Source organism: Balaenoptera musculus, chromosome 4, assembly GCF_009873245.2.
Source record: "Balaenoptera musculus isolate JJ_BM4_2016_0621 chromosome 4, mBalMus1.pri.v3, whole genome shotgun sequence".
Lineage (NCBI taxonomy): Eukaryota > Metazoa > Chordata > Mammalia > Artiodactyla > Balaenopteridae > Balaenoptera > Balaenoptera musculus.
The window spans coordinates 30,784,258-30,928,436 of NC_045788.1; the positions used below are offsets into that span (position 1 = coordinate 30,784,258).

General features: G+C 38.5%; 4 protein-coding genes and 1 non-coding gene across 11 annotated transcripts; 2 read left to right on the top strand and 3 right to left on the bottom strand.

Moving 5' to 3' along the window:
• Positions 1 to 4,971: 4,971 nt before the first annotated feature.
• SERP1 (stress associated endoplasmic reticulum protein 1) lies at positions 4,972 to 9,576 on the bottom strand. Its single transcript, XM_036849982.1, has 3 exons — positions 9,051 to 9,576; positions 8,684 to 8,759; positions 4,972 to 7,504 (listed from the first exon to the last, which is right to left on the bottom strand). The coding sequence occupies exons 1-3, from the start codon at positions 9,132 to 9,134 to the stop codon at positions 7,464 to 7,466; spliced, it is 201 nt and encodes a 66-aa protein (XP_036705877.1). The 5' UTR covers positions 9,135 to 9,576; the 3' UTR covers positions 4,972 to 7,463.
• A 172-nt stretch (positions 9,577 to 9,748) lies between these two features.
• On the top strand, positions 9,749 to 47,638 carry EIF2A (eukaryotic translation initiation factor 2A). Of its 7 annotated transcripts, XM_036849974.1 has the most exons (14): positions 9,749 to 9,872; positions 19,516 to 19,585; positions 24,239 to 24,313; positions 27,157 to 27,275; positions 28,413 to 28,512; positions 28,872 to 28,954; positions 32,020 to 32,093; positions 32,237 to 32,381; positions 32,583 to 32,699; positions 35,670 to 36,241; positions 40,437 to 40,550; positions 45,616 to 45,744; positions 46,548 to 46,613; positions 47,237 to 47,638. In XM_036849974.1, exons 1-14 carry the CDS (start codon positions 9,821 to 9,823, stop codon positions 47,300 to 47,302), a joined length of 1,782 nt encoding a protein of 593 aa, XP_036705869.1. In that variant the 5' UTR covers positions 9,749 to 9,820; the 3' UTR covers positions 47,303 to 47,638. The 7 variants fall into 7 exon arrangements, with proteins under 7 accessions (XP_036705869.1, XP_036705874.1, XP_036705873.1 ...); XM_036849979.1 differs by lacking the exon at positions 27,157 to 27,275 and having other exon boundaries at positions 9,756 to 9,872; XM_036849978.1 differs by lacking the exon at positions 45,616 to 45,744 and having other exon boundaries at positions 9,830 to 9,872.
• Positions 47,639 to 50,468: 2,830 nt separating this feature from the next.
• SELENOT (selenoprotein T) lies at positions 50,469 to 76,302 on the top strand. Its single transcript, XM_036850502.1, has 6 exons — positions 50,469 to 51,329; positions 70,063 to 70,173; positions 70,748 to 70,874; positions 72,686 to 72,773; positions 74,842 to 74,995; positions 75,552 to 76,302. Exons 1-5 carry the CDS (start codon positions 51,193 to 51,195, stop codon positions 74,964 to 74,966), a joined length of 588 nt encoding a protein of 195 aa, XP_036706397.1. The 5' UTR covers positions 50,469 to 51,192; the 3' UTR covers positions 74,967 to 74,995; positions 75,552 to 76,302.
• Positions 76,303 to 95,186: 18,884 nt separating this feature from the next.
• Positions 95,187 to 128,218, bottom strand: ERICH6 (glutamate rich 6). Its single transcript, XM_036850883.1, has 13 exons — positions 128,181 to 128,218; positions 123,593 to 123,684; positions 119,132 to 119,188; positions 118,768 to 118,823; positions 118,551 to 118,667; positions 115,722 to 115,835; positions 114,357 to 114,514; positions 113,843 to 113,913; positions 112,854 to 112,999; positions 105,548 to 105,633; positions 103,405 to 103,560; positions 100,736 to 100,964; positions 95,187 to 95,450 (listed from the first exon to the last, which is right to left on the bottom strand). Exons 1-13 carry the CDS (start codon positions 128,201 to 128,203, stop codon positions 95,187 to 95,189), a joined length of 1,569 nt encoding a protein of 522 aa, XP_036706778.1. The 5' UTR covers positions 128,204 to 128,218.
• Positions 128,219 to 141,913: 13,695 nt separating this feature from the next.
• TRNAE-CUC lies at positions 141,914 to 141,986 on the bottom strand. The gene has a single exon. It is a non-coding gene; the product is annotated as a tRNA-Glu (tRNA).
• Positions 141,987 to 144,179: the final 2,193 nt, after the last annotated feature.

Sequence of the window (144,179 nt, forward strand, 5' to 3'; positions counted from 1 at the left end):
GCTCTGAAGCCCATGCGCCACAGCTAGAGAGAAGCTCCTGGGCCGCATCAAAAATCCCTCGGGCCGCAACTAAGAACGCAGCCCAAGATAAATAAATATTTTAAAATAAATAAATAAATAAAATGTTGAGCTCCCCCTATGTGTGTAAAGTTTCACACTAGCCTTTGTGGTGGTGAGAGTAAAGGAAAAAGAATGAAAAAGAAAGATATGGCATTTGTTCTTTTTTTTTTAAAATATATTTATTTATTTATTTTTGGCTGCGTTAGGTCTTTGTTGCTGTGCGCGGGCTTTTCTCTAGTTGTGGCGAGCGGGGGCTACTCTTCGTTGCGGTGTGCAGGCTTCTCATTGTCATGGCTTCTCTTGTTGCGGAGCACGGGCTCTAGGCACACAGGCTTCAGTAGTTGTGGCACGTGGGCTCAGTAGTTGTGGCTCACGGGCTCTAGAGCACAGGCTCAGTAGTTGTAGTGCACGGGCTTGGTTGCTCTGCAGCATGTGGGATCTTCCCAGGCCAGGGCTCGAACCCGTGTCCCCTGCATTGGCAGGTGGATTCTTAACCACTGCACCACCAGGGAAGCCCCCGGCATTTGTTCTTAAGGACTGCATACACTAGCTGAGAAACTAAGAAACAAAACTAAGAATCATGGGAACATAATAAACACTAACTGGTCCAGAGTCATCAGTTCCAAAGAGAGTGTTTCTGACTCCCATAGCAAGGGAAAACTTCACAGAGGAGGTAAAATTTAAGCTAGACTTTGAAGGCTGTGTAGTATTGTAACGTAGGAAAAATGAGCAAAAACACTTAAAGTGCAGGTTATCTAGAGAACAAATAGGTGGTTGCCAGAGGGAAAGGGACTAGGAGGAGGAGAGAAGTAGGTGAGAGGTGAGGTGGTACAAAATTCCAGCTGCAAAATAAATGAGTCACAGAGGTGAAATGTGGGGAAAATAGTCAATGGTTATGTAATGTCTTTGTATGGTGACAGATCATAACTAGACTTATCATGATGATCATTTTGAAGTGTATAGAAATATTGAATCACTATGTTGGGTACCAGGAACTGACATAGTGTTGTAGGTCAACTGTACTTCAAAAACAAATCAACTAACTAACTCAGAGAAAAAGAGATCAGATTTGAGGCAGTAGTGGAGCTGGGGGGAGGGGGAATTGGATGAAGGCAATCAAAAGGTACAACTTCCAGTTATAAGAAAAATAAGTATTAGATGTCATGTACAACCTGATAAATATAATGAACACTGCTGTATGTTATATAGGAAAGTTGTTAAGAGAGGAAATCCTAAGAGTTCTCATCACAAGGACAATTTTTTTTTTCTATTTCTTTAATTTTGTATCTGTATGAGATGATGGATGATCACTAAACTTACTGTGGTCATCATTTCATGATGTATGTAGGTTAAATCACTATGCTCTACATCTTAAACTTACACAGTGCTATATGTCAATTATATCTTAATGAAACTAGAAAAAAACACTTAGTAAAGTGAACAAATGCTGTTGGAAAAATGGTGCTTATAGTTGATACTGGGTTGCTGCAACCTTTAATTTGTAAAAAATGCAGTATCTGTGAAGCACAATAAAGTAAGATATGCCTAAGCAGATATTGTTTTCTTTTATTTAAAAATAAATTTATTTATTTATTTATTTTTGGCTGCGTTGGGTCTTCGTTGCTGCGCATGGGCTTTCTCTAGTCGAGGCGAATGGGGGTTACTCTTCGTTGTGGTGCACAGGCTTCTCATTGCGGTGGCTTCTCTTGTTGCGGAGCACAGGCTCTAGACGCGTGGGCTTCAGTAGTGGCACACGGGCTCAGTAGTTGTGGCTCGTGGGCTCTAGAGCGCAGGCTCAGTAGTTGTGGCGCACAGGCTTAGTTGCTCCACGGCACGTGGAATCTTCCCAGACCAGGGCTCAAACTCGTGTCCCCTGCATATTGGCAGGCAGATTCTTAACCACTGCACCACTAGGGAAGTCTGCTTTTTTTTTTTTTTTTTAAAGACAGATTGAGTTTTGTGGCAACCCTGCATTGTTAGATGATTGTTATCATTTTTAAAAAATATTTATTTATTTACTTATTTATTTTGCTGCACCGGGTGTTAGTTGCGGCACGTGGGATCTTTAGTTGTGGCATGCGAACTCTTAGTTGAGGCATGTGGGATCTAGTTCCCTGACCAGGGATTGAACCCAGGCCACCTGCATTGGGAGCTCAGAGTCTTAGCCATTGGACCACCAGGGAAGTCCCAATAAAGTATTTTTTAATTAAGGTATATTCATTTTTTAAAGACCTAATGCTATTGCACACTTAATAGACTACAGTGTAGTGTAAACATAACTTTTATATGCACTGGGAAATCGGACAATTCCTGTGACTTGCTGTATTGCGATATTCACTTTATTGTGGTGGTCTGGAACTGAACCCGCATTATCTCTGAGGTTTGCTTGTATATGGGGATCAGTTTTCTCTTGAAGTTCATTCTTCCTTCTAGAGGAAAAAAAAAAAGATTTTAATGCTAACCAATTCCACTAGTCAAAATAAAAGTAATGCAATAGAGCTCATGTACATTGAACCTGGATAATATGAGCCTTTCACGTACTTGTGATCTTAACAGAACCCCAGGGAGAAGACAGTACTCAAAATGGTAAATCTTGAGCCAAAAACCAAGAGTTAAAGAATACATTTTAGTTGTTTTCGCTTTTATAACTTCCCTCAAGTCAGAGTGTGTAGGCAAATCGCCATTTTATATCTCTATTTAAGGTCAATTCTGTGTTTGTTCTTTTTCCACATAAATGAAAAGAATTAGTTACCATGTCTGGAATGCTGAATCTGAAAAAACTGAGGTACAAGAACCTTATTGTGAATTATACAAATAAAGGAAGTAAGCATTAAAAAAAAAAAAAAGCACAAGGCACAAGGCATCTGAAAAATGAAAGTAGAGTCTTTGGGCTAGAGCGAGTTTATGACAGAAAGATGTTGGGACAAGGCTAGGTTGGGCCATGTTGTGAAGTGTCCTAAAAATCAAAGCTAAAGAGTTAATGCATCCCAATGGCAGTAGGAAGCCACTGAAGTTTAGTTAATCCTCAGATTTTACCTATATCAAACACTCAGGGGAGTTCATGAGATTAATATACCATCTTCTAAGGTAAAAGGAAACATTCCTAAAGAATTATAATTCCTTGGCACTCAACATGCTAAAGAGCCAATTTGGTCATCCCAAATCCGGTTTTCTAATACTTGCTCTGCTACTGGTTCATTGATGATGGGAAAGATAACTTCTCTAGGCTGTAATTTCCTCAAGTGTAAATCAAGATCATTTGAAAAGTTCCTTTTAGCTCCAAACTCAATTATTCTCATTCTCCTGTTTGACTTTCTCGTAACAGTGAGAAAAGAAGAAAAACCTGTTACTAACCCATTTAATGATTGAAATCATGGTTTTAATTTTGTACAGTGGAAAAGAAGTCACACATGCATTATTCACTGAAACTTTTATCTGTGGAGAGCACATATCTGTATTTTTTTGACTACTGGGCTATCAAAAATTATTTTTCAACATCACAGATAAAGAAATTAAGCAAAACTACTTTTAAAAATGTACTCTTGAATATGTGAAAGTGAATAACATTACTGATTTGATCTGTTAATTTTGTGCTGTACAGGAAACACCAATAGTAAATTTGTCACACATTCATTTTCAAAAAAAAGTTTCGTCCATAAAAGGACAAACTTTTTTTCTTTCTTCTTTAAATTGGCAACATGAAAAAAAATTTTAGCTTCCTAAAAGCAGAAGCAAAGAGCTCATGAAAACAGAAGTGTCCTGTGTGGGTATTTTGCAGTCACTCTTATGGTTTCTAGATGGTTGAGTGAGTCAGGAAATCTCAGCTCTAGTTTCTACTCTACCTCAACTAGTTCTGTGAGGGCAAATCCACCATCTATCTGGTTTTACTTTTCCTTTGACTTATCACAATTATGGTCGTTTTCATTGTATTGTCTTTTTCCTCACTACTGGACTGAAAGATACCTGAGTGCTGAGATTCTGTATTCACATATCTATCTCCAGATCTGGCACATGTTACTCAATATTCACTGAATAAATGAAGTTTTTACTTATCTGTAAATGGAGGCAGTTGTACTAAATTTCCCGTCATTTTTTAAAAAAATAAATTTATTTTTGGCTGCTTTTGGTTCTTCATTGCTGTGCATGGCTTTCTCTAGTTGCAGCGAGTGGGGGCCACTCTTTGGTGCGGTGCGCGGGCTTCTCATTGCAGTGGCTTCTATTGTTGCAGAGCACGGGCTCTAGGCACGTGGGTTTCAGTAGTTGTGCCATGTGGGCTCAGTAGTTGTGGCTCACAGGCTCAGTAGTTGTGGCGCACAGGCTTAGCTGCTCCGCGGTATGTGGGATCTTCCCCGGCCAGGGCTCGAACCCGTGTCCCCTGCGTTGGCAGGCGTATTCTTAACCACTGTGCCACCAGGGAAGCCCTCTATGTCATTTCTATCTTTGATTCTTTGATACGAATTTACTTTGAATTATTTAAGTCCAGACAGTTGAATTTTTCCCTTCAGCTTGATTTCTAGCATTTTATTGCTCATTAGCACTCTTTCCAGATTTGGACATTTTTGTTCTAACTTGAAGATAAAGTGGTACAAGCAGCTAGAGTGGGACTGTGTTTAGACAGGAAAGGATTCTCTGAGGGAGTGTCACAGAATCTGCTATTGAACCCAACTCCTACCTCTTAAAGTTGTGGTTTGCATCTAAAATGACAAGTTAAAAAAACTAATACGTAGGTAAATGTAAATCAAACTTCAGAACAATTTCTAAGTGGAAAATCTGATGATGTCCTAAATTTTACAGATGCTAAAAGCATAATAAAATTTTGTTGCTGAACCTCCCAAGAGTATAATCCAGCACTACATGGTAGTCCTTTGTGCCAACAAAACTCCAGGAACCTCAGTGACAATAGCCATGGCCTTGCAGTTGAGTATATACATTTCTTTAATGTAAATCAAAGCCTATTACAATGCATTCTGTTACAATGAAAATCTTCACTTATTTTGGAAGCCCAATCATTTTGAGCAACATTATATACAACCCAACAGATACAATGAAATCATTGACAACTCCTTGAAACGTTATAGCTAAATTACAAAGAGTAATTGGATAATGTAGACAACCCCGGTAAAGTATTTATTCTCACATCATTGTGCTCAACATTAGATGACATATAAAGTTCAACTGGGAAAGGGAAATCAAAAAAAAAAGAAAAAAATTGTGCTTTTTCCTTGAACCAGACTCAAATAATGAGATGAGGGTAAACCCCAGTTAGGAAAGTATTTAATTCATTGTGCTTTTATATATTTTTCTTGCTACCTATTCCCAGTTAAAACCTTAAATTTGTGCCTCTGGATACTATTTCTTTTAACTCAAGTACAACATACCAGGCGTTCCTTAAAATCATTTTCTATTAACTATAAAAAGTATACTCAGATAAGAACTCTATAAAATCATTTCCTTTTAGAAGGCATCAAATATTCAGGGATCTTTATTTTTAAAGGGTAAATGAAATGACATAGCTTTCATTGACCCAAACATGCATAATTCATCCTTAAAAATGCACCCAACTGGTAATGACACATGATATACAAAGGGAATGCAACTTTACATATGTAAAATGATTGCTCACTATGGCAATTTAACAGTCAAATTAACAGACATTGTACATTAAAAAAAAAACAAAACCCTCAATATCTTAAAGCCAGTTATCTATAGAAAACCAAGGGAAATTCTGATATGGAATAGTTTGACTCAAAGCAAAGAATAAGGCACCTGCTATGAATTTAGAACAATAACTTTCATTTTTTAAGTTCCAACAAAATAGAATTAGTTAACCAAGACACTTGTTTCCAAGAGGGAAAACAAGTACAGGGGTTGATTTCCTGGGTGAGAAAGGCAGGTAACAATACAGGTAAAAACCTGCTGGCCCAAGGTCAGCAGATCCCTTTCCTATTCTAGTCAAGTTCCTAAAAATCCTTAACCACTCCTCTCCTTCATTCTCCCCATACTTAGGGGTACCAGAAGCTCTGAGGTTCACACTGTATATAGACTAGGTAGTAGATTTCCCTTCTGTTCCTCTTAAAACAGCTTATTTTCAAGAGGTATCCTGAGGCAATTAACACAGCAAACAAGCAGCTTTCTTTCCAACTCATTAACACATAGACACCTCTCAGGCTTTTTTCATCATTATGGCTAAGAATTTAAATAGCCAATACTTGAAATTTTCAACAGTACCAGAAAGCTCAAAACCTGCCTTATCACTCACCCTTACCATTAGTAAAAAGAAAGTTTGATCAATCATAACCTATAAAATCATACAACAAAGGGAAGACTAAAGACTGATCCTTATCAGTAAATCCATTTAATTTCACATGACACTTTTGTCTGATGTACCTAGTACCCTAACAGAATTTTAATCATAAATCAAGAAAAAGCATTTCCAAACTAATTTGCAGTTGATGTGCCTTTTTGGTATTAAAAGTGCTATTAACATGCTGTCTTACGGCACACTGGACTCAACAGTATGTCCTGATGAGGCATCCATTTTTAGTACTATTTTTCCCTAAAATGTTGAGCGCATAATAGACCCCTATTACTTTAATAGTAATTCTGGTGAAATCAATGGTGATATAAAAAACCTTCCCTGACTTTACTCCACCATGGCTGCTTTTAGTGAAACCGAAGTGACTAAGTTATAAAATGCTCAACCAAGTTGTTTTCTTATGGCCTCTTACGTTAGTATATTCACTCATGCAAAATCCAAGGTAGTGTAATAGAAATAATATTGTTAAAATAGACGTTGTGGCTATAAGCATCTCCCTTCATATTAGGCATTTAGAAGCTTTTTAAAATTTTTAGGTGCTAAAGATTTCGGGAAAACTAGGCTGTGTAGTTGTTCCATTTATAAGCACCTTATTACAGGACGGTTACATGACCCTCTATGGGAGTGTGCTTTCAATTCAAGAAATAGTAGTAAAGTGCCTAGCTATATAAAAACCGTAGGATTCCAAATTTTAAATTAAGCTAATTGCATTTACACATTAGGGCTAACAAGATCTAGACCCTGTCTACACAGATTCAATCTAATTACCTATATTGTATACTGTTCTAATAACCACATTAAAAAAAAAAACTTACTCTTTACTGACTGAATAAGTAGGGTCCACTACTGTAGCTTAACAAATTTTATTGCTTTATTCATGTGGTGCTTTTGCAAGGCACTGTGGTATGGACTAGAAAACTTGGAATGACTTGTGAAGAAACCTTGGAATGACACATGAAGGATGATATGAAAAGTCATTCTGAGGCAGGATGCTTTACTGAATTGTTTTTAACCAGGGTATCAAACATCAGGAATGAGTTCAAGTTAAAATTCACAGGAGAATGGAAACATCTTAAGGTCAGTCACTTCACATGCCCATCCTGATACTTTGAATAATCTGGAAAATTGCTGTAAAGAGAAAGAGCAAGTATTAAAACATGCTTGGAATAAAACAGGCCTGGCAACTGACAAATATTAAGGTAGTTCAAGAATCCAAGAATACCCTTACAATTACTTGCAAATACTAGGTAACTTCATAGTAATATGAACACAGGCCTACCTTAATAATACAATTTTTTTTATGCCTCAGCTTCCTTGAATTTTATGCCAAAATGTCTAGAGAGTTACCAAATAAGCAGTGGTTTTTAGAAAGAAATTAAAGCACCAAAGCAAAAAGGTTTTTCTAGCATACAATTATTTTGGTTTAACCCTAAACATTAGGTGTACTTGGCCTGTAACATATGCACATTTCCTCATTCTCACAAGGCTGAAATTCAATAATCTTTAGGTTACATAAATTGCTTGGCTCTTGGCCATTTATCAAGAAAGCTTCCAATTGGTATGTTTAGGAGACAGGCAAAGTGAAATGTTCAAGAGAAACCTCAGTAACTTTAAAATGTCAGAACGTGTAAAACAGAAACATGTATTTCCATATTAACAGCTTGCATATTAAGATGAAGAGAAGAAATTCTGTAATCCATCTCCATGGGCAAGAGTCTACTACTCTAACAGCAGTCTGCCCTGATAACTACTTTTCCCTACCATATGTCAAACATTTCTTTTATTAAACTAAAAACATTTGTCTCGCACGTTAAATTGCCAATCAGGTACAAGTTCCTCTACAATGAGTCAATTCTTTGCACTAGCTTTACTTTATAAAATACATCCAATTTTGACATAAAGACATTAGATTTTGGAACATGTTAAACTAAGTTCGAACATCCGCACGTACATGATGTTCATAAGCTTCTCTTTCGCAAAGGTTGCAAAATATTCTAAATTCTCATTCTGGGAGGTGTTTTTGTTTTTTGTTTTGGTCTAATATTTGTCAACTCGATCATTACTAAGGACCTGACCTCCTTTTTCTGCTCCCCTGTGAGCTCAAATCAAGCGGGGAGAAGTTTCTAGAGCACCACCCTCTGTGCATATGTGGGACAAGTAACTGGGTTCACATAAAACAGAATTATGCGGAGCTCCCGGCAGGTGGATTGAGAACTATGCGGGCAGGATTCACCACTGATGGATCACCACGTCATCCCCAACCCGTCATCCAACACCCTACCCGATGGTCGCCCCCAAAACACTTACCAGAACCACAAACAACAAAAATGAAGAGAGCCAATAACCAGGGTCCTACAGACGCCTTCTCTTCGGGAGCATTTCTCTGCAAAAAGGAAAATCCACGGTCTCCAATGCAAAAAAAACCACTCTGACCCCGAGCTCTCACCCTGCACCCCGGGCCAGGTCGCCGGGTCCCTGCACCTCACTGGTTTCCCCTGCGTTCCCGAGCCGCCCGGCTCCGGCACCCACCTCCCTGAGCTCCCAACTTAGCGTCCGGCTCGCGGCCTCGGGCCCTTGAGTCGCCCGGGTCTGGGGAAGAGAGCTCGGCGCGGCCCCGGGCCCCGGGCCTCATACCCGGCTGCGGAACCGAGAAGGGCGCCCGCTCTTCCCTTACCGAGGTCTTGGCGACGTTGCCGCGCTGGGTGATGTTCTTGCTGTGCTTCTCGTTGGCCATACGGATCCGCTGCTTGGCGACCATCTTCGCGGCGCAACCACCTGCCCCGGCCACCCCTGGGCCTCGCTCGCTCGCTTCTCCTCGGGCCGCTACGACCGACGCTCCGCTCCCGGTGCCCGCGCCGCCGGAGCAAGGAGGCTCTCAGGTGGGGCGCTAGCTCCGGCCGCTGGGCCTGGGCGCGGCGGGCGCGGGGGCTGAGCCCTTAGCTGGGCGCGGGCCGCCGGCCGACTGACGACGCCGGACCGTCCGGCCGAGCGAGACAGGCGCGCGGGAGGAGAGCAGGCCGCCGGGATATTCTCGCGTCGCCGCTGTGGCCTCCGCCGGGAGCGTAGACTGAGAGGAAGGGAACGCAACGCTACACAACGCAACAACGGGACGGTGCAACCCGTCGCCTCGAACTACTTCGGGTTCGGCTGCCAACGTCAGCATTGGGCCGGCTCCGCCCCGCGGAAGTGCACGCTCCGCCTGCTGAGGAAGAGGGAGAGGGAGGGCGAAGGCCGGCACTCCAGCCTTAGCCCCGCCCCTCCACGCTCCGTAAAGTGTTGCCCCAGAGCTGCGCGTGCGCGTTCGGGCTCCTTTTTCGTGTCTCTCTCCGACCGGAAGTGAATTGGCCCCGAGGCTGGCGGCCCCGGAAACACCAGTTCGCCGTCTCACGCCGGAGGAGACGTGTTGGGGCCGGGTTCGGCTCTCATGAACTCTGACCCAAGCATATGAGTTTCTCTTTCCGGGACAAGATGGCGCCGTCCACGCCGCTCCTTACAGGTGAGCTCTGAACGAGCAAGGGATTATTTCTTTAGAGCAGTATTTTTTGTGTCTCTAACCTTGGGCACCACCCGAGAAGCCTTGGAGTCTGATCCGCCTTTTCTTGTGGATTGCAGGAGAGCCGGAGGGCCTTTTGGATTTCTTGGTGTAGCGTGGCAGTCGGAAGTTAGGCTCTAGCCTCGGAGCTCCAGCATTCCCCCCTCCCTTTTGCCCATCCATCATTCTTTCCTGACACTTCAAGTTCTACAGGAATAGAGGAAGGGGCATAAGAACGAAGAGTGCTAGTGGGATTTGTTACTCTGGGTCTGCAATACTGGTGTTACACTAACGCTTACTTGGTGACAGGCCCTGTTGACAGGGTGAAGTCATTTAGCTCTGTAATAAGAAAAAAACGTAAACGTATGACTCGGTCTACTAGAATAACCACGCACTTAAATACACCTGAATTTAAGTGATACCAAATCCTGCACTCCTTGCTTTAATGAAATTTGTGGGACTCAGTAGGGCGAGTGGAGCTGCGGTAGTGTAGGTTTTAAGGGGATGAGAATGTGTTCTGGGGTGGTAGCATATAATGAACATTATAAAGATAAAGTAGCAACGTTAGAACATTACAGGATTCCTGAGGTTTCGAAGCTGAGGCAGAGTTTATAATGTTGGAGAAGATAATAAACTTAGTCTTAGACAATGTCAGCGGTGACTCTGGATTCCAGTAATGGCTGGAGTCTCATATATGAGCATCAAGTAAGGAGAGGGGAGTTAGGAGGGAAAAGAAGGCTCTAAGTTCCCAATAACTTAATAACATATTAAGGACAAAGAAGCCATTGAGAGAAAGGTTGTCTACTTTTGAGGAAAGGGATTATTTCCCCGAGACTTGGAAGGAACCTTAAAAAGCTTTTGCACTTTTCACCATTCTACATTTTGAGATCTTTGTTGTTCAGCACCCTGCCCATTCATATTCAATCTGGGTACCACAGTTCATTCACCAGACATTTATCAAAAACTTGACTAATTTGTTAGATAACATGCCAAGCAGATACTGCTTAAAAAGTAACTAAATGAATTTATTTCTGTAGCTTCATAAAGGTAGCTTGTATGTTACTTATAATTTTGGAATACTAAATGCTTTTTTTGAACTTTAAAAATTGGTACATTTTAAAATTTGATCTTTTTTCTTCCCTTTTAAAATCTTTGCAGTGACTGCTTGCAGGGTAAATTCCATCCTGTTTAGCATAGCATATGGAACCCTTTATAATCCTTGAATAGCTCTTGTCATTCATTTTACTCCTTGCCATCCTGTCCTATTTTGTTCTCCATCAGTACTGAACTGCTCATAAAACCCTTGAACAACCTATTTCCTCAGTCTAACACTACCCTCTTCCTCTTGATTTGGCTGACGTCTTTTTATCTTTTAAATTTCATTTTAGACATCATTACTTTGTAAAGTCTTTCCTTGCTCTTCCCAGATAGTCTTTCCCCAGCCTATTTTGGTACCTCATATATACTTGAAGTTTTTTGTTTTTGTTTTTTTTCACTTATCACATAGGATGATTATCTAGCTGTTTAGATGCTTTTCTCTCCTGCTAGACTGTGAATTCCTTAATGGCAGGGGCAGAGCCTTATTCATCCCTGTCTTCTCAGTGCCAAGTACAATGCCTGCTAAACAATAGACACTAAGTATTTAATGGAAGAATAACTTAATGAATGATAACCACTTTATCTGGAGTCAGGTTAACCAAGAGTGACAGTTTTCTTCCAGTGCTTAAGATCAAGGACTTCGTAAGAGCTTAAGGGTTATATAGTGCGTCTGCTCCGAATATTCTTATATTTATAGCAGCTCAGAGAAATTCACATTGCAAATTGGCAGAGTCAGGATTATATTCAATCATTCAACTCCATGGCCCATTTTTCTTTCACTAGAACACACTGATTAATCTTTTAAACATTCTTAGTATAGGTATTTCAGTCAATAATAGATTCTTTTACTTCCAAAATCTTTTTTTAAATATAGACTTATGGGACTTTGGAGTTGTGAATAATTTAAAGATTATGCAGTAAATTTTATTAGTTATGACTTTCAATTGGAAATGACAAAAAGCTAAAGCAGATAAAAAGGGGATTTTTAAAAAATTAATTTATTTTTGGCTGCGTTGGGTCTTCGTTGCTGCGCGTGGGCTTTCTCTAGTTGTGCGAGCGGGGCTTACTCATCGTTGCGGTGCGCGGGCTTCTCGTTGCAGTGGCTTCTGTTGCGGAGCCCGAGCTCTAGGCGCGTGGGCTTCAGTAGTTGTTGCATGCAGGCTCAGTAGTTGTGGTTTGTAGGCTTTAGAGCGCGGGCTGAGTAGTTGTGGTGCACAGGCTTAGTTGCTCTGTGGCATGTGGGATCTTCCCGGACCAGGGCTTTGAATCCGTATTCCCTGCATTGGCAGGCGGATTCTTAACCACTGCACCACCAGGGAAGCCCCGAAAAGGGGATTTTTTTTTAAAACAAAAAAAACTCATGTAACCTTAAAGCTTCTACTGTTACATCCAGGTATTCACATGACTCCAAAAATCTGTTTTTCTTCCTCCTTAAGCTCTTGCTTTCTTTCCGATTAAACTTATTCTCAGGCTGATGTTCTAATCGGGAGCTCCAGGTTTACATTCAACCAGCTCAACAGCCCCAGAGGAAAGTGCACATCTGTGCCAGTCTCAAGGCTGGCTGCCTTTGGCTTGGCTCATGCTCATCTTTGAATCAGTCAATTTTTTATTTTTTTTTAATTTTTATTTATTATTTATTTATTATGTTTATTTTTGGCTGTGTTGGGTCTTCGTTTCTGTGTGAGGGCTTTCTCCAGTTGCAGCGAGTGGGGGCCACTCATCATCGCGGTGCGCGGGCCTGTCACTATCGCGGCCTCTCTTGCTGCGGAGCAGAGGCTCCAGACGCTCAGGCTCAGTAGTTGTGGCTCACGGGCCCAGTTGCTCCGCGGCATGTGGGATCCTCCCAGACCAGGGCTCGAACCCGTGTCCCCTGCACTGGCAGGCAGACTCTCAACCACTGCGCCACCAGGGAAGCCCCGAATCAGTCAATTTTTAATCAAATCACCAGGACCAAATTATATCCTCACCCCTGGATATTTCCCAAAGGAAAACTAAAGTCTCCTAAAAGGGGGGCCTGGATGCTAGGCATGTAAAACAACAATAGCCCTTACATGAAGCCCCTACTGTCCAATCAGCTTGCCTAGTTGAAGCCATTGAGATAATCAAGACTGAGTCATTTTCTTAAATTGATACATACTTCAGTGGATGTAAGCATTGGAAAAAGTATCATACTATAATGATCACCATATCCCTGGCATAGGACCCTTGTTTGTTGAAGTCCAGTAGTTTTCTCATATTAACTCAGGCCTAGAGCAATAAATGGTATGTGAGTATCTAGAAAGGCTAGTAAGTTTTAAAAAGATACTATGTAGGTACAGTATTTAATGTAATTGTTGTTTTTAAACAGTTATTCTGTGTGAAACTCTGGCATTTATTTGTTGCTTAAATGACAAGAACTTAGCATTCTAGATTTTTCTTTCCAGTAGAACATATTGCTGATCCTTCTTGATTAAAGGGGAAAATCACTAAAAATAAGGAATCATATCAGGTGTCAATACACTATGTTAAGCTATCCCCACATTTTACTCACTGTTTTACATTTAGTCGCTTCTAATTAAAATGAATTCCTCATTAGAAATTCATATGTAGAAAAAAATTGCGTCAGTTATTGAAAAGAGTTTGAGTCCATATTTATTTTTGCTTTTACTAACTTATAATGCAGTTTATGTTCTGTTATGAACCTGATTTTGTGTTTCTTCTGATAAACTTTTGTATATCCATGTATTCAAGTTTGTATAAGAAGTTGCTCAAACTAATAAATCCAGTATAGTATCTTAGTGGTTCCAAAATGTCTTACAGCACTTTCTCATAGGATGCTTCTATGTAGGGAAGTGTGAAAGAAAATATTTGTTTTAAATAGTGGCTTACATGTATGAACAAAACTATAATGACTCAATATGACTTTTATGATGAATTTAATTGATAATTAGTTCACATATAACAGACATATCTATTGTAAAGCATCATGTACAAAAGTTGTCTAATTTAATGGGAACCAACAGTATCATCAGTGTATGAAGTAGCTTTGATATGTACTTTTGTCTTGCAGAATACGTTTTTATCTTAGTACAAAAATCTTGGTCTATTTGATTTTTAATTTTAATTTAGCACCTCTGTCCTGTATTCCCTGGCAAATCAGTTCTTGAGAAATGTTGACAGACTTTTGGTTGGTTTTATTTCTTGCCGTATTGTGAACAAGGTATTACCAAAAAGGGATGGGCTTTTAAAAAGCCTTTTTATTTTGATATAAATTAAAACTTGAAAGAAGTTGCAGAGAGAATAAAGAAAGTTCCTGCATATCCTTCACCTAGCTTTCCCCAATGATAATATCTTATAGTGTATTATCCAAACGAGGAAATTGACACTGGTACAGTCGTATTTACTAAACTGCTCTCCTTATTTGGATTTTACTAGTTTGTGCATGTCTATATTTTATCACGTGTAGATTCATGTAGCCACCACTATCAGAATATAGAACTGCTCTATCACCACAAAGATGTTTACCCGTTTATCGTTGGACCCTCCTTCCAACTCTAACTGTTGGCAACCACTGATCTGTCCTGTATCATGATAATTTTGTCATTTCATGAGTGTTATATATCCTGGTGAAAAGCCAACCATTTTTTTTTAGTAAGTTTTTATAGCATGGCCGAACATAATGATTTGTGATAAATATTGAATAGCAACCTTAATATAATACAAAATTATTGAGACTACCTAGTGAAATTATCTTGATTATTATTCAAGGGACAATTGAAATGTACTTCTAAATTTCAAACAACAACAGTTTGCCTTTTTTTCTCTATCTCTATGCAAAATACAAATGTATTTTCCTTAAAAAAAATAAAAGTGTTATATAAATGGAATCATAGACTATGTAACCTTTTAATTTTTGTTTTCAAAGTGTTCTTTATTGAGAATGTGAACATATGCATGTTGAAAAGCTGATTAATCTAGCTGATTAATTTGACTCAAGATCTTGCTTCTCCAGAAACATACTAAAACCAGTAATTGAAAGCCACATGAGACTGAATGCTACTTGAGCAAGAAAGACATGGCACTTTTCACACTGACTTTTCTGTCGGTGTTGCCTTCTGAGATTTTGGGTTCATAATCTGCATTATTAAGTTAAGTGGGAGTTTTGCTCCTGTCTTAGTCCATTCTGGCTCCTGTAACAAAAATATCATAGACTGGGTGGTAAACAACAGAAATTTATTTCTTACAGTTCCGGAGGCTGGCAAATCCAAGATCAGGGCACTGGCAGGTTCAGTGTCTGGTGATCACCTGCTTCCTGGCTCATAGACAGCCATTCTGCACTGTGTCCTCACATGGTGGAAGAGACAAGGGACCTCTTTGGGGCCTCTTTCATGAGGGCACTAATCCCATTCATAAGGGTTCTTCCTTCATGACCTAATTACCTCCCCAAAGCCATTCCAAATACCATTAGGGATTAAGTTTCAACATATGAATTTGGGGTAGGGGTATGTAAACATTCAGTCTTAGCAACTCTTTTGGGATCTTCTACATGTCTTAGTTTGGGATGTAAGTATGAAATAGAAATTTTGGAAAAGGAAAAACTTGTACCCGTACTGGTTGCCCTGAATACCCTGAAAGTTCCCACTGCTGTGGCCAGAAGGCTACCTTCATGGGTTCTGAGGTACAGCTGCCACTTTAATATAACGTACGAAAACTTTGAATTTTCACCAAGTAAACATTGTGGTCGGTAATAACAGCAAAGTCAACAAATACAGAGGACCAAGGTCACTAGGTACAAGTGTCATGAGAACACAAGAAGCTGAGATGAGCTAGGGAAAGCTTTTTTTCTTTTTTGCCAGTCACTTCAGGCATGTGTTAAGGCAGTAGAGCATGGTTTGATTGCATTATCATATGGCACATTTTAAAAGTATTTCGGCTTCATTGGGTATACACTGATAATGTACCGTTTTGTTTTCCTAGGTAAGTATGAGAATTTTGAAAGAGCGATTAGTGAGTTAAATTGTCACTGCAGCTTGTGGGAGGGACCTCATTAGGCTGACAGAATTTTATGCAACCTAACGATAACGTGTAATCTGACAACTGCAAACCCCCTAGTTTGGGAAATTCATTTTTTATTAACCCCTCAAATAAATGTTTATTAAAACCTTAACTGTAGTATTAAGAAAAGAATGGCTTGTTTTCTTCTAAATCATAATGTATCATACATTATATTGCAGCAGACGATTGATTTGGTGACAAGAAACAGCACAGCTTTGCCTGTGTAGTAAGAGAATTTTGATGCAATACTTGATTTTAGCCAGAACGCCAAGAAGCAGTTGAGAATTTCTGATGCCAAAAAATTAAACTTCATAGTTTTCAAGTCTTCTAGGAAAACATTTCCTGGCACAAAATGTTTACTAAATGTATTAGAGATTTTTAGAATAGATATCGTCAGTGTTTCATTCAAGGTGTAGCAGTAGACTGAGCTCCTTTTGAAATCATCATTTTGAGTGTAGTGATGGACTCATTTTTTAAGATCCCTACTGCCTAGCACATGGAGCTGTGCAGGGGCCAGGTATAGACCCTTGTAGGCAGTAGTGTGAGGAGTTTAGATTTTGATATATGTAGAACACTTTGCTAGACTCCATTCTATTCAAGGGCAAACTACCCACAGCAGTTTGGCGACTCAGTTTAGTATATGAGGAAACATGGTATCCAGTTGTATACTTGTGGATATCTGACCAGAAACTCATTATTCAATTACGTGTTTACTCCCTTATTTTTCATCATTTCCACTAGAATGGAAGCTCCATGAGTACATAGATTTTTATCTTGTTTGTCAGTGGTTCTTTTACTTTCATTCTAACTTAAAAACAAAAAAATTATTTATTTATTTATTTATTCATTCATTCATTCATTCATTTTGGCTGCGCCAGGTCTTAGTTGCGGCATGCGGGATCTTAGTTGTGGTGTGCAAACTCAGTTGCGGCATGCATGCAGGATCTAGTTCCCTGACCAGGGACTGAACCCCGGGCCCCTTGCATTGGGAGTGTGGAGTCTTACCCACTGGACCGCCAGGGAATTCCGTCATTCTAACTTTAAATTATTTACTTAGGGAAGGTAGATTATATTACTTTCAATATCTGAAGATTGAGCTAGTTAATTTACAGGTAGAAAATTGATGTTATGAGAACTGTCCCTTGAGAAGGGAAAGGAAATAGGGATCAGAGTTGGAGCCAAGAGTGGCCCCTAGCTACCAACTTTGATGCTGAAGAGTGGGAGATTTCTGACTAGCTGGCAGAAAAGGAAGCAAGTGAAATTGTAGCCATGGACTTCAGTAAAACTTTTTCTTTTCTTCAGCTCTTATACTGTTGCTGCTAGCAGGAGTTCTAGCTGATAAAATAGTTACTCATCACCAAGTCCTGTCAGTTTTCTCTCTTGAATATTGAACACTTATTCTTCACTTTCCATTTCCACTGCCCTACCCTAGTCCAAGTTTTGTATTGTTTTATTTTTTTGTGGCCGTGCTGCTCGGCTTGCAGGATCTTAGTTCCCCCCACCAGGGATGGATCCCGGGCCCCTGGCAGTGGAAGCTTGGAGTCCTGACCACTGGACCACCAGGGAATTCCCAAAGTTTCTATTATCTCTCCTGTGGGACTAGTGCAGACTATCCTGAGTAGTTTCTTCACATCTTACTGCCTTCTGGTTCACTCTCTACACTGTACCAAGTTGAGCTTTTCAAATTGCAAGTCTGGTTTTAAAAATCTGCCTAAAACTTTTTTGAAGTTTCCCAACATTCTTAGGCTGCAGTCCAACGTTGCCTAACTTAAGCCACAGGATCCTGCTTGGTCTGAGCCCTGTTTTCTTCTCCAGATCCACCTCCTTCCAGCCACACAGGCCTCCTTTCCATTCCTGTGACACTGTCATCTCTCTTGTCACGGAGTTTCTGCACCTGTTACTGTTCTCCTTGCTTGTTAACTGCTATTCATCTTTAAGATCTCAGCACACAAATCACTTACTCAAGGATGCTTTCCCTAACCTTCCATTTTTAGATTAAAACTCCATATTATTCACTCTAGTAGCCTCTTATATCTTTCCTTTGTAGCACTAAATGCAGTTATAGATTTCCATATATTTGACTAATTATCTGATTAGTTAGGTCAAGGACAAGGCTGATTTTCCTCCCTATTGTATCTGCAGTGCTCAACATAAGGTTTTGGTGGTAGTTTTTTTTTTTCTCCAGTAAGCATTTGCTGAATGAATGAATCATTTTATTTGGTTCAGCTTTAGAAGCTTCTAATTCAGCCATTTTAAAAAAGTATAATCTAGTTCTGTAGATGTTTTTGCTTATTTAATCTTGAACTTTGTTCCCACTTAATTTTTTAGAATATTACTATCATTGGGAGCTTACTAAATGAATGTATCTCATCCTGTTTGTTCTCTTAGCTTGAGAAATTATAAATAATAAATGTCATATTTTTTAAGAACTTTGAATGAATTTATACTATATTTTTATGTTATTATTTTACATAAAGCACACAGTATTTTAAAGTTTATATTTTGCTGATTGGGGCACAGATTCAGAGGTGGCGATGTATCTAAGGTTCCACAGTCAGATAGGAACTGAGGTCTACCTTTGAGTTCATGTCCTTTCTACTATAGTACAACTGCCTTTCACTGGTGACAGTTACAATTTTGAGTTTTTAATTATAAAAGTTACTTGAGAGAGTAAGCTGATACAAAGAAGATTTAACTTAGACTCAGCTTCTAATTCTGTTTCCAACATCCATACGTTTTGAAAATGAGATTAGAAAATAATGTGAAAACATAATACTAGGATCACTTTTTTCCATTTGAATGAAGGAATATAAGTATGAATGTTGTATCTCAATGCAAATGCATAGATTTCTTGTAAGATAGATAAAAGTGGATTTATTGAAGTAGTCTCCTTAGAGACTAAATGAATATGCTCTATAGGAAAAGAAATAAGAGGGATATTACCTGTCTTAATTCAGGCTGCTGTAACAAAGTACCACATACTGGGTAGCTTATAAACAACAGAAATTTATTTCTTACAGTTCTAGAGGCTGGAAGTCTGAGACCAGGGTGCCAGCATGGTCAGGGTCTGGTGAGGACCCTCTTGTTTGTTGACTGCCAACTTATTGTATCCTCTGTGTTTTTCTTGTAAAGGTACTAATCCCGTTCATGAGGACTCCACCTTTGTGATCTAATAACCCCCCCAAAAGGCTCCACCTTCCAATACCATCACATTGGGATTAGGGTTTCAACGTGAGGATTTTTGTGGAGACACATTCAGTCCATTGCATTACCTATTTATTTCTCAGCAGTTATATGATTTTATGCAAAAGAGGAAGAAAAATGTGCCCTTTTAATGCTGATGTTTGATAGTTCTGTGAAATGTTTAATGATTTCCTTAGTATTTTGACTGAAAGCTTTTTTTTTTTTTAACATTTGTGATAACTGAGTATTTATTAACAAAGTAATGGTGGTTCTTTCCCTTTTTTTTCTTTAGTCCGAGGGTCAGAAGGACTATACATGGTGAATGGACCACCACATTTTACAGAAAGCACAGTGTTTCCAAGGTATGGTTTATTTTGTCGAGTAATGTTATAGAGAACTATACAATGCATTCTGAAGTATTTTTGTTGTTATATTCTGAACAAAAAAGAAAAAGAACAGATAAGCTAGTTTCTTGGGACATATTATGTAATATTAACAGAAGATGGAAAGAATGAAAGAATGCATATTCTCTATCAAGAAAAATGATCTTTAGATTTGAAAATAATAGCTTAAGCATGTTTAAAAGAAAAGGTATAGACAATAGTGTAATTCAGTTCGTGCCTTTAGCTTAGAAGAATTTTATCTTAGGGACTGAGGAAAAACCTGCAAATCTGATAGCCAAACCACTGCCTATAATCTTCGAAAAATTATAGAATGAGAAAGGTATAAGAAATGAAGAAATATAAAAAAATATATACATATAAATATATAGCTAGATAAATAGACATTTTTGCCAAAAAGAAATAATGGAAAGGTAAACCAAAAACTAACAAAAGTGATTATCTATAGGAGGAGAGAGAATTGCAAGATCCAGGGGACATGTCTGTAAATGAACTTTGGTATATATAGTTTCAACTTTGGACCAAGTAATTGTTTTAAATAAAAAAAAAAAATTGAATGGAAAACGGGAACAAGTGAACCTAGCTTTATATTAAGTTGGTGACATAGCCATATGATGATATGCAATATTCTTAAATGCATTCAATAGTTTTATTATTAATAGTAAATTGATATTGTCCTTTTAAATCTATTGTAGGGTAAGACAAATAAATAATTATATTAATGTCATTAGGAACCAAAGTTTCAGCATAAGAGTGAAGTGGGGAGATAGACTTGCATGTATCAATATGAATTCATGATTTCTTTTCATAAAAACATTTGTATTTCCTAGTTCTGTCCACTCTAAAGGCCTAGAGCCAGTGATAACCTGGTAGCAGTAAATACCTCACAGATTATGATCTCTAAATGCCATTCTTCACTAAAAGGAACCAGTTCCTTGGAGGAGTGGTCAACTCCAGGTATAGGACGAAAAATGTATGAGGTGAGCCATACATATCTTGTGCCAGAAAGCGAGGAGGTTATAAAAGGCTAATGGGGTTTTGCTAAACTGTCACAGGAGTCAACCTGAAGGGGTTTATACCAACCTTAGATGGGACAATTTGAGCATTAAGAAGAATAATGACCCTAAGAATTAAGACATGTTAAGTATATAAGTAGTCTCTAAAAAAATCCTCCTCCCTCCAAATCTTATTGGTCAGCATTAGAAGTCGATGGGATCCTTGTTCATTACTTTGAAAATTGATAAAGAAAGAAAAAATCAAGCATTTATGTTGCCTTTCCTATACAGACTATTTTTCAGTAACCAAATTGTTGATGAGGAAAACTTCTTTATAGAACAGTAATAAATTTAAAAAGAATGATGGGATTAGATAATCACCATTTCGTTATCCTAAAGAAGTCATGTATCAGTGGTCCTCAAACTTTTGCACGCATCACAATCATCTGAAGAGCTTGTTAAAACACAGGATACTGTTCCCTCTTCAGATTTTCTGATTCATTAGATCCAGGGCAGGGCCCCAAGAATTAGAATTTTTAACAAGTTCCTAGGTAATGCTGACACTGCAAGTCTAGGGACCACACTTTGAGAACGACTGATCTACACAAATGATCATTAAAAGATGCTGTTAGATGAACTGTTGATAGGGAACTTTATAATCAGGCTGACATCATCTGACTCTATTGACCATTTTTTTTATTAGACTCAGTTCTCTAGAACCTTGTTACAGGAAATATGGGCCCAAGATCAGCCATACTGGCATCGCCTTGAGCCAGTGCAGAGATCAAACATCAGAACATCTCAGGCCCTACTCAGCTTACTGAATCAAAATCTGTATTTTAACCAGCTCCTCAATGATTTGTATGCACATTAATATTTGAAAAGCACCAATTTAGAAAATAAGAGTCTGTGTTAAAGCTTTTGTGCTGCACTTCATTGGGGTGTGCAGTCCCAAGGCAGCAGGATTGAGGGGGAAAGGGAAATGAGACAAGGAAGAAGTGAAAGCAAATATAGAGTGAGGTGCACTGAACTGACCACAGATTCACAAAATCCATCCAAGTTGCTTGGTCATGCAGAGTTTCTCCAGAGAGGTTGTATAGAACCACTGTGCCTTAGAACAATCTATTTTGAAGAGGATGGGTACGAAATTGGTCTGCAGCCAGAATCTTCTTTTGATCTGTTCGGGTTGAATCTGAGTGCCAGTGCTTCTCTTCCTGCTACTGCAATAGGCATAATGGAAGCCGTGCTGAAATGTGGCCATCATTCTTGGAGAGTCTGAGACAACCAGTGGTGTTAGGAGATGAGGTGGCCAGGTCTCTTCGTTGAATAGCTGGTGCCTGGGAGCAGGAAGGATTAGGTGAGTCTGAGGAGGCGCATAATGAGTCCACTACAATCTCAGTGTCACTAAGAGTAGAACAAGGAGACATTATGTGTCTCCTGGTAAGTTGCCATAGGAACTATGCGGTACTTACCTTCTATGAAGATTTTTAAAAACCTGCTTCTAATCAAGCTTTTAGATGAATGGTCCTTAAATTTGGCTGCACATTAGAATGACTTGGGGAGCTTTTAAAAAACCGGATATCCAAATACTAGGTATTAAATGATAGTAAGGAATTATTGTTAATTTCATGAGTTGAAGTGGCATGGTGGTGGTTCTGTTTTTTAAAAATGCCCGCGTCAGTTAGAGACGCATACTGAAGTATAGAGTAAAATGATATGACATCTGGTTTTGCTTTAAATTATTCTGGCATTAAATATGAAAGTAGGGAGTAGATTAAAGAAAATTGACCATGAGTTAATAATTATTTAAGCTTGGTGATAGGTGTGTAGGGGGGTTATCATACTTTTTCTCTATTTTTGTGTATATTTGAAATTTTTCATTTAAAAGATTGTTCCAGAAGGAAATAGACAAAATTTTCCAATTGCCAAAATTAAGAAAAGAATTGAAGTCTGGATACTATAGTCTAGGAAGCTTGCCTTCATTCTTAAACATAATTCTAGAATGAGTTATTAAAAAGACAATTTATAATCATTACAATAAGGAGGTAATTATTGGAGTCAAAATGAGCTTGCTAAGAATAAATTGTTTCAAGTTTATCTCATTTCCTTTCTGAGTAGAATTTCCAGACACATCAGAATAGATCTATAAACATGATTTTAGCAAAGTATCTGAGAAATGAGATATAAGTAGATATCAGTAGGCTGGAATAATAGACCAAAAGTTGGGTAGGATTTAAAAAGAATAATTGTAAAATTCTGCCTTAAGGTTCAGAAATGAGTTGCACAAGTATAGAATGGAGGACATCTTGGTCATAGCTATTTATGTAAGGGAGTGAGAAAAAAAAATGTTTTAGTAACTACACACTGAGGATAAGCTACCATTATTGTATGATTGCAGAAACACAAATGTCATCTTCAGATGAATTAATGCAAAGATAGTGTTCAGGGCTTCCCTGGTGGCGCAGTGGTTAAGAATCCGCCTGCCAATGCAGGGGACACGGGTTCGAGCCCTGGTCCCGGAAGATCCCACATGCCGCGGAGCAACTAAGCCCATGTGCCACAACTACTGAGCCTGCACTCTAGAGCCCACGAGCCACAACTACTGAAGTCCGTGTGCCTAGAGCCCGTGCTCCGCAGTAAGAGAAGCCACCGCCATGAGAAGTCCGCGTACTGCAACCAAGAGTAGCCCCTGCTCGCGGCAACTAGAGAAAGCCCGCGCACATCAACGAAGACCCAACGCAGCCAAAAATAAAAAATAAATAAAATAAATACATTTATTTAAAACAACAACAACAGAAACAAAGACGTTGTCCAGTTTAGAAGGGGTGTACTGGTTAGTTCTCTGTGTGTCGTTATTTGACATTTCAAATACTTGTTAGCCACAAAGTTCTGATCTAATGTTGTGACTACACATATGGACATCTGTACACACACGCACACATTTCTGTTTGGGTCTTCATTATCACTGGCAGATGTACTCACAGTAGCCATCTCCAGTTGAGAGATACAGTACTTAAAGTTTTGATCGTTTGATAGAAGGTTGCCAAGAAGTTCAAGTTCCACAGGTTAGTTTTTGTACAGAATCCTGCATCCATATTTTTTTAATGTGAAAAGCCTCTTATCGTTGTTATACTTTCTGTCTCTGCACATGAGAAATTGATGGAACGTCTTTGTCCTTCAAATCCAGGGTCACTTCTTGGCCACTGGAGGATATTTTATCCACCATTGTTTTGTTATGCAGGTAGTTTGGGAAATTCTTCACAAAACCCCCATGTTGAAATCCTTCAGCTCTCTCAAGATAAGGGCTGACAGCTGGTAGCTTCCACATACACCTACATTTTTGGGTTTTCACACCAACTAGTTATTTACCCAAAAGAGCTCTATTTCTTACTTAACATTGGTCTGTTGGTATAAAATCAATTTCCAGCTTTACAGTGGTAGTTGGCACTGCATTTTAAGCGAGAAAGTATTTTTGGTAGGCTAAAGCATTTTGGAATTATTTTCTGAAATTTATGTAAGTTCTTAGTCATTAAATTTGTGGTAAGATTGAGGATTTTTAATCAGGTTTTTAAAAATATTAATGCTTATTAATTTAAGCTTTTTTTCTTGTTATTTTCAGAGAATCCGGAAAAAATTGCAAAACCTGTACCTTTAGTAAGGATGGGACCTTGTTTGCCTGGGGCAACGGAGAAAAGTTAGTGTTCATTTATATAACATTTTATGTGTGTGTTGTAAATATAAAACATAATTGTTTTATGTGAATAACATGTATTTGGATGTCATTTATAAAGTCTATCTTTTAATGTCTTGGTGCTGTTAGGTGTTATCTCCAATATAACATCCATAGAACATCTCCAAAGTTGTTAGTTTCTATTTATGTGCCAGGACTTCTTTGAGTTCTCTAGTTACTTAGAATTAAAAAGTAACATATGAAAAAGGGCAATTAATTTAATGCAGAAGAAGCTGAGAGGTTGTTTTAAATAGTGCTCTAAGTGATTGGTTAGGGTTTCTTAAGTTCTGCACTAACACTTAGAGAAAAACTCTCTGCTTGTTTATGGTAGGTACCTTATATCTTTGCTGTTAACTTATTAACAACTGTCTATATTTATTACTGTTAGTTTTATTGTGTATAACAGCATGTCATCTAAGTATAAGTTATTCAAAAGTATGTTTGGTATAGTCTGTATTACATAAAATAATCAGATTACAAAATTGGTCTTGCAAAAAAAAAAAGTATTTTGGTTCAGTGTTCATAATTTCACTTAGAAAACCAATTCTTTTCAATTTTCCATAGTCACTGTATTTCAGTTCACAGAACCAGGAAAATGCCTGAATATTTGTTGCTTGGTTTAAAGTTATTTTTGTTGTTTTTAGCCAGATATAATATCTTAGGTTTTTTAAAGGGGGAAAAATGATTACATCCTTTTGAAAAGTATATTTTAAATGTTTCTTATACAGTGGTACTATATTCTGAGGTCTTTCAGCTATCAGGTCAGATTGGATTAACACATGATTTTTAAAAATGCTAAAATGATTGCGTTGAATTAGTTGATTCACTTCTATGACTATAAGTAGCTGGCAGAATTAGCTTTTATAATTAAAGAAGTTCATCAGTATTTTTTTTTTTTAAGTTATTGAATCCAACCAACAAACTACTACTCTCAAATGATAAAGAATATAATTATGTTGGGTCTTATTCACAGTGTTAACAGACAGTCTTACTCTCAGCCTCAAAGAAAGGACGTACTCTCAACTTTTCTTATTTCTTTAGGTGTAACCTATTGTGGGTATTTGGGTTTTTTTTTTTTTCAATCCATATTTCATTATTTTTATAATATTTATCTGTATATATATTTATTTTTATTTGGTTGCGCTGAGTGTTAGTTGTGGCAGGTGGGCTCCTTAGTTGTGTCATGGGAACTCTTAGTTGCGGCATGCATGTGGTAACTAGTTCCCCGACCAGGGATCGAACCCAGGCCCCCTGCATTGGGAGTGCAGTCTTAACCACTGTGCCAGGAAAGTCCCTAAATCCATATTTTAGTTTACACTATTTGGGTAATGAGTTGATAGAAATTTACTATCTGATGGGACATACCATACATCTTTTCATTGCCTATTACCTTTTTGAGGTATCCCTTATTCTACTAGCTTACAGTTTATTGAGTAAGTCTATTTTCACTTTGGCAATTATTATTAATTATTTTATATGTCATATCTCCGCTTTGTTTTCTGTTGGATTCCACTCAATCCTCTTAATATGTCCCCACATGTTGTGTCCATCTTTTTAATAGATTTTTTTATACCTGGTTCTAGCATTTATTTCCTTAAGTTGCTGCAGCCACAACAATACGTATTGTTCCTGGGGCAAGAGAAACAGATACAGTGTATTGATTGTGGTCGTTGCTGGGTTCACGGTTAACTAAGTCAGAAGCTATAACTGATTTTTCCTTAAATGTGTGCTTATTTAAATTAAAATAAACACCCTTCATTAAACTAAGAATAACTTTAAAGTTTATTAACAACAACAAAATAGAAAGCTTCATGTAATTCTAAAATATGTAATTTACAGTAAGTTGTACAGAATCTACAGTCGTAAGTGTGTGTGTTTGTCTGTATGTTTCTGTGTGTTTAAACACTATACGGTAATTGTTTATTCTTACCAGTTGCCGCTTATCCTAACCCAATGTCCTCAAACTTGAGTTGAACAAAGTAACTTTAAGGAATTTCTGCAGTGAGATGGAGTATCTTTTTTTTTTTTCTTTCTTTCTTTTACCCCAAGGACTACCTAAGAGCAAGTCAGGCCAAACAGGTTTCAGAGCATTGCTCTGGCATTTATTAGTAGTATGCTCTTGGGCAAATCATCAAATCATTTCATTTTTCTAACCTTCAGTTTCACCATTTGTAAAATGGAGATGATAATACCTGTTTTATGAGATTGTTGTGAGGATTAAATGAGAAAATGTACATAAAGTGGTTAAACCAGAACATGGTTCAGAGAAAGTGTCCCCAAAAGTGGAAACTGCTTTTGTTTTTACAATTATTGTTATTTTTGTCATTGTACCACGATAATTCTTACAGTAATATCTTTTGGAGATTGCTTCTGAGATTTTTATAGACATCAAAAGTATCCTTGCTGATTTCCCTAGCTGCTGCAGTTTCCATTTACTCAAATTAAAAAATATATACTTTTCGTTTTCTCTTGGATTTGAAATTCCTCAGCTTGTCTGTAGATTTGCTCTGTGTTCACTTAAAGGCCTGTTTTTTCCTTTTTGGTTGAAGGTGGTATCTATTGTATCTTCCCGCAAATTCTATATTATTTCCCAACACCAGCCTTAAATAGGGACCTTTTGGTAAAATGTACACTTTTTTACGTTTAAGTGTTTATTGGATATTTTCTAGAACTGACTGAAAATTGATTTTTATGAGGAATGAACACTTTAGAGTGATCTGTATTTAAAAAGAAGTATGAATGTTTTGGATACTGCTGGCTATTGTGAAACAGTATTTCATTGCTGAAGTAATTTCTTTTGAAACCAGAATAAATGTTATCAATGTCACTAACAAGGGACTACTGCACTCCTTCGACCTTCCAAAGGCAGTTTGCCTTGAGTTCTCGCCAAAAAACACTGTCCTGGCAACATGGCAGCCTTACACTAGTAAGTATTTTCCAATTGTAAAAATATTCTGACAGGACCAACTCAACTCAGTGGGGGAAAAAAAGGAGAAGGTTTATAACCTTATAGGAAAGTAATTAATATTTATGATAGTAAATAGTGTTTGAGAATATTTTTAATCGACAATGAATCTTGTATTCTCCAAATAGAATGTACTTTAAGTAATTTCAAGGTATAGTAAGTTAGTGAGAAGATCCATCATGAGATAGAGGAAAAGAAAAAAGCTCAAGGGAAAATTTATAAAATAAATAACCAATGGATAGAGAAGATTGCAAAAATTACGAAGAATAATGACCTTTAAAATAAAAAACGCTTTATATAATTATAAATGAAAGAGGAAGTACAGTAGACACAACATCTAAGAAATGTGTATGGTATGACAAAGAGTAGGAAATGGTGTGTCATTTTCTAACGCATTTAAAGATCTAATATACGTTATATGAACATTTTATTGGCTTGGCCAACAGGTTCGTTTGGGTTTTTCCATAACATCTTACAGAAAAATCCAAACGAACTTTTTAGCCAACCCAATATATAGCTGTGCTTCATAGATCAGTGATAAAATTTTGGGTCCCGGTATAGGGCTTATTTTAAGAAGCATTTTGTAATAATGTGGATATTGTTGAATAAATATAGGATAGTAGTTCACTGTTGGGTTATAAACTTCCTGAGTTCGTTCTTCCAAGAGGCATGGACTCTAATGAATATGATTTTTCCAAGTAAGTAAAAGGGAAATTGAGAATCAGTTGAGGACTGTGAGTGGTTTTATATAACTTTTTTTCATGTGTGTGACTTATAGACACAGCTTTCGTGATAAGACAGTTTAATCTGTTTAACAGCAAACTATGTCACACTTAATAAACAAGAAATCTCTTAAGTATTCTTAAAAACTGTAGTAATTAACTCATTTCAGAAATACAAAATTCTGCTCAAACAGCCGTCATATTGTCATGGCTTTAGGAATGGATGATTAAATCTATAATTAAAGCTAGAGGGGAAAGTTGATTTAAAGCAACTCTTACTGGATCTTTATAATCTTGTTCAAATTTTTTCTAAGAGTGAAATCTTTTTACTAGTGTTAGGAGACAATTACTGCAAAAAATTTTGTTTTTATGGCAGCTTCTAAAGATGATACAGCTGGGATACCTAACCTACAACTTTATGATGTGAAAACTGGGATGTGTTTGAAGTCTTTCATCCAGAAAAAAATGCAAAATTGGTAAATAAATGCTTTAAAATACTAATTATTTTTAAATATTTTAAATATCTTTGTTGTATATTATTTGTTTCTCTGGTATTGATTTAGAAAATAACTTGTCAGATCAAAATCTAGATCTTTAAGGATTTTGTATGTGAGAATGTAATAGAGTAAAAACTTGATCTTTTATTTAGTATTTGAATCAAAAGGAATAATATTTTTCTATTATATATGCTGACTAAAACTATTAGTAACTGACTTGACATCATATTTATAAGTATTTTTCCTTAAATAGTAAACAATATCGTAAACTTTAACATGTTAACATATGATGTTACATTCTATTTAAATTTTTTTAATATTCTTTCTTTTCAATGTAGGTGTCCATCCTGGTCAGAAGATGAAACTCTTTGTGCCCGAAATGTTAACAATGAAGTTCACTTCTTTGAAAACAACAATTTTAGTATGGAAAGATTTATGAAATAATTTTATTATTTGCTATAAATATGTACAGTTTTTATTGCCTTACATATGATATCATAGGGTTCTCCTAAATACTGTTAATATATTAACAATTGCTGTTATAGTAATTCATTTGAATAACTCCAAGTGTAATTGCTAGTAAAATTTTATAACACAAACATATTCTTTTATAATAAATTTTTACTATCTAATAATTACTATTAAGACATTTGAGTACCTCTTTCTGAGTTTAGTTGCTATTGAAATTCTGTGATACAAATTTTTAAAGTATTTTGTTGTGTAGAATTTCAAATACAAAAGTAGACACCTAGTCCCATAACCATCAGCCCATTGCCAAACCTTCTTCATCCATGCATCTGTCCACCTACCATCTCTTTTACTCTGCTAAAGCAAATTGTAGACATCATATAATTTTACCTATAACTATTTCGTATGTATCTCTGAAGATTAGGGCTCCTAATATTTTTTTAAAACTTAGTCATAATACCATTATCACAGATTATAGAATATCTGGTCAGTGTTCAAATTTCTAATAATTGAAAATGTGATAATTTTTTTAAAACTCAGGATGCAAATAAGGTCCTTCACATTGCAATTGATTTATATATCTTTTAAGTTTCTTTACGCTATAAGTTCCCTCTCCATTCTTTTTTCCCCCTTGCAATTTATTATTTAAGAAACAAAGTTACTTGTCTTATATATATTCCCGTATTTGAGTTTTGCTCTTGTATCCCATTCTGTAATTTAACATGTTCATCTGTTTCCTGTAAATAACTATTTGGATCTAGAGTTGGTCAGCTTCAAGTTCTTTTTTGGGAAGCTGAGGGCAAGACTACATCATAAGGCAGTTTTCAATTCTTTTATCAAGAAGCACATAATGTCTCATTGTCTTTAATTTTGTATGGTTAATTGGCATTAATGTTCAATGCCTCGATCCATTATTTCATGCGTGGTTAAAAATTGGTGATACTATAGTTTCCCTCCTTCCCCTGTCATTTATTAGCTGTACTACCTCTATAAGGAGAAATTCCCCTTTCTACTATTTGGTTACCTAGTGGACCATTTATATGGGAAAGGCAAAATAAATATTCTTCTCCTTTATCACTTTTAATAAAATGAGTTCTTTCTTTAGCAATCTCCATTGCAACCAATAGTCCCCACCCCCAACCTAATGAACTATGGATTTAAACATGATGTGTTTCAATCCATTTTAATTACTATTCTTATTGATTCTCAAATTGTCCCATCATTGGTCAATTAGTCTTTAATGACTTTTTTGCTATATGGTAGGACAGATCATTCTAGGATTATCTTGTATATTTCTTGCTATACACCCAGAATCAGCCAATTCTCCAATATACTCTGCTCCCTTTTTATGGAAAATGGTATTTAGAGACCACAGTCTGGGTGTAGAGGATTCTCATTGCTACTGTGTTGATTGATCATTGTTCCTAGGCCTTTTTTTTTTTTTTTCTTTTTTATCTTATATCTGTACTGCCTTTTGCCAACACCCAAGAATGTGGTTCTCTGGGATAACAGGGGTGATAGTTTGAGAATATCACATCCACATAATTATTCATTTGCTTTATTCTTCATTGACCACATAGCATTCTTAGAATAGCAATACCAACAGTAACACCTATAATATGATTACTGAAAAATAATTTAAAGAAGAAAGTTTTGCAGTTCCTTTTGTCCTTAGAATATTCCATTGGTGACTGAACACTTTTTAGTACAGTCACGGACTTAACAATAGTTTAAGATTTTTCAACTTCATGATGGTGTGAAAGTGGTATGTATTCAGTAGAAATTGTACTTTGAATTTCAGTCTCTTCCTGGGCTAGTGCCATGTGGGATGGTACCCTCTCGTGATGCTGGGCAGCAGCAGTGAGCCACAGCTCCCAGTCAGCCACATGATCACAAGGGTCAACAACTGATACACTTACAACTCTTTTGGACCTGTACAACCATTATGTTTTTCACTTTCAGTTGAGTATTCAATAGATTACATGAGATGTTCAACACTTTATTATAAAACAGGCTTTGTGTTTAATGATTTTACTCAACTGTAGACTAATATTAAGTGTTCTGAGCACTTAATATTTAAGGTAGTCTAAGTTAAGCTATGATGTTCAGTACATAAGGTTTATTAAATGCATTTTCAACTTATGATATTCTCAACTTACCATGGGTTTATCAGGACATAACCCCATCATAGGTCGAGAAAGTAGAATGGGAATTGGTAAATGTTCACATGTACAGAAGATGGCATGCAGGCTGATTTTGGCACCATCTACACAGTCATTTAGCATTACCCTTCAATTTCCTGCTTTTGAGACTTAATCCTTTCCCCACTAATTTGGGGTTAGCTTGTTTGCTTATCTTACTTGCATACCATACTTGCATGCTTTATGAGCATACCAAAAGAAGGGGGCTGCCAGTTTAGCAGTTTGGTATGCTACTTTTGAATAGCTGTTGATCTCTATATTTGAACAAAGAAAGAGCAATAGCTCTTGATCCCGTTAACTAGGAGAGCGTAGTGTTCATAACATGGTTTCTTACTGCCTAGCACAGAGTAAGCACTCAACAAATATCGGCCATTGTTATAGTTACTATTGTTGATTATCATTGTTGTGGATCTGTTTATCACATTAGTTACAGAATTTTCATTTCCACGTTCTACAGTAGCAGGCTAGGGTCATCTGTCCCATCGAATGGGCTCTAAGACTACTTTAGTTCAGAGGTTTAAGAGAAGAGAACTGATATTTATTTAATACCTACTATGTGCCTGGCACTGTACACTAGGAATTAGGTATGTAATCCCATTACTTGCCCAAGGTCACACAGTAGTGACTGAGTAGGAATTCAAGCACAGGTCTGTCTCGCTCACCCATGCTTTTTCCACTATGTTGCTCTGCCTCACCTACGTGAGACTACAGTGAGCCGTTTTGTGTATAGTTACGTTAACCTTTTATAATGCATTCAGAATTTGAGATATGTCTATTAGCTTCTCTCATTAATCTAATACCATTTACTTTTTTTTAGATACATTTGCAAATAAATTGCATTTGAAAAAAATTAATGATTTTGTGTTATCACCTGCACTCCAGCCGTACAAGGTAACTGCTAATGTTTTTGTTTGTTCATGTGGAATATTATGAGATTAAACCTTTTCCTAGTTTTTAGTGACTTTAAAAACATGTCCGTCTTAGTTGATATGCTTCAAAAAATTTAAGTCATTATTTATGTCTGTGTATCTTAGGTGGCTGTCTATGTTCCAGGAAGTAAGGGTGCACCTTCATTTGTTAGATTATATCAGTACCCCAACTTTGATGGACCTCATGCAGCTTTAGCCAATAAAAGTTTCTTTAAGGCTGATAAGGTTACAATGCTATGGAATAAAAAAGGTATGATAAATATATTTTATCTCCCATTTTGTTTATCAAGCATTAATTTAGACTTACATTCCTATGTATATATAAAAAGAAAAGAGTATCAGTGCTTATTCAATGAAAATTTACATGTGCTTTGTTACACTTTTTAATTTTTTCTAATCACCATTAGTTTAATTTGTGTTCTAAATCTAATTAAAGTTTTTACCCTTACAGCTACTGCTGTGCTGGTAATAGCTAGTACTGATGTTGACAAGACAGGAGCTTCCTACTATGGGGAACAGACGCTGCATTACATTGCCACAAACGGAGAAAGTGCTGTGGTGCAATTACGTGAGTGTTCCAGCAGTCTTCCTTTAATAGAATCAATGATAGTAAAAAATACAGTGCCATAAAGATGATATCATCTAAGTTCTTGATCAAGTGATAGAACTCACATATTTTAATAACCTTTAAGATAAAATTCCTCTTATCATCCCCAAACATACCTTATTTTGACAGAATCCAATTAGTTAATTTAGTTACGCCAGCAGTTTAGTAGGGAACTTGCTGAGTGAGATAATTCCATTATAATAGCTCTTTGGGGACTTATTTAATTAATTATGACAGCAAGTTGGTGTAGTGTGTTTAGCACCATCTTCAGAACTGAAGAGTTTTAACTACTTCATATTTTGTTTTGATGAGTTAACTGTGAAAAAAAATAGTTTTAAAATTCTGGCAACTCCCTAATCTTTTTTATTTTGAATTGAACATGTAAGGGTAAGGTAACCTTTCTTTTAAAAACTGTGTATTCCCATTCAAATCAGGAACAAAACAAGGATGACCCGCCCCCCTTCCATTTATTATTTAACATTCTGAAAGACCTAGTCAGTGCACCTGATCAAAAGAATAAGTATACAGTTTTGAAAGGTGAAAATCGAATCATCTCTGCTCATCAGATGAAGTCACAGCATAAACAACAGCCTCTTAAGCATAATGGGAGGAAAGATTCCATATACAGCAACAAAAAAGAAATATATAGGGCTCATGGGAAGAAAACTTTAAAACTTCTGAGGGGCAAACTATAACCTTTAATAACTTTACAAAGATGTCATTTCTCTCCAAATTGATCTAAAAATTAAACTAAAATGCCAGTGGATTTTCTTTTTTACAACTAGATAAGCTGGTTCTAAAGTTGATATTGAAAAATAAACATGCAAGAATGTTTTGAAAACTTTGCCAAAAAAAAGAGTAGCAAAGGAGGGATTCTGATACTATTAGATATTAAAATGTAAAGCAATTGTAATTAAGACAATTTGGTTCTGGCTTATGGATAAGCAGATAAATCAGTGGAACACAGTAGGATCCATGAATAGATCCATATTTCCAAAGCCATTGACATCTAATAAAGTCAGCATTTGAATCAATGCAGGAAAATATTGATCATTTAATATATGGTTTGGGGACAGTTGGCTAGCTATTTGGAACAAAAAGTTACTATTGCTAATTCTTTACCAAAATAAGTTCCAATTGGGCCAAAAAATTGTATCTAAAACTACAGAACTAGAAGAAAATGTGGGAGAATTTTTTTCTAATTTTTAAAAAAAATTTTTATTGGAGTATAGTTGCTTTACAATGTTGTTAGTTTCTGCTGTACAGCTACAGCAGAGTGAACCAGCTATACGTATATTTTTCTAATCTTAAAGTAGAAAAAGACTTTAAACAAGGTAGAAGTCGTATGGGGAAAGTGATAAATTTGAGTATATGAAATTACAGATTTCTACACTGGGGGAAGAAAAGAGTCCATAAATTAAGCAAAACAAACAAAAAGTTAGGGAAAAAATTTTTAGACAAGGGATAAATATGAGAAAAGGTGAATTTTGTTACTATCTCAAGTGTAACAATAAAAGACCAATAACAGGAGAGAAAAGTAGGTATAGGACAGTAAAAAATAGTCCACGAAAAAGAAATAAAATTATGTATAAGTATACTAAAAGGTGCTTCATTTATAATAAAGGAAAACAAGATACAATTTTTCACTTAGTAGGTTGGCAAAGATAAAAATTTGAAACAGTATCAGTGAGAGTGAGGGGAAAATCTTTGCTATCAAAAACTACTGGTAGGGCTTCCCTGGTGGCGCAGTGGTTGGGAATCTGCCTGTCAATGCAGGGGACACGGGTTGGAGCCCTAGTCCGGGAAGATCCCACATGCTGCGGAGCAGCTAAGCCCGTGCGTCACAACTACTGAGCCTGTGCTCTACAGCCCGTGCTCCACAACAAGAAAAGCCATCGCAACAAAGAGTGGCCCCCGCTCGCCGCAACTAGAGAAAGCCCGTGCACAGCAACAAAGATCCAACGCAGCCAAAAATAAATAAATTTAATAAATTAAAAAAAAAAAAAAAACTACTGGTAGTGTAAATTGGTACAAGTTCTTTGAAGGGCATTTCGGTGGTACATTATGAAGTAAATGTATGTGCCCTTTGACCAGGCAGTTTCTCTCCTACAGATACATTTGTGTACATTTACAGTGGAGTATAAACAGCAAGATTTGTAATGGAATACAGTGCAGCTGAATGAGGCAGAGCTCAATGTGCTTACGTGGAAAAATTTCCAAGAGTATTAAATGAAACAACAAAGGTTTAGAACTTTTTGTGTGTGTGTAAGTGCTTAAGAGAGAGATGCTTAATTTCAACAAAAATATTCTGAAAGGATATGCAAGAAGTATAACAGAGGGCTGCCTTTGCGTAGAGGGACTTTTTTTTGTGGCATGTCTTTTTATATAGTTTGTATCTTTATTACTGTATGCATATATTACCTCTTCCAAGAAAAACTAGTTTATTAATAGTAATAATAACCTATGCTTCTATGAGCCCACATTGCCAGAATGTTTACAGGAAATTAAGGGACTTCCCTGGTGGTCCCGTGGTTAAGACTCCGCGCTTCCACTGCAGGGGAGCACGGGTTTGATCCCTGGTCAGGGAACTAAGATCCCATATGCTACGCGGCGTGGCCAAAAAAAAAAAATTTAAATAAAAGTACTAAAGACAAATAATAATATACAAAATTGCAAAACAATTATAAAAAAAATAAAAGAAATTAAGATTCATTAGGGGTTCTTAAATAAATTTATAATCATACATTAATCCCCATAGTATGTCATGTAAAAATATTTTAATTTTAACATACCATGAAATTTTTGGATTTTTTTTTTTTTTAGTGTTTGATGTGTTTATGAGTGTTATATGATTGTAATTTGTGCTATTAAATATTATAATCCTGTATGTATTTCTTTATCACTAACTTGGATTTTATATTCTTTTTCTAGCAAAAAATGGCCCCATTTATGATGTAGTTTGGAATTCTAGTTCTACTGAGTTTTGTGCTGTTTATGGTTTCATGCCTGCCAAAGCAACAATTTTCAACTTGAAGTGTGATCCTGTGTTTGACTTCGGAACTGGCCCTCGTAATGCAGCCTACTACAGCCCTCATGGACATATATTAGTACTAGCTGGATTTGGAAATCTGAGGGGGCAAATGGAAGTGTGGGATGTTAAAAACTACAAACTTATTTCTAAACCGGTGGCCTCTGATTCTACATATTTTGCTTGGTGCCCAGATGGTGAGCATATTTTAACAGCCACGTGTGCTCCCAGGTTACGTGTTAATAATGGGTACAAGATTTGGCATTATACCGGTGCTGTCTTGCACAAGTATGATGTACCATCAACTGCAGAATTATGGCAGGTTTCTTGGCAGCCATTCTTAGATGGAATATTTCCAGAAAAAGCAATAACTTACCAAGCAGTTTCAAGTGATGTACCTAGTGAAGAACCTAAAGTTGCAACAGCTTATAGACCCCCAGCTTTAAGAAATAAACCAGTCACCAATTCCAAACTGGTAAGTAAAGTTTTACTACTTTGGTAGGAAAAGGTTTTTCAGTGTGTAGAGTTCCCTAGATCCTTTTCTTATGCATGTTCTTGTGTTACTTAGTATCTGATTAGAAGATATAAACTCTAGGGTAGAAATTGTGGAGGACCTGCTGCTGAAGATGGTGAATCGTTGTTTTGGGGTTTTTTGTTTGTTTGTTTTTTTGGCCGTGCGATGCGGCTTACGGGATTAGTTCCCTGACCAGGGATTGAACCTGGACCCCCTGTAGTGGAAGCGAGGAGTCCTAACCACTGGACTGACACGGAAGTCCCGGTGAATTATTGTTAAGTTGACAAAGTAATTAATGTAAAATCTCTGGGAAAGATAGCTGGGTGTGACTTACTGGGTGTAGATTGTGGGCTCAAATTCAATTGCCTGTCAGGCTAGGCTGGTAGTGTAAAGCAATGGTGAGTGGGAGAGAATGGTGAAAGGGAGAGAGCATGCCCTCTTTCAAGGCCATAGCAACTACACAGCAGTAGCCCATTGTTTCCACAGGAGATTTTAGGCCCAGTTTGCCAAAAGTTTGATTTTTCAAGACAAGTTGGATGCTTGTATGAAATTTCTCAATTTTTAAAACACTGCTGTTCAAACAAAACACACTTGTTGTCCTTAGGCCATCAGTTCCTGACCTCTGTTGTAAAGTTATGACTGGAGTATTGGTCAGATTCTGATCTGCTTTAAAATGTTAGCATTTCAGAGCTCAGGGGAAAGCATTTATTAATATACTGAGTTTCTGTGATGACGTTAAGCAATAAAGTTGCTCTATAAGAATGAACAATATTATTCATATTAATAGAATGATGACCATACAATAGGTGTAAACTGGGACTGTTCCAAGTAAATGGGAATATATAGTCACTTAATTATTAAGGCACTCAGGGAAGTAGATACTTTTTCAAAGGATAAATATTTCTGTGCCTCCAGTGTGCTCCTAACCCTCTGAAAAACAAAAACAAAAGAACAAGCCTTCTTCCTCCACAAAATGTAGCATTTTGACTTCAATGAAATGTTGTTGAAACATTTTTGTTGCATTAAGTTATTTAGTAAAAATATATAAAAACATATAACAAATTAAGCCCTGTTTACTATTTTTGTATTTAGATTTTTTTAAAAAGGATATAATAGTCTTAGGATTTGTTCTGTCTCTTTATTGAAATTTTCCTTACCTGAGATTAAAAAAAAGAAGTGACCTTAATGCATCCTGCTTTCTAAATCTGTGTAAGATAGCACAAGAGGAAGAAGTTCTGAATTAGTGTATATTTTTATTCTCTGACTCATAAAACTAATTTGTTTTGGTTGGTGCAGGGAGAAAAATTAATATAGAAAGAATATATTTTGAAAATAGTGAAAAAAAACTAGGTAAGAACTTCTTAAAACCAACTTTTTTTTTTACTATTTTTTTTTTTTTGGCTGTGCCGGGTCTTAGTAGAGGCACGCAGGAACTTTGTTGCAGCATGTGGGGTCTTTCATTGTGGCATGCAGGCTTCTCTCTAGTTGTGGCGCTTGGGCTCAGTAGTTGCGGCACGCAGGCTTAGTTGTCCCGCGGCATATGGGATCTTTGTTCCGCGACGAGGGATCGAACGTGCGTCCCCTGCATTGGAAGGTGGATTCTTAACCACTGGACCACCAGGGAAGTCCCAAAACCAAACTTTTTTGACATTTAAGATTTCTACTAAATTCTTGCTTTTGTATATAACCTGGTGATTATGTGATCCTATCACATCATTTTATTTGAAGGAACTATATGCCTGTGAATGAGAAATTTTTGTTTGTATCTAATTCCAGAAAATAGCTAAATGGCAAAGAAAACATTGTCAAGAAATTACTAGAAACAAAGATAGTCTGGTCAATAACTTCACAAAGGAAGAAGGTTACATAGCAGAGGGGAAAAAAGGTGTTTGGATTCCTCCCCCTGAAGGAAAAAATTACCTTTTTTATAAGTAAAAATTCATATATAAATTATACTTAAATATTTCTTGGCTTTCAAAAAAACCCTTCACTTTTATAATGTGTTCATCAAAACAATCTTATAATTGATGTAATTGAAGAAGCAAACTTTATTAACGAGGATGAAATTGTGTACAGTAGACACATAGTACTAAAGCCAGAAAAGCTCATGATCCATAGTAGCTGTGTGGATTTTTTTCGTCTAAAATGAAAGTCTGTCAGGAGACTTCCCTGGTGGTGCAGTGGTTAAGAATCCGCCTGCCGGTGCAGGGGACATGGTTTCGATCCCTGGTCCGGGAAGATCCCACATGTTGCAGAGCAACTAAGCCCACACACCACAACTACTGAAACCCGCGCACCTAGAGCCTGTGCTCCGCAACAAGAGAAGCCACCGCAGTGAGAAGCCCACGTGCAGCAGCAAAGACCCAACACAGCTAAAAATAAATAAAATAAATTAAAATAAATAAATAAATAAATAAATAAAATGAAAGCCTTTCAGTGGCTACATGATGCTCATAGTGTGGAAGAGACTTGTAACTCATCCTTTCTTCTTGCATCATTTTTTTTTTTAATATGAAGTTCAGTTTGCGGTTTTTTTTTTTAATAAAATGTATGTCTGTATTATTTTAAATTTTTATTTATTTAGTTATTTATTTATTTTTGGCTGTGTTGGGTCTACGTTTCTGTGCGAGGGCTTTCTCTAGTTGTGGCAAGCGGGGGCCACTCTTCATCACAGTGCGCGGGCCTCTCACTATCGCGGCCTCTCTTGTTGCGGAGCACAGGCTCCAGTTGCGCAGGCTCAGTAGTTGTGGCTCACGGGCCTAGTTGCTCTGTGGCATGTGGGATCCTCCCAGACCAGGGCTCGAACCCGTGTCCCCTGCATTGGCAGGCAGATTCTCAATCACTGCGCCACCAGGGAAGCCCTTGCATCATTCTTAATTGCTTTCCCTTTTTTTTAAAAATTCTCATGAGTAGAAACTTTTTCAGCCAAAGCAAGATACTATAGAAGAACTCACTATTGAAAGAATATAAAACAAATGTTCAAGGATTAGTATATCTTAACTAACATCATGTGCAGTGGGAATCAAAAAAGTGCAAGAGGCTTGCCATGCAAATTTGTCTGTTCTACAAATGTGGGTTCTCATATATTCAGTTGCTTCAAGTAGGGTAGTTCACACACAGAACTTCGATGCCTGCAATAGTTAATGCAGCTGCTAAGATAAAAATCAATTTATGGTTTTTTACTTATTCCTCTATATCTTAAATGTTTGAGCTCTGCCCATTTGATTATAGCACTTATAAGTACATTACAGCTCTGAGATCTAGTACTCAAGAAACTTCAGAAGTGTACATCATGGTGATTTAATACACATTGTGAAAGATTTCCCCTCATCTGGTTAATTAACATATTCATCACCTCACATATTTATCTTTTTTTTTTTTTTTTGGTGAGAACATTTGAATTCTACCCTCAGGGAATTTCAGTTATACAATTATACAATACAGTGCTATCAAGTATAGTCACTGTGTTTCACATTAGATCCTTCTTGATCCTGTATGTAATTCTGTTGTTGTTGAATGAGGTTGACAGTTATATAAATATCTGATGATGAAAATGATTGCCTGTTTTCACAGTATAGTCTGACAAGTCATTTAGTGTTTTAAAACCTCTTCATTGTGTTAATTCTGGATTTATAACTATGTAGTTACCCCCTTCTTATTTGATTTATTTTTTTATTGTCTGTTTTAGTTTTTCCATTTGCTTTTATTTTTAATCTTCTAATCTCTGATTTTGCAAGATCTAGCAAGTGACTCTTTGTGCAAAGAAAACAAATGAGGCAACTGTTTATGTTGGCGGTAGTCAAATCCAAAAGGACCCCAGAAGAAGCTATTGTTAGTATCTAATTTCATAAAAATCATGTGTCAGTGGTAGTACTAAGAAAAATTCCACTGTTTAAACAAAAATAAAGTGAATTTTGCTGGCTCTTATATAACTGAAAGATATCATATATCAACTAGTAGGAAGATACTCATTAAATCCATCTTGACCGTTGAAGTGTGCCTACAACAAGAGTTTTGAAATATTCTTTGCCAGTGAACTTATGATAAATTTGGTAAAGTAAGTTTGTCCTATACTAGCCAAATTGTATAATTTGTTGTATATGTTTGTAAATACATGGACTCCATTTCAAAATCATTTATTTTACATTTTCTATAGCATGAGGAGGAACCACCTCAGAATATGAAACCACAACCAGGAAATGAGAAGCCGTTATCAAAAACAGCTCTTAAAAATCAAAGGAAGCATGAGGCTAAGAAAGCTGCAAAGCAGGTACTTGGGGCACTTATCTTTTCAAACAAAACAAACAAATAAAACCAGTTAAATTAGCTCTATGCCTTAAAGTTTAAAGAATTGTAGTCCTAAAAACTTGACAGGTTATAAAATGTAGTTGGAGTTAGACTTAAGTAGCCAGAATGTCTCTTTTGTGTTTGCCTATGAATTTCTCAGTAGTCCTTTATATATAATGTGGGACCTAGGAAACTGGAACTGACCTTAAAACCTGAAACCCTCATGGGATTATGTAGTGTGTTACTTGCCACGGACCCTTTTGGAGGAGCCTGTGTGAAGTGGTATAGTTTGCTTTCTTGAAAGCATATGTTTAAGAGAGACCAGAAATTACATGACTCTTAAGGCCATTTTGTCACTCAGTATATTACTATAGGAAATTGTTCAGCTGGGAATCTAAACACTAGAGTACCCAAACAATGGAATTGTTCTAAAATAATTTTTTATATGATTTGGTAGTTGAAAAACCACACCAGCATAATAATTGACAAGTAAATTGTCATGGTGTGTGGCTTACAGTGATATTGAGATCTGCTGGGCTGGAAATTTGTGGTTAGTAAAGTCGTGGTAACCACATGTTTGAGACTGAGACAATTCCATCTTCTCTATTAATGCTTGAATTTTGACAGTTCTAGGTTACTTGTGTGTTTTGGTAGGCAGTTACTATTTTAAGGTATAGAATTTCATTATGCAGCCATATTCTGCTAAAATCTGGGCCTAAAAAAATCGATGTGCTCTTTTGTAGTTAATATATTTCATCTCCAAAAATGTCTTTAAATAACTCAGGCTTAGGTTATTCCAAGTAAAATGATCTAGTCCATGTATTAGACTTGTGTGAAAAGGAGGACTTGGCCTTTCATCAGAGTGGGTAGAGACCTCTGCTGGCCCCGAATATTACAAACTGGTAGCTAAGATTCCTTTTTTGTTGTTGTTGGTTTTCCAGCTAATAATTACAGGTATAATTGACAAATAAAAATGTTAAAGTGTTCAATGTGATGATATGATATAGGTATACATTGTGAAAGGATTCCTATAATCAAGTTAATTAACACATTTATCACATATTTACTTCTGGAGGATGGAGCACTTAAATTCTACTTTCTTAGCAAATTTCAATTACTGTATTCAGTACAATATAGTATTATCAACTACAGTCACCATGTTATACATGAGATCCTCAGACCTTATTCATCTTATAACTGACAGTTTGTACCCTTTTACCAACCTCTCGCCGTTTCTCCCACCATCCTCCAGCTCCTGGCAACCACCATTCTACTCTCTGTTTCTATGAGTTTGACTTTTCTTTTTTTTTAGATTCCACATATAAGTGGTAGCATGCAGTATTTCTCTTTCTCTTTCTGGCTTATTTCACTTAGCATAGTGCCCTCCAGGTTCATGCGTGTTGTTGCAGATGGTAGGATTTCCTTTTTTTATGACTGGATAATGTTCTACTCTGTGTAAATATGTATGTATGTTTATATATCACATTTTCTATATCCGTTCTTTCGTTGAAGGACACATAGATTGTTTCCATACCTTGGCTATTATAAATAATGTTGCAATGAACATGGGAGTACAGCTATCTCTTTGGGATAATGATTTTTGTTTCCTTTGGATATATACCCAGAAGTGAGATTGCTGGATCACATATTTTTAATTTCTTGAGGAACCGCCATACTGTTTTTTATAATGACTATAAGATTCCTTCTAATTGAGATTTAAGGGCCTTCAGAAACCCCCTCAACGTAGAATCCTACTTTTATAAGTGATGTTTCTTCCTCTTTATCAGAAGATATTTTTAATATGACCATTGCTGGTACTGAGCTAAGGTCCCTTTGTAATAAAATATTAGTTGTTTATTTTTAAAAAATATTTATTTACTATTTATTTTGGCTGCGCTGGGTCTTAGTTGAGGCATGCGGACTCTTAGTTGTGGCATGCAGACTTCTTAGTTGCGGCATGCATGTGAGATCTAGTTCCCGACCAGGGATCGAACCCAGGCCCCATGAATTGGGAGCACGGAGTCTTACCCACTGGACCACCAGGGAAGTCCCATTAGTTGTTTATTTTTGTGTGTTTTTCTGGTATTTGAGCACATAAAATTTGGGGAGGAGGGTCATAGAATCAGTATGTCTCATTTAGAAAAATTAATATTAAAATAGTCTGACTTCTTTTTCTTTTTGCCTACACCGCACGGCATGTGGGATCTTAGTTTCCCAACCAGGGAACCCACACCCTCTGCCATGGAAGCGTGGAATCCTAACCACTGGATTACCAGAGAAGTCTCAGTGTGACTTTCTTAAAGATAACTCTGTGGTTCTTTTGAAAAAACAATCAGTGCTATTAATGTAAAACATAATAATTACAAAAACAACCCCACACACACACCCCACCTCGTACAACCATATAATCACCCACACATGTTATTTACTAAAGATGATACTACTAATCCATCATTTTGGAGTTATTCTGCGCGTTTTCTCAGTGATGACAAAGAGTTTTCTACTTGCAAGATAATCCTTTCAGTATGTATTTTTCAGACAACTGGCTGGAGTGAGTAAAAGTTATGACTGTGTGATAGAACAAAGGTAAATGATCTATGACAGGATCTCATCCCTGACTGTGAATTAAGGAACCAAAGATAAAGGAGTCAGATGTACATAATCTAACCAAGTACTTTTATAAACTGGTGATGACTTTGTAAGCTTATCAGCTTTACCAAAAATAATTGAAACAAAGAGTTTAATCTTACCATGTACATAACCTTTTTTAGAGAATGACCAGAATTCAAGTACATTAACACAAACATTTTAACTTATTCTTGGTTTTTTAAAATGTGGAGGAAAATCGTCATTTCACTTAACTTTACTTATTTATTTATTTTAAATTTATTTTTATTTTTATTTTTTTGGCTGCGTTGAGTCTTTGTTGCTGTGCGCGGGCTTTCTGTAGTTGTGGCGAGCTGGGGCTACTCTTTGTTGCGGTGCACAGGCTTCTCATTGCCGTGACTTCTCTTGTCGCGGAGCACGGGATCTAGGCGCTCGGGCTTCAGTAGTTGTGGCGCATGGGCTTGTTCCACGGCACGTGGGATTTTCCCAGACCAGGGATCGAACCTGTGTCCCCTGCATTGGCAGGCAGATTCTTAACCACTGCGCCACCAGGGAAGTCCCTCACTTAACTTTAATAGTTTTTCATATTTATGACATTTATCTTCCTAGAAAATTAATATTCTCAGCTGATTACAAACAACTAAATTAAAAAATTTTTTATCTGATGTCAAAAGTGAATTTTGATAGGCAAAGTGTGTCTCTTCTCCTTTTATCCACTCTTCTCCTTTAATTTTATATTATGAAAAATACCAAACTGTGTATTATCAGAACTTATAGGCTCCTTAAGAGTGGAAACTAAATAATTTCTTTCTGAATACTCTGTTAAAGTGCTCAGTAATGTTCTCACATAGAAGGTTAGGAATTAATGTTTGTTGATTGTAATGTACAAAATACAACCAACATGACTAAAGAGAAAAAATTACTCCAATTCTGCACTCTCTAAAAACTCTCTGGCAGACATTTTTAGATTTGGAGATCTAGGAGTGATAGCTTGTCCCATGTTCCCCTGGGATGCTTTGGTAGTTCAGAGTATTCCATCCAGAACTCTTAAGAGGTTTTAGAGTCTTGCAGGGTCTGTGTATTCCACTGGGAACTCTATAAGGAAGAAGTAGAAACCCTACCTTTGGTCCAATAAAGAAAGACTTTCATAACTTTTCCCTCCTCTTGTCAAAACTATGTCTTGTCATAATTACAAAGGAGAGTCGGTCTTTTGCTCTTTCATTTATTTAGCATGTACAGTCAAGCTCACATTATGCTGAGGGCACAAGTGAAAAAGAAACCTCAGGTACCGTCTCATGGGGGATAGTACAATGCAGTTACAGTGTTACAGTACGGAAACATACCATGTGTTGTGCAACTAATCTGGTCTCTTGGGGGGTGGGGGAATTTTCCAGAGGCCTAAAGGATAAGTAGGGTTAGCCAGGTGACCTGAAGGTGTTCTAGGCACAAGGAACAGTACACGTGAAGGCCAGGAAATAAGAATATATGGCACCTTAGGGGAAATAAAAATGGTTCAGAATCAGTGGTTACTCGGTGAGAAGGGACAAAGTTAGAAAGGTCATCAGAGATCTGATCACATTGGGAGCAATATACTGTCCCTTTCAGGGAACAGAGTTTTCCATGGCACTTTCTTGCAGAGCTGAATTGATCTGATTATAAATAAATCTCTATGGAACTTACCCTGTAACATCACCTACTACATGTACTTGATATACATGTAATAGTTTTTGAGGATATCCCAAGAGTGAAACTTCAAACACCTTAATTAGAAAAGCCCTCTCACATTTCTAACCATCCACATAGTGGCACTTCCCAAAATATCCAAAAATTTGGAATGCTTATTTGCTGATACAGAAACCTCCTAGTTTACTCTGGTAAGGTCATTTCATTTATTTCCATTTGTTATTATATTACTAATTACATATTTTATATTACTAACATAATATTTTATCATATTACTAATATAATACTATATTACTAATATACTATTATTTTTTATTTTATAATTATGTTACCTTAATTTTGGGGGGTGGGTGGGCGGCCCACACGTCACAGCATGTGGGATCTTAGTTCCCTGACCAGGGATCAAACCCGTACCCACTGCATTGGAAGCGCAGAGTCTTAACCATGGGACTGCCAGGGAAGTCCCTAACTTTAAATTCTAGATCTAGCAAAGTGTTCCCTATGACAATTATATAGTGAAAACCTTTTGGGTAGCTCATTATACTGTGACTTTTTTTAACACTTCATTGTAATTATCTGTTATGGGACAATATAGCATACTTCATGAGACCAGCAATTCAGATCCTTTCTTTATATAAAATGTGCAAAAGATAAAATCATATATTGGTTTCTGAATTTTATGTACCAAGGCTATGTTTGTTGAAATACTTTAATGATCTCATTTTAGAAAACTGAATTTTTGAAAATATTTCCTATAGGAAGCAAGAAGTGATAAGAGTCCAGATACGGCACCTACCCCTGCCCCACAGAGCACACCACGAAATACTGTCTCTCAGTCAACTTCTGGAGACCCTGAGATAGACAGAAAAATCAAGAACCTAAAGAAGGTGGGAGGCTTAGGTGAAAAGCACATATGTTTACTGAAAGAATACATGAGAATTATACAAAGAAAGTAATGCTTAGATGCCTAAAGACAGGCATCCGAGAGGTTTGTAGCCGTCCTCATTGTTGCTTTTTCACCATGAAATACTGTAACTTAGGAATGGCACCCATTTTAGTTCTGTTCACAGTTGTCTAAAGGATATTAGTCTTTATTATTGATTTTTGGAGTAATAAGAAATAATGTACATTTGAACACTTTTATACTCACTTTTTCATTAGACACTTGTGAGACAGGTAAGAGCAGATATTTATCCCATTTTTAAAGATGAAGAAAGAGAAACGAAAGTAAGTTTATTAACGTCAAATTGCAACCAGTTTGTGATGGTGGCCTTGGAGGTAAAATCCAGGTTTCTAGAGCCCTTCCCAGGCTACATTATGGAGTTTCTCTTAAAGCCAAAGACGTCGTCCAGGTACAATAAGGTTCTGAAATAAATGGTGAAAATGGTGATATATTTAAATACATATACATGTACATGTATACACATAGATGTACATATATGATAATATTAATTAAAATCTTGAAAAATACTTTGCTAAATTCCATGTTCTTAACATACCCAATTTTACATTTAATTTTAAAAAGTAGTTTACCTTAGCATTTTAGCAGTCTGTTCCTGATACAAATGTAAGATAATTGATTTTCCTTATTCAGGTTTCACATTTATATGATTGAATTGTTAATAAGAAAATTTGCATTCTAAAATTACTTATTCTTCCTTTTGACTCATAATATATTTGATGTTCGCAGAAACTGAAAGCAATCGAACAACTGAAAGAACAAGCAGCAACTGGAAAACAGCTAGAAAAAAATCAGGTCTTTTCTGCATTTTTCACTGGGGCTCACAGTCACTACCACCCTTCCCCTTTTTATTATACGCAATTATTCAATCAGGTAAAAGAGCATATCGATTTTAAAACTTCTTTTGAAAACCATATGCCAGTTGTTTTTTTTTAACATTTTTAGTCTTAAATAGGCAAGGATAGGGGAAGACATGATGTGGATCGTGGTGAATGAGGAAGTCACTATTTCCTCTGAGGCATACTAATGCCATTGCTGCTGAAAATAAAGGCAGTTTATATTATGTTAGACAAATAGAAGATTCTCTTCTTTCCTGTGTCTCAGGTCGCACTGTCCTGTTTGGCCCTTTCCCTCCTTCTTTCCTCAACACTTTGAAGCCCAGGTGTAGAATGGAAGATTTATTAGACCTAAAGATGCATGCAGTAAGACAGCTCTGTTTTTTGCCCCCTTAATTCATACCAAATAACAAATTAGAAGTTGTTTCTAATCTGTATTTTTAAATCTATGTTTACCAGTAGATCTGGTAAAGTCTCAGAAATATTCTTTCTCTAAATTTTTTCTCTTTTTGCTATATGGCTATAGATCCAATAATTATTTTATTTCCTATTTAATAACTTCATTGTTTTAAACTTTTCTAGTTGGCGAAAATTCAGAAAGAGAAAGCCCTTCTCCAGGAGCTGGAAGATTTGGAACTGGGTATTTAAAGATTCAAAGAAAGCAAGTTGGTTACCAGAAATCAGTGCAAACATATTTTCTGTTAAACCCATTGGTGTACATGGAATATTCATATGCCCACATTTAATGTTCACTTATAATTTTAACCATTTATCCAAGATTCTGCATATGTGTGGAATTATTTAATAATGTCTGTTACATTGATTTTTACCTCCTGCATCCTATATCATGTCAACACATGATATAGAAAAGAGACATAGGATTTTTTTTTAAGCTAAGCTTGACAGATTGAAAGACCAATGTCATTGTTTTTTAGTAGGGGACAGTATTTACCATATAAATGAATAAAGATGTTTTAAATTTGATCATTGTTGACTTTGTTATAAGTTCCTCAATTAACAGATCCTTTATTAATTTACAAGGCAAGTTTGGGAAATATTTCCTTTGAATATATAATGTGACTGTCTTGATCCTAAACACTATATTATCAAATGTTAAAGAAACGCCTTAAAATCAGGTTGTACTGAATATATTAAATTGTTGGGACTTCCCTGGTGACGCAGTGGTTAAGAATCCGCCTGCCAATGCAGGGGACACGGGTTTGATCCCTGGTCCAGAAGATACCACATGCTGCGGAGCAACTAAGCCCGTGCACCACAACTACTGAGCCTGCACTCTAGAGCCTGAGCGCCACAACTCCTGAAACCCACGCGCCCAGAGCCTGTGTTCCTTATCAATAGAAGCGCACCGCAACAAAGAGTAGCCCCTGCTCGCTGCAACTAGAGAAAGCCCACGCACAGCAATGAAGACCCAATGCAGCCAAAAATAAATTAATTAAAAAAAATAAGATAAATATATTAAATTGTTTATATTATTTGTAGTATTTGAAGTAAAGTTTTTCTGACTAGTTCTAAAAAGTAAATATAGACTAAATATAGACATTTTTTTGATATTTTATTATTTTTTGATATTTCAAATAATAAACCTGATCATTTAATGATGAGGTAAATATTTTCTAAACATGAACTGTGATCATTTTGCTATAGTCATCTTGATTGTTTTGATTCACTCATATGAAGAATAAAAGATGTACTGATAATCCAAGACACTCAGCTATCAAAACTAATTTCTATTTGGTTTTAGAATCTGTTACTGTTAATTTTTTTCATCTGATTTACATTTGAAGTTATTTTTATTTCATTTGCATTGATACAGGTTTTCATTACCTAGAGCTAGTATTTAAACTAAGTAAAAGAAAAGAATCTAGGAATACTTTGAGGGATATACACAAACAGATAACTGAGTTTACTGATGCCCCAAAGCTGCAAATAAGATTTGGTAAAGACCTAATGCATTAAAATTTGAGTGGCATTTTAAATGTTTTGTGTGTGAAGTGAGTGTGGACATACACACACTCATGTACATATAATTGCTTTCAACATTAATTTATTTCTGATAATAGAAACTTAAGCTTTTTTAAAGTAATATATTGCTTTTATAATATATTTAAAAATTGTTTTTCTAATAAAATGTTAAATAATTCGTCCTGAGACAGTATAATGTTTTTTGGCCTGGCAGCCTAACAATTTTTTTTAATTTTAAATTTTAAAAATGAATTACCAGTTTACACAGTTTACAGCAAATATATTAATCATTTTTAAAATGTTAACTTAAGGGAATTCCCTGGCGGTCTAGTGGTTAGGACTCCACACTTCCACTGCAGGGGAATGGATTGGATTGGTCTGGGAACTAAGATCGCATATGCCCCGTGGCCAAAAAAAATTAAGAAAAATAAAATAAAATGTTTATTTTAGAGGTAGTATCATTGAACCTTTTGTTTTAGTCAGATGCTTTTTAATTGCTCCAAGGTGACTGTTCTGACCAAAATTAGATTGCTTGGACTCGTTTTTTAGAATTGTCTTTATTTGTGTAATCATTTAATCCATTTAATTTTTTCCAAAGAAATGTTTTATTTCTGAGCACATATCAATATAAAAATCACTGGGCTTCCCTGGTGGCACAGTGGTTGAGAATCTGCCTGCCAACGCAGGGGACACGGGTTCGAGCCCTGGTCTGGGAAGATTCTACATGCTGCGGAGCAACTAGGCCCGTGAGCCACAACTACTGAGCCTGCGCGTCTGGAGCTTGTGCTCCGCAACAAGAGAGGCCGCGACAGTGAGAGGCCCGCGCACCGCGATGAAGAGTGGCCCCCGCTCGCCGCAACTAGAGAAAGCCCTCGCACAGAAACGAAGACCCAACACAGGCAAAAATTAAATAAATAAAATTTTTTTAAAAAGACCAAATTTTCCATTGGCACTCCCAATACTCTTCCCAAATCATCCAAAGCCCAGATGCTATAATAATCTTCCTAACACCGTCTTCCTGAGACTCCCCTTGATTCCCTGTGGTGTGTGTTCCCTTTGCTGCAATGAATAATAAATGAAACTTTTTCAATTCCTGGTGTGATCTTGACCTTAAAGGCTTTGTTTGATGGGATCTAAAAGACATAACAACCAATGGCAATGGATTACTTTTTATTTTGGTCCAGATTTTGAAATGGAACAGGACCCTGTGGGGCTCTCCCGGGTACAAATCCTTTCTGTGTCTCTGGTTTCTTGTTTGTGGGAAGTAGGCTTCATTCAGCCTCCTTGACCTTCGGGCAGATTCAAACAGTTGCTAATCAGGGAAGGGAGGGAATGCAGAAACAAGGGAGGAGCAGTCAAGAAACAATAGTGCAGCCCTGGGGAATATACATAACAATATCTTTGAGTTCTTCTGCAGTAACTAAGGCCCCTACCCTGCTGGAGGATGGTAACTTCAAGCTGAGCACCTCACCACCAACCAATCAGAAGAAAGCCGCACACCCTGCATCCCTCACCCCAAATTTTGCCTGTAAAGACTTTTATAGGCAAAACCACCAGGGGTTTCAGGGTTTTAGAGCACAAGCCACCCATCCTCCTTGTATTGGCGCCTTTACAGTAAATGCTGCATTTTCCTTCACTACAGCCCAGTGTCAGTAGATTGGTTTACTGCCCACAGGTGAGCAGACCCAAGTTTGGTTCGGTAACGATTTGAACAAATTAACAATAAAAATAAATAAATAATCATTAAGACAGGAGAAATTTGAACACTGGATATTTTGGTATTAAGCAATAATTTATTTTTCAAGGTGGGATAATGGTATTGTGGTCAGTTTTCTTCTCCCCGAAGAAAAGTTATTTTTTAGAGATACAGGCTTAAAAATCCATAGATGAAGTGCTATGTCTGGCATTTGCTTCCTTGGGGTGGTTAGAGCTGTACTATAGACAGTTAAGATTGCCAAAATACCAGTAATTGTTAAAGGTCGTTAATGAGTTAGGTAATTACTCTGTTCTTGTATATGTTGAAGTTTTCCAAAGGTCTTTTTCAAAAAGACTCCTTTAGGAGAGCGCAATATTCCAAGTTCAAAGAAAAGGCCATAGCATGCACCCAGAAAGAGTGAAGTATTCCTGTTTGGAAGGCGGGGGCTTTCTCTTTTATCTCCCACACCTGAATCAAGGCTGTTAAACAGGTGTTCCTAAGTGTCTCGGGGAGATAAAAGTCTGAACTACATGAAATTGTATGTAGAACCCAGGTGTGCCAGAAGCTTTAATTAGCAGGCTCCTCTAATATCCCATCAGCTGCTGTCTGTTCTCTACCTACCTCACTCCTTCCCAAGAGTCTCCGCGCACATCCAAGATGGTGGGTCAGGACCGTGAAACAGGTCAGCTCCCCCTCCCAGAGCGTGCGCAGGCGCCGGGATACGCAGGCGCATTCCAGCTTCCCTCAAGACCTTGGCGGGTCGCGCCTGCGCGGTAGGGAGCAGCTCGCGGCTCCGGCTCTGCCTTGGGCCGGCTGCAGTCTGAGTCTGAGGGTGGCTGAAGTGGTTGGCTCGTTTAAGATGAGGCTTCTGCTACTTCTCCTGGTGGCGGCGTCGGCGGTGGTCCGGAGCGATGCCTCGGCCAACCTGGGTGGCGTGCCTGGCAAGAGGTTAAAGATGCAGTACGCCACGGGGCCGCTGCTCAAGTTCCAGATTTGGTGAGTATGTGCGCCGGCGCCCGGCCGCCCCGCCGCGCTTTCGCTCGGCGCCTCACACTACGCGAGGCCGCGGCTTCGCGGCCTAGAGAGCTGAACCTTCCCTGGCCCGGAAGAACGGTGCCAGCAGCCTTCCGCTGCCTGCCGTCTCCGGGGCTCTTACCCGGGATGGCCAGGCCGCCTTCTTTGCCTCCAGACACAACCGCTCACTTCTTTTTTGGTTCCTAGAATGGAGGGAATGGGGAAGGAGGGCACGAGAAGGTTAAATACTGAAAGGCGAAGACGCGGGGACACTTGTCAGTACGGAGGACAGGTCGGCGGCGTCACGCCATGGCCACCCGGCTGCCTGCGGAGGTGGGCATGAGTCGGCGCAGGGTCGGCGGAGGAGCTCCAGCGTTTGTTTGCCGGTTAACTTCCTCTCGGCTTTCGCGGGGTACGCCAGGCGGCCTCGCTGCCCCGCTAGGCGAAGGTCACCTCGGGTCGTTGAAGGAGACCCGCGAGGGACAGAGCCCTTTTTCTCCAGGATCCGCCGGGGTGACTGTTGGGTGAGAGCGTAGGGATTCTGACAGCTGATAAGCTTGGATGGGGAGGCTGATACTCCGTTTGCAATTTCCAAAGTGTTTTTGTAAAGGAGCACGTTGCTCTTCTGACAACCTTTCGCTCCCAGACAACTGCATCATCTCCTTCTCTTGCTCCCATTCCCCTTACTCCCGTGAGTTCCCTGCCCTGGCATCTCTTTCTGCCTTTTAAATCTCTTGGGCGTTCAGAGAAATAGAAAAAAACAATCCCTTTTCCCCCCAAACCCGGCATTTTTCGACAGTGTTCTGTAAGTGATTTTGTTGTTACCTAGTTAAGTATTAGAAGCAGAGCAGTAATGCATGTGATAAGGTAAGTGGTGTTGGGGAAGGTTTGAAAGGCTCAGATTAAAAACAAACAAGCAAAAACCAAAACTGTAAAGCTGTGGAAATTAGAATCCCGTATCTCAAAAGGTGACGTTTTTTTCAGAATAGGATGGTTGGATTAGTAAGTCTTCAGAGTCCTGATACTTTGGAACATTGGTTTTGGCCATAATGCATTTAAAATCAGCTTTTTCAAACTTAATGTATTAATATAAGTGTACTAAAGTTTAGATTTTCTACTTATCCAACTAGTTCTTTTGCTTAATCTTTAAATATTAAGCAAATCTTTAATATTAAGTCAATTTAAGTGCTGTTTAAAGAGAGTCAGAAAGTAAGATGGTAAGTCTTTATTTTTGGAGTGAAAACTAAAAACCTTGCAACTTCTGATTAAAAAAAAGCTCTCTGTAGTGTTACTATGTGCCTGGCGTATATCGTCATATCATCTTTCATATATGGTACTGTAAGTGGGAGTTATGGCTTGATTATTCTGAGTTTTTTCTCCATATTTATTTTTTTCCATTAGAAAGTGGCAGTCATCTTACTAATAAATATTGTTAAGGATTAAGTGTGATACTTTTGGATTTAAGTAGTTAAAAAAAAGACTGCATTTTCCAAGTTATGTAATTTTTCTATTTTGTATGTCTTGGTTTCACTTGGTCTTTTCCAAAATACTCTTCTTTTACAGTTGCTTGTATTGGAATACTTGTCACAATAATTTAACAAATGTACCTTATAAAGTTTTGAAAATGTGTAAACAAATGTAGGGGGAAGGGCATTTAGTCCTTCAAATTAAACTTTTAAAAAAGTCTTAAGTACTTCAGTTAAACTTTTGATACTTAATTTTTGTTTCCTTTCCTTTTTTTTCTTTAAGTAGAGAATTACAAAAGTCTGTTAAGTATTTTCTTTTGCAGTCATCCTGAGCATGCTACATACAAAAATCCTTCCCTTTTTTTTTATTCTGTAGCTGGGAAATAACTATTAATATGCCCTATGCCATACGAATTACAGGTAAATTTAGCTTGTTTGTTACTTTTCCCCCCAGAGATTAATGTGTATATAGGAAAGTGAATATTTGGTTTCTGATTTTGGTAGAGTCTCTTGGGCATTTATTTGCAAGTTTGTTTGGGAAAGGAGAGGAAGCGAAGACAATTGAGGGTAAATATGTGAAAATTCTTTTAATTCCATTTGAAATCGGAGTGCTATAAAATGCAACTTTTCACTAATTACCAATGTTAACAAAGGAGAAAACTATTTTTACCTTCCTTTCCATTGCTTTTGTCCCTTATTATTTTATATTTATTATGAGTACTCTTTCTTTAACTTTAGCTCAATATATCGTCTGTTAATTGTGGCACTTTTGTAATTGCTAATAGAAAAAAATAACAACACAACACATAAATGGAATTGAAGGGAGAGAGATCAAGCGTGCAAAATAGCTTAAAACAAACTTTCCTATGTTGTGTCGATGTATTTTCTCAGTACATCCTCATTCAGTACCTGCTTGTGCCAAGGGCTAAAGATCCCCTGGTGAACAAGACAAATGTGGCTCTTCTGGAAGCCTACAGAGAAGCACAGACTTACTTTATGTACCTGAGTGTTTGGTTTATTACATCCGATGATTGAGCAATTGAATTAGATAAGTTTGATGACATTGATTGCATATTTGGGGAAAAATTTGTACTGCTTATTTGGACGTTTAAGTATTAAACATAAAAAAGGAAGTTCTCTAATCAGAGCTTAAAATAAAGTTCCCTTGTCACATTTTCCTTTCTTGTGATTTTTTTGTGTAAATGTATTCTGATAGGTATTGTTTGGCATGTTTGTATGCATGCTTTTTTCCTCCCATACGTGTGAATTAACATGTCATCAGATTTACAGCATTTCATCAGTTGTTACAGTTTAAAGAGATTACTATCTACAGCTCTTTATGGTTAACACTTATTTGAACATTTGACAGTTGATTTACTAAGAATAGTAGGTTAAAGTTAAGATATTAGAACGTAAGCAGAATACAGCAGAATTTTCCAGTTTTTGTTAATCTGAGAATCCACTGCTGTAATTTTAGGACAACCAATTTCTAAATGGAGTTTTAAGAGGTAAATGAAGCAACTACTAGAAGAACAGATTTTAATTGAAATTTATACCAACTTAGCCTTTGCTTTCATGGTATGGAGGCAAGAAAATAAAGACCTAAGTCTGATTTGGGTGTTGATACTGATCAAGATTAGTAAAATGCTGAATTGAAGAAATCTGAGAAATTGGGAGTTATAGAGATCACGTTAGTTACTTAGACAACATTTGTATATTTAACAAATATTTGTGCACCGTCTCTATGAAGGTGCTTTGCTTGGTGCTGGGAATTCAGTTCAGTGCTCTCATAGATGTTAAAGGCAAGAGTAGAAGGCAGTCATTAATCCATGGACAACACATAAAATTGCAGTTGTGTTAATTGCTGTAGGAAAGTAATATGATATGAAAGAGACCTAGTCACAGGATCAGGGAAGGTTTCCATGAGAAAATGAACTTTGAACTGAGACTTGAAGGATAAAATGTATATAGAGAGCACTGTTGAGCAATGGAAATAGCATGTTCAGTGACCTTATAGTAGGAGAGATCATAATTTTTTTTTGCCATTATATGAATTGTGCTTTTTTTTCCTGAATTTTATTTATATTTTTATACAGCAGGTTCTTATTAGTTATCCATTTTATACATATCAGTGTATGCATGTCAATCCCAATCTCCCAATTCATCACACCACCACCCGCGCCCCCTGGCCACTTTCCCCCCTTGGTGTCCATACGTTTGTTCTCTACATCTGTGTTTCTATTTCTACCCTGCAAACCGGTTCATCTGTACCATTTTTCTGGGTTCCACATATATGCATTAATATACGATACTTGTTTTTCTTTCTGACTGACTTCACTCTGTATGACAGTCTCTAGATCCATCCATGTCTCTACAAATGACCCAATTTCGTTCTTTTTTATGGCTGAGTAATATTCCATTGTATATATGTACCACACCTTCTTTATCCATTCGTCTGTTGATGGGCATTTAGGTTGCTTCCACGACTTGGCTATTGTAAATAGTGCTGCAATGAACATTGGGGTGCATGTGCCTTTTTGAATTATAGTTTTCTCTGGGTATATGCCCAGTAGTGGCATTGCTGGGTCATATGGTAATTCTATTTTTAGTTTTTTAAGGAACCTCCATACTGTTCTCCATAGTGGCTGTATCAATTTACACGCCCACCAACAGTGCAAGAGGGTTCCCTTTTCTCCACACCCTCTCCAGCATTTCTTGTTTGTAGATTTTCTGATGATGCCCATTCTAACTGATGTGAGGTGATACCTCATTGTAGTTTTGATTTGCATTTCCCTAATAATTAGTGATGTTGAGCAGCTTTTCATGTGCTTCTTGGCCTTCTGTATGTCTTCTTTGGAGAAATGTCTATTTAGGTCTTCTGCCCATTTTTGGATTGGGTTGTTTGTTTTTTTAATATTGAACTGCATAAGCTGTTTATATATTTTGGAGATTAATCCTTTGTCCGTTGATTCGTTTGCAAATATTTTCTCCCATTCTGAGGGTTGTCTTTTCGTCTTGTTTTAGTTTCCTTTGCTTTGCAAAAGCTTTGAAGTTTCATTAGGTCCCATTTGTTTATTTTTGTTTTTATTTCCATTACTCTAGGAGGTGGAACAGAAAAGATCTTGCTGTGATTTATGTTGAAGAGTGTTCTTCCTATGTTTTCTTTTAAGAGGTTTATAGTGTCCAGTCTTACATTTAGGTCTCTAATCCATTTTGAGTTTATTTTTGTGGCTGGTGTTAGGAAGTGTTCTAACTTCATTCTTTTACATGTAGCTGTCCAGTTTTCCCAGCACCACTTATTGAAGAGACTGTCTTTTCTCCACTGTATATCCTTATCTCCTTTGTCATAGATTAGTTGACCATGTGGGTTTACCTCTGGGCTTTCTGTCCTGTTCCATTGACCTATATTTCTGTTTTTGTGCCAGTACCATACTGTCGTGATTACTGTAGCTTTGTACTATAGTCTGAAGTCAGGGAGCCTGATTCCTCCAGCTCCGTTTTTTTCCCTCATGACTGCTTTGGCTATTCGGGGTCTTTTATATCTCTGTACAAATTTTAAGACTTTTTGTTCTAGTTCTGTAAAAAATGCCATTGGTAATTTGATAGGGATTGCATTGAATCTGTAGATTGCTTTGGGTAGTATAGTCATTTTCACAGTATTGATTCTCCCAATCCAAGAAGAGAACATAATTTCTTGAGGCCAAGGCTGCTGACCTTAAAGACCAAAGAGAAGGTAGCACAGACCCTGGAAGGTCTGGATGGCTATGTTAAGGAAAAATCAGTAAGTATCATTGTGGAAAAGACATTACAGGGAACAAAAAATTAGATGTGGGGAGACCATTTTAGGGGGCTCTTGGAGTTGCCCAGGCAAGAGACAATGGAGCTTGAAGTAGAAGGGTGGTGGTAGGAGTAAAGGGACAGGTTTAAGAGATTTTTTTGCAGATAAATTTAGCAGTTCTTGGTGATTACACTATTTGAGGGGCCAGAGAGGTGGCCTGCAATGAGAGGTGTCACAGGTGACTCGTGAGTTCTGGAGCGATGCTGTGCCATTCACTGTAGTGATAAACAAGACAATTTTTATGGTTTTTTTTTACGGGGGGGACTGAAGGGGATGAATCCTGAATTTTTTAAAAAAATTGTATAGGTTACAATGTTGTGTTAATTTCAAGTGTACAGCAAAGCGATTGTTATAGACATATAAATATATATAGTATATATTTTTACTTATAGATATATATAAATATATATAGTATATATATATATTTTTCAGATTCGTTTCCATTATAGGTTATTATAAGATGTTAAGTGTAGTTCCCTGTGCTATATAGTAAGTCCCTGTTGTTTACCTGTTTTATATATAGTAGTGTGTATATGTTAATCCTAAACTCTTAATTTATTCCCCCCACCCCCAACCTGTTTGGTAACCATAAGTTTGTTTTGCTTTGTTGCTGAGTTTTTAAAACTAAAAACACAGTAGCCAGGGGAAAATCCTACAAAGAAATTTTCATCTCCCCAAAATAGTCACAGTAACTGGAACTAAAAACTTAAATAACAGTTATTATATTTCTCCAAACCTAAGATATGATAGGTTGTAAGGTACACCATTATTCTGTATACCACTCAGAAGGAAAAGACTGTGGCCATTTAAACTGTGGCACACTAATGGTTATAAGATAAATCTTGGTTTTTAAAAAGGTGCTAAACAGGAAGACTGTACTACTTGGAAACAGTGAAATAAAGGAGTAGTAAGGTAAGTTGATTCAGACAGTAGAGTAGCATAGAGTGCTCTAGAGAGCAAATAAAATGGCTGCTGCACCTGCCGCTACGTTAGATTTTTAAAGTTACATAGAATTTAGTCACCTGTTTGTTTGTTTTTGCCATTTTAAGCAATAAATAGCTCAGGAGCTAACTGAATACTGTGCACATAATAGTAGTTTCTTCTTAATAATGAATGAAGTTCCTTAGTTCAAAGCTTTTAGATGTAAGTAAAATATGAATGGTTTTAAGGTTTTATCTCCTCTTACAGAAAATGGGAACATTGTTTCCTTACAGTTTGCCATTAAGGTAAGTGGTAGAGATCAAATTTAATATATCATTTGGAAATCTCATAAATAACCTCATAAATTTTGAATGGTATAGGTACTGGGAAGGTGAGCATTTACTGGACCAGCAGTTTGGAGGCGTATGTTCTTAACTCGATCTGCCTTTTATCTTCTGAATGACTTTGGGGAAGTATTTAATCTCTAGCTCTCAACTTGTTCATCTGTAAACTAAGGGTGTTGGTAGCATTCCAGTTACCTCTAATATTCTATTATTAGGTATTGTAAAGAAGCTTGAAGGAAAAAAGTAAAAGCATGCATGTATGTTTCATCTCCATCTTTGTCACTTAAGAGTGTAGTTGGAGTCCTCCGGTTCATTTGATTTTTGTCACCGTCCCTGCTTTCCAAAAAGGAAAATCATGTTTTCACATACTTTATCTTGATTGGGGTGTAGCTTGGGATTGATAAGGAAGAAATCTTGGCCACAGATTTTAGCAAGAACTGCTCATAATCAAGCCCTTGTTTTGTTTTTTTTTAATTTTTATTGGAGTATAGTTGATTTACAGTGTTGTGTTATCAAGCCCTTGTTTTTAATGTCCCCTTTTTCATGCCACTTGTTTTCCTGTTTTGTCCAATTTTTAGGAAGATACGAATTTGTTTTTTTACAGTAACATTTGAAAACCAATTGTTTGGTGGGAGAGACAGACATGTAAACAATATAATAGTAAACCATTCTGTTCTGAGTGTTCTAAAAGAAGTCTTAAAAACCCAGAGAGAAGAAGGATTACCTATTCAGGGAGCGTTGGCAGGCTTTGCAGAGGAGGAAATGAAATCTTGAAGGGCATGGGGAACTCCACCAGGAGATACAGAGAATGAGCTTTACTAGCTAAAGGAAGAACACATGCAAATGAAGCCTGACTCAGCATAGAGGGGGAGGAGGAGACAGGAAATGAGAGCTGGAGTCAGCTAGCTAATCAGTTAAAAACACCTAGCACAGTGTACCTGCTACTACCATTTATCAAGTGCTCATTATCGTAATTTATTATTTGTAATGTTGTAATAAGACCTGCAGTAAATAAACCTTTGAAAGCTTTACTTACTGACTTTCAGCTTAAAAAAATGAAAATAGCCCTCTGGCTGTTGATGTCGAAAGCTCAGCTTCTCTGTACACTGGTGAGGAATCGAATCTCGGAAACAAAGTTTTGGGTGAAGTAGAAAAGGATAGCTTTATTGCTTTGCCAGGCAAAGGGGAACACAGCGGGCTCCTGCCTTTGAAAAGCTATGTGTCTCAACCCAGGAGGATTTGAGGAGGAGTCTTACCGCAGTAGTTCAAGGGTGGGGTTGCTGACAAGATTAGGGTGTGTGCAGGGTCTCTTAATCTTGATGAGCTTCTCTGGTCCCTTAAATCTTCCCTCCTGTGGTTTCTTGGCTGCTCCTCCCTTGATTAGCAACTGTTAATGGAGGCTGGAGTCTTGCCTATAAGAAATGGGGGACAAAAAGGCTTCCATGCCCTGGAGCCCCACAGGATACTTCGCGGTTTCACTGTGAAAATAACATGTTAACTGTAAAAATAATTTTTAAAAAAGTATATGGAAGAAAGTGAAATATCCTTGTAACTCTTTAATAACATTTTGAAGAACCTCCTTCAAGCCGCCTCGTCACGCAGAAACATGCTACATTATATAATTTTATATTAATGAGTTTATAGTTGTATGCTTTTTTTGAAATTTGCCTTCGCCTCATCACTTATCTTTTCATATCAGCAGATACTGTTCTGTATCAACAGGCATAGTACTCCATAAGATGGGTATTCTTTAATTTATTTAAGCCACTGAATCTGTTTTTTTAACGTTTATGTTGGTCCTTATTTTTCATAAAATTACTTTGTTAAGATGACTATCCTCAGATATCATGTGTGCTTGTCCAATTATTTCCATAAACTAAATCCATAGAAGTAAAATATTATGATTACGTTAATGTGTATCACATTTAAAATTTTGACATAATTAAACTAGTTAATACTCCTACCAGAAGATCTTAAAGTGGGTTGGGTTTTAAAGATTCTTTAGTTTATTGCACTGTAATTAGAGAATGTGACATTTGCTATTATGTTTTATTCTGCGGACATACTGAGGACTTAGGCCCAGGAGACAGCCTCTCAACTCTGAGGGACTGTTCTGAAGAAGTAAGGGAGGAGCCAGAATATATAGGAGTTTTAAAAAAAAACTGCAGGTTAACGGAACATCAAAAGATTACTTACTGTTAATTAAAGAAAACCAGACATCTCAAGGTAATGACTTTAGTGCTTTTCTGTGTATGGAAAGATGCAAGAGTCTGGGCTTACTGAAATTCCTTTGATATGTACCTTAACTGTCTAGGTCCAGTATCCTGTTTTTTTCCATCCAGAATCTCCTCAGGGCGCACAGCTGGGGGTGTCTGCAGTGGCTGATGGCTTGATGGTTGCAACATCCTTTGTTTACTGAGATAGCTGGTGACATTCTTCATCCACCTACTTATTAGGCTTTCTTTGTGACCTAACATAGATGGTCAATTATTGTAAATATTCTGTGGTCTCTCAGGGTGTTTTCTATAGGAAAAAAACTGATGTATCTGTGAATTCCATTTATTGATGATACTATTCAGATCTTCTGTACTTTTTGTTATTCATCTTCTAACACTGATTCAGTTTTCCACCCATCAGTTTTCTTCTTCAGGGCCTTAAAATATTTTTTTAAATTCTGCTTTTGGTTTTGAGGTTTCTTACAGTCCTTCCTTATCTCTTTTATCATCCTTTTCTTCTGCTTCTTGCAGAATATTGTTGGATGTCGGCTCTTATTTTGAATCTTTTGTTCGCTGTTTTTGCTGTTTCAATTTGTGACATTTTTTTCATAGTCCCTCAGGTGTTTTGTTTTTTCGTTCCTGTTTCTCAAGGCAAGGGAAACAGCTTCAGATATTATCAGTTTGTGAACTGTATCTTCTCCATTAGACTGTTACAGCTTACTCTCTCTTCTTCATTAGAATGTTGCCAGCATCAGAAAGGCATAGATTTTTGTCTGTTTTGCTTGCTGCCCTTATATCTTTAGAGCCTAAAACAGTACCTGTCATCAGGCAATATTTATTGAAAAAGTGAGTACAATCTCGTGGTAGTCCACTGTGTTTGGTTCTGACATAACCTATCTTCTCCCCCCTCACTTCCCTTTAAAAATTCCTAACTGGAGTATAGATCGATGTTTTCTGATACTGTTCCTTTCAGGTGGATTTCTACTTGGTTGACCTCTGCTTCAGTTTGCTAGCTTTTAGGCATAGAATGTGATACATGTAAAACTTCAGTTTTGGACATACTCTTCACTCAGTAACCTTCTTGACCTGGCCTCCGTCTCTGCTGATGGGGCTAAACTTCCAGAATTCGTTGTGTTATTGTCAGTCATCTTCCTGCTGCTCTTATTCGCCAGCACACTCTTACTGCTTATCCTGTTGGTGGTTTTCTTTCTTGGATCCCTGGGTTTTTTAATCGAGTTTATTCTAATGTCTGAAGTCAGTTTACAACCAACAGGTAAAAGTATAAGACAAACAGGAAAGCAGTAAAGCAGGCAAGAGACATATCTAGTTTTGCCATTGAATTAGCATAGAACACAATATATATATTTTTTATTGGTCTCTCTAACAACTTATAAAAATGCACCGAGGATGAATTTTATGGTGTCTGAATTATATCTCAATTTTTAAAAATGTATTGAAAAGAATAAAAGTGTTGTAGGAAGGGGGACCCCTTCCCGAGAGTGGGCTCTTGTCTAACACTTGGAAATGAATTGTCCGAGGAGACACGCGTGCTGACAAAGCAAGAGACTTTATTGGGAAGGGGCGCCTGGGCGTAGAACAGGAGGGTAAGGGAATCCAGGAGGACCGCTCTGCCACGTGGCTCGCAGTCTCGGGTTTTATGGTGATGGGGTTAGTTTCTGGCTTGTCTCTGGCCAATCATTCAGACTCAGGGTCCTTCCTGGTGGCGCGCGCAACTGCTCAGCCAAGATGGATTCCAGCGAGGAGCATTCTGGGAGGTTGGTAGGACATGTGGACATGTGGCGTCTCCTCTCTCTTTTTGACCTTTTCCGAGTTCTTCCCTTTGGTGGTGGCTTGTTAGTTCCGTGTTCCTTACCAGGATCTCCTGTTGTAAAATAACTCATGCACATTGTTACTGTCTTTGCCTGGCCAGGGCGGGCGGTTTCAGTCAGTGTTTCCTCTAACAGAAGCATCAAGTCATATATGAAATATTTTAAGATGAGACAAAAATTCCTGCAAAATGCAGGTAAGTCACCATTTATTGAATGCTTTTTTTATCAAGTCACTTTTACTGAGTGGCTGCCATACCTTATAAATCTGTTAATGAGAAGTGCTTTCCAGAGTAAAGAGATAAAATTCCTTCCCCACAAAGAGCTGAGGAATTTACACAATTTATAAATTCTTTGTGGAATAGTCTGCGGCAAAAGATTTCCTGAAATGTTATGCCAAAGGTATGGGAAGACTAGTGACTAGTGAAACTAGTGACCTCAAGAATAAGACACAAAGAAGGAACAGAATAAAAACAGATCATTAATTGAATTTTAGGTTTATCAAATCTTTGGAAAAAACTCTAAGGAAGCCTGAAATTTTTTTTTTTTTTTTTTTTAATTTTGGCCGTACCACATGGTATGTGGGATCTTAGTTCCCTGACCAGGGATCGAACCGAGCTCCCTGCAGTGGTAATGCAGAGTCTTAACCACTGGACCGCCAGGGAAGTCCCAGGAAGCCTGGAATCTTAGAAGCCATGTTAGGCATATTTTGTATTCATATGCGTTTTTACTGTGGTGGCCACTGCGGTGCTCCTAGAGTGAGGCAGCTGGAAGGGAAATCACTTGATTTCATATAAGACAGTTCTTAAACCTGATAAGCTCATACCTGTCTAGTGCTGATTTTCAACTTTTAAAAACGCTAGGGTCTGTGATACAGAGTGAAGTAAGTCAGAAAGAGAAAAACAAATACCGTATGCTAATGCATATATATGGAACTTTAAAAAGCAGTACAGATGAACCTATTTGCAGGGCAGGAATAGCGACAGATGTAGAGAACAAACGTGTGGACAAGGGGGAGGGGGAGAATGAAGTGGGAGATTGGGATTGACATATATACACTACCATGTGTAAAACATAGCTAGTGGGAACCTGCTATATAAGCGCAGGGAGCTCAGCTTGGTGCTCTGTGATGACCTAGATGCGTAGAATGGCGGGTAGGAGGGGGGACGGGAGGGAGGTCCAAGAGGGAGGGGATATATGTATACATATAGCTGATTCACTTCCTTGTACAGCAGAAACTAACATAACATTGTAAAGCAACTATACCCCAATTAAAACAAAACAAAACAAAACGCTGAGCAAGTTCTGATCTACATTTTGATCTTCATTCAAAGTGCATGAGTGCTTTTTTTTTTAATTGAAGTGTAGTATAGTTGATTTACAGTGTTTCAGGTGTACAGCAAAGTGATTCAATTAGTTTTTAAGACTCTTTTCCATTATAGGTTATTACAAGATAATATAGTTCCCTGTGCTATACAATAGGTCCTTGTCTTTTATCTATTTTATATATAGTAGTGGGTATTTGTTAATCCAAATTCCTAATTTATCCCTCCCCCCACCCCTGCGGTAACCATAAGTTTTCTATGTCTGTGGGTCTGTTTCTGTTTTGTACATAAGTTCGTTTGTATCTTTTTTAGATTCCACATATAAGTGATATATGCTATTTGTCTTTGTCTGGCTTATTCACTTAGTATGATAATCTCTAGGTCCATCCATGTTGCTGCAAATGGCATTATTTCATTCTTTTCTATGGCTGAGTAATATTCCACTGTATATCTGTACCACATCTTCTTTATCCATTCATCTGTTGATGAACATTTAGGTTGCTTCCATGCCTTGGCTGTTGTAAATAGTGCTGATGTGAACATTGTGTGAGCACTCTTGTTTGTAATTTTTTAGAAAAGCATTTATCAGGTTAGTCTTCACCCCTGAATATCTTGTTTCTTGTATGGTTTATAGAGCCCCTTGTTCAGATTTCATTGCTTTAAACACTTAGAGCAGGTAATGCACCAGACAAATGTCTATTACTGCTTCTACTAAACAGAGCAAGGAGAAATAAAGATTACATCTAAAAACCCAGTTTTCAGTGATCAGTGAACTGTCTGACTGGTCAATGCTGTTGACAGTTAGAAAGCATGGTAAAAATACCTTCCTGATTTTCTGCATACAGCATGGGAGAAACATTAGTTGAAATTCTTAGAATGCAAGTAGAGAAACCAGTTTTGAACTGCTTTATACAACACATTTGGAAATCTGTTTAAAACTACTAAAAGAATAGTATAGAATCCAAAGGCAGGAATGCAGCAGTGCCTGAAGATGGTCTGAAATAGAAAACTGAAAGGTCTGAGAGGACTTCATACACTCTTGCTCTGGCTCACATCTGTATTCCTCTCAGTAAAATATATTTCGTTTTTCTTTTTCTCTTTGAAGATTGATTTATCTCCTCTCCTCAGTCTTTTTTTTTCCTTTCCTACTATTTAAAATATTTATTTATTTATTTATTTATGGCTGCACTGGGTCTTCATTGCTGCACACGGGCTCTCTCTAGTTGTGGCACACGGGGGCTATTCTTCGTTGAGGTTTGTGGGCTTCTCATTGCAGTGGCTTCTCTTGTTGTGGCACATGGGCTGTAGAGCATGTGGGCTCAGTAGTTGCAACTCGTGGGCTCAGTAGTTGTGGTACATGGGCTTAGTTGCTCTGCGGCATGTAGGATCTTCCCAGGCCAGGGATCGAACCTGTGTCCCCTGCATTGGCAGGCGGGTTCTCAACCACTGTGCCACCAGGGAAGTCCTCCTCAGTACTTTTGAAAGATTACCACTCTCCTCTACCTACAGCAGCTCTGATTAAATGTTCACCTGTCTGGAGATAGTTACTTTTTTAAATCCCAGTTCTTCATTTTTAGGGCGGAAACTCAAGTCTTCCATGACAGGTTTGCATTTCTGGAACATTAGATATTGGCAAGGGGTTGGGTCTTATTGTATAAACAGGATCCAATCCTATGTGTGGGTGGGAGGATAATTGCAGGGGAGGTTATTGTAAATAAAAGAGAAAGGTGAGTTCAAGAGATGTGAAAAATAGAAATCACAAGTATTTAATTCATAACAGTAAATATCTGAGATTTTGCCCCATTTTCCTTTAGTAAGGAGATAGGAGAGGTTGGGGTTTGTGACAGACTCAAGTTGATATAAGTAGGCATTTGACTACAATTAGGGGCAGATGTTAGTATAGAAAAGGAAAAGTGGGATGGTTGGCACCATGAATTAGGAGACTGAAACTTGATGGACTTAAAAAAGCACAGAATCTATTTGAAATAGCATGGACAAGTTGCCTAAATTTCCTTTCTATTCATTACAGAAAGGTGATCTAATTTGTATGCAAGTTCTTTCTTTTAGAAAATTAATCTTAGAAAAGTATTGTGTAAAATATTTTAAATTGAACAACTGCAAAAGTTGACTCCATATATTAAGATATTCTTGTATTGCAAGAAGGAGATTTGCAAAGTGATTAGGACTTAAATTAAGATTTCTTTTCACAGTTTAATTTACTTCTTAAGGGCCTTTGGTCCAGGGGCAGAAGAAGTAGGCAGCAGCTACAATTTTTAGCATGTTCACATATTTATTCGTTGAAAGTATACTATGAGTTATATAACTTTACTCACTGACCCAGAAAGTGAAAAGTTGAAAGAGCTGGGTGTGGTGGTAGAGGTGGAATGATTACTGGCTCCTTACCATTTGTGCCTTTAATTTAACATTTTGCCCACCTTGATAAACAGTAGGTATGCTTTATTTTGGAAAACATCTGTCAGCAGTAGAGATGGCTATTTCAAAACAATTTGAACGTTTGGGGAAAATTATTACATAGGGAAAAAGTTACTTGTTTTTTCTTCACAAGTCTCAAAGCAAATACAGGGAGGAAAGTTTACTAATGCATAAGTAAACTTGCCTAAAAATAGGTTGTGTCAGTCTTGTAAACTACTTCATTTTTCAGAAATAAGAAATGTACAGTTTTTTTTGTTTTGAGGTATAACACATTAGTTTCAGGTGTACAATGTAGTGACTTGATATTTGTATATATTGCAAAACGATCACTACGATAAGTCCAGTTAACATCCGTCACCATAGTAGTTACATTACTTTTTTTCTTGTGATGACAACTTTCAAGATCTCTCCTAGCTACTTTCAAATATGAAATACAGTATTATTAATTACAGTCACCATGCTGTACATTATACATCCCCACGACTTTATCATTTTATAACTGGAAATTTGAAGAAAGTTACAGGTTTAAAGTCCTTTTTATATTTCAAGATTATAGGTTGATTCTATTTGAAGTTTGATACAAAGATTTGTGACTTAACTGAAGAGTTGAGACCTGAAGAACCAAGGATAGAGTTGGGCTTTTGAGCATAATAGCCAGAAAACTGGGTGACTAGGAGGACTCTGACCTATAGTGTTGCCTGCATATAGACATACTTTCCTTTACGAAGGGTTGGAACTCCCAGAGCAAATATGAGGACTGTTGGGGCCCACAGGCTCAGTTCACCCAGAGGGAGAATCTATATCTTCATCATGGAAGAACCTCAAGAGATACCTGCTACTTTATGGGTACTTGATTGTGGCTTTGTGAACACAGGGAAGGTTAGCTCTTACATCATCTAACTTTTATTGAGGTTTAATGGAAAGGGCCTAGGATCTCAAATCACAAAGTCTGTGTTCTGGTCTCAGCCCTGACTAAGGGCAGGGACCATATGTAAAGTCACTTGATCTCTCTGGGTTTCAATTTTTTCCCCTTCATCTATAAAAAAGGAAATTTCAACTCAAGGAAATTTCAACTCAAGTAAGTCTCCAGCTCTCAAATAATGCATTAAAAGTTAGATACTATCGTTTTAGATCATCAACTCCATTGTAAACACTGATGCAAACTTAGGCATTGAAATCAGGTGGCATTTCTTGGTTTCAAGGTAGTTAGGCATATAAGTGCTTTACATTTTTTTGGTAGTATCTTCAAAACAAAAGAACATTAAAAATTTCTTATATTGAAAGCAGTTGTGAATCTGACAACAGTAATAATAAAATATTGGATAGGACTTCCCTGGTGGCGCAGTGGTTAAGAATCCGCCTGCCAGTGCAGGGGACACGGGTTTGAGCCCTGGTCCAGGAAGATCCCACATGCCGTGGAGCAACTAAGCCTGTGCACCACAACTACTGAGCCCGTGTGCCTAGAGCCCGTGCTCCACAACAAGAGAAGCCACCGCAATGAGAAGCCCGTGCACCGCAACGAAGAGTAGCCCCCGCTCGCCCCAACTAGAGAAAGCCCGCGTGCAGCAACGAGGACCCAACGCAGCCAAAAATAAATAAATAAAATAAAATAAATTTAAAAAAAAATAAAATATTGGATAAGGTGAATGTTTAGGAAAGATAAGGTGTCTGGAGATTAAGTTCTTTTAAGTATTTAGTTAATAGAGACTTGTCTCCCTTTGCAAAAATTTCATACTTTTTAGGGACTTAATCTTTTGTGAAATTTTCATTCTAAATGTAAAAGAAGTATTACTTGTAAAAAAAGAGTGATGAATTTCTCTCTCTTTTTTTTTTGAAAAGTGAGTTTTCTTACATTGAGATCTACTAATATTTGGACTGGTTCTCCCTATCAGATATGAACTTGTTGCTGATCCCTTGAGTTGGTCACGGTGGTGGTCGATATTTTTTTCCTTGATGATTGTGGTATCTTTTTCCTTGATGATTGTATGATTGACAAAGTTGGCATCTTGGGTTTCACCCTATCAATTACTGATTCTGCTCCCTCCTACCAAGTGGTACCTTCATTGCTTTATATTGTGTTTTTTTTTTTAATCAATCATTTTATTTTATGGTGTTTCAGTTTACTAACTACAGCTTGTTATGTGTATTTAGAGATCTACGTTTTTTTTTATTTTTAAAATTTATTTATTTATTTTTGGCTGTGTTGGGTCTTCATTGCGGTGCGCGGGCCTCTCACTGTCGCGGCCTCTCTTGTTGCAGAGCACAAGCTCTAGACGCGCAGGCTCAGTAGTTGTGGCTCACAGGCCTAGTTGCTTCACGGCATGTGGGATCCTCCCAGACCAGGGCTCGAACCCGTGTCTGCTGCATTGGCAGGCAGATTCTCAACCACTGTGCAACCAGGGAAGCCCCTATATTGTGTTTTTGATGATAGACATTGTAACAGGTATGAGATGATAACTCATTGTGGTTTTGATTTGCATTTCCCTGTTGATTAGGGATGTTGAGCACCTTTTCATCTACCTGTTGGCCATTTGTATGTCATCTTTGTGAAAATGTCTATTCAGCTTCCCTTGCCTTTTTTTTTTTGGATGCACCCAGCTTGCAGGATCTTAGTTCCCCAACTGGGGATTGAACCCAGGCCCCTGCAGTTGAAAGCACCGAGTCCTAACCACTGCACCGCCAGGGAATTCCCCCCTTTTTCCATTTTTTTTAAATTAGATTATTAATTTTTTGGCTATTGAGTTGTATGAGTTTCTTATATATTTTAGATAGTAATCCCTTATCGGAGGTTATATTTGCAAGTATTTTCTCCCATTGTGTAGGTTGCCCTTCCTTTCATTTTGTTGATGGTTTCCTTTGATGTGCAGAAGCTTTTTAGTTTGTCATAGTTTATTTTTGTTTTTGCTTTTGTTTATTTTTGCTTTTGATGCCTTTGCTTTTGGTGTCAAGTCCAAAAAAAAATCATTGTCAGGACCAATGTCAAGGAGCTTACTCCCTATGTTTTCCTCTAGGAGTTTTATGGTTTCAGGTCTTCTGTTCAACTCTTCAATCTGTTTTGGGTTGATTTTTGTGTATGGTATAAGATAGTGGTCCAGTTTCATTCTTTGCATATCCACTTTTCCCAACACCATTTATTAAAGACACTATCCTTTTCCCATTGTATATTCTTGGCTTCTTTGTTAAAAATTAATTGACCATGTATGTGTGGGTTTAATTCTGGTTTCTGTCTAATTGATCTGTGTGTCTGTCTTTATGCAACTACCATACATACTGTTTTGATTACTGTAGCTTTGTAATATAGTTTGAAATAAGGAAGCATGGTGCCTCCAGCTTTGTTCTTCTTTCTCAAGATTGCTTTGGCTGTTTGGCGTCTTTTCTGGTTTTATACACATTTTAGGATTGTTTGTTGTATTTCTGTGAATAATGCCATTGCAATTTTGATATGGATCGCATTGAATCTGTAAATTGCTTTGGGTAGCATGGACATTTTAAAAATATAAATTCTTCTGATCCACGAACATGAGATATGTTTTCATTTATTTGTGTCTTCAGTTTCTTTCATCAATGTCTTATTAAAGTTTTCAGTGTACTTTTTTCCCCCTGTATTTTCATTCTGGTGGCATTTCTCCCTTTTCTTGCTGGGGCAACAAATATCATATATCCATAGCCTAGTTATTCGGAGATTTTAATGAAGGTGATGGGATGCTATTGACTTAATTTCTGGAGTAATGACATGGATTACTGTCATGTTGCTGAAAAGTATCTTCCCAATCTTTGTTTTCCGTTGCAAAATAGAATCAAATCTTAGAGTCAGAAAGAGTCTAAGAATTTTTAAAGTTTCTTTTATTGTGATTGAGCAGGCATGTTTGCCTAGTTAAGGGTAGAGTGGGAATAAGAAACAGGGTGTCATGTCTCATGCCTTGGTATTTTTTTAAGCTTCCTGTGCCCAGATTTTGGAAGTCCCTATTTCAGATAAATAAGAGATGTTCTCATTTCAGTGTTTATACAGTTGTTGATACCAACAACAAAAACAGAAAAAAAGGCAAAATGATTTGAGAGCTCAGAATATGGTGAATTTTCTGAATAGGTATTTGCTTCTCTCCAACAGTAACCCAAGTCTATAAAGTTTAATGTTCTAGTAGAAGGATTTACTTGAAGGGAAGATCACTTAAATATGTGAAATTTATGAAAAAAGTTCGTGTATCCAGCATCAATCATTATTAGTTTGTGATTGTTCTTGAGAAACATTTTTAATCTTGGTAATAATTTTTAGGCTTTGTATAACTACAAAATAAATCTAGTCATATTCTAAACCACTTAATGGAAGCACTTTCATTTTTCTGCAGTGTTTCCTGAGGTTATAGGCGGGTGTTTGAGGAGTACATGCGGGTTATTAGCCAGCGGTACCCAGACATCCGCATTGAAGGAGAGAATTACCTCCCTCAACCAATATATAGGTAAGTAAGTTTCTGTAGTTTATAAAGGAATTTTTAAGTGAATTCTTTCACATTTGTAAATAAACTTTTGTGAATTGGTTCAATTAACTTTCCTTGGTTATTATAATTTCTTAGTTGGTTGTAATTTACAGAGAACAGTTTTATAAATAGCAAGTTTATTTGATCCAAATATGGAAGAATTTTTCTGTAACAAGGAATAGAGGAAGATCATTTCAGAGATGGCAACCCTTCTAAAGATGTGTTTTCTTATGTAATTTTTATTGTGGCCATAGATCAAGAACTACATTTTTATAGAAAGTCAGTGGTACAAAATTCTGTACTGTTAAAATAGTATTTTTAAAAGCCAATGCTCTATAGTTTTATAAATTAATTTTTGATTGATTCAAAAGATGTTAAACATTTTTGTTTTAAAACTGCACAATAAAATTCAGTTACTAGTTTTTTCCTAGTGTAATTGGCAATTTTTAGATTTGGTGTTTAGAAAATGTCCATACACATAGACTTGAGTTAAAGAAATTTTGAAGTAGATGAGAAATTGCCGCTTCTGATGAATTTCCTTCTTTTCTTTTAATAGACACATAGCATCTTTCCTGTCAGTCTTCAAGCTAGTGTTAATAGGCTTAATAATTGTTGGCAAGGATCCTTTTGCTTTCTTTGGCATGCAAGCGCCTAGCATCTGGCAGTGGGGCCAAGAAAACAAGGTATGTAATGTAATAGCTTTGGTAGCTGTAGGTTCTTAGTTGTCAGTGAGACATTTTAATGGATTTTCCTTTTTCTTTTTTTTTTTAAGTACTTTTTGCTATTTACATGTGGTATTTCAACTTAAACCACTTTTTATTTCTGGGCAAAGCACTTAACGTCCTTTAGCCTTAGTCTCCATATTTATACATTAAGAATGATTAGGTCTTAACCTTTTTATTATTTGAAGGATAGAGAGGTGTTACTTTAGTGGAATCTGGGCACAAAATAATTTAATACCTGATTTTGATTATATAAGTTGGGCCAAATCATACAGTAAAACAGAATATATACATAATGTAGGCCTTTTATACCACCTAATATGGGTAATAGGTTTATTCATGTTAAAAATGGGATTTCCACCAATTTATTCTTATCAAAATTCTCTGTTTCTATTATTTGTTCTTTGACTTTTCTGTTCATGGGTAATCTAAAGCAGATTACCTGAAACAATCAATATAAATGTACATAAGAATCTTGTGCTGTTTCTTTTATTCTTTGTAGGGTCTTGCTGCAGCATACACTCTTTCCAGATCTCTCATCTGTTTTACTTAAAATATTTTCTGGAGGGTCTACCTTTCTACTGTGAGAAATGGGAATAATTTCTCTCTTGAATGAGATTGCTTAGGTTTCCTTCTAATAAGTATTCTCTTTTGGAGTCCTCTGTCTGGTCTTATCCTTTAGTTCTAGGCCGAGACTACCTTTAGCCAAGTCCTAACATAGCTGTACTTCTTTTTCTTAGGGAATCACTTATTTCCAGTCACAGGCAAGGCTTCTTAACATAAACATCCGCAGGTGCTACCTCTAATTGAGATGTGTCTCTACTCTGTTATTAACAAAATATTGATTTACATAGGATTAAGAATTAGAAATTAAGTACTTACTGATAATGTTTTGTGCTATATTTGTTAATTCTGTTAATTCTAAATTGTCTTTAGTACATTTTACTTCTTTAGACTTATAACATTGTCAATCTACTGACAATGAAGAGGATACTTGAAGGCTGTAGCTTTCGTGACACTTACTTGTGTATTGTTCTCATGAAAGTAGACTTTGTGCCCAAATGCTAGGATAACTTCTATGAAATCGAAGCCCACCTAGCTCAAGTGGGGTTAGGGGAAATCTCCTTCTCATCTGCTATAGGCATTTTGATTTATTTTTCTGAAACAGCTGGCTGTGAATTGACATCCTCACTACATCCTGCTTTTAGTCAGGTGATTTTGTTAAATTGAAACTTTTCTGTTCAATAGGAGCCTCTGATCTTTTGGGACAGTATAGATTTGCCTTCAAAAGGTGAATGAATGTAACTTAATATGCTAGTGCTTTCTAACCTACTTTTTTTTAGTTAGACTTAAAATGATTTGTTTGGAACACGGACAGGTTGTGTTGAATATATGGAGTTGCTTATTATTGCATCACTAGTCTCTTGTGAGTTCATACATTATATTATAAAAATTCTAAAATGAACCCTTCTTATGCTGGTATTCTTTTGTTTAACTTATTAAGGTAATTATGAGATTTCTAGAAATTTTATCTTTACATTAGGAATAACATATGTAATTTCTTCAGAATGTATGGATTAATGTCGCAATTTTCTGTGTACACTATCTGAATATATGGAGTAGCAGTAATAATTTGTATAGAAACTTAAAGTAGATTTAAAAAGAGCAATTACCAAATAAAAATGAGACTATTTAAAAGCTTACTTAATTTGTCATGTTGTTTTGATTTGAAAATGACTTTACCTATTGTACTTAATTGTATTTTCTTTTAGGTCTATGCATGTATGATGGTCTTTTTCTTGAGTAACATGATTGAGAACCAGTGTATGTCAACAGGTGCATTTGAGATAACTTTGAATGGTAGGTTCTGAATAGTTTGCATTCTGTGATAAATGTTAAATGATTTATAATAAGTGAGGCTTTTCCATTTTTCATAATATGCTAAATTATCTCTTTACATGGTCCTCACCTACTCCCATGGCTTTAGAATAACATCTATATGATGACCCTTAAATGTATAGCTCTGGAGAGCTCTAGACCTCTCTTCTAGGTGTTATAGCCAGGAATCCTGAACATTACCTACTCCCAAACTGTTGATTACTTGAGCTTCCTGCAATTCTTTTATACTCCAGTTTGCTCCTTCCCTGACATTTCTCACTTATTTAAGGGCACCATTATCATTCTACCCAGTTGCCCATGTCAGAAACCTAGGATAACATCCTAGGTTTCTCCCTTACTCTCCATATCTAATGGATTACCAGTTTTTCTCAATTCTACTTTTTACAGTTTTCAAAAATCTGCTTCTATTTATCTTCATTGCTAACCACCCTAATCCAAGCCACAGTTATCTTGCTACCCTCTAACATATTCTCTAAACCAGAGGTTGGCACATATGGCCTATGAGCTAACAATGGCTTACAATTTTAAAATTTCTTTATATTAAAATTTTTTCAATTCAGGTATAGTTTATTTATAATATCATGTAGGTTTCAGGTATACAGCACAGTGATTCAGATTCTTTTCAGGTTCTTTTCCCTTATAGGTTATTACATAATATTGAGTATAGTTCCCTGTGCTGTATAGTAGGTCCTTGTTGGTTTTTATTTTATAGAAAGCAGTATGTATATGTTAATCCCAGCCTCCTAATTTATTCTTCTTCCCACCCCCTTTCCCCTTTGGTAACCATAAGTTTGTTTTCTGTGTCTGTGAGTCTCTTTCTGTTTTGGAAATAAGTTCATTTGTGTCTTTTTTTTTTTTTTTAAGATTCCACATATAAGCGATATCACATGATATTTGTCTTTCTCTGTCTGGCTTACTTCACTTAGTACGATAATCTCTAGGTACATCCATGTTGCTGGTTGGCTCTTACCTTTTTTTTTTTGGCCAAGCCACGCAGCTTTCTGGATCTTAGTTCCCAGACCAGGGATTGAACCTGGGCTCCAGCAGTGAAAGCACCAAGTCCTAACCACTGGACTGCCAGGGAATTCCCTCTTATATTTTTTAATGGTTAAAAAAATCAAAAATACTTTGTGATGTGGAAATTATATGGCATTCAGACTTCAGTATTCATACCTAGAGTTTTGAGTTTCATCATTGAAAAATTTGTGGAAATATATCTCCCTGGTTTTATAAGTACCTATATGGTATCCTTGATTTTGCTTCTTGGTATGTAAAGCCTAAAATATATACTATCTGGCTTCTTACAGAAAAATTTGCTGACACCTGCTCCAACACTTGAGTCATTTAAAAGAAAATTTTTTTAATGCACATTTCATCTTGTTGCTTCACTCCCTCAAATTTATTAAATGGCTTTATTTTGTTCTCAAGATAAAACCAGAACATTTAACATGGACAAAAGGCCCTGAATGATGTAGCCTAGGCGTGGGCAAACCATAACCCTGTGAACCATGTCCTCTGCTACCTGATTGGTGAATAAAGTTTTATTGGAACACAGCCATGCCCATTCATCTATCTATTGCCTGTTACTGCTTTCAGGCTACAATGAATGTTAAGTAGCTGGGACAGACTATACATCTTCTTGAGCTGAAAATGCTTACTTTATAGTTTCTTGATCCCTGATCTAATCCCTGCCAACCTTTCCAGTCTCCCTTGTACCACTCTTCTATATTTCAGCTTTCATGTTTAATAATCTCTCTCTTTTAATAATAGTAAGTACAAAGGCTCCTTCCCAGCCTCTCATATGTCCCTCTCATAGCATCTTCTAGTTTTAATTTTTACTATACAAATGTGATTTTGTAGCTATTTGTATAGTTCTTTTTATATTTCCCCTACTAGAATGTAAACTCCATGAAAGCAAGAAGCTGAATTCTATCTCCAGCTGTGTGCATAGACAATACATATTTATAGAATGAATGTCTATTATAGAATCATCTTTAATTTGGAAGGGGTGGTACCATTTGTTTTATAGATGTACCTGTGTGGTCTAAGCTGGAATCTGGTCACCTTCCATCCATGCAACAGCTTGTTCAAATTCTTGACAATGAAATGAAGCTCAATGTGCATATGGATTCCATCCCACACCATCGATCATAGCCCCACCTATCAGCACTGAAAACTCTTTTGTAAGTAGTTTAAAAATACAGTAACTATGTATAGGTATCAGTTAATTGTCATGAATCAGCAAGATATTTCATATATTAGCATAATAGATATAGATATATAGAATAATAGATATTGCATATATTGTCAATTGAGTTTCCAACTTAAGATTTAACAGATGGTTGTCTTCTTCATTAAAATTTATAAATGACCAAGAGAATTTGGATCTGCTAAAATAAAGTAAGGTTGTACTATTAATTTTATGTTTAAGGCTTAATCATTGGGCCTGTAACATCATTTTTTTGACTGTGAACTTCTAATGGCCAGAATTCACATACTATACATATATTGTACATATATACCCTCTCCTTACCTTCAAATAACTAGTTCCTAAAACTATGCAAATTCTTTTCACATGCTCAAGATAGAAAATTTATAAGCAAATGTGGTGAACACAGAGAGGTGTAAGTTAGTTAATTTTGTTTAGCAGAGATGTTCTCAGTTCTTTTCTGATCAATGAGTGGATTTTACAAGAGTGAATTTTGAAACAAAATATTCTTTTTTCTGTGTGTCTTTCAGACATTAAGGGATTTTTGCAAGAGCAGCGTGACTGACATTATGAAGGCCTGTACTGAAGACAGCAAGCTGTTAGTACAGACCAGATGTTTTCTTGGCAGGCTCGTTGTACCTCTTGGAAAACCTCAATGCAAGGCAGTTTTTCAGTGCTGGCACATTTTGGAATTCTGCACATTCGTGGAGTGCAATAATACTGTATAGTTTTTTTTTTCTTCCCCAAGTCCACTTGGTTAATAGTTTAAAAAAAAAAATGCAGACATTACTACTTGCACTTCTTTTTTCTCGGTCATATTTGAAAAAGTAGAAAATTGAGTTGCAATTTGATTTTTTTTTTTCAAAGATGTCTGTTAAGTCTGTTGTGATTTTATACGAATTTTCCTTTTTTATAGTTTAAAATTGATCCTTTTGGGACTAGAGCTGAAGTTCCCAAATAATTTATAAGAGTTTATCAGACATCTCTAATTTGGTCATGTCCAATTTATATAGTTTTCAAAATATTGCAGATTGTGAACAGCACATTATATAAGATTATGGGGGGAAATCCTATATCCAGAGTACTCTACCAATTTGTGTATGTGTGTGTGTGCGTGTGTGATTACCAGAGAACTACTAAAAGACCAACCACTTTTTAAATCCTGTTAATGTAGTTCAAGTGTCCTGCCTTGACCAATTTAATGAGTTGATTAACTGGGCCTTTATACTTAACTCAATAAAAAACTAAGCAGATGTAAGTTAAATAAAAAGTTTGAGTTTATTGCCCAGCGTACCTATTGACATTATATTTAACAGTTGTCTGCAAAGTTTTGTTTTTGACTCACAGAGAATTTCCTACAGGACATACTTTATATTCACACACAAATAATAGGTCATTTACCATTTTTAGGATGATTGAAACTTGCCTCACTAAAGAAAGGTTAGTTGAATCTCTTTACAACATTAATATTAGGTAAATGGAGATCACTTGTCTAATAATTTAACTTGTCTAACATCATATCAGAATTTTATTGTATTTGAGGAACAAAATTGAAAAGTTTTTTATTCAGTGAATTTAATATCTTTCCAGAGTTCTAAAAGGTAGTTTTTTTTAAAAAGCTTAAATTGATAAAGACTATAAGAGTAATTTAGCAGAAATAGGACCATAATGTAGAGAAATAGTCATATAGCAACAGTCATAACATACTTCATCTTCCCTGTAGGGATAAAAATGGTAGGTCTGGATTTGTTAGTGGAAGTAAAGGGATTTATGGAAAAGTAATGAGATAATTCAATATTGAGTCCACCAAACACTTAGCACAATCTTATACTTCATTTGTCAGTGAATATTTGTTGAAATGCATGTCCGGTAATTATCATGATTGTGACAGCCTCAAGGTGGAGCATACTGTAGTCTCTAGCTGAAAAGAAGTTAGCCTAATAATTCACTGCAGAAAATTGATTGAACGCCTTATCCTTTTAATTAAGGCTGCAGAACTGTTAACCTAAGATCGTACCCTGGCAAGAGTCAATACAATTTAAGCTAGAGGTTACTTAGAGATTGTTATTCAGGTGTAATAACATTTTATCTTTGACTAGGGCTTAAAACTTTGTTAACTTGATTTGTACCAGCCCAGACTTCCTTCTGCAAGTTGAACACACTGCTGAGTGTGTGTAGGGTCTTTCTTCAGTGACAGACATTCCACCAGTGACAGTTACACCTTTTGACATTTAGACCTTCCAGACTTGTCTTGGATATTCCCATGTATCTGATAGGCCAACCATGAAGAATTTAAGATTTAATTCTAACTTTTTCCATGTTTGCCTTGGGTGAATAACTTGTCCTTTGGAGAATAGCTTTAAGTGGCTTGGTCATTGATAAAACTCAAGTATTTTGTTCACACCCATTTCAATATTATTTTATGTTTGGCCATATTTAAATCTTAAGCTTTAATAGAGTCTAGTGAAAAAATTAGTGGGAAGTGTGAATGTAAAAAAGAAAAACATGAAAAAAGGGAAAGTTAGAAAGCTATTTAGAATGTGTCTTTATTATATTCCTAACATTTCAAAATTTATTACATAGTTGCTTACAAATTGGTGTGGTTGTGTAGTTTTAAATGTTTATGTACTCTGTTAATTAGAAGACCATAGAACATGACAGCAGGTTGGCTAATGTTATTGGGGTTTTTAACCATAGTTGCTATTGTGGAAGAGGTTACATGTTAGATTAATAAAAAAATGTTGGCAAAACATGGCTTTATACCTCAGCATCAAAATGTGCAAGACACATACGCTTTCAGAATATAAATTCATTATTAACTTATGGCACTAAGATCAGTGGCAGCAGTTGATCAACCTTTACCACTATCAAAACATAACAGGAGCCTAATGATGATTCTTATTTTGAATGTTATTAGCTGGGGACCTTGATTGGTTGGCATTTTATTGTCATGATTTTAACTAATTTAGATTAAAAAGAAATAGCCTACAGAATTTTAAAGCATGATTTAATATTTCATACTAAGACTTAAAAAAATCTTTTTTGAGAGAAACATGAGGAATTGTAAAGTCTGGGGGCTTATCTTTAAAGCATTGTGAAAATAAACTTTTATTAAGCTGATATGAAAGGAACCCCTCCTTTCTGGAACTGAATCTGTGCTAGAGCACTTTATATGATAACTGTATTTAGGAAATTTTATGTTGTAAAAATTGTTGTCATCAGTAATGTTTTCTAATGGTTTCTTAACCCAACCAGTGCTACACCCCCCTCTCCCCCTCCCAGTCTGGCCCTCCCAGTGTTACCACTCTGGGACCTTAAACTACTTCTTGAGCCTTATGGTCCAGTTTCGTGTGCTTCAGTGTTACCTGAAATTTCAACAGTTCTGTGGTACGTTCTGTGCTGGGGTGGAGCAAAGAGGAACAGTTTACATTATTGACCTCCTTTACCCCCAACCTCCAGAATCCCTGAGAAAGTCATACTAGCATCCCAAAATCTGGAGAGAAATAAAATGAGGACTTCTCTTGACTGATATAAACAGTTAAACAATCTCAGAAGAGAAAGCAAAAGTTCAGATATTTTTCTTAAATCCAGCTGAGCCTTTTCCTTCACAGTCCCAGGCTCCTTTTCCCTAGGCTTAAAAAAGCAAATAGAAGCAGACCCAGATCTGAACTGTATCTTGAAGAAAAATAGAAATTGGTCTCATGTACAGTGGGAAGAGTGTTAAGTCACCCATTCTTTGTCAAGGCTTGTAGAATGTCTTCTGTTGCCTTTGTTAAGCATGAGCAAAATAAAAAGAAACAACATGATATCTAGGCAAACGTGTAACAGTAGTGGTTTTAAAACTTTAGTGTGCCTAAGAATCATTAGGATAAATTACTGGATCCCATCCCTAGAGATTCTGATTCATTTGGTCTGAGAGGGGTCCATATAATTTGCACTTTAGCCCAGCTTCCAGAAAATGCTGATGCTGTCGGTTTGAGGTCCACACTGAGGAGCCCTGTACCATCATAGGTCAGAGTACAAAAGACTCAGGACAATCTGGAAGGAAATGTAGCTCGTGGAACAGAAGAAAATTTTGCATATTTGCTTCACATTTATGGAATGACTTAATAACAACAAGAAATTCAGTAAAATGAGAACCTAAAAGAAGAAACAGAATGAGATGAGAGGGAGATTGTTTCCAAGAAAACAAATTGAGGACTTAATTGTCCCAATTAATCTGTTTTATCAGTGCAACGTATTTGTTATCCTTTGTTGGGTTAGTATGTTAAAACTTTTGGGGTGGGTATTTTAAAAGGAAATGTTAAATCTTTGAGTATAAAATAACTGATTTGAATTGCCAGGTTTTCTCAAAGTGGGCAACATGCCTGCATTAATCTTTATAATGACAACTGATCTTGATTTTCACGTCAGACAAATTATTTAAATTCTTACTAATGCATACTTTTAGTTTTATTTTAGTAACCATAATAAAATTCTTCATATCACTGGAGAAATCCAATCTGAACTTAATTAAGCCCCCCAAAAGTAAAGGATTTACTTTCCCTTAACTGAAAAATCCAAGGTAAAGTTGGCCTGATTTCTCCATGAGCCTCCACCATAATTGGGAAGAGGATTGTGGGGGGCTGGGGAGGATGGGAGAGAGGAATGAGAACATTGATAAAGTCCTAGAAAGCACTTTGGTGTAACTTGGGTTACATTCGTATCTTTGGATTCTGTTTCTCACTTGATATCCACGAATAATTTTGTCATGTTAGTTCTTCCTTTTCTCTAATTATTGACTTTACTCCCTCCACCCAACCTCCTTCCTGTTCAGGATCATAACTGTTTAAGACAAGTTTATGGCTTTGTGGTTATAAGCTGCTGAGACCAAGTGCTTAGCTATCTGGAAATTTTCTGGAGTGGGTGGAGCCAGCACTGGGTCGCTTGGCTTGGTTAGTAAAGTGTTAGAACCTGGCAGGCAGGTTGCTACCAGTACTCCCTGGGGCCACTGGCTATACTCATTTACTTTGTGTACTAGCAACTCTTATTAGAGGAAAAAACAATTATCGTTCTTGTTTATTCTTGAGTTGCTAAGAGCAGGTCTGTTTGCAGGGAAGTGTACTGATGACATTTCCTACTAAATATTTTTTTTTAATGTATTAGAAAATGCTGCTGCATTTCATCTTTTAATAGTCCATAGGCTCTCGTGATGAGACACTATTTTTAAGGTATTAAAATATATAATGTATTTAAACAATAGGTAAGTTATCAGTGTGATTCTGCTAGTAAAATTCTGTATTATACAGAACTATGGAAATTTGGTGTTGCAAAAGATTTTTGAGATTTACTTCAGAATTCTGAAGAAAAGACTAGGAGTTAAGTATCTTGCCCTGATTTCTATAGCTTGTGGCAATGCTAAAATGAAAGGAAAACAAAACCCTATACTGTTGGTGGGACTTGGGGAAGGAGGAGAAAAGCAAAGAGATCTTCGTCAGAAATTACTCCTGGTGGGAAGAGAAGAGACCAGTAACAAAGCAGACTTAAAAATTTAATCTCAGTTTCACTTCACAACTGTTTATTTACTTTTACTTTAGCTATGGTGTGGAATTTTTCGCTTCAACTAAACTGAAAATAAAAGGCGACAGAGTGCAGGGTACCCCAGAAGAAGAGAAGGCAAGTTCCACTAAAGTAGGGCTTCTTAATGTTTGTGCTGAAGCACAGGTCTGCCTGGGACTACGGCTTGATGTGACCCTTTGCAAGATACAATTTTGCCAAATACTTACTGTAAAATTCATGCAAGAAATTCGCTCCAAATTGTTCATGTTGCTTTTAACATAAAAATTTTGTTTTATTGTACTTAATAACTCCCTAAATCTTCAAGCAAAATTCATATTCCAGGAAACCGTTCCTCCTGAGACTGTGTGTAACCCCTGCTCCATTGCTTATTATTCTTGGTGTGGGTGTGTGAGTGTGCTTGTTTGTACACACCATCTTAGGAAACGTGAAGTGATCTACATTACAGTCATTTCCTTTAAATGTACATAAAGTTTATATATAATCTGCACTAAAGCTTTGCACTTAAGAATTATTACAATAACTGAAGAGGATGTGTTCCAGGAAATTTGTATCCAGAAGATGCATGTGGGAAGATAATGTGAGAAGCATAACTGTGAGTTTTAAAATGTTAAAGAGAGTTACAATACCAAAAAACTAAATACTGTCCAGAGTAAAGTAATGACAGACATGCTGATAACATAAGCCTCTGGAAGTCTTGAGGAAGGCTACAATGGTGGTTTTATAAATGTTGCCTATGAATGAGTGGATGGATGGATGAATGAATGGATTTGGTTAAGGCAGTGGTTCGCAGCTGGGGGTTTTACTCTCTAGTGGACACTGGTGATGAGACTTTTTTTTTTTTAAGCCTCTGTTTTATTTGCTTTATTTTATTTTTTTAAAAACATCGTTATTAGAGTATAATTGCTTTACAGTGTTATGTTAGTTTCTGCTGTATAACAAAGTGAATCAGCTATATGCATACGTATATCCCCATATCTCCTCCCTCTTGTGTCTCCCTCTCACCCTCCCTATCCCACCCCTCTAGGTGGTCGCAAAGCACTGAGCTGATCTCCCTGTGCTATGCTGCTGCTTCCCACTAGCTATCTATTTTACATTTGATAGTGTATATATGTCAGTGTTACTCTCTCACTTCTTCCCAGTTTACCCTTCTCGCTCCCTGTGTCCTTAAGTCCATTCTCTACCTGGTGATGAGACATTTTTGACTGTCACTCCTGGGAGGGTGGGGTGTGTTGCTCCTGGCATATAGCTGGTAGAGCCAGAGATGTTGTGAAGCATCCCACAGTGTCCAAGACAGCTTGCTACAACAAAGGATAATCTGGTCCAAAATGTCAGTAGGGCAGCAGTTGAGAACCCTGGGTTAGGAGAGTTGGAGGAGGGTGGTGGGAAAGGAGAAGAAAAAGACTGAGACAGAGACCAGTGGACCAACACATGCTCATGCAGAGAGGGTCCTGGAATGGAGCCTGGGAACCATAGCCTTTAGCTGGGACCTGGCGGGGAAGGGGGGCGGAAAAAGTGATCAGCCTCCCGGGGTGGGAGAGGGCGGCTCTTTTCTAGCCAGGCCTGAAAGGATTTGCTATTAAGGAGGCCTGATGTAGTTTCAAAGGGTCTCCTTTGCCCCCCTGAGTAGTTTTTCCATATTTAAATTTCAAATTACTTCAACAGAGGAAGCCTTTCATTCCAATAATGAAATAAAAAGCTAAATTGAAGGTGACAAATATTTTTTTGGAAAGACTGTCAAATATAACAGGCCAACAAAGAGAAATGGCTCTTATTAAATCCTTTCTGTTTTTGATTAGGGAAAGGAGAGAAGAACTTTGAGGGCTTGAGGTTTGTAGTGGGTCAGAGCAGAGCACAAAAGGGTACAGAAAGAAGAGGCTTCACAGTGTTTTCTCGGGAAGTTCCTGTTTTCTTGGAACTTGTGTGGGAAAGTGAAGCTACATGATCAGAAGCAACTTTGAAATAAATAACTTAAAAAAAAGTGGCATTGGTGTAGGAATAATTTTTCCCCTTGAGACATTTGTATTAATGAGTTGGATGGTAAAAGATGATTAACATTCCAGACTGGTAGAGTCCAGCATTGGCTTCAACAATTAAAATAACGTGTGTTTAAATTCTCCAGGCTTCTACCTTTCCTTAGGCTGACTGGGGGGAAAAATAGCTTTGGAGTCTGCACCGAGGGACAAGCAGATCCACAACTTGAAAGTCAGTCGTGTTCTTGGAATATTCCAACTTCAGAATAATGTTTCCAATTAGCTTCTTACAAGCATGTTTTTTAAAATTAATTAATTTATTTATTTATTATTTTGTTTATTTATTTATGGCTGTGTTGGGTCTTCATTGGTGTGTGTGGGCTTTCTCTAGTTGTGGCGAGCGGGGGCTGCTCTTCCTTGTGGTGCACGGGCTTCTCTTGTGGCAGAGCACAGGCTTTAGGTGCGTGGGCTTTAGTAGTTGTGGCACATGGGCTCCAGTAGTTGTGGCTCGCGGGCTCAGTAGTTGTGCCGCACGGGCTTAGTTGCTCCGCGGCATGTGGGATCTTCCCGGACCAGGGCTTGAACCCATATCCCCTGCATTGGCAGGCGATTCTTAACCACTGCGCCACCAGGAAAGCCCTGCATGTTTTGAGGGGTGTCTTTGTGCCAGGTAATGTGGAGGATAACAATTGTGAAGATGTCTAATACAATTGCTGCGTTCAAGGAGCTTATAGTTTAGTTAAACACAGCACAACATAATAAGACCTCATAAAAGAAGCCTAACAAAGTGGGCTACAGAAGCAGAGGGTGGGGCATTGGCTCTAAGCCCTTGAATGTAGAATTTTTGATAAATGGGGGAGGGGGGTTGGGAAGGCACAGAGGAACAAACAGCATTTTAGAGATGGAAAAGAACACAGAGACACAGGGTCTTTGTGATAATTCCTGTAAGGGAAGGACCATAGAGGAGAGGTGTCTGGGAGGGGGTGGGTGAAAGAGGGGTGGGTGATGTGTGGGAAATAGGCTGGAAAGGTAGGTTGGGGAAAGATGCTTGAGGGCACTGAGAGCTGAGGAATTGGGCTGCATTCTATGGATGATAGCCAAGGAAGGTTTTTGTGCAGATGAGTAGTAGGATCCGATCTGGGTTTTGAGGTGATTTGGCTGTAGAGAGGATATGGGGGGTTGGAGTGGAGGGGAGGCAGAGGCTCTAACAAAAATATTATTCTGGCATCCTAATAGCATCTCTTCAGATATTTTTGACCTTGGAGATAACACACACGTGCGTGTGCACACACACACACACACACACACACACTGATTTATTCAATTAAAAATCAGGGTCGACTTCTGTGGTCATAGTCCCTTTATATTTGGGAGTTTTTTTTTACTTTAAGGTTTGGGTTCATGATAAAATTTACATTCCCTTAGAATTATCCTCCTTAAATCTAAAGTCTCATGTTTACAATTTAACTTTTAACCCTTGGGTATCATTTAAACTTCTCTTTGTATCTATTTTCTGCTTATTGACTAAGGAGCCTCCCTTTTTGCCCTGAGAGCATGAAATTCACTGTAATTAAAGTGTCTAGTGGATGCGTGTGATTATTATATTTTTTTGGCGAATCCATCTTTGCCCTTTGTGATCCAGTCCAGGACATAATCTTGGCTTCAGTCTCCAGGGGCAGTACTCTGTATGTCCTGTGAATATTGATTTCAGGAAGGACACAGCTAGATATTTCTGTAGGGGGTTAATTTTTCTTACTCTAAGGAAAGTTGTATGATGGATATTAAACTGATCATTTTCTTGGACTGAATGAGAACTCCATGTCACTACAAATATGAGTAGGACCTAAAAGTCTTGTCTTGCTGAAATCTGAAATCTTGATTGGCCTATACTGAGCTGCCAGATATATATAGGATCCTCACTCCCTCAGCAGTCAAGACGGCATAATACACTTGTTTTTCTCTGGAGAATAGTGGGCAGTGACTGAAGATTTGTCAAGGGTCACTCATGATGGGGTTGTACCTCTCCATCTTGAAATTTCTGAAAATCATTTAGTTAAAAGATAAAAAAAACATGTTGCAAGGGCGTTCGTGCTTCTGGCCATGATGGAGTAACTGAGACCTAACTAACCTTCCTGAATAGATAACTAGAAGTAGATGAAATTTGTGAAACAACTACTTTCAGAAGTTGGACACCAGGCAGTGCAGGACTCTGATCCCCAAGAGGAAGGAAAATAGCAATGAACCATATACAACCACCACTTTCAGGCTTTCTCTTGGGAGGCTATCTTAGCTCGGGCTGCCATAACAAAATCCCACAGACTGGGTGGCTTGAGCAACAGGAATTTATGTTCTCACAGTTCTGGAGACTAGAAAGAAAGAATCAAGGTGCTATCAGGGTTGGTTTCTGGTGAGGCTTGTAGGTAGCTGTCTTCTCACTATGTCCTCACGTGACCTTTCTTCTCTGCCTATGTGGAGAGAGAGATCTGTTGTCTCTTATAAGGACACCAAGCCTATAGGATTGGGGCTCTACATTTATGAATTTGTTTAACTTTACCTCCCTGAAGGCCCTATCTCTGATGTATAGTCACACTGAGGGTTAGGGCTTCAACATGTGAATTTCGGGGGAAGACAGTTCAGTTCATAACAAAGGCACTTTCCAGGCTAAGATGCAGAGAAGGGGGATCCGCATCAAAGCACAGTCATGTTACTAAGTTGAGGCAGATTGGAGTTCATGGAGGGGGCGAGAATTTGTAGGGCAGACAGCCATAGAAGAAGGAGCTATGCAAAGAAACGGCCACAAAAGTCTCCATAGGAGTTTCCTTGAGTGTATTGCTGAAACCTCTTAAGGCTGGGCAAAGAATGGGGAGTTGGCAAGCTGAACAATTACCTGAGCTCAAAAAGGGCTGGGAAACATTCATGTTCTGAGCTGCTAGAATGGAGAGTTAACATTTAGGGCATTCAGTAGAGACCTCAGAAGGGTCACATCTTGGCAGTAGGGCTAAACTGCCCAGAGTAAAGAGTATCTTAAACTCACACTCATGAATTTAATAACAAGCCTTGAAAGGTTCACCATGATCCAAAAGTAACCAAACTGCCTCACTGAACAGTCTTGCACCTTTTGAAGGAATCAACAAAATTCAACACTCCCCAGTGCAGAATTTGCAATGTCAATCCATTAAAAATTTACTATACATAGAAAGAAGTAGGAAAATGTGAACCATAGCAGAAAAACCAATAAATAGAAAACACCCAGAAATGACTAACAATAGGATTAGCAGACAAAGATTTTAAAATAGTGTTTATACATATGCTCAGATATTTAAAGAGAAACATGACTACAATGATAAGAGAAATTGGAGATATAAAAACGGAACCAAATGGAACTTCTAACAATGAAACCATACAATATCTTATATGAATAATTCCCTGGAGGGGCTTAAAAGAAGATTAGACACTGATGAAAAAGATCAATGAACTTGAAGACATAGCAGAAGAAAGTAAACTGAAGAAAGAAAAATCCAAAGTGGCTACGCCAGTTTACATTCTCACCAGCAGTGTTCCAATTTATCTACATCTTCACCAACACTTGTTATTTTATCTGACTTTTTGATTATAGCCATCCTAGTGTCTGTGAAGTGGTATTTCATTGTGGTTTTATCTGAAACTTTGATAACTAATGATGTTGAGCATATTTTCATGTGCTTATTGGCCATTGTATATCTTACTTGAAGAAATATCTATTCAGATCTTTTGCCCATTTTTAATTGGGTTGTTACTTATTAAGTTATGAGTTCTTTATATATTCTGCATTCTACACTTCTATCAGATATATGATTTGCAGGTTTTCTTTTTTTTGTGGGTTGTCTTTTTTACTTAATGGTGTCCTTCGAAGCACAAAAATTTTTAATATTGGTGAAGTTCAGTTTATCTTTTTTTGTTGTTACTTTTGCTTTTGGCATCATATCTGAAAAACCATTGCCTAATTCAAGGTCATCAAGATTTTTGCCTATTTTTTTTTTGTAAGAGTTTTATAGTTTTAGTTCTTACAGTTGGGTCTTTGATCCATTTTGCATTAATTTTTGTATATGGTTTAAGGAGGGTTCCAAGTTCATTTTTTGCATATGGACTACATTTGTCGAAAAGACTTGTTTCCTCATTGAATTGTGTTGTCACCTTGTCAAAATCCATTGACCATTCTCAATTCTATTCCATTGTCTAGCCTTATACCATTAGGACACTATCTTGATTACTGTAGCTTTATAGTATGTTTTGAAATAGGGTTTGATGAGTCTTCCAACTTTGTTCTTCCTTTTCAAGATCGTCTGGGCTATTCTGGGTCCCTTGCATTTCCATATGAGCTTTAGGATCAACTTGTCAGTTTCTGCAAAAAAACTAGCCAGGATTTTGATAGAGATCATGTTAATCTATAGATTATGTTAAATCAGTTTGAAGAGTATTGTCATCTCAACAATATCAAGTCTTCTGAGAACATGGGTGTCATTCCATTTATTTAGGTCTTTAATTTTTTTCAACAATGTTTTTGTAGTTTTCAGTGTACACGTCTTGAATTCTTTTGTTAAAATTGTACCCAGATATTTTATTGATGGTATCATAAATGGAATTGTTTGTTTAATTTCATTCTTAGACTGTTCATTGCTAGTGTGTAGAAATACAATTTATTTTTGTACATTAATCCTGTATTCTGTAACTTTGCTGAACTCGTTTATTGGTTCTAGTATTTGCGTGTGTGTGTCGATTGCTTAGGGTTTTCTATGTGTAAGATCATTCCATCTGCAAATAGAGATGGCTTTACTTCTTTTCTTTCAGATCTGGATGCCTTTTATTTCTTTCTCTTGTCCTGATGAGAACCTCTCGTACAGTGCTAAGCAGGAGTGGCCAGAGCAGACATCCTTGCATGTTCTTGATTTTGGTGGAAAGCATCCAGTCTTTCACCATTAAGTATGATGTTACTTAAAGCTGTGAAGTTTTCATAGATGTCCTTTATCAGGGTGAGGAAGTTCCCTGCTTTTTCTGCATTTATTTAAACCATCATGTCTCTCCCTCCCCCTTTATTCTACACTATTGTCTATTATATTAATTGATTTCCAGATGTTAAACCAACCTCATATTCCTGGGATAAATTTCATTTGGCCATGGTGTGGTGTATAATCTTTTTTATATGTTACTAGATTTGGTTTACTAGTATTATATTGAGAATTTTTGCATCAATATTCATAAGCAATATAGATCTTTAGTTTCTTTTCTTGTGCTATCTTTGATTTGGTATCAGGGTAATACTGGCCTCACAGAATGTGTTGGGAAGTGTCCACTCCTGTTTTTCAGAACAATTTGTGAAGAATTTCTATCAATTCTTTTCTGGATGTTTGGTAAAATTCAGTAGTGAAGCCATCTGGGCCTTGGCTTTTCTTTGTGGAAATTTAAAAATTACTAATTTGATCTCTTATAGGCCAAGTCATATTTTCCACTTCTTCTTATATCAGTTTCAGTATTTTGTGTATTCCTGGGAATTTGTGCATTTCATTTAAGTTATCTATTTTGTTAGCATAGTCCATAGTATTCCCTTATAATCCTTTTCATATCTGTAAGTTTTGTGTCTCCTCTTTTGTTCCTGTTTTAGGTAATTTGAGTCTTTTCTCTTTTTTTCCTTGGCCAGTCTAACTAAAGGCTTGTCAATTTTGTTGATATTTTCAAGGAAACAACTTTTGGTTTATTGATTTTTTTTTTCTGTTGTTTTTCTATCTGCTGAAAACCAATAATAAAGAGAAAAACCTTATAAAGCAGCAGGAGGAAAACAAGATACATTGCTTATAGAGGAAGAGGAAGCCCTCCAATACAGAAGATAAGGACACTACACTTAAAATGGATGCATTGAATTTCTTGTAAAAATTTGGTTTTAAAAAAAAAAGCATGTCTCCTTTGAGTCTAAATACTGTCAGTTTGATCTCTGCATGAGACAGTATGCTTTACAGGGAAGAACCCCTTCCCTGTCCCCAAATTCCCAGAGTTCTTCCATGGTGGAGGTGATGGTTTTTCCTTCCAGTACAAAAGGAAAAGACAACAAAAAAAAGCAGGCCCTGCTGAGTGTGGGCAGGAGTCTGTGCTGATTATGATGCTTTCGGGAATTTTTTTTTCTCCCTTCTTTTAGCCCTAATCCAGTCATTATCAACCTCAGCTGCACTTTAGAATCAGCTGGGGAGCTTTAAAAAACTACTGAAGCCCATCTCCATCCTAGACCAACTTAAATTTAGAATCAGATGGTGGAACCAGCCATCTGAGGGGTGTGTGTGTGTGTGTGTGTGTGTGTGTGTGTATAAATATAAAATATATGTATGTGTATATATAAATTTAAAATATATGTGTATATTTTATGTGTACATATAAATATAAAATATATATGTATATTTTATATGTATGTATATATATATATATATGTATGTTGTGGTTTTTTCACTTACGTAAAAATTTTTAAATATATACTGAAGTGACGAGAATAGTGATCTTTAAACTGGGGTTATGAGGACACCCAGGGGTGAAGGATTCTCCAGGGGATCAGCTTTAGCTGAATATCCAGGGTAGAATTGACACCCCAAATATACTTTGTCCAGTTTCCCCACCATATGAGGTGCAAAATGGAGATGGTTCTTGGTCATGAAACAGATACTGTTACACATACACGCACAAACACTGTTGGGAGGAAGAATTTTCTGTCACCTTAGGTCCTAGTGGTTGGGGCCTGTGTATTAATTGACAGCCGCCAGTTTGAAGATCACTGTAAAGGGGTTTGCAATTCTTTGCTTTAAATCATATTTTAAAAGAGTGAGTCATAAATTTCCACTAACATTTTACTTTCAATTTATTAAAATTTGTCATGTTGTTTTGATCAATTATGTGCTACTAGTAATTGTAATGTTAACTCAATCAAAATAATTTTTTTGAACACTTACAGCCTTAAGATCATAGGAAGTGAAGTTTAAAATTTTTTAAAATAAATATATACTTTTGTAGTCAAGAAGTATGAGCAGATGATCAGTAGTAGGTCTTCAGGCATAAAAATATATCACAGTCCAATAAACTTCTTTGAAGGAAGTAGGGTGAAAGTGTAAGTTCAAAAAGAAAAAAAAAAGAATGATGTTAAGAAGAGTTAGTTCAGGGACTTCTGGTGGTGCAGTGGTTAAGAATCTGCCTGCCAATGCAGGGGACATGGGTTCGAGCCCTGGTCCAGGAAGATTCCACATACTGCGGAGCAACTAAGCCCAAGCGCCACAACTACTGAGCCTGTGCTCTAGAACCCGCGACCCACAACTGCTGAAACCCGTGTGCCTAGAGCCTGTGCTCTGCAACAACAGAGGCCACCACAATGAGAAGCCCACGCACCGCAACGAAGAGTAGCCTCCGCTTGCCGCAACTAGAGAAAGCCCGCGTGCAGCAACAAAGACCCAACACAGCCAAAAATAAATAAATAAATAAAATAAAATAAATTCATATATTTTTAGTGGATAATGACGGGTATCATATTGCTATGGTATTTAGATTCCATTGGATTCATTTCAGAAAGTAATGTTTTATTTCAAAATGTCAAGATTTATAATACATTGGAAATTAGATTCTTTGCAACTGCTTAAACTTGTGATGAATCATAGATGTCAGCTGAAAAATGTACAAGGGAGAACATGCATTAAAAAAATTTTTTTAAGGGCTTGAGAATGGAAAAGTGAAGATCACTGCTCTAGATGGATTGCTTCGTTTCCTTCTGGAGGGCCAAGGACCATTCACTAGAAGGTAATTTATTTTAAAGCTTGTCTTCGTAGTTTAATGAAGCAGAAGTTGATTCATACTTCACAACTTCATCTGTATTAGGACTGATAACTAATAAACACTGCAAAAAAAAGTGTGCTTATGGAAATTACGTGGATGTGTTTTGTATGTGCACTGCACTTTCCATTCTCTGTGAAAGAGAGACAAATATGTCTGTATAGTACAAAGTTACTTTTGCTGTTGTCAGTACTTATCAATATAGCTTGTCATAGCAATAATTAAATCATTCACTCTGATATCAGCCTCCAGTTCCTGTTAATTTTTAGTCTAATTATGTGACCTAACTATAATCTATTTTTTTAAATTAATTTTATTTATTATCGGACCTCTTGGCAGTGAAAGCGCGGAGTTGCAACCACTGGACCGCCAGGGAATTCCCTGGTGTGACTTTTATTAGCAGGAAAAGCTACCAATGAAACGCACTTTGGTGTATAGTGCTCACACACTATTAGAACTGCACGGAGGCCCATACGCTGGATGTGCTCTTACATCTCAGTTCCCCAAGGCTTTGCTGACACGCTTTGCTGCCACCTTTACCTGAAGCAGAAAGTTTTCATTTCTTTACTCATCAGTTACATTGAAGTGCATATATGTATCTTCTCAAAGATGATCATTTTATCTGTTCAAAATGGTACACATAAAATGTAAAATATGCATCAACAAAAGAAAACTAAAAGTGATAATCCTGAGATCAGGAATAAATGGAGACAAGGATTTGTAGTCCTACTTTAAGTATATCAATAATTCCTTTGAAATTTACATCTGGAAAAACTTACACATTTAGAGTGTTTTCTTCTCCCTCAATTTATGCAATATTACTATATGACAACTTTATGGCTAGAAGAGTTTAATTTTTTTTCTTTTATTGAAATATAGTTGATTTACAATATTGTGTTAGTTTTCAGGTGTATGGCTAGAAGAGTTTAATTTTTCTTTTGAAGTATAGTTGATTTACAATATTGTGTTTAAGTTTCAGGTACAAGGTGATTCGGTTATACATATCTATATATTTAAGTGTATATATTTTTTAAAATTCTTTTCCATTATAGGTTATTATAAGGTATTGAATATAGTTCCTTGTGCTATACAGTAAATCCTTGTTGTTTATTTTATATATGGTAGTGTGTATCTGTTAATCGCTCCATCCCCTTTCCCTTTGGTAATCATAAGTTTATTTTCTATGTCTGTGACTTTGTTTCTGTTCTGTAAATAAGTTCATTTGTACTATTTTTTAGATTCCACATATAAGTGATACCATGTGATATTTGTCTTTCTCTGTCTGACTTCACTTAATATAATATCTAGGTCCATACACGTTGCTGCAAATGGCATTATTTCATTCTTTTTTATGGATGAGTAATATTCTATTGTATATATGTACCACATCCTCTTTATCCATTCACCTGTTGATGGACATTTAGGTTGCTTCCATGTCTTGGCTGTTGCAAATAGTGCTGCTGTGAACACTGAGGTGCATGTATCTTTTCAAATTAGAGTTTTCGTCTTTTGCAGGTATATGCCCAGGAGTGGGATTGCTGGATCATATGGTAACTCTATTTTTAGTTTTTTAAAGAACCTCCATACTATTCTCCATAGTGGCTGCACCAATTTACATTCCCACCAACAGTGTAGGAGGGTTCCCTTTCCTCCACACCCTCTTCAGCAGCATTTATTATTTGTGGACTTATTATTTGTGACCCGTGTGAGGTGATACCTCATCGTAGTTTTGATTTGCATTTCTCTAATAATTAGTGATGTTGAGAATCTTCTCATATGTCTGTTGGCCGTCTGTATATCTTCTTTGGAGAAATGTCTCTTTAGGTCTTCTGCCCATTTTTTGATTGGGTTATTTGTTTTTTTGATATTGAACTGCATGAGCTGTTTGTATATTTTGGAAATTAAGCACTTGTTAGTCACATCATTTGCAAATATTTTCTCCCAGTCAGTAGGTTGTCTTTTTGTTTTGTTTAAGGTTTCCTAGAAGAGATTAATTTTTTTGAAGAGGTTTTTATTGTGAAAATGAGAAAAAAAAAAAACACTCCATGAATTAACAGAATAGATAATTCAAAACCAAGATTACCTGAAACAGAGAAGTGGAAAAATGTACACTGATAAATAAAATCTGTGGCATATCCCAATGCACTTTTGGTATACATAGATACTCAAAATTTATCATTATTATTTTTAACAACTCAATCCCTTCAATAAGTACAGTTGCCTTGAAATATGACCCTAAAAGATAGCTAGAAGTAGATACAAACATTTTCATTTTTAATACATTTTAAAGAAGCAGCATAAATTCCTTTATTACACATAAATTATCATTTTAAATAATTTAAAATAACATTTTATTATTAAACATGAAGCAACATTGTTGAAAGATGTCTCATTATCCTGCCAATCTCCAGTTAATCAAGGCCTTATTCAGTATCCACTAGGGCTCAGCACACCCAAAAATAGTTTTTAATGATGTACAAAAACAGATCCAGTTAAGGCATTGTTGTGATTGTTACATGTTATACTGTTATATGCTATTTTTCAGAGCTATATTGAAACATATTAGCTCAATATTTCTGTCTCACTTTATAGAAAATAAAATTTCACTTATCAGTGAAAAGGAAGAGGCAAAAGGCAAAAATAAAAAAAGAGAAAGAGAAATTTAACATTGATCAAGACGTAAGCCTCGGAACCTCTTTTTCAGAAAGCAGTGGAGATTAGCAAGAGTGGAAATGAAAAAATAAGAAAATTGAATTCTCAGTGTTGACACAGTTCCTAAAAAGTAAGATAATTAAAAGCATTTTTTAAAAAATTTATTTATTTTATTTATTTATTTTTGGCTGCACTGGGTCTTCATTGTAGCGCGCGAGCTTTCTCTAGTTGCGGCGAGTGGGCGCCACTCTTCGCCGTGGTGCACGGGCCTCTCATTGCAGTGGACTCTCCTGTTGCGGAGCACGGGCTCCAGGTGCACAGGCTTCAACAGTTGTGGCATGCGGGCTCAGTAGTTGTGGCTCACGGGCTTAGTTGCTCCGCGGCATGTGAGATCTTCCCAGACCAGGGCTCCAACCCGTGTCCCCTGCATTGGCAGGCGGACTCCCAACCACTGCACCACCAGGGAAGCCCAAAGGCAGCTTAAAAAAATTTTTTTTTTCTATTTTAATTTTAAATTTTGGTTGCGCCTGGTCTTAGTTGCAGCAGGCGGGCTCCTTAGTTGTGGCTGTCTGGCTCCTTTAGTTGCGGCACATGTGCTTCTTAGTTGCGGCCTGTGGGCCCCTTAGTTGTGGCATGAGAACTATTAGTTGTGGCATGCATGTGGAATCTAGTTCCTGGCCAGGGATCGAACCCGTGTCCCCTGCATCGGAAGGCAGATTCTTAACCACTGCGCCACCAGGCAAGTCCCCTAAAGGCAGCTTTAAAAAAAATTTTTTTTTAAATTGAAGTATAGTTGATTCACAATGTTGTGTTAGTTTCTGGCGTATAGCAAAGTGATTCGGTTATACATATATATTTTCTTTTTCATATTCTTTTCCATTATGGTTTATTACAGGATATTGAATATAGTTCCCTGTGCTATACAGTGGGGCCTTGTTGTTTATCTATTTTGTACATAGTAGTTTGTATATGCTAATCCCAAACTCCTAATTCATCCTTCCCCCACCCGCTTCTCCCTTTGGTAACCGTAAATTTGTTAAAGGCAGCTTTAAACAAAAAGGTGGTGAATGGATTAATACCAAGACCAGCCCCTAGTCTCCCAGTAGCTCAGCTACTTCCTGCTGCCCAGCACTCAGCCCCCCCTGGGACACAGCATCCTTCCACTCTTCCTGTCCCTTCCTCCTCCTCCCCATGCTTCCTCCGCGGACTCTTAGTAGGAGAACAATATGATGTAGTACCTCACGCTAACTGATCAATCACCGGTGGATAGGCTTAATCTCTCTTGCTGCACGTTAGCACCAAATTTGTTATTCACTGTAAGGAATGGCCCCTCCAACTACATTCCTCCCTCTCCCAAAGAACAGGGAACTGAGAAGTCAGAGAAGTTCAGGAGAGGGCAGGGTTGGGCGGTCCAGCCTTTAGAGTTCTCCACATCCGACTCTCAACTCTGCTTTCTGCTCTAAAGCATCTTTATCGCTGAGCAGAGGATGCTGCGCTGGGCCGTCATTGCAGATCCAGCAGCTTCCCTCCTCCCTCCCCTCGGACTGGGAGATACATATTGTTCCATAACCCTTGGCCAGCGGGAACCATTACGTTTCCCCAGGGGGAGGCAGCTGCCTGAGGTGTGGGAGGCGGGAGAGGAGCAGCAGCCGTCCTTCACCTCTGGCAGGACGGTGGACATTCGGGGGGTGGCAGCTGTTTGTTTTTCCTGCGCTGGCTGGGATGTGAGGCTGCAGCTCTTCCGAGGAGCTCCTGCCACTCTCTTCCTTGGTGCTGTTGGCTTCTTGGCTTCCTGAGATTCCCTCATTGCCCCAAAGACCTCAGGGCAGTTCCTTGACCTTCACTTTCCCAGCCTTTCGGAAGGGGAAGGTTGTGGAAGCACCTGCTCCCTCCCTGCTTTCGGTTTTCCTGATGGAACTTCGGCTGATAGGGGCACTTTGGCTGACTTGCTTATTCTCTGCTGTCCGCAGAGTGAGTTGTTTAGTTTTCCCACCAAGAATGCAAACCAGTGATGACTCTGGATGTGCTCTAAATTTGTAATAAAGCACATTTCTTGGTATTTCCTAGTCATTGTATACACTTTTCTTGAAATCTCCCACACCCCCTCCCGGAAAAACTCAAGAAAACAAAGGAAAGCACCATCACTGTTTGTTAAATGTTTTCATTTATCAAAGCTGCTATTGTTGTTATTGTATCTTGCTTCATACCAGAATTGTGACAAAGGGCAATTAGTTTTAGAGAAAGTGAAGAAAGGTAGGAAGGTTGCTTTAATTTTTCCCAAACCTGGCTGGAGGGGAAATTCACACATCCTTCCAGTTTATGAAACAGGCGTCGGATCTTTATTAAACTGGCCAGCAGAAGAAGGTCATCCCCGTTCAGGTATCGGAGTGCTGGAATCTCTTCAGGGTTTGGTAGCTTTTCAGGAAAGAGAGAAGGGAAGCTCAGGGTCCAGGGTGGAAATGGTGACTGCAGAAGCAGGAGGTGGCAGGAGGCGAGAGGCGACACTAATTTGGGGCTGGATTCCCTCTTGAGTCTAATTATCTATAAATAGGGGCAGTGGTGTTAATTCTAATCCGAACAGGAATGAGTTGAGATGCTCTGGAGATTTGAGAGACTAGAGCAGGCCAGACCACACAGAAATCGGATACTTTCTTTCAAATGCTTAACAGTGTATTCAAGTCATTTACCAGCATCTGCTGGGGGAAGCACAGAGAAGCTGCAGGCACCCGGTCCCTGGGACACGCCCAGTGCGGAGAGCATGGTGGGTGCGGGCCTAGAGGCTGGGAAGGCCTAGAGGCTGGGAAGGCCCTGAGCTGGGCTTTCCAGAAGGAGCCGGGATGACTAAGGCTCCTTTCCTTCTCCTAAAGTGCGCCCCAACCTCCAGGAGGCCCTTCCACACGAACCTCCCCACGACTCTCCTTGCCCTCCACGCTCCCGACTTCCTCACGGCCTTGAGTGATTCAGGCTGATGCTGTCTCCTCGCAGCTGCGGGAAGGTCAAGGGTCTGCTGGGGCAGCCTTGCCCGAGGTGTTTCCAAGCTGCGGCTTCTGAGGCAGCCCACGAGGGCTGCGTAGCCTCGGCGGGGCGGGGCGGGGCGGGGCGAAATGCAAGCCCACCTACTACCTCCTGCAAAGCTGAGTGACCTCTAACCTGCCAGAGACGTGAGAACTCGCAGCATGTTCCTGCATTTTCATCCCTCCCCGCGTTGGAAGGGAGGAAGGAGGGAGGGAGGGGGGAAGGAGGATGAGATGGCTGAGTAATGAGGATGGATCTCCATTTTTAGTTTACCTTCGATCCCAAATCCCATAAAATGACAGAAAACATTTTCAGAGAGTAAATCAATAGGAAATAGGAAAGATTTTTTTATCAGCAGGAATAATCTTAAGGAATTCCTGAAAATCAAGAAGCAGCTGGGACCACATCCGTAGAGAGATAAATGACCAGATGGAACCACTAATCCCAAACACACATTCTGAGCTCAAAGTCAACAGCAATGGGAGGAGGAGAGGCCTTGAGGTAAATATTGCCATGGTCCCCTGGCCTCCCCTTTGTGTTGAGCAGCGGTGCCCACAGGCTGAGGCTGGAAGCCTGGCGCTGGAGCTCGCCTTCCACCCCTCAGCAGCACGTGCCACTCTCCTCCACGGTTAGCAGAAGGACACTTCGGTAAGGAGAACATGCAGGAAAACAGGGATTCTCAATGAGAGGCACCAGATTTACCTATCAGTGATGCTACTTTTCAGGGAAACAGACCTTAGACTATATATATATGTATGTATATATATAGTTAATATTTTCTGAGGGATCTGGGAGAATTATTGTTGTCAAGGGAAATAACTAGAGGACTTGGAACTTAGTTCTACGCATATAGAAAAAAAGATACGTTAATTTTAGAATAACCATTAAAATATAACGTATTAAAAGATCAAGTCTGTTAGGTTGAGGAAAGCAACAAAAGTTAGATGTGTTTGCAGGGACACATCTAACTCAAAACTACATAAAAAGGTTGCAAATCAAAGGATGAAAAAAAAATGTATGAAGCCAATGCAAACTAAAAGAAAGCAGGTGTAGCAATTTAACATCATATGAAGTAGCATTTAAGGCAAAGACCATTAAGAGGGAAACTGGGAATAATACATGTTGATGACATTAAAAATTTTTGTCAAAATAGAAACAAAATCCCTCAGTGATATGCTGAGTCATGTAATGGGCACAGCTGAAGGGCAAATAAGTGAGGTGGCCCAGGGGTGAAAAGTATAACTCACTATGAAGACAGTCGACACCTTTAATTTTCTAACAATAGAGCTTCAAGACAGATAAAGCAAAACCTGACAGAAATTGCAGGAAAAATGTACTAATTCAGTCATATTGGGAGACTTTCATACATGTCTCAGAAATAAATCAACCATACAAAAAGAAAAGGATATAGAGAGAAGTATAAATAGAACATTTAGACATATACAGTTTTGTGCTAATAAACAGTAAACCTTTTGGGGGGGGTCAAATATACATGGAACAGTCATAACTTATGTCATCAACCACCAAGAAAATATCAGTACGTTTTAACAGCAGGGAAAAAAATGCAAGCGATATTCCTTGACCATTTAGAAATTAACAAGAAAAGGATAGCAAATTTAAGAAATCTATTTGAAAATTCAATAACTACTGAGTTGAAGAAATCAGAATACAAATCATAAACCCTTTAGAGGTGAAAGAAAATGGGAGCACTACATATTAGAACCTGTGGCATATATATATGACCAAAGGGGCACTCAGAGTGCCAGGGTAGGGGTGGGGGTGGTGCGAGTTTACACGGGGTAGTCAGGAAAGGACTCTGTGAGCGGAAACCTGAGGGAAGTGCAGCAGCTATGTGCTAAATGGGGGAGGAATATTTTAAGTTGAGTGAATAGCAGTGCAAAAGCCCTGTGGCAGCGACATGCCTGGTATTGTCTAGCAACAGCAAAAAGGCCAGGGTGGCTGAAACAGAGTGGGTAGGAAAAGAGGACTACAGAGGGAATGTTAATAGAAGGAAGTCCAGATCACATACAGTATTGCAGTTATTTTATAGGATCTTGGCTTACTCTAACCTGAGTAAGGTTAGAAGTCACTAGTTTTGACCAGACTTTTGTTTTCAAAATATCACCCTCACTATCGTGGCAGAATTGACTTTGGGAAGACCGGAAGCAGGGAGACTTAAGAGGAGGCTACTACAATAATTTAAACAAGAGATGGATTAGGTACATGAGGCAGATAAGGCTGGTAGTATTGAAGGATGCCAGGAGTGTTAGAGTCTGGAGATATGTTGGCGGTAGAGTTTATAGGACTTGCAGATGAAAGACGTGGGGTTGTGAAACAGAGAGGAGGGTAGCAACCCCAAAGTTTTGGGACTGAACAACTGAAAGAAAGCAGTTGCCATTTCCTAAGATGGAGAAGACCCAAGGTAGAGCACGCTTTCAAATGTCATTTTGCTCTGTGAAGTTTCTAATGCCCTTTAGACACCAGATGGAGATGGAGGGCTGGAATCAGATCTTCAAGTTTAGAGTTCCTGGGAGATCCACCTGGAGATAAATGGAGGGGTTATCAGCAAGCAGATGGTATTTCAGGACAGAAAACTAATGAGATCACCTAGGGAGTGAGTATAGCTGGAGAAAAGATGAGCCCAACGACAAGCCCTGGAGCCCCTCAATATTTAGAAAAAGGCAGGGGTGAAGAAACTAGGCAAAGAAAAATGAGAAAGAGTATCCCTTGAGGTAGAAGTAAAATCAAGGCAGAGTAGGTCCTGGAAGCAAGGGAGGAAATTCTTCTAGGAGGAGGAAGTGAGCAACTGTGCCCAATGCCACTGAGAAGGCATTAGATTCAACATAAATTAACTATAGTACATATGAAATACTACGTAGCAACAGAATAGACAAATATGCTTGGATATGTAGACATGAAAGGATCTTTAACACATGTTAAATGGAAAACAAAAACATAGAACAAGCCTAATAATACAATCAGTGTAGTCTGATCCAATTTTTATTTTAAAAAGATGTATGTGAATAATTTATAAGTACATAGAAAAGAGAAGTACACACCAGATTTTCAGTGGTGATTACCTTTGGGAAGAGAATTAGAATAGAAGAAAGAATGAAGGGGGGTATCTCATTTTTTTACTCTCTATATTTCTATATTATTTGAATCTTCAAATATGAGAATGTATTCACGTATCACTTTTGGAATTTTAAAAAAATGAAAGGGTGATCATGAGGATGGTGAGAAAAGCAATCATTTTTAACATCAAATTCTTTCTTTTGCACCAACTCTTTTTTCTGATTAAAATTCATTTCGAAGGAGGGAGGTGAGGAGAAAGAGAGAGCATTTTTGACATTTTTGGTAAAAATGCATTTACCATGAATGTAATGAACCAAAAAAAGGCTATACTGTAAATTTCTAACCAAGGAAGAAGCTTGTTTGGAGCTGACAGCTGACTGCAGTAGCTAGACTGACTGGAAGTAGCTCAGATAGTGCTTAGCACATTGTAGACCCTTGCTCCATGTTGGCTGAATCTGAAGTCTCCTTTTTGTTTGGTGTTTATGAAATATCCCTGCCTGTGTGGAATCCTGAAGTCATATTTCCACTTACTTAAACGTATAAACTTTTTAGAAGCTGAAGACATCTTTGAAGTTTGGAACAATCTCTTCCTTGAATAATTGATGAAACAAGGTCCTCAGAGTTTAGGGGACTTATTCAAAGTCACATACTATATATGCTCTATATGTGACATAGATCTCTATTTATATCTTTCTCTACATGCTTATATATATTTCAGCTTTACTGAGGTATAACTGACAAACTCTACATCTCTATTGAGCTATCATTTGCTAAGTACTTAGTCAGTTCCAAGCACCATGCTAAGTACTTTGCATTCTCATTGACTCTTCACAGCAATCTATAAGAGAGGAATCATTATCCCCATTTTGTAGAGGAGGGAACTGAAGTTCAAGTTCAGCCACTTAGCTAAGTGGCAGAGCTGAGGTTTGAAACTACGTCTCTGTAACCCGAAGTCTGTGTTCTTAACCGTTGTGCAGCATTGCTGGTCACTGAGCGTGTACTCTGGGCCATGCCCCGGGCAGGATAAAGGAATCAGTAAGACAGATTCTGTCCTGCAGGAGCTCACCATCCAGTAAGTAAGACAGCCATGAAGGCAAGTAAGGCACATGGTTCAGCAAGTGCAGGGACAGAGGTGCGTACACGGACAACCCAGAGAAGGACATTTTCGACCCTGATTGGACAAAGGGCTAGGAGCTCTGGGAAGTGTTTCCAAGGAGATGGGACTTGTGCTGGGTCTTGAACATGGTCAGAACCCAGGTCTCCTGACTCAGCCAGGGGCTTTCTGCTAGAGCACAGAGAAAACCGAACCCAATACAAAATCCCAAAACCAAACCCCCAAACCTGCACTAACTCAGTCAGAGAGTAAACATTCAGTAAATGTTATTTGGAATCAAGTCTGAACTAAAGGGAATTTCTGAGGAAGAAAATACAGTAAGGTTGCCTCAATTCCATATGAAACTTTCACTATATGTTTTTTCATTGAACTCCAAAATTCACAGTAGTGCACAGTAGATTACACACAAGTATAATCTATCAATAATAACACTAACAAACATTGTTTTACTCTTATTATTCTAAATGCTCTCAACTGTTTATAAAAATGTACCTACCTTCACTTTGGTTCCGACACTGATTCTTGCCTGTTGGCCCATTGCTAGAAAAGTGATTGAAATCTTGTCTTGTTCTAAGATGCGGATTCCAACATAATGGTTCAAAGCCAGAAAGACAGGTTTAAATGAAACAAAGGGTGAGGAAGTGACGGAACTTGACCAATTCCAAGCCCTTACTCTGTTGCCAGCTTGATCTGAATATTGACCGCCCAAGATATTGATGTATACCCTGGGCAGAAAGGAAATTAAAAATTATAAACAGTAACATTATAATTCAACCTTGAATTAGCCCAGTCACTTGCAACCAAAGGGAGTAGCAGTTTATACTAGCCAGTAGCATATGAATAGTGGAAAACCTCAGGTAATCTTAGGAGCAATAATACTGTGACCGAATTGTACACTAATTTGAAGTACTGGGTATGGTTTAAGACGTAGTAATAAATCAAAATGGGTCCAAAGGCTGGAACCAGGATGGTAAAGGGATCTGGAAAATGATGTGCTGGGGAGGATGAAGAGGGAGCACAGAAGGTTTAGTTTGGATAAGAAGAAATACAGGAGATCAGGCTCTACCTGGAAGAGGGGAGAAGACTAGTACTTAGATTTTCCCTGTGTCAGAATGAAGATCAGTGAGTGTAAGTTCCGGGAAAGGCCAAATTGGCCTCAGTACAGAGACCTGTTTTCTAAGAGTACCCAGCAACTGGGGGCCAGGAGTCCTTCTAGGAGGCCTATCATCAGGGCCAGTGTGGGCAGGAGAGGCTCAGGGATCATCTCTGAGATCACTGTGGTTTAGAAGAGTTTGGTAATGGAGCAGAAGGGGGAACTGAGGCCAGTAGGGCCTCCCCAATCTCTTAGAGTTGTTAATGCCACATTTTACCACATTACCTACAGATGTAGCCCTGCACAATCTGAGATCTAGTGGCACTAGTGACTGCCATCCTACTCCATGAGCTCCTTTGCACACCCTCTCACTTTCTTCCATCTGGGGTCACCATCTCTTTCTCGAGGAGAGAGGATAGGTAGAGTTCTGGGTACTTAGCTGGCTTAATTTGATAGTAAATTATTTTTTTTTAAACCAGATGAATTGGCCATGAGGGCTCCCTAGAGTAAGATAACTCACATCGTATTTTCCCAGCTTTGATGAGTGGCAGTAATCTGATAACAAAAGTACAACTGAGAAATTGAGGTGATTATCTTTGTATCTGGGAAGAGGGAGATTTAGTTTTATCTTGGTACGTGGGTGAAAATAACATTTGGCTAAAATTATCTAGATAAATTGTTTATTTAATAAACTTTCTTTGAGTCTATGCCATGTACAGATACATGTTATGTAGTGGCAAAGATGCAGGGTGTGCCTTCAAGGGACTTCAGTCCTGCAGGGGAGGTGGGTTGCTACACAAGAAGCAGCGAGAGGGGCTATGAGAGTGTCAAGGAGTCATGTCAGAGGGCCCAGGAGTTCAGTCGGTGGCTGGGAGGTCTTTGCTGGTAAAGGGAGAAGTCCTAGAAGCCAGTGAATATCTGGTGACAATTGATATAGTGCCCCACCAGATGTGATGCAGAGCTGCTACTGAACCCTGAAGGATAAGCAGAAAGTCTCCAATAGACTTGGAGGTAATGGATTGACTACTGCTTTGAACTAAAAGTACAAATACCTCCCTGTGTCCTAACTTTCTCAAGTACTGGCAGAGTGTTCAAACTTTTGTCAATTATTGGCAGAGTGTCTCAAGATAAGATTGTTATACCTGTAAATAAGTTAAAGGGAGAGAATATCTCTTTCTGAAAAGCTTCAAAAGATTAAATTGTATTTGAAGTTAGAACCCAAATTTCACTTTCTCAGACTAAATGAAATAATATGAAGTCACAGAGTGTATAAGTTAGTAGATCGAAGGCATTAGGACCTTCATTTCTCTAGAGATTTTGTTTGTATATTATTGTTGTTGGTTGTGGCTATGGGAAGCCTACTTGTTAGGGATATATCTCAAACAGTAACAACACAGTATGGCAGCTGTCCATTGCGAATTATTTCCATAGATGAAGCCAGGATAACATTATCAGGGCATAGCCTCTAGAGAGACTGCCTGGGTTCATATCTCAGATCCCTAGGATGGCCATATAATTTATTTAGAGATTTTTTTCTAATATTAAACTTGTATAGTTTATATTTTCTTTCTGTTTATAGAAAAAAATATGATGAGCTTTGTTTTACGTAGTTGCCTGGGATTTTTCCACTAAGCAGCATATGGAATGACATAAATCAAAACTTTATCTGAGTTGAACATTACTATCTAAAGACCACTAATGTAAATAAATCTTCTTAAAGCTATTTTTATCCTTCTAGTTATAAGATGAATAAGATCTGGGGATCTAATGTATAGCATAGTGATTATAGTTAACACTGTATTATAAACTTGAAAGTTGCTAAGAGAGTATATCTTAAATGTTCTCAACACAAAAAAGAAATGGTGATTATGTGACATGTTGCCGGTGTTAGCTAATGCTATAGAGGTAATCATTTTGCACCATATACGTGTATCAAATTGACATGCTGTACACTTTTAACTTACGCAGTATATGTCAATTATATCTCAATAAAGTTGAAAAAATACAAGGAAAAATAAAATTTCACAAAACCGGAGAAACAAAATGACAGCAGGAGGAACCTAGAAGCCTACCAGACATTTCCATTGGGATGATAGCAGGAACTTCTACCCGAAGAATCTAGCACTGCCAGGATTGCAGGGTTAGTGGGCACGTCTTCTTGGACTATGCAAGTGAAGCCATTTATCTTATTGGGCACTTGGATGATGGCTAGGTTTCCAGATGGGTAGCTGAGATCAGATAAGGTCATTTGAGTTATTCTAATGGTCTTTAACTATACTGGGAATACATTCAATTTATAAGAGAGCCCTTTGAAACTAGAAAGCATTCTGAAAATGGGAGGGTTATTACAAAATAATTTCATGCTTTTTATGTGGATCAAAATATATTTATGAGACAAAAATGCCAGCAAATGGAATCTAGCAACATATAAAAAGGATTATGTACCACGACAAAGTGGAGTTTATCCCAGGAATGCAAGGTTGGTTTACCATCTAAAAATAAATTAATGAAACATACTATATTGATAGAATAAAGAGCACAAAACAGATGATCATCTCAATAGATGCAGAAAAAGCATCTGACAAAATCCAATACCTTTTCATGATAAATGACTCAATGAACTAGGACTAGAAGGGAGCCTCCTCAACCTGATAAAGAATGTCTAACAAAACCCCAGAGCTAACATCATACTTAATGATGAAAGACTAGGTGTTTTCCCCCTAAAATCAGGAACTAAACAAAAATGTTCACTCTTTCCACTGCTGTTCAACCTCAGGTTGGAGGTTCCAGTCAGGAAAATTTTGTGAAAGAAAAAGAAATGAAGACATTCAGATTGGAAATGGAAGAAGTAAAACTATCTCTATGTGCAGATAACATGCTCTTGTATATAGAAAATCCTAAGGAATCCACAAAATAATGTTAGAACTAACAAAAGAGTTCAGTAGGGTTGTAGGCTAAAAGATGAATATATAAAAATAAGTTGTATTTCTATACACTAGCAGTGAACATTTTGAAAATGAAATTAAAATAATTCCACTTACAATAGCATCAAAAAGTATAAAATATACTGAGGATAATTCACTAACTGTTAATAGTCAGTCCTGTCTCAGCTGATCGGAAGTCCAGAGGTGAAGTAAACACAAAATTGATTCTGAATCATTTTGAAAATCAGCCATAGCCTTCAAAGGAGTGAAAACGAATTAAAGCCAGGGCAGGAAATGATAACTAATGATACAAGCTGAGGAAGTTATTTAAAATTTTTTGATATAATTAAAACAAAAAACCTACACTCTTTCTCAAAGGGCCTAGGGAACTAAAACTTCATTACACTTCCTATGCCATGAAAGCCATTTTTCTGGTTTCTTACTGGGGTTTGACTAAACATTTAGGCAACTATGAGTAAAAATGACTTTCTCCTACAAAATGAGGCCCTTAGTTCACCAAAAAGTCCTTCTCATTTCACAGTTTTGTTTTGTTTTACTTTCCCGGAGATATTAAATGGCCTTTGTGTGAAAATAGCAAATGGTCTGATCATCAGGCAGAAGTTCAAGTGATCAATAACTTAGTGTTCCATAAAATGGATATTGAATTTTTGTATTAAAAAATAACATACTGCTCATGGATGTGTAAACTGGTACACATTTTCTGGGGGGCAAAATCTATTAAAGCTTTAAAATGCCCATAATTTCTTACCCAGAATTTCTATCCCTAGGTATTTAATTCAAGGAAGTAAGTGATAAGTGTGCAGAGAAGTATGCACAAAGCTGTTCATGTAGCTGTTGTATAAAACAGCCAAAAATTGTGAAACCACCTTTGATTAGCAATAGGGGGTAGACGAAAGGAATTACAGTACATCACTATGATGGAATGCCATGTGCTTATAAAGATGGTGTTGTATCTCTATATTTATTGCATATTATATACTCATAACATTTATGAGGATTTATTGTATAATATTTATTGTATAATATTATGTAAAGGGAGCAAGTTACAAAATGTGAATAACTAGTTGAAGAATTAATTTTTTAAGAATTATATAATTGCTCATAGGAAAAAAGTAAGGCAAGATGTATAAAAAGATGTTAACAGCTTTGCTCTGGGTGGTAGGATTTGGTAATAACTATTTTTTTTCTTCATATTTTGCAATCTATTTTTTCTTTATCTTTCTTTTTGTGAAGAAAGCTAACGAAAATAAGTTGTTGAAAGAAAGGATACAATATTTGTGTTGTCCCGTCTGGAAATGAAGTCAGAAACTTGCTCCCATGTTTGTAGTGCTTTTCAAAGAGCTCATTTGTCATGATCTATACACCGTAGAAAACAAAAGGACAGTTACATGATGGCAACAGACATCCTTTGCTTGCTAGACACTCACACAAACCATTTCTTAACTTAAATTTTTGATCCTGCATCAGCAACAGGGAACAATCCTTAGGAATCATTAAAGATTGTCCCTAACCCCTGCAGATAACCTGATTAAACCTTTCTGGCAGGAATCTGACATTACTTATCTGTTTGAAGAGTGTTTTTTGGTTTTTTTTTGTCTTTATTTAAAAATTAAAAACAATTTTTATTCAATAGAACAAGATAGAAGAGAGTGCTCAGGCTTCAGTCAGAATTATATTTTAAGTCATCATCATCATCATAACAGCAAACACTTAAAAAGAACTTATCATATGGTAGGTATTTTTTTTAATTGAAGTATAGTTGATGTGCAATATTATATAAGTTTCAGGCGAACAACATAGTGATTCACAATTTTTAAAGGTTATACTTCATTTATAGTTATTATAAAATATTGGCTATATTCTCTGTGCTGTACAATATATACTTGTAGCTTATCTATTTTATACATAGCAGTTTGTACCTCTTAACCCCCTACCCCTATCTTGCCCCTCCCCACTTCCCTCTCCCCACTAGAAAATACTAGTTTGTTCTCCACATCTGTGAGTCTGTTTTCCCTTTTGTTATATTCACTAGTTTGTTTTCTTTTAGATTCTACATATAAGTGATATAATGCAGTATTTGTCTTTCTCCGACTTATTTCACTTAGCCAAATACCCTCCATCCATGTTGTTGCAAATGGCAAAATTTCATTCTTTTTTATGGCTGAGTAGTATTCCCATATATATGTGTGTATGTGTGTTTTATATATATATATATATATATATATATATATATATATATATACACACACCACATCTTCTTTATCTATCTGTTGATGGACACTTAGGTTGCTTCCATATCTTGGCTATTGTAAAAAATGCTTCTATGAACATTGGGGTGCATGTATCTTTTCGAATTAGTGTTTTCATTTTTTTCAGATATACACCCAAGAGTGGAATTGCTGGGTCACACAGTAGTTCTATTTTTAGTTTTTTAGGAACCTCCATACTGTTTTCTACAGTGGCTGCACCAATGTACATTCCCATTAACAGTGCACAAGGGTTCCCTTTTCTCCACATCCTTGTCAACATTTGTTATTTGTGTTCTTTTTGATGACAGCCATTCTGACAGGTGTGAGGTGATATCTCATTGTGGTTTTAATTTGCATTTCCCTGATGATTAATGATGTTGGCCATCTGTATGTCTTCTTTAAAAAAATGCCTATTCAGGTCTTATGCCAATTTTTCAATCAGGTTTATTTTTTATTTATCTACTTTTACTTTATATGCATATTGTTATAAAAACAAAAGAAGATTAAAAAAAAAAAAAACCCAGCCCTAGCACAATGGAGATATTCTATGTCCTGGTTGTAGCGGTGATTACATAACTGTCAAAATTAATGGAGCTGTACATATAAGAAGGTGAGTTTTACTATAAATTATACTTCAATAAACTGACTTTACACTCCAGTATAAGCTGCAGCAACTGGTGTCTTTTCAGGGTTGCTCTCGAAGTTCATTTGAGAAAAACACTAGTGGAATATGGGAAGATGAAGAAAGAAATACAAAGAGATATTCCTTGTTGTACCTCTAAGCTTAACTATTTTACTTTCTATGTAATACTCAATAGGGGAATGAATTTGTAGCCAACAATGTTTTATTTTTTAATTTTTTATAGACATGTCTTTTTTAAAAAATTAACTTATTTTGGCTGCATTGGGTCTTCGTTGCTGCGGGCGGGCTTTCTCTAGTTGCGGTGAGCGGGGGCTACTCTTTGTTGCAGTGCGTGGGCTTCTCGTTGCAGTGGCTTCTCTTGTTGCGGAGCACGGGCTCTAGGTGTGCGGGCTTCAGTAGTTGTGGCTCGCGGACCCTAGAGCGCAGGCTTAGTAGTTGTGGTGCATGGGCTTAGTTGCTCCGCGACATGTGGGATCTTCCCGGACCGGGGCTCGAACCTGTGTCCCCTGCATTGGCAGGCGGATTCTTAACCAGTGTGCCACCAGGGAAGCCCCCAACAATGTTTTAAAATGAACTAAAGATTCAGTTTAATTCTGTTTCTTCCTAACCTTGAATTGTAATAAAATGGTTACAAGAATTCCTAGGGCTAAACAATGAAACAATCTAAATTTTCATGTAAATGTTGCCATTTATTTTGAAAGATAATACATTTTTCACTTTTATGAAATATAAAATACATTCAGATAAGCACTAAAATATGCTATTTTGTTAATGAGTAATTATAATGTGAACACCCATGTTATCACCATCTGGGTCAAGAAATAGAACAATGCTGATACTCTAGAAGTTCCCTCTGTGCTACCCCAAAGTCAGTGTTCTGTAATCTCTAAACAATATAGTTTAATTTTTCCCATTTTGAATTTTATATAAATGGAATCGAACATTATGAATTTTTAATACTTTGTTTCTTTTAGTCAACGTTATGTTTGTAAGATTCATACACGTCCCAGTGTGTAGTTGTCCAATTACTTCCATTTGTATATAAGATTGTATTGTATGACTTCATCATTATTTACTTATCCATTCTATTGTTAATGGATATATGGGTTGTTCCCAGTTTTTGGCTTATAAACAATGATATTCTGAACCGTCTTTTGCATGTATGCTGGTACCCAGTTACTCTCAGATCTTACACCCAGAGGTAGAATTGCTGAACCCCAAGATATGCCTGTCTCCCACTTTACAAGGTACTGCCAAAATGATTTTCAAGTTGTACCAATTTGCATTCCCACTAGAGGCAAATAATAGGGACTGTTATTCTATATCCTTTCCAACACTCAGTAGTATCAGACTTTACAGTTTTTTTTTTTTTGCCAATATTATAGGTATGGACTGATCTCTAATTGTGGTTTCAATTTTCCTCTCCCAGGTTACTAATGAGGTTGAACACCTTTTCATATGTTTATTGATCATTTGAATTTTCTCCTTGGAGAAGTGGTCAAGTTTTTTTAAGTTCATTTTTCTATTAGGTAGACTTTTTTTTCATGTGGACTTATAAAAGTTCTTTATACATTTAGGATAAAAGCCCTTTGTATATCATATGTGCTGCAAAATATCTCCCTTCTTGGCTTGTCTTTCAAATTTTAATTTTTAAGAGTATTTTATTTATTTATTTGGTTGCACCAGGTCTTAGTTGCAGCAGGTGGACTCCTTAGTTGTGGCTCACCTGCTCCTTAGTTGCAGCTCACTGGCTCCTTAGTGATGGCATGCGAACTCTTAGTTGCGGTATGCATGTGGGATCTAGTTCCCTGACCTGGGATCGAACCCAGGCCCCCTGCATTGGGAGCGTGGAGTCTTAACCACTGTGCCACCAGGGAAGTCCCCCAAATTTTAAGTTTAATTTATCAACTACTTTATGGATACTGCTTTTTAAAAGTGGTTAGTAAATCTTTCCCTAACCTGAAGTAATAAAGCTATTCTCCTATTTTTTAAAAAAAATCATTGTAGTTTTGCATTTCACATTTAGGTCTTTAATCCACTGGAACTGATTTTTATATGATGTGAGGTATGATTCCAATTTCATTAAAAAATATGGATATCCGATTGTCCCAGCAGTATGTATTGGAAAGATTTTCCTTTCTCCATTGCTGTGCAGTGCCACTGCTGGCATAGATCAGAAGCCTGTGTGTGCATAAATCCGATTCTGAACTATTCTGTATCATGGATTTCTTTGTTTATCCTGCCCCAACACTACACTGTCTTAATTACTATATTTTGTAATAGATCTCAGTATCTGATAGAGCGTGTTCCCCTCCCTCCCAGGCTTCTTCTTCAAGAAAGTCTTGGCTCTTCTAGGTTCTTTATATTTCCATGTAAATCTTAGCATCAACTTGTCAAGACCTTCCTTCCCCCTGCACACGCAAATATACAACCTTGTTAGAATTTGAATTACAGTTGCATTGGATCTATAGATCAATTTGGGAAGAATGTCATATTTAAAATATTTACTCTTCCAATCCATGAATATTAGGTCAAATTTGTTAAATGGGTTGTTCAAATATTCTATCGTATTACTGCTGTTTTTTTTTTTTTTTGGTCTAATAGTCCTCTCAATTATTGAGAGAAGCAGGCTAAAGTATCCCATTATGATTATGGATTAAAATTTTTTTCCTTTTACTTCTGTGAAATTTTGCTTTATATTTTTTGAGGCTGTGTTAATAGGGGAAACATATTTTGTAACATTATACCTTCCTGGTGGATTAAAACTTCTGTCACTGTGAAGTGGTCCTCTATCTCAGTGATGTTCTTTAATATTTTCATGATACATCATTTTTGTTTATTTATATTTAATCTTTTTGTATCCTTATATTTTATTTTATTTTTAATTTATTTTATTTTATTTTTGGCTGTGTTGGATCTTTGTTGCTGCTCACAGGCTTTCTCCAGTTGCAGCGAGCGGGGGCTACTCTTCGTTGCGGTGCGTGGGCTTCTCATTGCGGTGGCTTCTCTTGTTGTGGAGCACGGGCTTTAGGCGCATAGGCTTCAGTAGTTGCAGCACACGGGCTCAGTAGTTGTGCCTCGTGGGCTCTAGAGCACAGGCTCAGTAGTTGTGGTGCATGGGCTTAGTTGCTCCACGGCATGTGGGATCTTCCCGGACCAGGGATCAAACCCGTGTCCCCTGCGCTGGCAGGTGGATTCTCAACCACTGCACCACCAGGGAAGCCCCTATCCTTATATTTTAGATATAGTCTCTTGTAATCAGTATATGGTTGGAATTTTTCCTTAAAAAATTGTCTGACACTCTTTGTTTATTAACTGAAGTATTTACTCTATTTACACATAACTACTGACATTCCTTGATGTGTTCTATTTGTCCTCTGTTATGTGTTTTTCTTTTCCCTTATCCTTTCTTATCTTTTGGGGGGCATTTAAAGTGAATTATTCTAATTTTTTTGCTCTACCTCTGATAGCTTGGAAGTTATACTCTCTACTTGTTATTTTTCTGGCTACCCCAGAAATTTCAGCAAGCGAACTTAACTTATCAAAGTCTGAGTTTAAACTATGTGTTTGCCCTTCTCCCAAACCAAGGACTTTTAGAACACTGTAATTGCATTTAGCTTTCTTGCCAAATCATGTACTATTTTTTCAAGCATTTTTGCTCTATACTGTTTCTTGAAAGTCCTTGAACCATTATTATTATTATTGTTTTATCAGTCAACTTTTAGTTTTATCCATATATCCCATGAATGCTTTTCTTTGCTCTTCATCTTTCTTGAATCTCATACTATCCAACTACACAAAGAACATTCTTTAGAATTCCTTTTAGTCAGAAGCTACTAGTGACAAACTCTGTTTTGCCAGACCATGTCTTTTGGGGGCATATTTTAATGAAAGATATTTTAACTGGGTATAGGCTTCTAGACTGCCAGTTATTTTCTTTCAGCACACTGAAGACATTATACTGCCTTCCATTGTTGCTGTTGGGAGGTTATCTGATTTCTAACTGTTCTCTTTTAAATGTAAACAGACTTCTTTTTCTCTGCTAATCTTTAGATTTTCTTTTTGTCTTTGGTGTTTTGCAGTTTCACTATACTGTGTCTAGGATTTATTTTTATTTTACTTTATTTTTTTAATTCATCCTGCTTGGGATTCGTTGGGATTCTTAAATCTGTGAATAGGTCTATTTTATCAGTTTTGGAAAATTATCATCCATTATCTCTTCAAATACTGCCTCTGCCTGATTATCATTTTCCTCTCCTCTGGGATTCTGAACAAATACATTTTAGACCCCTCATTCTATTTTCATATTATACACACTTTTCTGTATTCCTTACCTTTTTTTGCCCCCATGTAAATTTCGGGTAAATTTTGATAGTTTTCTTTTAACCTTTCTCTCAGGTCATTAGTTCTTTCTTTAGTTGGGTCTAACGGGCATTTAACTCTCATCTTTTAAGTTTTTAATTTCAGTTTTTGTATTTTTCATTTCTATAATTTCATTTTTTTCTTTTCAATTGTATGTCCCTTTATAGTTTTCTGTTCCCTCCATATATCTTCAAGCTGATCTTTTGTTTTCATAAACATAGTTAGATTACTTCAGTTTTCGAAGTCTTTGTAGATCTTTTCTTATTGATAGTAATCCTCTGAGTTTTCAATTGTGGTGTTGAGTTTCCTTGTGTTCTTAATTATTTTTCACTGTGTGCTGGTAATTGAACTTGAAAGATAATTTGTAGGAGTGATTTGAGGGCTAGATAAATGATCTTCCTTCAGACAGGATTTGGATTTGATTCTGTCAGAACCTCAGTTCACTGCCATGCCTTAAATTCTATATCACCCAGGAGAAACAAAACTGGTCTCAGGAGTTTAATTTCTAGGGATCTATTCTGGGGAACTATATTTAGTATAGTGTAAATTTATACACAAAGATATTGAAAGCAATGGTTAAACTATATGAAAAGGCACATAGATATTAAAATGATGTTAATGTAAGCTATTAATATCATGGAAAAATTGTTGATAATTAAGTTAAAGAGATAAAAATTACATGTGTAATATAATTACAAGTGTGTTAACAGAAACCTATGCTTAAAAACTCTAGAACAGTGCTGTCTAATAGAACTTGTAGTGACCAAAAAAATTTTCTGTATCTGCCCTGCAATATGGTTGCCTTTAGTCACACACAGCTATTTAACACTTGAAATGTGTCTGGCATGACTGAAGAATTATGTTTTATTTACTTATTTAATTTTAATTATTTTAAATAAGTTATTTAATTTTAATTATTTTAAATTTGGATAGCCATGTGGAGTATTTGTTACCATATTGGGCAGTGCAGATCTAGATAATATTGAAATATTAATAATGATTTTTGGGATGTGGGTGAGACTTCTGATGATTTTCTCCCATTCTTTTTAGTTTTCTAAAGGGTTCCAAATGTTCCTTACTATACACTGATCACATTTTAAAGTAAAAAGGCTTTAACCAAAATACCCCCTCATAAAACATATGTAAAGCATTGTTTTAAAGTCTAATATAAGTTAAAAGGCCAAGTCCGTACCAATTCTTTTTGACAAATAGTTAAATGTGTCATATAGCCAAGCTGCCATATTCATCATGACAGCTTTTATAATTTTAGGTAAAACTGATTTTTAAAGAGTAGCAAATAAAAAAAATTACAAGCTAATTACCTTTCCACATGCTATCCTAGAATCACAACAAACAATGGATATATTTCTTTCGTCCAGTTGATAATCAGTTAGTTCTTCCTTAGCTGACTCTACTTCTGGAATATCCATGGAAAGTTGATAAGAAATTGTTTTAAACTGCTTTGCATCTAATGGGAAAAGAATCACATGAAATACATATATGATGTTTAGAAGTTTCCAAAACCTCTCTTCTAAAATGAAATTTCAAACTCTGTTACGGATGCATTGATTCATTGGACATTTTTTTAATGGAAGAAAAATGAGGACCTCCCTCTTTTGTTTAAAAAAAATGAGAAATTCTCATTTGGTTGAAAGAAAAATAATGATGATTTTCATTACGTGGAATTTTCTGGCCTTAGGTTTAGTAGAAAACAGTTGAATACCAAGGAATTTTATACTAGGGGTTTAGGTGAAAAAAAAATCTTCTCTAAGTATCTTTTCAATGGCTCTGAGTCATAGAGGAGCCTGATGCTCAGAAAGATTAAATAATTTATCCCCAGTTGGGCAGCCTGTGAGGAGAAAAGCAAGGACATAAATCCAGAACTTCTGATTCTAAAATCGGTGCCCCTTCAGTTGTACCAGTACTACAGCTATACTGGCCAGCTGACCGATGGGGCCTGCCTATGAGAAAAGAATCTGATATGTTTTTGACAGATTTTCCATATCCTAGCTTGAAACAAAATGGAATGTATGTTTGATAAAACGAGAGACAATGAACTCAAAAGCTCTTTCTAGCTATCTGTAAAGTGCTCTATAGATGTTGCTAATTTCTTTCAATCAATAACAACAGTGAGCTGAAGACTAAAAACTTCAAAAGCCAGATGATGGAAAAGCGGGATTTTCTGAGCCATTTTGACTGATGTATTGAGCAAAATGAAAAATTTAAATGTTATTTTTAGAATACGTCAATTTTTGCTCTTGGTCAAACATATGAGCTTTCTGATCTATAACATCAGCGTTAAGGAACTTACCTTCTTCAGAGAAAGTAGTCTGTTCTTTTGTTAATATTGCATAGTGTTTGGCCATTTGTCGCTCCTGTTTTCTACAAAATCAAAAAATATGATGCATAAGTCTGAAATACGTTGGAAGTTTAAAACAGTATACTATAAATTTTTACTGTTTAAACGCTATTCCTTGTTATTTTTATCTGTTATTACTTGTGAATGAAGTCATTTAATCAGTGTGCGTGTGTTTCTACTATATTTAGTGGACAGGTTTCTCCAATATAGGAATTCTGAATTGCCCTGAGAATTTGGGGTTGGCAAATTTCTACTCTAAGTCAGTGAGTTCACTGAGTTTCTGAAATCTTCTGACTCTTACAATGTCCACCAGGAATTGCAATAGGTTTGCTTTGGCCAATTTTTGTTTCTTCACTGGAAATGCATCTTCAAAATTATCTATTTTGAGAAAATGAGGTTCATTTTACAAAAAACTCTGTAACTAAGTGGGCCTATCTGAGTTTCAATATCAAAGGCTCACTGTTACCTCCGCAAAGCTTTTTCCTTTGCTTTGAGTCTGTCGACTTCACTGCCGTGGGCAGCATGAGGGTCAATACAGATTAATTCAGCTTTAGAGCTTTGGATTTTTTGTTTTTCCTCATAGATGTAGTCAATCAGGTTTTGGAAATAACTACAACAGGAGGTCTGAAAAACAAAGAGGTCATTTTCATCTCATCAGTCCTAGATGAAGATAATTACAGGAGGGAAAAAACCCAAAAAATGGTAATGGGGTTTTGGATAACAATCTATCATAACATTTTTTTGGTAACAGTTTTATTGAGATATAATTCACATATCATACAATTCACCCATTTAAAGTGTACAAGTCAATGGTGTTTAGTGTTGGGTTGGCCGAAAAGTTCGCTCAGGTTTTTCCATAACATTGTAGGAAAAACCCGAATGAACTTTTTGGCCAACCCAATATAGTCACAGAATTTTGCAACCATCACAACAATCAATTTTAGAAACTGAAACCTGTACCCATTAACAGTTCCTCCTTATTCTCCTCTCCTCTCAGCCCCTGGCAGCCACTAACCTATTTGCTGTCTTTATAGATTTGCCTGTTCTGTACGGTTCATATAAATGGAAGCATACAACATGTGGTACTTTGTGACTTGCTTCTTTCTCTTAGCATAATATTTTCATTTATGTCGTAGCATGTATAACTACTTCATTTCTTTTTATGGCCGCATAATATTCCATTGTATGGATACCCCACATTTATTTACCCTTTCATCAGTTGATAAATGTCTGGGTTGTTTTCACTTTTTGGCTGTTATGAATCATGCTGCTGTGAACATTTGTATACACGTTTCTGGGTGGACATATGTTGTTAATTTTCTTGGGTATATACCTAGGAATGGAATTGTTTGTTGGGTTATGTGGTATCTGTATGTTTAACTTTTTGAGGAATTGCCCGACTGTTTTCCAAAGTGGCTGCATCGTTTTATATTCCCCTTCAGCAGTGTATGAGGGTTCCAGTGTCTCTACATCCTTGCTAATACTTGTTATTATCTGTCTTTTGGGTTATAGCCATCCTAGTGGGTGTGAAATTGTATCCCATTGTGGTTATGATTTGCATTGCCCTGACGGCTAACACATAACTCTCTTAAGAATGGCAATGCAGGGAATTCTCTGGCAGTGCAGTGGTTAGGATTCTGGGCTTTCACTGCCAGGGTCTCAGGTTCGATCCCTGGTGAGGGAACTAGGATCCCACAAGCCACGCGGTGCAGCCAAAAAAAAAAAAAAAAAGCAGTGCAATGAAAAGATGCAGAAGAAAAAATACTACTTATGTTTAAATTAGTGTCTAAAAGTAACACTATTTCCTCAGTGAACCTGCTTTAGAACTTACGTGTTCTACTAGTTCAGAGCTACTGTCGTCACAGGAAAGATCCACATTGGAGAGAAATGTTCTTAGATCGCTCCCACAGAATTCACACGTGGGCGATACCTCCTCCTCTTCTTTCTTCAGAGAGGAGAAAAAAAATGAAGACATGTCCACAAGGAGGCCCAGAGCCTCTCAGAGCAGGAGGAGCCAGAGCCCTGGACAGGGCCAGCGAATGTCCAGTCAGACAGCAGGGGTGATGAGGGATGTACAAACCTGCTTGAGAACTCCTGTCAGACACCATGAGGGCTCCCAGAGATGGTTAGTAGGGAACTTCCAGGGGTCTGAGATCCTATATTGGAAGGCACCAAGCCAGCAGGATCTGTATATTCCAGTAATGAGACATCATTTCTATTCAAGGGCTGTTAAGGGCTGAGGTGGCTGAGGAGGCTGAGGTGGTGTTTTGGAGGCCTCTGTCTGGCGCGGTTCACTGGGGTGCAGCTGAGCCCATCAGGAGCTCTGTGGGTCCTTGGGATGCCTCCTCAGTGTAAGAAGAAAGTTGCAGAAATGATTTTACTGTCGACATCAGTGTCCCTTGTACAGGGGGATGTACAGTGTGTGACACAAAGGATAACACATATTTGATTTTGTGGAAATGGTCTAAGGCGTTTAAATACCATAAACTCTTTCAAGAAGTGTCAGCTAAGAAAAAGTCTTGACATTACTACGTAGGCCACTGTTTACAATGCTCAACTTTCTAAAATAAATTAGAGTCCTTTCTCAAGGGAAGCCCCAGTTGGGGCACCAAATTCTCCTGTCTGTGCTGTGAAGGTAATCCAGGAGGGGGAGGGGAGGCTAGGGGAAGCAAGAGGAGGCTGGGAGTTAGGGGCGCAGGTGACTCAGTGAGGGGTGGATGCACTATGGCCCTGTTAGTGGTCCGAGGTCACGGCTGTGACTGCAGAGGCTCCTGGCAGGTGAGCAGCCAAGCCTCGGCACAGGCCTCCAGGAAGAGACCCAGATGGTGACTTGCATGCCATGAAACCACCAGGGCATCTGTAGTTGCCATGGAAACCATTCTCCGAGCCTGGCAAAATGACCGCCATGGGGCCAAAGGGTGACTGATATGGCCGGTGCAGCCAGGGACCCTAGAGTACAGCCCAGGATAATTAGGCCCTTGAAACTACCCGATAATAAGTACTGCACGTCGCTGAAAGCAGAACACTCAGGGAGGGAAGCCTTGTAATAGAGAGATGGTGGTGACAAATCCAGGCCAGCTACCAAATGACAGAATGGGCAGGAAGAGCTTGGCAACGCCAGGCCAGCTACAGACTGTGCCGCCAGCATCTCGGTAGGGAACTCCTCCGCCCGTGGCCCCTTCACCCCTTCACCCCTTCACCTGGGGGCGAAGTAAGTAAAGATGCTTCAAAAGACATGAGTGGGGTTGGAATTTCCACCTCAAGAGGATGTGGCTGAAGAGGAGAGCTGGCCAACCAGCTGCTGCTGCCCCCAAACTAGACCAGTGTCCAGGCCCATCTCAGAAGACCTGAAAGATCAGCCCAGGAATGCAGGTGGAGCCAGCCCTGGCCAGGGGCCGGTGTAGGGGCAGCTCTATGGAAGGAAGTCCCCAAGGCCTTCCTCACGTTCAGGCGCATCTCTGGGTGTCAGGGGAAGAGAGCTCAAGAAGCTTTCTGGATACAAGCCTTTGTGCTTCAGAAAAAGGAAGGTGCTATGTTTGAAGAAAGAATTTCAGCCCGAAGAGTCTATAAGGTGACCATAAAATTTAGAAACCTGGGCAAATATAAACAGTAAATGTTGACCCATATTACGTTACGTGATGTATTTAATGTGTAACCAGGCATTAGAATCGCATAGTTCAATGTGCTGCACAAAATGACAGTGAACACCGACCGCATTGCTGCATCCACACGGCATTCCCATCAACCCCTGCACGCACATCTGTGCCGTCCTGCCTCACATGATTGGTATCTCTTATTTCAGTGAATAAGCCTGTACCTTTACTGTACCCCAAAAGAAGTCATCAAGGAGCTTCTGGTCTGGGGAGTGTGCAGCTCTCTCCACATGGCCATGCCGTGCAAGTTTGGAAATAATCATACCACCGGTCAGTCCCTTACCTCTGTGGCAAAGCAGGGTGGTTTGTATCCTGTTGGAATTACTAAGGTGACCTCTCCCTTGCCCATTGAATGCAGACGTTAATTGGTCACTTAATGTGATCAAATACAGCTAACGTTCACCTACGCTGCCGGGCTTTATGGCCACTGTTATAGGTTGAGTTGCGCTCCCCCAAAGGCTCTGTTGAATTTCTAACCCCTGGTACCTGTGAATGTGGCCTGACTTAGAAATGGGGTCTCTGCAGATGTAATCAAGTTAAGATGAGGTCATTAGGGTGGGAGCTAATCCAATATGACTGGTGTCCTTGGAGAAGAGGGACATTTGGACAGAGACACACAGAGCGTGCTGGGACAACCAAGGCAGAGATTGGAGTGATGCAGCTGCAAGCCAAGGAATGCCAAGGATTGATGGCCATGACCAGAAGCTCAGAAGAGGCAAGGAGGGACTCTCCCCTCCAGGTTAGACTTGCTGACACCTTGATGTTGGAATTCCAGCCTTCAGAACTGTGAAACAATACTTTTCTGTCGCTGTAAGCCACCTAGTTTCTGGTATTTTGTTACAGCAGCCCTAGGAAACGAATACAGCCACCCTAAGTGCTATTCCAAGTAAATGAGCTCTTTGCCTGCTTTTTTAAAAGTATGTTCACTGTCTTTTGTGCAGATCATCATGTGGTTTTTTATACCATTTATTACAGTAAAAGCAAAAAGAAATATAAATGAAGATTACCTTGAACTTAATGCCTAAATTGGAACTCTCTTGTTTGAATGAGAGAATAGATGGTGGCCCGATGCTGGGTAGTGTTCTCAGAGAGGGCTCAAAAAGTGTTATGAAGTCTTCCTTAAACTAAATTTTAAAAAGAGGGAGAAAGAAAAAAATTGAAGATTGAATAAGTGATTTTTACCATGAGTTCAGTGTACTAGCTGGACTGATAAACATTTCTTACCTCCAGCTCACATAAAATATTTAGTTTTGGCTCTTCTGGGTTAATTATCCATTTTGCTGAAGAAAAAAAAGACAGATTTAGAAGGAATGTTTAAAAACTTTGTGCAGTGTATTCCATTTTCTGTAGTGTGAAGATTCTAGCCCATGACTCACACTCACTCAGACACACACACACACACACACACACACACTCTCACACACACACGCTGTCTAAATGCCCTGAAACCCTACCTTCACCACCTTCTTGCATATACTCTTAGGGGAGCTCTTTTCTAAAGGGGTTGGACACCGTCCAAGTTAAGGCTGGTTCCCTAAGGGCAGTTTGCCTTTGCCAGCAGAGGGGATGACGCCAAACATCCAGTTACCTCTTAATTTAGAAGCTAGATTTTCAGGTTCATCTTCCTTCTTTACAGAGGGCACTTCTTTCTCTGTAAAAAAGAGTGTACATTTGTCATCAATCCTGACAAAGGATGAAAGAAGTCCAATAGAAAAGAAGATATGCCTCTTGGAAAAATAAGTGCCCTTTTTGTGTTTTATTTTTTATTTTTATTTTTTTTTAAATTTATTTATTTTTATTTATCTTTTTAGCTCTGTTGGGTCTTCGTTGCTGTGCGAGGGCTTTCTCTAGTTGCGGAGAGCGGGGGCCACTCTCTATTGCGGTGCACGGGCCTCTCACTGTCGCAGCCTCTCTCGTTGCGGAGCACAGGCTCCAGACGCGCAGGCTCAGTAGTTGTGGCTCACGGGCCCAGTTGCTCCGCGGCATGTGGGATCCTCCCAGACCAGGGCTCGAACCCGTGTCCCCTGCATTAGCAGGCAGATTCTCAACCACTGCGCCACCAGGGAAGCCCCGTATTTTTACTTTTTTAAATTTTTTGCCTTTTCCCAAATAACATTTTATCAACAGTAACTAACAAACAGAGAAGACTCACCACTAATGAATCACATTAAAAAATGCTTTCTTGCTTCTTCTTAGTCTTAGAATGCTACACGAATGCATATTTTATTTGATTATAATCATGGTTTACAGACCCTTTTGTGTTCTGCCTTCTAAAATTACTATTCTGTCTAATTTATGACTATTATTCTGCAAAAGATTTTTCAGGGAGAAGAGTGCTGGAGCGGGGTGAGAGGGTGGTTCCTAGTTCAAGACGGTGAACTAAACCACCAGAATAATTCCCTCTGCAGATTCCATGGCAATACTGGAAATGGGGAAGACAGCCATCTATCAACACATGAGCCACTTGGAGTAAATGTCTAGAAAGGTAAGCAGACAGGACTAGGATGATGAAAAACCAATCAGAACAACCTACAGTGAGACAGAGGTAAAGGGAGAGGGCACACCCATTTTCCCTGTATAGCCAGGGCTGGTGCTGGAGAAAGGGATGGGCTTCAGAAGATGACATACTTCCTATGTTGAGTACCTGAACAATTTAAAAATATGTTTTGGGCATTTTGCCCAACAGAAATGCCAGCACAGGTATTAAAAAAAAAAAACAAAAATGAATGAACAAGACTTTCATTAAGGCATTATTTGTCATAGGGAAGAGGTCAAAACACAAAACCAAACCAAACCAAACAACCCTGCAACATCTAACAGTCAGATGTATTACATAAGTCACAGTTACTGTAGGTATATAAGGGAATACTACATAGTCATTTCAAGGAATTAGATCAATATTTCCTGACATGGAAAGATGTCCCTGATACACTGCTAAGTAAAAAAAATTAAAGAAGAGCTAAAACTGCTGTTATTCACAGGAAATGTAATTGTCTAGTAGACTTTTAACTGATAAAATATTAGAATAAGAAAGTTCAGCAAGGGAATCAGATACAAGATTAATACATTGAAATCAATAGTTTTCTTATACATTGACAATAACCAATTAGAAAATATAATAGGAAAAAAAAGATTCCAATTACTACATCAATAAAAGACAACTGTAAAACACCTAGGAATAAACTAATAAGAGCTGCATATCAGTTCTCTATTAAAAAAACCTACAAAAAATGATATGAAAAAATTGAAAAGGTACATTAGGTTTCTGCTGTTAAAGTAATCAAACAAGGAAGCCATTAGCTGAGGGGGCTCTAATGCCTTAGTAGCCAATCGTAAGCAAAGTGAAACCTAAGCCAGAGTCAATTCCTCAAGGTTAATGCCTCAAGGTTAAGAACAGCTCATAGCAAACAGCCAACTGGGCTTTCCCAAATACAGTTGAGTCCCCTACATACGAACCTTCAAATTGCGAACTTTCAAAGATATGAACGTGTGTTCCCATGTCCGATCACATAAATTAGTTCACGTGTCTGGCGTACATTGTCACGTGCATGCATCCTCTACAAGTGGTTGTGCTTTTGTGCACTTTACTGTACGGTACTGTTGGCTGTGCAACACGAGGAGCTTACTAATGAAGACCTGATGGAATTGGAGGCCCAGAGAAAGGACGAAGAGAGACAAGAGGAAGAAGAAGTAACTGAAGAACCGAAGAGACTCACGACGCAGGGAATGGCAAGGGGATTTTCTTTATTTGAGGAGGCACTGTTATTTTTTGAGCCATAGGATGGTACACGAAGGTTGTAGCAGCCGTTCAGAATGCAATCCAGTGCTACCATGTCATCTATGACAAGAAAAAAAGAGCTACTACCCAGACATCGCTGGATCCTTTTTTCAAGAGGGTAGATAGAACTGAATCTGGCAAGGAACCAGAACCTGTGCCATCAGTGTCAGGCGTGAGTGAAATTGCCCTCCGTCTCCTATTGCTGACGATCCTTCAGCTCTACCATCTCCCACCTCCTCTCCCTCCTCCAGTCAGTAACTCTTCTTGCCTATTCACTCGTTGCCAGCCCCTGTATGGCAGCTGTTGTACTACTGTACTTTTCAAGGTACTGTACTGTGAGATTAAAAATGTTTTCTTTATCTTTTGTGTTTGTTTTTTATGTATTGTTTGTGTGAAAAGTATTATAAACCTATTACAGTACAGTACGATATAGCTGATTGTGTTAGTTGAGTACCTAGGCTAACTTTGTTGGACTTCGAACAAATTGGACTTATGAACACGCTGTCGGAATGGAACTCGTTCGTATGTAGGGGACCTACTGTAATGCAACCTTGAACAATAGCCGATCAAATGATTTCCTTGCTTTGTTCCCACGACTTCTCTATAAAAACCTCTCCTTAGCTCTTGTCTGTGGAGTGCTCCTAACCACTTCTGGTTTGGCGCTGCCTGTTTCCAATCCACATCTGCTCAAATAAACTCTTAAAAATGTGAAAATGCCTCAACTTATCTTTGAACGCTGCAGAGCAGGACCAAAGAATCAACTTGTCAAACTCCATTGAAAAACTTCATCACAATTACATTGAATATATAGATTAATTTGGGAATAATTAACATGTTTTTAATATTAGGTTTAATATTATATTAATATTTAATATTAATTATATGTCTAATTTAAAATTTTTTTAAAAAATATTTTATTCAAATCACATTTATTTTAAATTTATTTATTTATTTTTTATTTATGGCTGTGTTGGGTCTTCGTTTCTGTGCGAGGGCTTTCTCCAGTTGCGGCAAGCGGGGGCCACTCTTCATAGCGGTGCGCGGGCCTCTCACTGTCGTGGCCTCTCCCGTTGCGGAGCACAGGCTCCAGACGCGCAGGCTCAGTAATTGTGGCTCACGGGCCTAGTTGCTCCACGGCATGTGGGATCTTCCCAGACCAGGGCTCGAACCCGTGTCCCCTGCATTGGCAGGCAGATTCTCAACCACTGCGCCACCAGGGAAGCCCTAAATTTTTATGTTAGATTGTGTCACTCCTCTGTGCAGACCCTCCAGTGACTTCCCACTTCATTCTCATTGAGTAAGATTTGGTCCTCACTGTCTCTCTGCCTTTATCCCGTAGGACTCACCTCCTTACCTACCCCACTGCAGCCAAGCTGGCTGCCTCCTTGTTCTAGAGGGAAGCACTTATTCTTCCCTGTGCCTGGAACACTCTTCCCCCGGAGATCATTATCACTCTCTCTCCTCCTTGAGGTCTTTACTCAAATATTTCAGCTTCTCATTGAAGATTTCCCTCAGCATCCTGGGTAAGCTTGTACCCAACTGCCCAACATTTCCCATCCCTCTCCCTGCTTTATTTTCCTCCTTAGCACTTAACATTATATAAGATATTGTGTATTGACTTACTTTGTGTATTATTTATCTCACTATTACTTCCACCTCCCACACTTTAATAGAAGACCATTGAGACAGGGGGTTTGTCTGCTTTATTCATTGCTGTTACCTTAGAACAGGAAACTGACCTATGACAGGTGCTTGGTGTGTGCTCAATAAACATCTCATGAATAAGTGATATAACATAAAACAAATAGTAGAATTGAAAGGAAAGGCTATTCATAACGATTACTTCTGAGGAATATACTGGGATAAGTTAAAAACTTAATGTTTACATTATATTTTTCTTAATGGTTTGATGTTTAAAAAACAGCACGCATGTTACCTCTATAATAAAAAATAAAGATGTGTTTCAAAATATGATGGCAGATTATTTCTTGATGTGAACACAGGTGCTACCATTTATTAAAGGCTCAGTGCCAAGGAGTTTAAATGTTGAATTTCATTTTGATCTTCATAACAGTCCTGTTACAGAAGGATTATTATGGCCAACAGAGAAAGAAACAGAGTCAATGAGGTTAAGTGACTTGCCCAGTTGTCATGGTGTTAGCTTGTTTTGGGGCTGGGATTCAATCCTAGCTCTCCTGGCCATCTACACAAGTGCCCTTTCCAGTGTGCAATCCCATCTCCCAGCAAAAGCTAAAAAACCAAACTACTCACTCGGCTGCTCCATGCCTGACAATTCTTGAAGCCAACTTTCTTCTGTTTGTACTGATGTTGGAATTCTTGGATACAGATTGTGATAGACAGCCCTGAAATTTAGACAAAATGTTAGTTTTCAGTATACCTATAGAGTTGTTAGCAGTTCTTCTAAATCTAGTACATTTAACAATCAAATAACAGATGTTCTTAGAAAATCCTCATTTCTTTTTCCTTTGAAATATTTTCTTCCGTTCTTATGTCTTCAGTAAAGTCAGACACAGTGTGTTTGCATCATATCTGTTCTTTGCAAAGCACTCCTCTCTCAATCCTGGAGGTTCCCAATACCGTATTATTTCTCTCACGGAGTAAATTACTACCCCTCTATCTGTGCTGTGTGTTGGCGGTGGTGGCAGCGATGATGGTTATGTGTGTTTAAACATTTACCTGAATTTAAAATAGAACGTATTGTTCATTTTAAAATAGCTTTAAAATAATCCAAGCTCTTTTTAAAGGGCTGAAGTTTAATGCGTTGTAATTAAGCAATCTGTATTCTTTCCACAAGCAGTTTAATCAGTTAGCTATCGTTGACATGATAGGAAGCAGGAATTTATTGACTTTTACTAGCTAAAATGACTGTTACTGGTAACAAGTAAACAATAACTATTGCTTTTCAAGTTCCTTTGCCTCTTTGAATTTCATTTTTTTTGGCCATAATTTGCTGGCTCTTCTAAAATTATCAAACAAAAATTTCCCAAATAATTTAGTCAACTTTAGGATTGTCACTTTTTCACCTTTCTCAGTTCTCTTATGTCTCCACCTTCCTTTTTTGTTGCTTTGTTCCTTGAAACATTGTGTGTTTTGTTTTAATTCTGAAATGACTGTGTCCTATAATGGGTAGAGAACTCCTCTGCAGAAGCCACCTGAACAAGTGTCTGGGGGAGTCCTTTTTGTCTAAGTTCCCATGGAAAAAACTTATGGGACCAAGAGTAAAGGAACATTGACGAGCAATCCCTAGACAACATTTTACATTTCAGTGTTTTCCCAATACAGTAGTTAACAAAATCAATACATAACTCATCTAGGTCTCTTTGCCTCCCTTGAACCAACATGAAAGATTGTTTTCGAAATTCTGTGTAAAGATGGCAGACATCGGAGGATAAGAACAAAATTAACATTTCCTGAGAACTTACTGTGTTCTAGTAGACACATAAGAGTTGCTTTACTTACATTACTTCATTTATCTTTACAAAAACCAATCAAGGTAGGAATTAGTATACCCTTTCCTTTTTTTAAAAATTTTTATTGGAGTATAGTTGATTTATAATGTGTTAGTTTCAGGTGTACAACAAAGTCAATCAGTTATATATATACATATTTCCACTTTTTTTTTTTTTTAGATTCTTTCCCCATATAGGCCATTACAGAGTACTGAGTAGAGTCCCCTGTGCTGTACAGCAGGTAGTATTCCTTTTCTATAGGCAAGGAAATCGAGGCTCTGGGGGGCCCTCTCAAAATCACACATGGCAGAGGCAGATGGGGCCCAGACCTGTTTGGCTCCAAAACCTGTGTTTCTCCGGATTCATCTGCCTCCTAAAGTTTGCCCCAGAATAGTAATAGGGCAATTAAAAGTAGAAACTGAGCCAATATTGGTTGCATTTCTAGGCCTTCTAAGGGCAGATTTCCTTAAAAACACAGTCTCACCAAATTCACCAGAGAATGCTTTGAAGTACAGAAGAAGCATCTTCTTAGGAAGATTTATGAGGAGAAATTAAGAATTTGATTTAGGAAAGAGAGGTTCCCATATGATAGAAAGTCCAGGTCAAGATGGCACCTGAACACACAATTCTCCCCTTCCTTCCAAGATCTTATTGAACTAACAAACACTTCAAACCCCACAAACAAGCAATAGCCCTGGAAAACAAGCAATAGCCCTGGAAAACAAGAGCGGTATCATCAGTAGCCAAGTAATATTGAAGAAGTCCTTAAAGAAAGAAAATAAATGGCCTCAGGTTGATGGAAAACTAGAGCAGAGACCACCACAGCTCAAGATAAGAGACATAAGTAAAGTTCTTCCAAAGGGAACTCCTGAGAAGCTCCTAGCCCTGACTCGACCAAATGCAGAGGGGAGGGGGCTGGAGACGGTCATCAGGGTAGTTCAAGGAGTGAACAGTCAGACCCCTTCCTCTCCTCTTACACAGGGCAGTTGGCAACAGTTGTGTCTATTTCCAGATGAAGCCCAAAGAACTGGTTTCTAAAAAGCCTGCCTGGGGAAGTTTTAGGTCTGAAAGAGAAGCAGAGTGCAGGATGAGTTACTCAGGACCTACCCAACAGGCTTGGGTGAAAAAGGAGGAAGGGAGAGTCCCAGGAAAGAAATGCACGAGGAACTCCAACCACACAGTAAAGTGTCCTTATCATGACTAGTAATAGTGGGCTTACCCACCTTGCCTGCTCCCTGCCGACACCCCACAGGCAGCTGGCTGTGACTGCCCTACCCACCCACGCAGGACTCACAGTCAGCCTTCCCCCGCCAGCCCAGTCAGGAAACAGAACTACTCGGTGGCAGGACTCCTATCCTAGTTTTAGCTTACCTATCAGTCATTCATTGATAAATACAACTGGGTAACCAAGGGTTACCAGTCACTTAAGGACAATCCTAGCATGGAATAGAAGGACCAAGAAAAACAAACAGAACAAGTGATCTTGAAAGAAAAAAGAAGAAATACAAAGAACAAAGGAGAACTTTAGTATTTTATAACAGTACCCTCAAAGAGATTTAAACACACACACACACACACACCTATTCAGAGAGTAAGAATCGGTTCTTGGAAATTATATGAATCCCCAAACAAAAAATTCTGTACAAAGGCTACATCGTAGCATGTAAACACCAAAAATCTTGAAGATATCCAAGAAGTCCAACAGCCAGCTAGTAGGAGTTCCGAAGGAAAGAATAGAGCAAATGAAGGGAAGGAAATAAATATCAGAAGGGTTTGAAAATCAGACTGATCAACAATACTGGATACTAGAAGGCAATGAAGCAATGTCTTCAGAGCTCTGAGGAGAAATGGTTTTAAACCTATTCTTTTATGCCAGGTTATATTATTAATAAAGTATGAGGGCAAAAGGAAGAAATTTCAAGACAGGCAAGAACTCAGAAATTTGACTACCCATGAGATCAATAGGAAATAATTACCTGAGAGGTTTCTCCAGCAAAAAGAAAAGGAATAAAAGAAAGAAAGCAATATGGAAAACAAGAAAGTATGGCCGTTGAGCCCAACTCAGAAAAATTGAAGACAACTAAAAACAACTGAGAGTTGAGAAGTTCTTCTTTTAGGAGCCAAGTTTTACAGACATAGGATTTCATTTTCTTGTGCAAGAATGCAGTCACATCATTGGGTTCTTAGCAGGAAATTATGAGCATTGGTTATTGGTCTTCAACTTTTTGAATCAACGTGTACCCAAAGCACTAAGAGCTAATTATAATTACAAAATTTGCAAACACTATAAAACTTGGCAAAGTAATATGACTTTACAGGACTATATATTATATATTTTAATAAAGTCTGTTACATAATTTGTTGTTAATTGGGAGAGGAAAGGGTGAGAGGAGAGAGAGAAGGAAGTAGAAGTGCATTAAGGTGTTAATTTTTCAAAATAGAGTTAATAGTTACTAAAATTGATAAATTAAGAAGTAGAGGTTTAAATACTTTAAAGTCCTAAAGGTTAGAAAATATAAAAATAATCTAACTACTGAAAATGGAGAGGAGGGAAGTAGTGTGTTACATTCCTCAGCTTTCATGGTGGGAAGTCAGTAGCTATGTCAAAAATTAATAAATCAAGGAATGAAAATATGCTATTTAAATTATACTGGAAACAAACTGTTAACAATCTGTTAACTCTGGTGAGTGGAAGTGGGAGCAGAGAAGGGTACAGAAATTTTAAATTTTATAGCTTTGTCTACTTTAATGTTTTAACCATGTACATATATTATCTTTTATTAAAATGTTGACTTGGATAAATAAAAACATGTAAGTGGGGAAGAACAATTCTCTTTCTGCTTAAAAATGGAAAGTTGCTTATAAAAGCAAAACTTAGGTGAACAATAATGTGAGATTGTGGACCCATGTTTGGTGTGAGGTTTCAGGGAAGACTGATAAAGATGTTCCAAATATGTTTCTCTGGTGTCTTCCTATTATAGTTAGAAGTGCTTGGAGGCTAATAGCAATAGCAACGACAAGAAAAAGAAAAGACTGTACTTTCGACTCTCCACCGCAGGTGTCCCTGATTACTCCTGAATTTAGCCAATAGAGACTTATGTCCTAAAGCCTCATAGCACTTACTGTGTGCGCATGGCATTTATGATTTCATGCTATATTAGTAAATAGACATGTCATCTCTACAGGTAGATAATAAGCCGGTGATGGGCAGGGACCCTGTCTATCTCCTCCAAAGTGTCTAACAGTGTAGATTAAAAAACACCTTTTTGAATAAATTAGTTGTAAATGCCCTGGATGATTTTACTCTACTTCCTGACATGTTTATTCCAAAAGTAAACATCATCAGCTTCAAAAAATAATAATATAGAACACTGAAAACAATTTCTTACCTATCTAAATTCGTTTCAGACATGTCTTTCTTAAATGTCTGAAATATTTTAGGAAAACCTGTTGAATGAAACATTAAACAATTTAGCCATTCCCTTTAAATCAGTGGCTCTCGAAAGGACAATTTTGCCCCCCAGGAAACATTTAGCAACGTCTAAGGACATTTTTGATTGTCACAGAGCCCGGTAGGGACTAACTGGCATGGTCAGAAGCAGAGGCCAGCGATGCTGCTGAACATCCTGTAATGCGTACGACAGTCCATCCTCCCGCCCTCAACACACGCGGCCCCGACAAAGAACGATCCGGACCAAAATGTCAATGCTGGGAGATGGACAAATCTACTCCAAGTAACTGCTGTGCCTCTCTTTTTAAGGAAGTGGCTGGAGTGGTTTCAGTACAGGAAGTTAAGCACAAAGGTGAGTTGTTTTTGGCTGGGCTGTTTCAGTAGCAGAGCACCCTTAAAGCACTACTCCTTCTTCAGGAGTGGCGCGCGTGCGCGCGCGCGCATGTGTGTGTGTGTGTGTGTGTGTGTGTGTGTGCGCGCGCGTGCGCCTGTTTGAGCGGGGCGGCGGGGGGAGAGAATGAATGTAAGAGGACGCGATCACTGAATGCACGAAGTGTTATAAAATGAGCACTCCGTACAGCACTGCCTGTTTCCAGTTTGACGAGGCGTTTCCCCTTTATCCTAAACTGTGGACCATCACAACCGCTCAGTCAAGATTTCAGTGTCTTTGACACCAGAGGGACTGAGATAAGGGTGTGTGTGAAGTCTTGTGTGTATTTGGAAACAGACTGCCGGGTAGACGAAGGCTCTAGAGGAGTTGGACCTGCTCTCCCCTAGGGACAGGGCAGCCTTCGAGGAACGGGCTGGGCGGGCCGGGGAGCGGTACTTTTTTGGGAGGAGGTGCTGGAGGGTGCACTCTCACTGGCCGCCGGCGTCCGGCTCCACTTCAGGCTCGGCGTTCGGCTGAGCGTCGGCGTCGGGCTCAGGCTGGGGCTGACGACGCTGGCCAAGCGGGGGCGAAGGGCTTTCCATTCTTCCTCATTGCCATCTCCGAAGGCCAAAAGCTTCCATAGGTACTCCTCGCTGAACCTCCCGTGGAGCGCCAGCTCCTTCTCCCGGTCCGCCGCCGCCTCGTCCTCCTCCTCCTCCTCCTCCTCCTCCTCCTCCTCCATGCCCATCTCGTCCCCCTCCTCCTGCTGGCCCCGCTCCTCCTCGGGCTTTCTGAAGCTGTGATGCGAGTGCATGTTGGCCGCGGCGGGCGGGAAGCGGGATCGCGGCTAGCGCAGGGGACACCGGCGGGTCCAGGCCTGGGGCGCGCGAGGCCTCCTGTGCGTCCGTCTCCCTGGGCAACGGCCGGCCGCGCGGGCCCCCGAATCTGGAGATTAAAGTCGCAGGACCCTTCAGCCAGGAGGACTGGCGCTGCGGGGAGAGGGGCGGAGGGGCAGGGAGCGACCGTGGGGAGCTAGGACCGCTGGAAGCTCCTTTCTCACCTGCTGTCCGGAGCCTCGGAGAACCCTAGCGGCCTGCCGTGAACTGATCTTCCTTTCCAATCTCTCTCAGCTCCTTTGGAGCCAGTCTTTCAAAATTTTTTAAAATTTAAAAAATGGAGGTATCGTTGACTTACAGTATTATATTAGTTTCTAGTGTACAACATAATGATTCAATATTTTTGTAGACCATACTGCATTTAATTTTATTATAAAATACTGGGGAGCCAGTCTTTTTTTTTTTGGACTTGGGTAGGGGGAGTGGCTACTAGCTATGGGCACCCATAAGGCCTCTTGGTAGTGCTGATGCCGGCGTTGGGATGCTTGCTGGAGCTTACGATAAAACTTTATTTACAAAAGCTGGCACTGGTCCTTGGTCGTAGTTTGCTGGTTTGATTTTTTAGAACACTGCCTTAAATATTGTTTATCTTGATTAGTGAGATTTTTGATGCAAGTTACATTTTGCGACCGAGGTGAGTGCCTTGCTCTAGTCCAGGGCCTGACTGATGCTTGTTTCATCCATCCAGCCAGGAGGTGGAAAAAGCTTGAGGCATCTGGCCACCAAGGCATCTCCTGCGTCTTTCTGGGGCTTTGTTTTCAGCTCGTTGTACTTGTTACCCCCGGAGCCAGAAACCAACTCAGGTTTGGCTGCTCATTGCTCAAAAGTCAATGTTCAAGAAGCAAGGGTAGGTGGAAAAAGAAAGGTGCTTTGTTCAGGAAGCTGGCAACCTGGGGAGGTGGCGAACTAGTGTCCCCCAAACCATCCCCCAATGGCCAGATCAGAGTGCAAGAGCCTTTAAAGGAAAGCTTCAAGGATGTGCAGGCGGGGGCTATGTGCAGAGCAGCACAGTCAGCTCTGACCAGCATCTTGAAACTGGTCATGCGGTGGTCTGGTCAGCGTCATCCTGATTGTTTTAAGCACAGTAAATCTTCAACTCCAGGGTCAGTTTGTTGCCATTTTCTTGAGGCCAGTCCCTGGAATTGTGCTAGCCATAGGTTCAGTACTGCTCAGGATGGAGCAGCTTATATTATGACTACAGTCTGGTCATCATGCAGTTAGCTTTTTCCCTCTTGTGGTGGTTATAGTATCTGCAAAACAACTCAGGAATGTGTCTCAGATATTGTTATCTATGTCCTTCAGGGAGAACTAAAGATTCTGTGACTGCTATTTGGCTGATTTCCTGTTTATTTATTTATTTATTTTTGGCTGCGTTGGGTCTTCGTTGCTTGCTGCGCACGGGCTTTCTCTAGTTGTGGCGAGCGGGAGCTACTCTTTGTTGCGGTGCACAGGCTTCTCATTGTGATGGCTTCTCTTGTTGTGGAGCACAGGCTCTAGGCATGCGGGCTTCAGTAGTTGCAGCATGTGGGCTCAGTAGCTGTGGCACTCGGGCCCTAGAGCCCAGGCTCAGTAGTTGTGGCACACGGGCTTAGTTGCTCCGTGGCTTGTGGGATCTTCCCAGACCAGGGATCGAATCTGTGTCCCCTGCATTGGCAGGCAGATTCTTAACCACTGCACCACCAGGGAAGTCCCGATTTCCTGTTTAAATTGTTACCAGTTCTCTAGGCCTAATTGCTATTTTTGTCACTACATGTCTGTATCCTTTCAATCATTAATTCTTGAACCAGGCTTTTGTGACTCAGGGGAGGCTCCTAGGAGACTAAAGCCTTCTTCTACAAACAAGAAACAGGGGACACGGAAGAACTTTTGTACCTGGGAGGGTCCCACAGGATCCTGCTTGGTTTCATATGTGCTAACATTTGTGTAAGGTATTTGTATACACACAAAAAAGAATACAGAATAATATAATGGACATCTGTTTACCTACTACTCAGACTGGAAGCTATAACTTCACAGTACAGTTCAGCTTCTTTTTAAAAGCCTGTTAAGACTGAGAAGGGTTCCTGGTGGGAGGGATTGTGTTCCTGCTATTTGACTTCAGCTCTAAGTAAAGGATGCCAACTGAGATTCTACGTGGCTGAGGACATCTGGATGTTGTGAGAAGGGTCTGGATTGATCCTTATATTAAGTGACCAGGGTTAGGCCCAGAAGTCCCCTCGTATGATCTCTGCTAAATAACCCTACATTTTCCAGCCTCAGTTTCCCTGGGAGTAAATTGGGAATAATAATACTTACCCCTAAGATGTATGTGGAGACAATAACAGGGCTTTCAAGGAAGCAGAAAGTGAAAAGTTAAGTGTTGAGAATCACTAAGCAATATTTTATGATTATCAGATCAAACTAATATTTATTGAGGATTATGAGCCAGCTCTCTGCTGGGTGCTGGGCCATGGCAGTGAGTAGGAGAAGTGTGTCCTGCCCTCACTACCTGCCAGCAGTACCTGAGCATGGGGCAAGGGTCCGGCAAGCTCTCAGGCACTGGGACAGAACACGGCAGGTGAGAGGCACAAAACTGCCGTGCACTTCAGGGAGTCAGAGAGAAAACACACAGAATATTGTTGGAAGAAGAACTCTTGCAGGCTATTGGAGCCGTCAACACAGATGAGAGGACATTTGAGCTGCTTTGGAAGGAAGGGGGAAATGTGGGTGTTTGCAGAGGAGAGTGAAAACCATTCAAAAGCATTCCAGCTCGCCCAGGGTAGAAAAGGGGGCCAGCGCAGGGAAGTATAGGTGGAGATGTCAAGATACAATTAAGATAAATGGATTGAAAAATTACCCAACCCTTTTCTGGGCAATAAAAGCATTTTGATGCTGGAAGGGATCCTAAAAGTCATGAAATTCAGCGGGCCACTTCTACTTGAGGGAAGTGACTTGTTTGAGGAGAGGCAAGTTTGTTTGTTTCCAGAGTCCTCAGAGAGCAGAATGGGAATCACGATGTGGGCTGAGATGGGGGCTGGGAGAAAGCAAGGGTAAAAGTGTTTATTTTCATGGCGGCCACAACCTGCTCAAAGCCACCTTCCCCCTTGCAGTCTCTGATTCCTCTCCTGGAACTTAACTGTGGTCTTCCCAGAGGACTCTTAGTCACTCCATCCAAGCACCTAGCAGGTGGCGTTATTGAGAACGACAACAGTGACATGATTAAGGGCATGGACTGGAGGAGCAAGACGACATGGGTTTACATGCTGGCCTCCAAACTGACCAGCTGCACTACCTGCCTGAGATCCCTGACTTCTCAATGCCTCAGTCTCCACATCTGTAAAATGAAAATAATATTTTCATCTTCCTGACAAGCGCATGAAGTGGGCACTGATATTCTCTGAAACTGGTTTATAGGCTGGTCACGAGGGCTCAATGAGTTAATATACATAATAAGTTGGAACAGCTCCTGGCACCCTGTAAATATTGCATTATCTATTCACATTTTAGAGTGTTCATTGTCTGGCACTGAGAATGAAATTAAGGTTTGTGGCCAGAGGCAGCCATGTGGATGCCCCTTTCAAAGCTTGTCATCGATCCGAAAAATGAGTGAGAAGGTTAAGAAGAGAGAGATTTAATAGGCATAGATGATAAACACCCAAGTGTATTTATAGGCTGAGAAGGAAGCGGCAGATTGATTGGAAACTCCTTGCCAAGTAGGATTCTCCTCCACTTGTTAGCTCCCTACTGTCTGGAATTTTTTAGCAAATGAGCAACTGAATAAATGATAGCTGACCCTATAGGAACATTACATGTGGGAAGAGTGTAGAGGTGCAACATCTGTGAGCAGGGAGATATGCACAGGTTTGCTCTTTACTCTGTTTTCTGGATTATAGTTTTTATTTTCATCCTTACATTCCAGTAAGTGCTGATAATCCACCAGGCCTTGGACATCCGAGAGTAGCTGGCCATGGGGTTAAAAATCTTGCTTTATTTCCTAGTGCAGCTTTAATGAGGAGGGTAAGGTGTACAGCCTATTGGTGCAGGAGAGGCCCTCTGAGGGTGTCTCAGGAGTCTGGGTCGTGTTTCTATGTTCACCTTGTCCCATCAATGACTTGTATCAGTGAACAGGGCAGCCAGGGTTTGGGTGGAGGCTGATTTAATAAGCTGTGGCCCTATTTCTCCAGTGATGTCTCATTAGACTCTTACCCACTCCTGTGTTCAGGTCCTACTGATGTCTTTGCAGTCCTTGAATCCACCGTGTGCCTCTCCCCTCAGGGCTTGCAGCATGTGATCCTACTCCTGTGTGCTCTTCCCCTTGCCTCACCTGGCTAACACCTACTCCTCTTTCAGGGTTTGCAGGAGGTGCCCCCTCCCCCATCGCCCCTGATGCTACTCCCTTCAGAGATTGCACAGATCACAGGCATTTCTGCTTGTGTATTTGTCTATTTGCACTTACTAGGTTCTAAGTCCCACCAGGGCAGGAAATGTATGTATTTTGTCCTCCACTGTGTTCAGAGGGCCTAGTAGGTACTTAATAAAAGTAGATGGATCACATAAAAGTAAATGGATTTTAGGTATAATTTAAAATAACCCCTAACCTCACAGGTGAACAACTCTGACTCAAAGATACTTGATGGTTTATCTTAGCCCAAAACTAGTTAGTGGCTGCATGGGAACTAAAACTCAAGTCACCTGGTTCCCAGGACAATGCTATTTTCACAAAACCAGAAAAACTTCATGTCCTTGGCACTTTTATGATCAACCTGGGGCAATTTTTAAAAATGCAAACTTTTAGTTAAAATATACATGCAGTCTACAGTCGTAGAGAGCAAACGTATGGATACCAAGGGGGAAAGGGGGGAGGTGGGACAAATTGGGATATTGGGATTGACATATAAACACTATTGATACTATGTATAAAATAGATAACTAATGAGAACCTTCTGTATAGCACAGGGATCTCTACTCAATGTTCTCTGTTGACCTAAATGGGAAGGAAATCCAAAAAAGAGGGGATATATGTATACGTATAGCTGTTTCACTTTGCTGTACTGTAGAAACTAACACAACCTTGTAAAGCAACTATACTCCAATAAAAATTTTAAAAAAATAAAATTATTGAAAGAAAAAATAAAATAAAATACACATGCAGAAAAGTGTATACATTATAAGTGTACAGCTTGGCAAATTTCATGAAGTAAACACATTAGGACAAGTTTTCGTGACTAAACATTAACTAAAATATGTATAATTAATATAAGCCTCTCCATAAACTTGGTGTGAAAGTGGTCACACTCACTGTCTTTTGCAAGTTAATCTCTTAAGCCCTTACCTGCCTGGCTGGCACAATCTCAACCACGCAGGCTGCTGCCCTGAGTTTTCCAGAGAGGATAAGCCACATCCTGGTTGCTAAGTGCCCCTCGCTTGGGTTCACAAACTTACAGCTCTTATCCCATTCGGTTCCCATCATAGCTGCCCCAGACCAGGCCCCAGTACCCACCCCTCTCAGACCCAGAACCACTGTCTGCCTTCCCTCCCAGGCTCTGCCCTTGAGGGAGGAGTTTTCCCTTAAACACTCAGAGCACGAAGAATCTGAAAAGGGGGTGTGCCTTTCCCCTAGACACTGAACTTCTTGCCCCTCTGACCAGGTGAAATAGCATCTCAGAGAGACATCCCTAGGAATTCCCAGGTGCCCTACACATGCCCTTAGGGAGTCTGGTCCCTTGAATAGGTGGCTACAAATTCCTTCCCTCCCCTCCTTCCTCTGTAATGTACCTGTAACTTTGCGGCTTCTCCCCTCAGGAGGTGGAGTCAATTTCCTCACTCCTTGAAGTTGATTCTGGTCACGTGATTTGCTGTGGCCAATGGAGCATTAGCAAACATGACGTAAGCAGAAGTACAAAAGCACTCCTGCCTTGGGAGGCTTGCCTGATTCTGTTGCTGGGAACCCTGAAGTCTCCATGTGCTGAAGCCTGGGCTAAGCTGCTGGGGCCCGGCCCAGCTATTGCAGCTGTGGGCCCTGCATCCACCAGTCAGCCAGCCAGCCAGCTGCCTGTGAATGAGCATTCCAGCCCACCCGCCAGCTGACCACAGGGAAGAACCAGCTGGCCTAGGTCAGAACCGCACAGCTGAACTCCAGAACTGTAAACGAAGTAAAATGGTGAGTGTCCTGGTTTGTTTTTAAAGTCATTACGTTTGGGCGTGGTTTGTTATATGGCAATAGATGACGGAGTTAAAAGTGATTTTCTGTTCTAGCCTAGAGAGTTCAGTAGCTGAAACTTCTCTAAAGAAAGGAACAAACACACATGTGGTGTCCCTCAGGTACGGCAGGCAGCACCCTGGATATAGATGGAGATAAACACACACGTATACACATACATGCAGGAGAGGGCTTGCTTTTTTTTTTTAAATGTTAAAAACAAATTCCTCTAGGAAGGAGGAATGAATGGGGGTGGGGTGGGAGAGTGAAGAAGAAGTCCTTTAACTTTAGCTCTATGTATACCTGTATATAGATATTTTGCAACAAATGTGTATTTACAATATTACCCGAGTTATTTTGAAAAGTAAGTAAATACCCATATCATGCTGAGAAGTTTTCATGATGTCCCCAACTTGTGGCCTGGAGGACTAAGTCCCCTTGCCTCTCAGCCATAGCCCTGTGGGGTTGCCTTTCCCTCAGGAGGTGAGAGGAAACATGCCCAAACATGGCTCAGTATGGGAGGCCTCGCAGCAGCTGGGAAGCTCTCTGCTCCCCTTTCACCTGCTGTGGGTGCTGGTGGGAGCCGGGTGAGCGGTGGGTGTGGGCAGCAGAGAGAAGCTGGGGAGAAGGGGATGGAGGAGGGAGAAGTAGAAGTGTGTTCTGCCGTTTCCAGACGCAAAGAAATAACCTCAGGTCTTTGAGGGCAATGCCCAGGGCCTTGCTCTGGTCTGTCCCGTCATCGCATTTGCTGACCCAGAAGCTCCTTCCAAACCTCACTGGATGGCGCGGTAGAAAAGTTGTGGGAGCTTAGCTTTCGAATGTAGAACGGAAAAGTTGCAAACAGACAGGGTCTGGGCTTCCCGAGACAAAAGAAAAAGCAGGGGTTTGTAGAGGAAAAGAACATGGCATGAGCAGTAGAGGAAAATCTGATAGCTGAAGTTTTATACTAGGGATGAGTTTGATATGGAAATGTTATGAAAGTTCACGTTTCCCTTGGTTTAATTTTACGATCTGTCTGCTCTGCATCTGGTACTAGTGGTTATAAAGCCTTCTGGTGGACAGCGATGGCTGAGATTTCTCCTCTCTGCTCCTTCCTTGTGGAGAACCCATTTCATGGGATTTCCACGAGGGGGATCTCTCAAAACCACTCGCCATAATCAGGGGTTGGCACATGGTTTCCTAATTCTAGAATTTCGACTGGGAAAGTATATGGAATATAGAATCTACATAAAAAAATCTTCTCTGTCCTTCATATTTTAATATTTTTGAATTGAAATTTTCAGACTTGTCTTTTGTCTCCTTTAACATTGTAGGCATAATTATGTTTAAGCCTATGTCTGAGAGCTCCAGTATCCAGAATCCTCTAGGTCTGTTTCTATTGTTTCTTTTTCTGCTCATTTGTTGTTGTTGTTGTTATTGTTCATGTAATCTCGTCACTTGGTTATTTTTTATTGCATGCCAGACATGGTTATTTGAAAAAATTGTAGAAGTAATTTGAGGTTTAGGATTATGTAATCTGTCTCTGGAGAGGAATTGCATTTGCTGTAGGAAGGAACCTAGAAGAGATCGTAATCCAGGATCACCTTAATCCAATTTCAGTGATTGCCATGATTTAATGCTAGATTGCATCCCTACAAGGGTTATTCTATTTCCACTTCAACCTGTGCTTAGAATGCAGCCTTCAGTGTCCCAGTCTCAAGTGTGGGGTTACCAGCACCTCTCTCCCAGACTTGGTGGGCTGACTCTTTTTTTTTTTTTTTATTCCCTTAGCCCATTTAAGGCTGTCAAAAATCTTGCTTGGCCTCTCAGTTGCCTCTTCTAGAAGTGGCAAGTACCCAGGAAAAGAGCAAGTCCAAATGCATCTCTGGATTTCCCCCTTCTCCGTTTTCTTAGTTTAGTTATTTTACCTGCCTTGCTAGCTCTTCAATGCCTTTAAGTAGATTTTTAAAATTAATTGCACCTGGCTTTTGTAGAGGTCCTCAGTGGGAAAGTTGGTCCAAATTACCTAGCCCATCAGTAGTAGAAGTAGAAGTCCTTTATGTAAAGTGGCAACTGTTTTGGATGGGAACATATATAAAAGGTGGATTTATGGGAATGAATGCATGAAATCTCAGCCTTAGGAAAGGAAATAGGATTATAAGTCTAGGAAGGAAGCTCTGCCCTCTAAAGCAGGTACAGGCTAGGTTATGACAAAGAGAAATACGGTAGTTCAAACAACGTCACAGTGTGTTTATTTCTCTCTCACATAATACTTCAGAAGAAGGTAGGTTAGGCTCTTGAGGCAGCTCTGATCGAGGAGTATCTAAGGACCCAGGTTACGTCTGTCCTGTTGCTCCACCAAAGCAATGTGGTCCTCATTCTCGTAGCCAAATGTCATATTAGCATTCCAGTTGGGGAGGAGGGGAAAAAGAAGAGGAAGCCAACCAGGTTTGTTTGTTTTTTAAAGATATAATCTAGAGGCCGCATGCATCACTTTCATTCATATACTCTTGGTCCAAACTAATTATTTGCAGAGCCGTATCTAGAGGCAAGAGAGGATTAGATATGTAGTTTCCTGCTTGTATTAGTAGGAGAGAGAAGAGTGGAATGGATCCTGAACAATTAATAGTCTCTGTTGTGGGTCCTGGATAAGAGAGGAAGAATGACATCTCATACCCAGGATGGGCCAGTGGGACAAGGAGGGGAGACACCAGTGTGACTTCATACAAAAATAAGGGCACCTGATGTCTCTGTATGTTAGGGAGGATGAATTCGAGTGGCAGTTGTCAGATTTGAGCATGCGTCAGAATTGTCTAAAAGGCTTGTTAAAATATAGGTTGCTTGGTAGTGCTTCCCCAGAGTTTGGATTCTGTGAGTCTGGTGTAGATCTGGGAATTTTCATTTCTAACAATTATCTGATGTTGATGGTACTGGTCCAGGGATCAAACTTTGAGAACACCGCATCTTGTGCAGGACTAGCTTAGATCGGCTTTGTTTCTGACAGTTGACAAAAAGGGGTGTATATAACAGTAATAATATAATTGAGCACTACATTTTCAGATGTAAAGTTCTGGAATCCTTCACCATGGTATTATGGAGGGGATTATTCAGTCTAGACTAGGTAAACTCCTTAACATAGATGAGCATAACCATTTTACTTTTGATTTCCTAATACCCACTTTCTCTCTCCCTGCTAATTCCAATAGCATATCCTGGAAAGCCGCTTAAAGCTCTTCACTTGAAGCATCTCTGATAAGCAGATTTCACTGTGTGTTTACTTCACTAAGATATGTGCAGCATATTATTTTTACAGCTTTCTATTTATGTTTTAATGAGAATTTTATGAATATAGGTCGTGGTTCTTCAGGACAAAATGAAACATGATTTATTTATTTTTTATTGGAATAAAATTGCTTTACAATGTTGTGTTAGCTTCTGCTGTACAATGAAGTGAACCAGCTATATGTATACCTATATCCCCTCCCTCTTGGACCTCCCTCCCATCCCCCCCTCCATCCCACCCACCTAGGTCATCACAGAGTGATTTATTTAGTTGCTTCTTCCTCTTTAAAAAAAATTAGGAAAGATTGTATTTACTAAGTGAGGGACTTAGGGACTTATTTACTAAGTGAGGGATTGTATTTACTAAGTGAATTTCTGTATACTATTTATAGAATGGAATTGAGGGAATTCCCTGGCAGTCCAGTGGTTAGGACTCAGCGCTTTCACTGCCAGGGCCCAGGCTCAATCCTTGGTGGCACGGCCAAAAAAAAAAAAAAAAAATGGAATTGAAAACAAGGACAGATCAATTTGAAAATAATTGTTTCCTGAGGAAATTACCAAAGACTGGATGGAGTGGATGGAATCTATTTACAGGCTTCATTTTTGATTATTGATTTCCACCACTTGGCTGAGCTTTGGGTGGTTTTATTTCAAATTCCAAATGGCATTTAGCAGGCAGGTGGGGAAAAGAGAGAGAGGGGTGATCTTTAACCCTGCAGTATGGCAGTTGACCCTGAGCGGGACATTAGGGGACACAACTGGGAAAATGGGAAGGAGCCCAAGTATGAGGAGAATAAGAAGTGTGGGAAGCAAGGCCAGGGAGGAGCCCACCATTCAGGTCAACTCCCAAGCAGCACGCGGCTCACCCAGGGCAGTTCTCACTTTCTCAAATCCAATATGGTGGAAACAAGCTGGAGGTACAGTTTGAAAGAAAATTTGGTAAAGATCCTTATGTTAGTTTCAGAGCTAGATTACTGCAGTCATTCTGTCAGAAATCCAGGCAAAGACCCGGAATGGAGAGAAAAATAAAGTCAAGAGACCTATGCAGGAGAAGGTCAGGTAGGACTATGGCCACCACCCAACAGTGTCTCTGAAACATTCAGGCATTTAGATATCATGCGGAGAAGTAACTGTCAATCCACTAGTTTTCTGGGCAAGCATGTTGTAGAGAAGGTCAGAACAGTTTCTTGGCCGTTAGGTGCTGTTTCACACACTGCCTGGGCTGACCAAGTGACTCTCCCTGGGGCTGAGGTTTTTTGGATAACCAGGCTGAATCAGGAAGGTGCTCTCTTTAAAGCTACCTATTCAAATGTCTTAACTAAATAGAAGACCTCAAATCCTGAGAAGACTCACAAGTCTTTTCCACTGAAAAGCGGTGCCTCTTAAACGCCTTTCTTAGAGTCTGGGGTTATTGCCTTTGTAGGAACAATGCAAAAACCTATTGCTGCTTTGCATCTCAGAACATATGTACTTACTTCACTAACCTGATAAAGGAACTTGAACTTGAAAGATGGCTGTGGGAAGTATTAAGAAGTATTTTTTCCAAATATATATGTCCTTTATAGAATGTTCTTTTTTTTTTTTAAATTTATAGAGAGAATGTTTTGCTTATCTCTTTTAAATTTTATTTATTTATTTATTTATGGCTGTGTTGGGTCTTCGTTTCTGTGCGAGGGCTTTCTCTAGTTGCGGCAAGTGGGGGCCACTCTTCATCGCGGTGCGCGGGCCTCTCACTGTCGCGGCCTCTCTTGTTGCGGAGCACAGGCTCCAGACGCGCAGGCTCAGTAGTTGTGGCTCACGGGCCTAGTTGCTCCGCGGCATGTGGGATCCTCCGGGACCAGGGCTCGAACCCGTGTCCCCTGCATTGGCAGGTGGATTCTCAACCACCGCGCCACCAGGGAAGCACAGAATGTTCTTTTTTTTTTTTTTTTTTTTAATTTATTTTTTTTTTCAGAATGTTCTTTTAAAAATTATTATTAAAGTACATATTCGTGACCTCCCCAGGAAACGCCCCTTTTGTCCAGCCCTCCCCTACTTCCAGTCACTACTCACCCCCAAGGGGAATCTCTATCTTGATATCTAACAGTATTGATTAGTTTTGTCAGTTTTGTCCTTTATATAAGTAGAATCATTCATACAACATATACTCTTTTGTATCTGGCTTCTTTCATTTTTATCACTGTGTGTAGTTGTAGATTGTATATTCTCATTGCTGTAAGTATTCATTGTCTGAATATACCAGTTTGTTTACTAATTATTCTCTGGATGGATTTTGAGGTAGCTTCCAATTTGGGGCTATTATGAGTCATGCTGCTGTGAACTTTCTAGTTTATGACTTTTGGTAAGCACACGTTCACATTCTGTTGGTACTTTTTTTTAAATTAACTTTTATTGGAGTATAGTTGATTTACAATGTTGTGTTAGTTTCTGCCGTACAGCAAAGTGAATCAGTTATACATATGCATATATCCACTCTTATTTATTTTTTAAATTTTAAAAAAATATTTATTTTTTTATTTTGGCTGCGCTGGGTCTTAGTTGTGGCGGACTTCTTAGTTGTGGCATGTGGACTCTTAGTCACGGCATGCATGCGGGATCTAGTTCCCCGACCAGGGGTCGAACCTAGGCCCCCTGCATTGGCAACGTGGAGTATTACCCACTGGACCACCAGGGTAGTCCTCCACTCTTTTTAAGATTCTATTCACATATAGGTCATTACAGAGTATTGAGTAGAGTTCCCTGTGCTATACAGCAGGTTTCTTATTAGTTATCTATTTTATATATAGTAATGTGTATATGTCAATCCCAATCTCCCAATTTATCCTTCCCCCTTCCCTTGGCATTTTATTTATTTATTTATAAAAATATTTATTTATTTATTTATTTGGCTGCATTGGGTCTTAGTTGCAGCACGCAGGATCTTCATTCCCACGGGTGGGATCTTCATCGCGGCAGGTGGGATCTAGTTCCCTGACCAGGGATCGAACCTGGGCCCACTGCATTGAGAGAGCAGAGTCTTAGCCATTGGACCACCAGGGAAGTCCCAGGCACTTTATTTTAATTGTAGAAATAGTTTACCATCACCAACATCCTCTTTGAGCCAGGAATTATATGGTAGATGCTGTGAAGAATTAAAAGGCAGCAAATGGGTGTCTCTAATGGCAAAGCTCAGGTGAGGGGTGAAAATAGTCAATGTGGCTTTGGAATCCTGCATTGGCAAAGCGACTCTATCCAAACCTCAGCTCTTCCCGTATATTCTTTTATTTAACACTCCCAACGGAAGTTCCATTTTCTCTCCATTTTACGGATGAGAAAACTGAGGCATAAAGAGGCCAAATACCCTGATCCAAGCCACACAGGCAGCAAATGGAGAAGCCAGAATTGAACCCAAGTGGTCTAGCTCTAGAAGCCAGACCACTTGGGTTGTCACTCAGCCTTGTTGCCTTTCTGTATCTTCATCTTCCCATCTCTACCAGTAGGATGGATTCTTCTCATTCATATTTAAATGTGCCTCATCTTACCATCTTAAATTCAACTCTCCCTTGACCTCACATCTCCTTCCAGCTACTCCCCCTCTTCTGCTCTTTACCTCCATAGTTCTTGAAGGAGTTGCCTACTTGCATCATCTCTGTTTCCTCACCTCCCACACACCCCTCACCTCACTCCAGCCTGGCTTCAGCCCCTACTGCCCAGCCATGTTAGATCTTGCTGAGGTCAGCAATGACCTCTATGGCTAAATCCAGAGCATGTCACGTTGTACATCTCAGTGGTTTCCAATACTGTTGATCACTGTCTCCTCGAAACTGTCTTATCTCTTGACTTGAATAACTTTCCCATTTCTCATCCTACCGGTTTACTCTCTCCACAGCCTCCCTCTTCTGCTGGCGAATCCTCTTCCTGTATGACCTTTAAATATTGCAGTGATACATGGGCTCCCTCATCCCTGGGCTCCTTTCTCTTCTAATTCTATACCTTTACCCTTAAAAGGCTCATCTTGGGCTTCCCTGGTGGCATAGTGCTTAAGAATCTGCCTGCCAATGCAGGGGACATGGGTTCGAGCCCTGGTCTGGGAAGATCCCACAGGCCGCGGAGCACCTAAGCCTGCAAGCCACAACTACTGAGCCCGCGTGTCACAACTACTGAAGCTCTCAAGTCTAGAACCCGTGCTCCGCAACAAGAGAAGCCACCGCAATGAGAAGCCCGCGCACCGCAATGAAGAGTAGCCCTGCTCGTCGCAACTAGAGAAAGCCTGCGTGCAGCAACGAAGACCCAGTGCAGCCAATAAATAAATAAGTAAATAAATTTATTACAAAAAAAAAAAAGCTCATCTCCACCCAAGGCCACATTTACCATCAACACCCTGCACCCTGAGTATCCCACATGGGTACCTCTAGCTTGGCTCTTTCTTCTGAGTTCTAAACTTTCATATCAGACTGCCTACTCCACCTCTCCACCTGGTGTTTCCTGGGCACCGAACTTTAGCTTCTCAGGAACGAGCTCGTGATCTTCCTCATCCCCAACCTGCTCCCTCCCTGGGGTTTCCATGATCAAGTCTACGGCTCCATCTTCTATCCAACTGCAGAGTCATCCTTGACTCTTCCACTTCCTAGCCCCCAAATCTAATTATGCACCGAGTTTCTTTAACATTCCTCCTAATCATCTCTCACGTCTCTCTACTGTTTCCAGCCCTAGACTTAAGTTACCTTCCTCTCTGGCCTGGAATAGTTGAAATCGCCTCCTGAAAGGTCTGCTTGCAGTCCCTCTTTGCGTTCTTCACATTGCAGCCAGGGCCATCATTGGCAATCCTGTCCTATCCAGTCCTAACACCTGCTCCCCAACTTAAAACCCTTAAAAAAAAAATGACTTCTTGTTGCTCTTGGGGAAGAGGTTGAAACCCTGAACACTAGTCGCAATGCGTTGCATGACCTGGCTGGCTCTGCCAGCCTCTCCTCACCTCGGTGTCTGCACCCAGACCTCACACCTGCTCAGCCTCCCCCAAGCCCTCACCGCTTCAGCGCCTCCTCACGCCACGGCCCCCCTTCCTGTGACAGTGAACCCACCCTGCAGATCTCCACCTGAACTTCCCCTCCTCCGAGAAGCCTTCCCTGAGCCCTCAGATGAAGTCAGGACCCTCTGTTATATGTCTCACCACCTCCGTTACCTCTCTTTCACAGAGCCTTTCATGACTGTAATGATTTCATTATGTAAATAGTTGCTTAGTCGGTTTCCCCT

Bases quoted from the DNA above. Each gene is read 5' to 3' on its own strand.
- ERICH6 (XM_036850883.1), bottom strand. From the start codon at position 128,203: ATGTCTGAAACGAATTTAGATAG. The intron at 119,189-123,592 runs GTGAGTAGTTTG...TTACAGAGAAAG, and splicing joins GTCAGGCATGGAGCAGCCGA to AAGTGCCCTCTGTAAAGAAG. The intron at 103,561-105,547 runs GTATCCTTTCTT...ATCTGATCTCAG, and splicing joins GACGGGACAACACAAATATT to CTACCCATCTGGAAACCTAG.
- EIF2A (XM_036849974.1), top strand. From the start codon at position 9,821: ATGAGTTTCTCTTTCCGGGACAAGATGGCGCCGTCCACGCCGCTCCTT. The intron at 32,700-35,669 runs GTGAGTGTTCCA...TTCTTTTTCTAG, and splicing joins AAGTGCTGTGGTGCAATTAC to CAAAAAATGGCCCCATTTAT. The intron at 40,551-45,615 runs GTACTTGGGGCA...TATTTCCTATAG, and splicing joins CTAAGAAAGCTGCAAAGCAG to GAAGCAAGAAGTGATAAGAG.
- SERP1 (XM_036849982.1), bottom strand. From the start codon at position 9,134: ATGGTCGCCAAGCAGCGGATCCGTATGGCCAACGAGAAGCACAGCAAG. The intron at 8,760-9,050 runs GTAAGGGAAGAG...TCCTTTTTGCAG, and splicing joins GCAACGTCGCCAAGACCTCG to AGAAATGCTCCCGAAGAGAA. The intron at 7,505-8,683 runs GTAAGTGTTTTG...TTCTCTTTACAG, and splicing joins TTTTGTTGTTTGTGGTTCTG to CAATTTTCCAGATTATTCAA.